The sequence below is a fragment of the Phaseolus vulgaris genome, chromosome 2 (assembly GCF_051622355.1).
Source record: "Phaseolus vulgaris cultivar YP4 chromosome 2, ASM5162235v1, whole genome shotgun sequence".
NCBI lineage: Eukaryota > Viridiplantae > Streptophyta > Magnoliopsida > Fabales > Fabaceae > Phaseolus > Phaseolus vulgaris.
In genome coordinates this window covers 6,146,792-6,290,970 of record NC_143499.1, presented here as the reverse complement: position 1 = coordinate 6,290,970, position 144,179 = coordinate 6,146,792, and the positions used below count along the sequence as shown (strand labels likewise).

General features: G+C 33.6%; 9 protein-coding genes across 51 annotated transcripts; 5 read left to right on the top strand and 4 right to left on the bottom strand.

Annotated features, from left to right (window-relative positions):
- The first annotated feature begins 36,835 nt into the window (after nt 1-36,835).
- Nucleotides 36,836-42,773, top strand: LOC137810492 (SNARE-like superfamily protein). 9 transcript variants are annotated; one of them, XM_090298169.1, is made up of 7 exons: nt 36,888-37,029; nt 37,126-37,163; nt 37,286-37,322; nt 38,555-38,831; nt 39,629-39,746; nt 40,823-40,941; nt 42,444-42,773. In XM_090298169.1, the coding sequence occupies exons 4-7, from the start codon at nt 38,608-38,610 to the stop codon at nt 42,493-42,495; spliced, it is 513 nt and encodes a 170-aa protein (XP_090154295.1). In that variant the 5' UTR covers nt 36,888-37,029; nt 37,126-37,163; nt 37,286-37,322; nt 38,555-38,607; the 3' UTR covers nt 42,496-42,773. The 9 variants fall into 9 exon arrangements, with proteins under 9 accessions (XP_068467881.1, XP_090154297.1, XP_090154295.1 ...); XM_068611783.2 differs by lacking the exon at nt 37,286-37,322 and having other exon boundaries at nt 38,571-38,831; XM_068611781.2 differs by lacking the exon at nt 37,286-37,322.
- Nucleotides 42,774-46,314: 3,541 nt separating this feature from the next.
- On the bottom strand, nt 46,315-53,458 carry LOC137810491 (electron transporter, putative (Protein of unknown function, DUF547)). Of its 19 annotated transcripts, none has more exons than XR_016518405.1 (12): nt 52,628-53,400; nt 52,129-52,207; nt 51,893-52,013; nt 51,079-51,195; nt 50,248-50,595; nt 49,792-50,099; nt 49,056-49,155; nt 48,918-48,977; nt 48,310-48,396; nt 47,376-47,541; nt 47,086-47,217; nt 46,315-46,826 (listed from the first exon to the last, which is right to left on the bottom strand). XR_016518405.1 is itself a non-coding variant. In XM_068611771.1 (11 exons), exons 2-11 carry the CDS (start codon nt 52,140-52,142, stop codon nt 46,497-46,499), a joined length of 1,617 nt encoding a protein of 538 aa, XP_068467872.1. In that variant the 5' UTR covers nt 52,143-52,207; nt 53,047-53,409; the 3' UTR covers nt 46,315-46,496. The 19 variants fall into 19 exon arrangements, 13 of the variants coding, with proteins under 13 accessions (XP_068467872.1, XP_068467878.1, XP_068467880.1 ...); XR_016518404.1 differs by having other exon boundaries at nt 51,893-52,000; nt 52,111-52,207; nt 52,628-52,876; XR_016518407.1 differs by having other exon boundaries at nt 51,893-52,000; nt 52,294-52,650.
- A 16,532-nt stretch (nt 53,459-69,990) lies between these two features.
- LOC137810490 (putative aquaporin TIP2-2) lies at nt 69,991-72,383 on the top strand. Its single transcript, XM_068611763.1, has 3 exons — nt 69,991-70,463; nt 71,530-71,777; nt 71,855-72,383. The coding sequence occupies exons 1-3, from the start codon at nt 70,337-70,339 to the stop codon at nt 72,227-72,229; spliced, it is 750 nt and encodes a 249-aa protein (XP_068467864.1). The 5' UTR covers nt 69,991-70,336; the 3' UTR covers nt 72,230-72,383.
- Nucleotides 72,384-76,216: 3,833 nt separating this feature from the next.
- LOC137810484 (formyltetrahydrofolate deformylase 1, mitochondrial) lies at nt 76,217-78,511 on the top strand. 2 transcript variants are annotated; one of them, XR_016518401.1, is made up of 8 exons: nt 76,217-76,510; nt 76,633-76,745; nt 76,829-76,979; nt 77,079-77,152; nt 77,264-77,413; nt 77,639-77,737; nt 77,824-77,913; nt 78,283-78,511. XR_016518401.1 is itself a non-coding variant. In XM_068611754.2 (8 exons), the coding sequence occupies exons 1-8, from the start codon at nt 76,334-76,336 to the stop codon at nt 78,427-78,429; spliced, it is 1,011 nt and encodes a 336-aa protein (XP_068467855.1). In that variant the 5' UTR covers nt 76,217-76,333; the 3' UTR covers nt 78,430-78,511. The 2 variants fall into 2 exon arrangements, 1 of the variants encoding a protein (XP_068467855.1); XM_068611754.2 differs by having other exon boundaries at nt 77,264-77,423.
- A 1,610-nt stretch (nt 78,512-80,121) lies between these two features.
- On the bottom strand, nt 80,122-82,965 carry LOC137810489 (VAN3-binding protein). 2 transcript variants are annotated; one of them, XM_068611761.2, is made up of 7 exons: nt 82,540-82,965; nt 82,119-82,422; nt 81,430-81,817; nt 81,118-81,294; nt 80,814-80,860; nt 80,652-80,709; nt 80,122-80,485 (listed from the first exon to the last, which is right to left on the bottom strand). In XM_068611761.2, exons 2-7 carry the CDS (start codon nt 82,389-82,391, stop codon nt 80,244-80,246), a joined length of 1,185 nt encoding a protein of 394 aa, XP_068467862.1. In that variant the 5' UTR covers nt 82,392-82,422; nt 82,540-82,965; the 3' UTR covers nt 80,122-80,243. The 2 variants fall into 2 exon arrangements, with proteins under 2 accessions (XP_068467862.1, XP_068467863.1); XM_068611762.1 differs by having other exon boundaries at nt 80,122-80,482; nt 82,540-82,878.
- Nucleotides 82,966-97,135: 14,170 nt separating this feature from the next.
- Nucleotides 97,136-105,575, bottom strand: PSD1 (phosphatidylserine decarboxylase 1). Of its 5 annotated transcripts, XM_068611760.2 has the most exons (13): nt 105,300-105,518; nt 104,888-104,976; nt 104,536-104,719; nt 104,149-104,202; nt 103,976-104,041; nt 103,474-103,534; nt 103,213-103,322; nt 102,871-103,121; nt 102,026-102,132; nt 101,484-101,551; nt 98,186-98,263; nt 97,728-97,850; nt 97,136-97,459 (listed from the first exon to the last, which is right to left on the bottom strand). In XM_068611760.2, the coding sequence occupies exons 4-13, from the start codon at nt 104,191-104,193 to the stop codon at nt 97,301-97,303; spliced, it is 1,068 nt and encodes a 355-aa protein (XP_068467861.2). In that variant the 5' UTR covers nt 104,194-104,202; nt 104,536-104,719; nt 104,888-104,976; nt 105,300-105,518; the 3' UTR covers nt 97,136-97,300. The 5 variants fall into 5 exon arrangements, with proteins under 5 accessions (XP_068467861.2, XP_068467860.2, XP_090154292.1 ...); XM_068611759.2 differs by lacking the exon at nt 104,536-104,719 and having other exon boundaries at nt 105,300-105,575; XM_090298166.1 differs by lacking the exon at nt 103,474-103,534 and having other exon boundaries at nt 105,300-105,559.
- Nucleotides 105,576-107,826: 2,251 nt separating this feature from the next.
- On the top strand, nt 107,827-123,638 carry MSH4 (MUTS-like protein 4). Of its 11 annotated transcripts, none has more exons than XR_016518403.1 (24): nt 107,827-108,070; nt 109,186-109,389; nt 109,504-109,539; nt 109,638-109,750; nt 111,533-111,578; nt 112,011-112,057; nt 112,595-112,702; nt 112,772-112,847; nt 113,331-113,403; nt 113,489-113,634; nt 113,729-113,814; nt 118,700-118,839; nt 118,949-119,088; nt 119,182-119,232; nt 119,955-120,007; nt 120,491-120,634; nt 120,713-120,780; nt 120,893-120,951; nt 121,445-121,601; nt 121,689-121,741; nt 121,825-121,923; nt 122,775-122,889; nt 123,093-123,215; nt 123,332-123,638. XR_016518403.1 is itself a non-coding variant. In XM_068611755.2 (24 exons), exons 1-24 carry the CDS (start codon nt 108,005-108,007, stop codon nt 123,488-123,490), a joined length of 2,373 nt encoding a protein of 790 aa, XP_068467856.1. In that variant the 5' UTR covers nt 107,827-108,004; the 3' UTR covers nt 123,491-123,638. The 11 variants fall into 11 exon arrangements, 9 of the variants coding, with proteins under 9 accessions (XP_068467856.1, XP_068467857.1, XP_090154290.1 ...); XM_068611755.2 differs by having other exon boundaries at nt 119,944-120,007; XR_016518402.1 differs by lacking the exon at nt 119,955-120,007.
- A 953-nt stretch (nt 123,639-124,591) lies between these two features.
- On the bottom strand, nt 124,592-126,484 carry LOC137810486 (large ribosomal subunit protein eL15z). The gene is made up of 4 exons (XM_068611758.2): nt 126,428-126,484; nt 125,410-125,576; nt 125,032-125,229; nt 124,592-124,943 (listed from the first exon to the last, which is right to left on the bottom strand). Exons 1-4 carry the CDS (start codon nt 126,429-126,431, stop codon nt 124,698-124,700), a joined length of 615 nt encoding a protein of 204 aa, XP_068467859.1. The 5' UTR covers nt 126,432-126,484; the 3' UTR covers nt 124,592-124,697.
- A 9,503-nt stretch (nt 126,485-135,987) lies between these two features.
- LOC150028965 (uncharacterized) lies at nt 135,988-138,520 on the top strand. Its single transcript, XM_090299397.1, has 2 exons — nt 135,988-135,997; nt 137,724-138,520. The coding sequence occupies exons 1-2, from the start codon at nt 135,988-135,990 to the stop codon at nt 138,518-138,520; spliced, it is 807 nt and encodes a 268-aa protein (XP_090155523.1).
- Nucleotides 138,521-144,179: the final 5,659 nt, after the last annotated feature.

The following is a 144,179-nucleotide window of genomic DNA, read 5'->3' as shown; positions in this document are numbered from 1 at the left end:
ATCACTTCAGCTGGGTGGGGCATTCTCTCACTGGCGATGACCGCCCTCGCGATCCCTGATTCGCGAGGAGCGATCGCGCCCACCTCTTCTTCTTCAACCTGAGCTACTTGGGAGCCCCCCATCGTAGCGTTCTGCACCCTCCGAGCTCCATGCGTTCCCCTAACCACCAATCGCTCTTCGCGCACACCGGGTGGTGGTGTTGTGGTGACGTGACATACGCTTCTCTTCTGCTTGAGGCTGTTCTCATAACAACGTCTAGCTTCGGCCTGATCCGACTTGATGGTTATTACGGTCCCCTCCATCGACGGCAGCTTCAGCTTCATGTGCCTCGTTGATGGTATTGCGCCCAACCTATTGAGTGTTGGCCTCCCCAACAAAATGTTGTACGCAGAAGGGGCGTTCACCACCAAGTATTTTATCCTTTCGGTGCGGGCTGTCGTTCCATCAGTGAACGTTGTCCTCAGCTCAATGTACCCCCGCACTTCTACCTGATCCCCTGCAAAGCTGTAAAGACACCCGGTATACGGCCTCAGTTGATCAGGGGACAACTGCAATTTGTTAAACGTCGGCCAGAACATGACGTCTGTCGAGCTTCCTTGATCTACGAGCACTCTGTGCACTCGTCTTCCTGCCGTGATGAGGGAAATGACCACAGGGTCGTTATCGTGCGGGACAATGTCCCGTAGGTCAGCTTTCCTGAAGACAATATCTACTTCAGGGAAATGGCTCTCGTCTACCGAGTCTACCGCCATAACCGATTGAGCGTACCTCCTTCTCTGTGACGCGGTGCATCCTCCACCAGAGAAGCCTCCCGCGATTGTTTGCACTTCCCCGTGCACAGGGATTTCATGCTGCTGTTCTCCAGCCTGGGATCCCGACGCGCGATCACCCTGCGGCTCGCGTAGGTAATCTGCCAGGAATCCGGATATCACCAACTCTGCCAGTTGGTGTCCCAACGCCAAACATGAGTGGAGTGTGTGGCCAAAGGCCTGGTGAAACTCACACCACTCATTCTTCTTCTGATGGCATTTTCATGAAGTTCTTCTTGAATCAATGTAGAGTAATGGGGCGGAAGCAATGAATGAAGGTGAGCAAGATCCTCCTAAGAGTGGTATTGATCTTGTAGGTGCATGCTATGTGTGGTTATTGGGTGGTTCGGCCAGCCCAAGGGAAAAGATGAAGGAATTGAAGTTTAGAGCCTAGGATTCTAGGGAGAAGCAAAGTTGAGCACAAAATGGCAGCATAACTTTACTCACAATAAACTTGAAAAATACATGAGATAGCCTCCCTATTTATAGGCTATTTGGACGTAGAAACTAAGCTAATAGCTAATGAAATGGAAACCAAATGAAATGCAAATCATTAGCCATGTGCCATGACCGGTCACACCTAGAAAGCTTCTAGAAAGTTTCACTCAAATATGCTTTCTACACTACTCTAATTACTAAGTACCCCTAATGGGCCTTTATGCAACATGTACAAAGCCTTCTCTCTTCCATCCGTGGCTTCATTCACTTGGGCTTGAACATGCTTGGCCATTGACCTTGTGAGAGGACCTAGACGGTCTAGTTCCACATCTAGACGCTCCATGGGTAGACGCTCCTTCCTTGTAGCTAGACGCTCTTCTTGGTCTAGACGCTCTCCATGGTTTGGACTTTGGTTCCCATGGCTAGATGTGCTTGGCTCTCTTCCATCATCCCCTCCCCCTTGGAAAGGATTTGTCCTCAAATCCAGCTCGTCATCGTCATTGGTACCTACAAATGGAGAAAGATCAATTACATTAAAAGTGTCATGTACTCCATATTCAAGTGGTAGGTCCAATTTATATGCATTGTTGTTGACTCGCTTGAGGACTTGAAAGGGTCCATCACCTCGGGGACTTAGTTTGGACTTCCTTTGAGTTGGAAATCTATCTTTGCGAAGATGAAGCCAAACTAAGTCTCCTTCCTCAAAAATTATTTCTCTCTTCCCTTTATTGTTGTATTTTGTGTACTTCTCATTTTGTTGTTGTATTTGGAGTTTAATCTTCTCATGCATTTTCTTTACAAAATCAGCTTTGATTACGCCTTCCTTATGCACAAAATCTTGTGGATTAGGAAGGGGTATCAAATCCATAGGTGTGAGAGGATTAAAGCCATATACTACTTCAAAAGGAGAAGCATTAGTAGTCTTGTGAACTACTCTATTCTAAGCAAATTCAATATGGGGAAGGTACTCATCCCAAGATTTGTGGCTGCCCTTCATGATAGCCCTAAGCATAGTTCCAAGAGATCTATTGACTACTTCGGTTTGGCCATCCGTTTGAGGATGACAAGATGTTGAAAATTGTAGTCTTGTTCCAAGTTTACCCCAAAGAGTTTTCCAAAAGTGGCTTATAAACTTGGGATCTCTATCGGACACTCTACTTCTAGGGAGACCATGGAGTCTCACCACTTCTCTAAAGAAGATTTTAGAAATATTTTGAGCATCATCTACTTTGTGGCATGGAATAAAATGGGACATTTTGCTAAAACGGTCCACTACCACAAAGATAGAGTCATGGCCTCTTGCAGTCCTAGGAAGTCCTAAAATGAAATCCATGTTAATGTCTTCCCAAGGAGCATTTGCAATCGGCAAAGGGGTGTAGAGTCCATGCGGCATTGTTCTAGACTTTGCTTTTAAACATGAGACGCATCTAGAACAATGTCGTTGGACATCTTTCCTCATGTGTGGCCAACAAAATTTTGCTTTTAAAAGATCTAGAGTTTTATCAACTCCAAAATGGCCCATGAGTCCCCCCTCATGTGATTCTTTGACAAGGAGTTTCCTATGTGTTCCTTGGGGAATGCAAAGTTTTCCCTCTTTAAAAAGATATCCCTCGGACACATAGTAACCTCCTTGCGCTCTATGTAGACATTGGGCATAGATGGATGAGAGTTCTTGATCTTCTTGGTAAAGCTCTCTTATGTGGTCAAATCCAAGAATTTGGGCACCTAATTTTGAAAAGAGTGTATGCCGTCTTGAAAGAGCATCGGCCACTATATTGGTGCTTCCTTTCTTGTATTTGATTACATAAGGAAATTGTTCAAGAAATTCCATCCATTTAGCATGTCACTTGTTGAGCTTGTGTTGGCCCTTTAAATATTTTAAAGACTCGTGATCACTATGGATGACAAATTCTTTGGACACAAGGTAGTGTTCCCAAGTCTTTAGGGCTCGCACAAGAGCATAGAGCTCTTTGTCATAGGTGGGGTAGTTGAGGGTGGCACCATGGAGTTTTTCACTAAAATAAGCAATGGGGTGTCCACCTTGCAACAAAACCGCACCTATGCCTACCCCCGATGCATCACACTCTATCTAAAAAGTTTTGGAAAAATTTGGGAGAGATTGGATGGGTGCATTGGTGAGTTGAGCTTTTAGCCTTTGAAAGGCTTGCTCATGCTTTTCATTCCAACAAAATGCAACATCTTTTTTAACAAGTTCATTCAAAGGAGAGGCTGGGCTAGAAAAATTAGGCACAAACCTTCTATAGAAGCTAGCTAACCCATGAAAACTTCTTACATCACTTACATTTTGTGGAGTTGGCCACTCGCGGATGGCTTTGATTTTCTCGGGATCTACATGCACCCCCTTATTGTTTACTATGAAGCCTAAGAAGACTACACTATCTACACAAAAGGTACACTTATCCCTATTTGCAAAAAGACTATTTTTCCTAAGAACTAGAAGAACTTCCCTAAGGTGACTTAGATGGTCTTCTAGGGTTTTACTATATACTAAGATATCATCAAAGTAAACTACTACATATTTACCTATACAATCCCTCAAGGTGTGATTCATAAGCCTCATGAATGTACTTGGGGCATTAGTAAGCCCAAAGGGCATCACCAACCACTCGTATAATCCAAATTTGGTCTTAAAAGCGGTTTTCCACTCATCACCCTCCTTGATTCGAATTTGGTGATATCCACTTTTAAGGTCAATTTTGGAGAATAGAGTTGACCCATGCAATTCATCAAGCATATCATCAAGCCTTGGAATTGGATGCCTATACTTGATGGTGATGTTGTTGATTGCTCGACAATCACAACACATGCGCCATTTTCCATCTTTTTTTGGCACCAACAAGACAGGTACAGCACAAGGGCTTAGGCTCTTTTGAACCCAACCCTTCTCCAACAAGTCTTGAACTTGTGATTCTATCTCCTTGGCTTCCTCGGGATTGGTTCTATAAGCAGGCCTATTTGGTAGGCTTGCCCCCGGGATAAAGTCAATTTGATGTTCTATCCCCCTTAGAGGAGGAAGCCCAATGGGCCCCTCATGTGAGAATAGATCTTCAAATTCACTCAAAAGATTTTCGATTTGAGGAGGTAAATTCATAAGTTCACTACTTGTGGCAGTGCATGTAAGTGCTCCTTTACAAAAGATAAGGCTTGGTTGTTCAACAAGAAGCAAATTTTCAAAAACGTTTTCAAGAGGCTTTTCTTGTTGACCAACCTTGTGGGAAGGAACACTCTTCTCCCACGCCTTCCTATCCCTAAGGATTTTCTCTTTTTCTAGCGCTCTTTTTTTTTTTTGTTTTCCTCATCCCTCTTTTGCTTCATTTGTATTTGGCCTTTTACCACTTGAGAATGTGGTAAAGGACTAAGTACAAACTAATTATACTTGTGGGTGAAGGAAATTTCGTTAGTGAGACCATCATGCAAGGTTTTCTTATCAAATTGCCATGGTCTCCCCAATAAAATATGACAAGCTTCCATAGGCACTACATCACATAAAACTTTGTCCTTGTAGTTCCCTATGGAAAACTTGATTTCCACTTGCTTGTCTACATGTAGTTCCCCATTTTCATTAAGCCATTGAAGTTTGTAAGGTTTTGGGTGAGGAACCACTTCTAGCTTAAGCTTTTCAACCATCCTAGCACTACAACAATTACAAATAGATCCACTATCCACAATGAGAGACCATATGTTTTCTAAAACATTGCATCTTGTATGAAATATGTTCTCTCTTTGTGTTTCAATGGATGTGCTAGGGTGATTGTTGAGGGTTCTCCTAATCATAAGCAATTCTCCCTCTAATGGAGCTACCCTCTCATCCTCTCCCCCTTCCTCTCTCTCACTAGGCTCATCCTCGCCACTAGTGTACTCATCTACACCTTTAAGAAACAAAGTCCTTTGGTTTGGACATTGTGCTTACACATGCCCCCTACCATAGCACTTGAAACACTTAACATCTCTAGCTCGGATGGGTGGGGTTGAGGTTTCTTTGGTGAAGGGTTTGGTAGGCTCTTTTGGTTTTTCCTTGGATGTACTACCCTCCCTTCTAAACTCTTTCTTGGGATAAAAGCTAGAATAGGGGCTCACCTTTTGACTTGATGTTTTGCGCAAGTTTTGTTGCTCAACTTTAATGCAAAGTTGAACCAAATTATTCAAGTCTTGATAAGGTAAGAGCTCTACTCTATCTCTTATCTCAAGTGATAGGCCACTAAGGAACCTAGCTATTGTGGTTTCCTCCTCTTCTCTAATGGATGCTCTCATCATGTAGAGCTCCATTTTTTGCCTATACTCTTCCACACTCATGTTCTTTTGTTGGAGTCTTTGAAGCTTGTCCATCAACTCTCTATGTAGTAGGAAAGTATATGTCGACGTCTTAGGGCTCCCCTAAGGTCATTCCAATATGTAATGGAAGGTTCCCTATGAAGACGTCTTTCTCTTTCGAGAGAGGTCCACCAATACATGGCGTTCCCTCGGAAACTAAGGGTGGCTAAGGGTACCTTACGTTCCTCACTTACCCTATGGCAAGCAAAGAGTTGCTCTACCTTCATCTCCCAATCTAGATATATTTCTACATTTTCCTTACCATGAAAATGAGGTAGGTCTACTCTAGTTTCCCTTGGCACCTCTTGTTCCCTTTGCCTAGTTCTTCTAGGGGGTGGTTGGTAATAATCATTGATTCTACGGCTTCCCTCCCCTAGAGACTCAATACTTTGAGATGCATGAGTAAGCGTTTTTTTTTATTTTTGTGTTTTTTGTGATTTCTCTTCTTGAGCTTTAGCCAACTCATTGATTTTGTTCTCATTCTCCAATTGTCTAAAAGAAATTAATTGTACCGCTTGGGATACTTCTTTTAAAAGAGTTTTCAAAGATTTTACTTCACTTTCAATAGACTTTGGAGAGTGAGAAGAAGAAGACATGGCTAAAACTTTGTGTATATAGGTGTTTTACTTTGAGAAAGTTTAGGAAAGTTAAAGAAGGTAGTTTTCCAGGTAAGGGAGGTGAGTCACAAAGGACTACTTAAGTACCAAGCCTTTTCCTTGCCAAAAACTATCCTCCAATATCTTCACACAAGACTTTCTCTTAGTGAAACACTTAGAACACAAATAAGTTGAGAAATAAATGCAAGAAAACAATGTAAGCTATCTATGCAACAAAACTAGTCGGTTTAACACAAATTTAAACAAAACTAACCATGCAAAGCGTAGCTATGAAAGCAAAAGAAAAGCAATTACAAACAAGTAACAATTACTAATCAAGAATGCTATACTATTCGGCCCTAGGTGAGGCTTCTTGGACACTTTGAGCCCTTGAAGACACACTCACCGTCTAAAACGTAATTAAAAAGGTAATTAACAATAAACCAAGTTGCAAAGGAAATAAGAGAACTCCCTTTGTTGAACCTCTTTTTGGTTAGTGCACTTCCTTGTTGTCTTTGCTTGTGATCTTCAAAGTGTTTGTAGTGTTTTTCAAGAATGCTTGTTTCGGCTTTGGCCTTGTCTTCTCCTTAGAATGATGGTCTTTAATTCTCCAATTTCCAGCACCTAGCAAAGGGCTAAACCTTAACCAAATCAAGTTCCCATTCACATAAGCACCAAAGAAGAATAAATTCCAGCACCCAAATTAGAGGTCAAAGAACAAAAGCAAGAAACAAATTTAATTGAATAAAACAGTACCACCAAAAGGATTTAGACTATGACAACTAGAAAGAGAGTCAAGTAATTAAAGCAAACAAATAAAGGTACTCAATTAAAGGTTGGCACACAAAAGAATTCCTAAAGAAAAACACTAGATTAGATGACCAAATAAAAAAAACAGCACCACTGGAAAATGTTGTGGGCCAGAAACGTGTTTGTTCCCCGATTTATGCTGAGCTGTATTTTTCAAAATTGACTCTGAAATTTGATATGCAAGATATTCAGGATCTTATCTAAAATCTGGCTTTGGAATCACTCAAAACGCATGCACCATTTTTTTTTTAATAAATTTTGCAATTTTGGTGTTCAGTTAGGCCAGCTGGAGCGCCTCAGATTTGCACTCTGATTTTAAAAGATTTATCATTTTTTTTCTGTTGCTTCTTTTGACCTAATTCTTTTTTTGTCCTTTCTATAACACTTTAAACTTGCATTTTCCAGAGAATCAAAATTTTCCTATGAGTGGAAATATTTTTCTGGATCAAAACAGCCTAAACAGAGAAGGTGAAAACAGGGGAATCTGAAAACTGGAAACAAAAACAGCAAGATACCAAAGTTTAGACACAATGGAAATTTGTGAAATAGAATTGTGTAGGATCTAAACACAATATGAACTCAAACTAAAATTAAAAAGGCACCAAAGGAGCAAAGAACAGCAGATTCAAGCAAATAAAGAGACCCAAAATCAAGAAACAATCAAGCCAAATAAAAAGGACTACTATGAATTGTTGACAATATGGATGAACATGACTTGACAAAACATGTATAGATTCAGAAAATTAAAGACTCAAAGCATAATATGAACCAAATAATGAAAGCAATAAAGACTCAAAAGCCTAAAAGAAAATAGCAACTCAAAGGTGTATGGAATCCTATCACAAATTGCACAAGAACTTGTTCAAGATCAATTGAACAAGAGTGCTTCGGTTGGATCTTCCACAAAGCACACCAAGAACAAATTAAAATGTAAAAAACAGCAAGACAAGTATGGAAATTAAATGACAATATGAAATAAAGAAGAACTAAAATTGAAAAGACCAAGAGCTACTCATCTTGAAGAACCAAAGCTCATGATACCAAATGATGGCATTTTCATGAAGTTCTTCTTGAATCAATGTAGAGTAATGGGGCGGAAGCAATGAATGAAGGTGAGCAAGATCCTCCTAAGAGTGGTGTTGATCTTGTAGGTGCATGCTATGTGTGGTTATTGGGTGGTTCGGCCAGCCCAAGGGAAAAGATGAAGGAATTGAAGTTTAGAGCCTAGGATTCTAGGGAGAAGCAAAGTTGAGCACAAAATGGCAGCATAACTTTACTCACAATAAACTTGAAAAATACATGAGATAGCCTCCCTATTTATAGGCTATTTGGACGTAGAAACTAAGCTAATAGCTAATGAAATGGAAACCAAATGAAATGCAAATCATTAGCCATGTGCCATGACCGGTCACACCTAGAAAGCTTCTAGAAAGTTTCACTCAAATATGCTTTCTACACTACTCTAATTACTAAGTACCCCTAATGGGCCTTTATGCAACATGTACAAAGCCTTCTCTCTTCCATCCGTGGCTTCATTCACTTGGGCTTGAACATGCTTGGCCATTGACCTTGTGAGAGGACCTAGACGGTCTAGTTCCACATCTAGACGCTCCATGGGTAGACGCTCCTTCCTTGTAGCTAGACGCTCTTCTTGGTCTAGACGCTCTCCATGGTTTGGACTTTGGTTCCCATGGCTAGATGTGCTTGGCTCTCTTCCATCATCTTCCTTCCAAGTACCTTATCTGTCTTTTCCGGTACTCGTAGTCCGCCAATCCCACCATGAAATTGTATCTTGGGGGTGCATTATTCTCCCTTGCACGCCCCCTGCCCTGGTCCTTGCTTGGTGCATAGGGACGAGGTTTTCCCTGCACCTTCTTCCCCTCCTTGGCCTCATCCACCCTTGCTTGCTGCTACGGCTTCCCTTGCCCTCCACGCGGTCTTGGTGGTGCAGCACTTCCTCTTTTCTCATAAACCTCTGTTTCTGCCACTATGTGCGCCACCGCGCGTCGTCGGATCTCTGCAAAGGTGCTGGGATGGCTCCTGATGAGGGACTCACTGAAAGGACCAGGCAGCACTCCCTTCTTAAACGTGTGCACCAGCATATCCTCATCCTTGCTGGGCAGTCTAACCACTTGTGCTCCAAAGCGGTTGAGGTAGTCCTTTAGCGACTCGCCTTGGTACTGTCGTACATCGAACAAATCGTATGACACCACTGCAGGTGCTTTGTTAACGATGTACTGCTCAGTGAAAAGCTTTGAAAACTGAGGGAAGGAAGTGATATGTCCTTCTGGTAGGCTCACGAACCACTCCATGGCGATTCCGCTTAGTGTGCTCATGAACAATTTGCAGTACACAGCGTCTGAGCCCCCAAACAACATCATCTGGGTGTGGAACGCCGTCAGATGCGCCTCCGGATCTTCTACCCCTGTGAACGACGCCTTCACTCCCACCAGGTTGGGAGGCACCATGGTTCCCATGACTTCAGGGGAGAATGGCATGGGGAACGCTCTTGGAGGCGACGGTGGCCTCGACACCCTCTCTTCAACCGCGCGTTCTTTCTGTGCCTGCAACGTCCTCCTTAGCTCTTCGTTGACGCGATTCAGCTCGTCGTTCCTACTTTGCGACGCAGCCAACTCCGTCTGCATCCTCTCTTGTTCAACTCTCGACGCTGCGGCGTTGTCCTGCAGCGTGCGCACCATCTCCAGGACCTGCGCCATTGTCACAGCTCCTTCATCAGCAGATGGCGCAGGTGATGGTTGTCTGTTTCTTGGCATCTTTCCCAGCAAAGAACTTGGCAAAACCTTGGTAAGCTTCAAAAATTGTGGTGTATATGGGACCACGATTCACTCGGGCCCCACGGTGGGCGCCAAATGATCCTGCCGACAACTCGAGCGTGGAGGAATCGCTTCGTAGCTCTCTCTGCCCCGTCTACGCGACTGTGCTATCTGCAAAATCACCCTCAGAACCTTCTCTAGGATCTCCAAACGCGACCTACAAAACACACAGACGGCGCCTCCAGCGGCCGTTTGCACTCCGACGATCAAGTTAGGTCACAGAACCACCAATGAGAAAAACTAGTCGTGTGTGTGAAAACTCTTGCCCTCTTTTTTTTCTATCTCCTCTGAATCTCACCCTGATTCTCTTTTATGCCTCTCTTTGCATCTGGGCCTAACAGAATTCTGTTATGCCTCTCTGGCATGTGCCAGAACCCTGTTATGCTTTTCTGCGACAACGTACCTCCAGAATCAGTAGAGTGTGAGTGTCTGTGCGTGTCTGCGCGTCTCTGCGCTTGGTTGCGCTTGTCTGTACCCTTAGCGGTACGGAGTGCACCTTTATCTGGACCGCGCCCTTCTCAAATGATGACACGTGGAGGCATGCAACTCACATCTAACCATACACGTGTCACTACTTGAAGGGCTCTAGCGCTTCTCTTTGTGCGCCTAAGTTATTCCCTTGCGGAGTAACTTAGCATATTTCTTCCATCTGGGTAAATCGCATACTCTCAGGAGAACGCCAGGTGTGGCTGGTCTAGGCACACTCACCAAGCGTTGCTCTCTGCGTAAACGACTTACCCTTCACGATGTCACGCACGTAATGGGTTAAGGGAATCACCAATCACTGACCGGTTTACTAGCTCCCTCAGGCCACTCTCGTGCACGATTCCCTGAGATGTGCTCATGCGAGGTCAATGCGTAACGCTCTCGCTGGGAACCTCAGTCCCAGTTTAACTGCGTGTAACACGAGACCCCGATGACCATGCACCCGATGACTGATCAGTGCTATATTGCTTCTCGCGTTTTGCCCCAGGCGTTCATCTGGGAACTGGCCTGCTGGTGGCCACTTGGTTACTGAACACCGATCACCGTTCTGGGTGATCTGTCCCCTGACTTCTCTGCCGCCTGATCTGTCGGTGGTCACTTGGTTACTGACAACCGATCACGTTCACCTTGATCTATCTGTCACCTGGTCCACGTGTCACCCTGCGAGTGGTCCACGTGGTCATCTTCTGCTGACGTCATCGACTACCGATGACCGACCGGATCATAAGCATACAAAGCATCACTACTAAGCAAAAGAAAAGGCAATTACAAACAATTAACAATTGCTAATTAAGAATTCTATACTAGTCGGCCCTAGGTGAGGCTTCTTGGACACTTTGAGCCCTTGAAGACACACTCACCGTCTAAATCGTAATTAAGAGGTAATTAACACAAATTAAGTTGCAAGGAAATTAAGAAAACTCCCTTTGTTGATCCTCTTTTTGCTAAATGCACTTCCTTGTTGTCTTTGCTTGTTGGCCCTCCAAGTGTTTGTAGTGTATTCAAGAAAGCTTGTTTCGGCCTTCGCTTTGTTTCCCCTTAGAATGAAGGTTTTAATTCTCCAATTCCAGCACCTATCAAAAGACTAGACCTTACCCAACTCAAGTTTCCATTCAATTAAGCACCAAAGGAGAAATAAATTCCAGCACCAAATTAGAGGTCAAAGAACAAAAGCAAGAAACAATTTAATTGAATAAAACAGTACCACCAAAAGCAGTTAGATTATGACAACTAGTGATGGAGATCAAGCTCAAGAGGACATGGAGGCCAATCAACAAGATCAAGAAGAGGTGGAGGCACAAATGGAGGACGCCCATGGAGGTCAAAGTCCACCTCAAAGGATTACAAGAAGCATGTTCAAAGCTTTGGGAGCTAGAGGACATTTATTTTCTCTTTTTGTAATTTCTTTAGTTGAAGGTGCTTAGAGGGAAACATTAAAAACCTCTTTTGTTTTAGCATCTTTTAGGCTTTAGTTAGGAGCTTTAGGAGGGGGGTGTATTAGTAGATAGGTGTAGGTGTAGTTTTTGGGAGGTGACATAGTAGAAAAAGGTCACACCTCCCATGTGACTTGTTTTTTGTGGGAATTTCAAATGAGTTTATTTGAAATTTCCCACCTATTTTTTTTCAGCACCTTAGGCTATAAATAGAGGTGCTTCCTTTGTAAAATTCAGATTGGAATTAATCTAAGAAAACTCTACTCAAATTTTGAGTGACCTTTGGAGAGCTTTTGGAGCCTTCTTCTCTAGTCTTATCTTGATGGATCAATGGAGTCCTCAAGTGGCGGCATCACTCTCATCTAGGAGCATTCCACACTTCTAGTGGCAAGATCATCCATCCTCCTTCCATCTTCATGAGCATTCTCTTCTCCTTCCTTTCTTCTTCTTCAATTGTTCATGTTGCTTTGTGTTCTTGAGTTTTTCAGTTTTGGTTTTTCTATTTTCCAGCACTTTGTTCTGTTTTGTTCTTAATTCTGTTCGGTTCATATGAATTGTTGTTTAATTCTGTTCGGTCATTCCAGTTTTCATTCCTTTGTTGATTCAATTTGACAATATTTGGTTCATCCAAATGAGTTTGGGATTTGGTACTAGTTTTTGGTGAGTTCTTGTCTTAGAACAATGATCCAACTCTAAGAAAAGTGCCTCTATATTTTCCAGCTCAAGGTGATTCCTAAAAATGTCAAGAATCTTGTTCTATGTGGCTATTGGAATCACATCAACTAGAAAGAGGTCCAAGAAATATTAAGCAAGCAAATAAAAGGTACCAAAATAAAGGTAGGCACACAAAAGAATCCTAAGAATAGCACTAGAATTAGATGACCAAATAAAAAAACAGCACCACTGGAAAATGTTGTGGGCCAGAAACGTGTTTTTCCCCAATTTATGCTGAGCTGTGTTTTTAAGATATGATACTGAAATTTGATATGCAAGATATTCAAGATCTTAGCTAAAATCTAGCTTTGGAATCACTCAAAACGCATGCATCAATTGTTTTTAATAAATTTTGCAATTTTGGTGTTCAGTTACGCCAGCTGTAGCGCCTCAGATTTGCACACTGATTTTAAAAGATTTATCATTTTTTTCTGTTGATTCTTTTGGACTAATTCTTTTTTTTTCCTTTCTATAACACTTCAAACTTGCATATTCCAGAGAATCAAAATTTTCCTATGAGTGAAAATATTTTTCTGGAACAAAACAGCCAACACAGAAAATGTGAAACAGGGGATTCTGGAAACTGGAAACAAAAAACAGCCAGATACCAAAATTTAAACACAATGGAATTTGTGAAATAGAATTGTGTAGGATCTAAACACAATATGAACTCAAACTAAAATAAAAAAGGCACCAAAAGATCAAAGAACAGCAGATTCAAAGCAATGAAAGATACCCAAAATCAAGAAACAATCAAGCCAAATAAAAGGACTACTAAGAATTGTTGACATTGTGGATGAACATGACTTGACAAAACATATATGGATTCAGAAATTAAAGACTCAAAAGCATAATATGAACCAAATAAGAAAGAAATAAAGACTCAAAAGCCTAAAAGAAAACAGCAACTCAAAGGTGTATGGAATCCTATCACAAATTGCACAAGAAATTGTTCAAGATCAATTGAACAAAAGTGCTTCGGTTGGATCTTCCAAAAAGCAGACCAAAACAAATTAAAATGTAAAAAACAACAAGACAATTATGGAAATAAGATGAACAACATGAAATAAAGAAGAACTAGAAATGAAAAGACCAAAAGCAACTCATCTTGAAGAACCCAAGCTCATGATACCAAATGATGGCAAATTTCATGAAGGTCTTCTTGAATCATGTAAGAAAATGGTGCGGAAGCTATGGAGGTGTGTGTGCAAGATCCTCCTAAGAGTGGTGTTGATCTTGAAGGTGCATGATAAGTATGAACATAGGGAGGTTCGGCCAGCCCAAGGAAAGGTGAAGGATGTGAAGTTTAGAGCCTAGAGTTCTAGGGAGAAGCAAAGCTTGGCACAAAATGGCAGCATAACTTTACTCACAATAAACTTGGAAAATACAAGGGATAGCCTTCCTATTTATAGGCTATAAAACCGTAAAAGCTAAGCTAATTGTAAATGAAATGAGAGCCAAATGAAATGCAAGAATGACAAGGCACATGGCACATGGTCATGACCGGCCAAACACAAAAGAGGTTCTAGAATGTTCACTCAATTATGCTTTCTACACTACTCTAATTACTAAGCACCCCTAATGGGCCTCCATGTAACATGTACAAGGCTTTCTCTCTTCCATCCGTGGCTTCATTCAATTGGGCGTGAATGTGCTTAGCCATTGATCTTGTAATTGGGCCTAGACGGTCTAGGTCTCCCCCTAGACGCTCCATGTGTAGCCTCCCCTCTTCACGTCCTAGACGCTCCTTCCTTGAGTCTAGGCGCTCATCATGGTCTAGCTTTGGGTCTTGGCTTTCATGGTGGGATGTGCTTGGCCCTCCTCCATCACACCTTCCCTCTGGAAATCTGTGAACACCTGCAAAGAAGGACAAATGGGCGCCCTAGCGGCCATTTGCACTCCGACGCTCAAGTCAGCTAGCAAGAAACACCAAAACTCTGCACCTCCGCATCTAAACACTGTGGATGGTGCTCTGAAGGTGGTTAAAAAGAACTGTGTATTGTGTATATTTTCTCCCTCCGGCAAACAACCTTTCTCTAGTCCCTTTTGCGTAGCCTCAAGACTCGAGCAAGCAACTAGAATGTATTCTGGGAAAATTTGCCAAAGGTTCGAACCCTCTTTCCAACATCCAAGGTTCTATTTAAACGCCTCTAGCATTTAAAGCGTCTTAAAGCGCATTTAATTATGAAACGTTCAGCGCCTTTAAGACGTTTAAACCGCCTGAAGCATTTAAAGTACCTTAAAACGCTCGAAACGTAAACTTTAATTACCTTTAAATAGCTTTAATTACCTTATACCTGACAAATGGATGTTGCTATTCTGACTTGGCTATTATTACACGTGGAGGGCCTCACAGCACCGTGACCCAACTTGGGGGTGTTTTGTCGTGTGAGTCCACATTCCTTGGAGTGCATCTGGCACAAGGGGTGACTTTTTGGGTGCCAACTCATGCCCCCAAACCTCTAGTCACTCGCTTTGAGAGCGTATCTACCTTCCTCTCATACCCTGCACCTGGTCACCCTTGGGCGTGACCCTCTCATGAGTCGTATCTATCCCAAGGGCCTCTCTGGGGTGACATGGGCACTTTGCGAGTCAGATTTGATAGCATTTTCATGAAGGTCTTCTTGAATCATGTAAGAAAAGTGGTGCGGAAGCTATGAAGGTGTGTGAGCAAGATCCTCCTAAGAGTGGTGTTGATCTTGAAGGTGCATGATGTGTATGAAGCTAGGGAGGATCGGCCAACCCAAGGAGAGGTGAAGGAGATGAAGTTTAGAGCCTAGAATTCTAGGAGAAGCAAAGCTTGGCACAAAATGGCAGCATAACTTTACTCACAATAAACTTGAAAATACAAGGTGTAGGCTCCTCCTTTTATAGGCTAAGGAGGACCATAATGCAACCCTAATGCTAGCCAAATGAAATGTAAATGTGAAGCACATGGGTGCACAAATGAGCACATGTGGAGGGGTGTGTCTAGTTTTTATGCTCACCCCCTCCATGGGCTTTCTAGACCGGCCTTGGCAAATTTAGAGGTTTTTTTAGAAACTCTAAGTTTACCTAGGTTGGTGTTTTAGGTGCCAAAATTAATTCTAAGAAAATTATACGCTCTCAAAGTGAGTGACTAGATGATTGGGGGCATGAGTTGGCACCCAAAAAGTCACCCCTTGCGCAGTAGCACTCCCAAGCAGGAGGACTCACACGTAGAAACGTCCCCAGATGGGGTCATGGCGCTGTGAGCTCCTCCACGTGTACGACAGCCAGGTCAGAATAGAAACACCATTTAGTCAGGTACCAGGTAATTAAAGTCATTTAATACAGTTTCTGTTTCGAGCATTTAAGGTACTATAAAGGCTCCCAAGCGTTTCAACGTCTTAAATGCGCTACGTTTTCTAATTAGACGCGTTAATTAAGTGCGTTACGTTTTATGATTAAAAGCGCTTTAAGGCGCTTTAAATGCTTGGGTAGTTTAAATAGCGCCGAGAATGTTGGGAACGGGGTTCGAACTTTTGGCTAATTTTCCAGAAACACTCTGGTTGCTTGCTCGAGCCTTGAGGTTTTGCACAAGGGACTAGGGGAGGATTTTGGCCAGAACGAGAAAATATACACTAGACACAGTTTCCTTTTTACCACCTTCAGAGTGCCATACGCGGTGCTCCGATACGGAGGTGCATAGTTTTTGGTGTTTCTTGCTGGCTGACTTGAGCGTCGGAGTGCAAACGACCGCTAGGGCGCCCTTTTGTCCTTCTTTGCAGGAATCCACAGGTGATCAGTGGGAAGGAGTCCCTAGCAGACGGTCGAGGTCGCGCACGAAGACGTCCCAGGTCAACCGGACGGAACATTTGGCGCCCACCGTGGGGCCGATATAAAACATCAGTCCCATCACATGTTTGAGAAGATCTACCAAGTTATAGTAACGTTGGAAGAGGTTTGAAGAGACCGTGACAATGGCCACCACAAGACGGGGTACTGCACGCGCGGCCCCAGCAGAACTATCCATGCAACAGGTCCTGGAGATAATGCGGGGGCTGCAGGAGGATATGGCGGAGTCGAAACTAGAACAGGAACGCATGCAAGCAGATCTCGAAGCCTCGCATGAGAGGAACGAAGAGCTCCGCCGTGTAAATGAGGAGTTGCGCCGAGGTCTGCGAAATAATTGGGGGCAACGTGAACATGACGAGATGGAGAACCACTCCCCGCCAAGGGAGTTTTCCACTCCCTTCTCGCAGGAGATTCTGGATGCAGTGATCCCGAACACGTTCGCGGGGCCCAACGTGATCTTCACCAGGATGGAGGACCCTGAGACGCACCTCGCTGCATTTCAAACACAGATGGTCCTGGTAGGCGGCTCTGACGCTGCCAAGTGCAAGCTCTTTATGAGCACCTTGACTAGGATGGCTATGGACTGGTTCATCAGCCTCCCGGACGGTCATATCACCTCTTTCCAACAACTGTCACGATTGTTCAGGGAACAATACCTAGCAAACAAGGCCCCGCCGCCGGTCTCCTACGATTTGTTTGATGTGAAACAGTATCAAGGGGAGACCCTAAAGGAATACATCAATCGCTTCGGGGCCCAAGTAGTAAAGGTTGGTACGACAGAGGAACCTATGATTGTGTACGCGTTCGTGAAAGGCGTATGCCCCGGCCCTTTTGGGGAATCCATCAGTCGCAACCGCCCTAGGACTTTTGCTGAACTACGACGTCGGGCGGTAGAACATATCGCTTCTGAGGGAGAGGTGTGCGTGAAGCGCACCAGCGTCGTACCCTCGCGCCCGAGGGGACCGATGCGAGCTCAACCCGCCAAGGTCAATGAGACCACGACGGGAAGGAAGAAACCAGATGGGAGACGCCCCTACGAGGCCAGAAAGCCCCAGCCCCGGGGTCCAGCGGGAGGCGATCGCCCGGCCAGAGAAAGAACGAGGCCGGCGAGATACAATTTTGTGGTGGAATTGAAGGACCTGATCGCCGTGCCTAATATAGCTGAGAGATTGAGGCGACCGGCAAAGTCCGATAAGGTGTTGGGGCCTCGGAAAGACTCTTGGTGTGAGTTCCCCGAGGCTTTCGGTCACCACATTGATAACTGCCTATCGTTGGGTTACTAGCTGGATGAGCTGGTGAGAACCAGGTTTTTGAAGGATTATGTCGCAGAACCCACAACGACCGCCACCTTGCCGCCGCCAGCGGAAGAACAAGCACACGAGACGCCGGTTCTCGGCGAGGTCCATACCATAGCTGGAGGATTTTCCGGCGGAGGACCCACCGCCTCCCAGCGAAAGAAATACGCGAGGGGGGTCAACTCGATCGAAGAAAGAATCTCGGGTGAGCCGTGGGAGTCGGACCTCGTATTCACGAGAGGGGATCTCCGAGACGTGGTGCCGCACGACAATGACCTCGTGGTCATTTCAGTTGTCACAGCTGGGAGAAAGGTGCACAGAGTTCTTGTCGACCAGGGAAGTTCAGCAGACGTCATGTTCTGGTCGACATTCAATAAGTTGTCGTTATCCCCCGACCTTTTGAGGCCCTACACAGGGTGCCTGTATGGGTTTGCGGACAACCAGGTGGAAGTCCGAGGCTACCTGGAGTTGAGGACTACGTTCACGGACGGAGAGGCCTCGCGTACCGAAAGCATCCGGTACTTGGTCGTGAACGCCAGCTCCGCTTATAACATCTTGTTGGGCAGGCCGGCGTTGAACCGGTTGAACACAGTAGCCTCCACACGCCATATGAAGATGAAGCTGCCTGACCTCAGTGGCAACGTGATAGTCATCAAGTCAGATCAGGAGGAGGCAAGGAAATGCTAAAGGTTTTATAACCTACGAAACTATAAGAAAGTGAATGTTCTGTATAATAATAGTTTTAACTATTGAAAACAAGCGTATTATTTAATTAAATGTTTGCACATTGTTCTTTTCGCTATTACTTGATTGAAAACACTTATGATATCTTTTAAAACCAATTTCATGTGTTAAAATTGTGTTTTGATATGTTTAATATTTCTTTTACAATCTTAGTGTATTAATTGATTGAAATACTTATGAATATCTTTGAAAAACAATTTCATGTGTTAAAATTGTGTTTTCATATGTTTAATATATTTTTTACAATCTAAGAAGGTCTATGAATTGATTCAAACACTTATGATACCTTTGAAAAACCATTTCATGTGTTCAAATTGTATTTTGATATGTTTAATACTTCTTTTAATATCTAAGGTCTATTAATTGATTGAAACACTTATGATATCTTTGAAAAACAATTTCATGTGTTAAAGTTGTGTTTTGGCATGTTTAATACTTCTTTCATTTACAATCTAAGGTTTTATAACCTAGGCAACTATAACAAAAGTGAATGTTCTGTATAATAATATTTTAAAAGTATCTTAACTAATGAAAACAAACGTATTACTTAACTAAATGTTTGCAACTTGTTCGTTTCGCTATTAATTGATTGAAAACACTTATGATATCTTTGAAAACAGATTTCATGTGTTAAAATTGTGTTTTGATATGTTTAATATTTCTTTTACAATCTTAGTGTATTAATTGATTGAAACACTTATGAATATCTTTAAAAACAATTTCATGTGTTAAAATTGTGTTTTCATATGTTTAATATATTTTTTACAATTTAAGGTCTATTAATTGATTCAAACACTTATGATACCTTTCAAAAACCATTTCATTTGTTCAAATTGTATTTTCATATGTTTAGTACTTCTTTTAGAATCTAAGGTCTATTAATTGATTGAAACACTTATGATATATTTGAAATACAATTTCATGTGTTAAAATTGTGTTTTGATATGTTTAATACTTCTTTCATTTACAATCTAAGATTTTATAACCTAGGAAACTATAAGGAAGTGAATGTTTTGTATAATAATAGTTTAAAAGTATCTTAACTATTGAAAACAAGCGTATTACTTAACTAAATGTTTGCAACTTGTTCTTTTCGCTATTAATTGATTGAAAACACTTATGATATCTTTGAAAACCAATTTCATGTGTTAAAATTGTGTTTTGATATGTTTAATATTTCTTTTACAATCTTAGTGATGGATGAGGGCCAAGCACATCTAGCCAAGGCAGCCAAAGCCCAAACCATGAAGAGCGTCTAGACCAAGGAGAGCGTCTAGCTCCAAGGAATGAGCGTCTAGGACGTGAAGAAGGGAGGCTACCCATGGAGCGTCTAGATGTGGCACTAGACCGTCTAGGTCCTCTCACAAGGTCAATAGCTAATCATGTACAAGCACAAGTGGATGAAGCCACGGATGGAAGAGAGAAAGCCTTGTACATGTTGCATAAAGGCCCAATAGGGGTACTTAGTAGATAGGGTAGTGTAGAAAGCACATTTGAAGGAAACATTCTAGAACATTGCTAGGTGTGACCGGTCATAGCACATGGCCTAAGCTTTGCATTTCATTTGGTTTACATTTCATTATGTATTAGCTTAAGAATCACGGCCATCTAGCTTATAAATAGGGAGGCCATCTCTTTGTATTTGCAAGTTTATTGTGAGTAAAGTTATGCTGCCCATTTGTGCTCAACTTTGCTTCTCCCTAGAATCCTAGGCTCTAAACTTCAATTCCTTCATCTTTTCCCTTGGGCTGGCCGAACCACCCAATACCCACACTTATCATGCACCTACAAGATCAACACCACTCTTAGGAGGATCTTGCTCACTTTCATTCATTGCTTCCGCCCCATTACTCTACATTGATTCAAGAAGAACTTCATGAAATGCCATCACTTAGTCTATTAACTGATTGAAACACTTATAAATATCTTTGAAAAACAATTTCATGTGTTAAAATTGTGTTTTCATATGTTTAATATATTTTTTACAATCTAAGGTCTTTTAATTTATACAAACACTTATGATACCTTTATAAAACCATTTCATGTGTTCAAATTGTATTTTGATATGTTTAATACTTCTTTTACAATCTAAGGTCTATTAATTGATTGAAACACTTATGATATCTTTTGTTCCCGCCGGTTGACCAGGGACGTCTTCGTGCGTGTCTTCCGATTGCGAGCTAGGGCACCTTCGTTTTGCGCCTTCGTGAGTACCTGAAAAGATGTGAACAAAGGGGCGCCCTCGCGACTGTTTTCACTCCGACGATCAAGTCAGCTAGCGAGAAACATCAAAGAACACACCTCCGTATCGGAGCACCGATAATGGATGCTCTGAAGGTGGTTTGAATAACTGAGTAATTGGTTTTCTCCCTAATTGCCTGTGCGTACAGTGGGTTCGCGAGAAAGCAACTAGGGTGTCTCAAACTGAAACTGATCCCCTGTCTCAAACATCTAAGGCCTCTTTTAAACGTCTCAAGCATTCAAAGCGTCTTAAAGTGCATTTAAAGCGTCTTAAAGCGCATTTAAGGCGTTTAAAACGTTCAACGCATTTAAAACGTTTAAAGCATTTAAAGCGTTTAAAACGTAAACTGAATAAAAACGTATCTTAGAAAACTTTTAGGGCAACGTGTACACCCTAATGATTCGGTACTTACTGCCATGTGTTCTTCTAACTTGATCGCTATTCTATGTGGAGGGCCTTACCGCACCGTAACCCAACTTAGGGATAATCCATCGTGTAAGTCCTCCTTTCTCGAAGTGCATTTAGCGTAAGGGGTGACTTTCTGGGCGTCAACTCATGCGCCCCAACCTCTAGTCATTCGCCCTGGGGGTGTATCTACCTTCCTCTCATACCATGCACATGGTTCGCCCCTGGGCGTGGGTACTTCACGAGTCAGGTTACCCCCTACCGGTACTAGAACTATGGCCTTAAAGCCACCTGTCTCTTACTGCTCTAAGGTACTGAGGCCTCTCCTGGTGTCGCCCCCTCCACGTTCGTTCCTACCCGTGGGTATCGGGAGGTGACACCGTCAATGCCTTAACCTGGTGACGCCTCATCTTGGCAATGCTCTAACCTGGCGACACCTCATCTTGGCGATGCCATAACCTGGCGACGCCTACACCTAGCGACGCCTCATCCTGGCGGCGACTTAAGCGGTCAACCTGTTGACTTTCCTCCCTGGGCTCCCTGGATGGGTCCCACCATATGTTTGACTTTGACTTTGACTTTGATTTTGACTTTGGTCAACGCCCAGGGACGGGACGGTACATCTTTGAAAAACAATTTCATGTGTTAAAATTGTGTTTTGATATGTTTAATATTTCTTTCATTTACAATCTAAGGTTTTATAACCTAGGAAACTATAAGAAAGTGAATGTTCTGTATAATAATAGTTTTAACTATTGAAAACAAGCGTATTACTTAACTAAATGTTTGCAACTTGTTCTTTTCACTATTAATTGATTGAAAACACTTATGATATCTTTGAAAACCAATTTCATGTGTTAAAATTGTGTTTTGATATGTTTAATATTTCTTTTACAATCTTAGTCTATTAATTGATTGAAACACTTATAAATATCTTTGAAAAAATATTTCATGTGTTAAAATTGTGTTTTCATATGTTTCATATATTTTGTACAATCTAAGGTCTATTAATTGATTCAAACACTTATGATACCTTTCAAAAATCATTTCATGTGTTCAAATTGTATTTTGATATGTTTAATACTTCTTTTAAAATCTAAGGTCTATTAATTGATTTAAACACTCTTTAAAAAACAATTTCATGTGTTAAAATTGTGTTTTGATATGTTTAATACTTCTTTCATTCACAATCTAAGGTTTTATAACCTAGGAAAATATAAGAAAGTGAATGTTCTGTATAATAATAGTTTAAAAGTATCTTAACTATTGAAAACAAGCGTATTACTTAACGAAATGTTTGCAACTTGTTCTTTTCGCTATTAATTGATTGAAAACACTTATTGATGGAAGAGGGCCAAGCACAACTTCACAAGAAAGACAAAAGCCAAGACATGAGCATCCAAAGCCAAACCAAGAGCGTCTAGGGCTAAGGGAGGAGCGTCTAGCTCAAGGTGGAGAGCGTCTAGGCCAATGAAAGGAGCGTCTAGGACCAAATTGCTAAGCCCATGGCCAAGCGAATCCATGCATATTTGTTTATGCTACATGAAGGCCCATTAGGGGTAGCTTAGTATTAGTTGTGGTGTAAATAGCATAAACTTGATTCCATGAGACTTGACCTAGATTTGCTAAAGATTTGGTCACTTTCTAGAAGGATTCTCCACATGGCCATGTGCTCCATGTGATGTAAATTTGCATTTCATTTTGATTAGCATTAGGGTTGCATTATGGTCCTCTTTAGCCTATAAAAAGAGGAGCCTACACCTTGTATTTTTAAGTTTATTGTGAGTAAAGTTATGCTGTCATTTTGTGCCAAGCTTTGCTTCTCCCTAGAATTCTAGGCTCTAAACTTCACATCCTTCACCATTCCTTAGGCTGGCCGAACCTCCCAATATTCATACACACCATGCACCTTCAAGATCAACATCACTCTTAGGAAGATCTTGCACACACACATCCATTGCTTCCGCACCATCTCTTACATGATTCAAGAAGTCCTTCATGAAATTTGCCATCACTTATGATATCTTTGAAAACCAATTTCATGTGTTAAAATTGTGTTTTGATATGTTTAATATTTATTTTACAATATTAGTCTATTAATTGATTGAAACACTTATGAATATCTTTGAAAAACAATTTCATATGTTAAAATTCTGTTTTCATATATTTAATATATATTTTACAATTTAAGGTCTATTAATTGATTCAAACACATATGATACCTTTGAAAAACCATATCATGTGTTCAAATTGTATTTTGATATGTTTAATACTTCTTTTACAATCTAAGGTCTATTAATTGATTGAAACACTTATGATATCTTTGAAAAACAATTTCATGTGTTAAAATTGTGTTTTGATATGTTTAATACATCTTTAATTTACAATCTAAGGTTTTATAACCTAGCAAACTATAAGAAAGTGAATGTTCTGTATAATAATAGTTTTAACTATTTAAAACAAGCGTATTACTTAACTAAATTTTTGCAACTTGTTCTTTTTGCTATTAATTGATTGAAAACACTTATGATATCTTTGAAAACCAATTTCATGTGTTAAAATTGTGTTTTGATATGTTTAATATTTATTTTACAATATTAGTCAATTAATTGATTGAAACACTTATGAATATATTTGAAAAACAATTTCATATGTTAAAATTCTGTTTTCATATATTTAATATATATTTTACAATTTAAGGTCTATTAATTGATTCAAACACATATGATACCTTTGAAAAACCATATCATGTGTTCAAATTGTATTTTGATATGTTTAATACTTCTTTTACAATCTACGGTCTATTAATTGATTGAAACACTTATGATATCTTTGAAAAACAATTTCATGTGTTAAAATTGTGTTTTGATATGTTTAATACTTCTTTCATTTACAATCTAAGGTTATATAACCTATGAAAATATAAGAAAGTGAATGTCTTGTATAATAATAGTTTAAAAGTATCTTAACTATTGAAAACAAGGGTATTACTTAACTAAATGTTTTCAACTTGTTCTTTTTGCTATTAATTGATTGAAAACACTTATGATATCTTTGAAAACCAATTTCATGTGTTAAAATTGTGTTTTGATATGTTTAATATTTATTTTACAATATTAGTCAATTAATTGATTGAAACACTTATGAATATATTTGAAAAACAATTTCATATGTTAAAATTCTGTTTTCATATATTTAATATATATTTTACAATTTAAGGTCTATTAATTGATTCAAACACATATGATACCTTTGAAAAACCATATCATGTGTTCAAATTGTATTTTGATATGTTTAATACTTCTTTTACAATCTACGGTCTATTAATTGATTGAAACACTTATGATATCTTTGAAAAACAATTTCATGTGTTAAAATTGTGTTTTGATATGTTTAATACTTCTTTCATTTACAATCTAAGGTTTTATAACCTAGGAAACTATAAGAAAGTGAATGTTTTGTATAAAAATAGTTATATTAACTATTGAAAACATGCGTATTACTTAACTAAATGTTTGCAACTTGTTCTTTTCGCTATTAATTAATTGAAAACACTTATAATATCTTTGAAAACCAATTTCATGTGTTAAATTTGTGTTTTGATATGTTTAATATTTCTTTTACAATCTTAGTCTATTAATTGATTGAAACACTTATGAATATCTATAAAAACAATTTCATGTGTTAAAATTGTGTTTTCATATGTTTAATATATTTTTTACAATCTAAGGTCTATTAATTGATTTAAACACTTATGATACCTTTCAAAAACCATTTCATGTGTTCAAATTGTATTTTGATATGTTTAATACTTCTTTTACAATCTAAGGTCTATTAATTGATTGAAACACTCTTTGAAAAACAATTTCATGTGTTAAAATTGTGTTTTGATATGTTTAATACTTCTTTCATTTACAATCTAAGGTTTTATAACCTAGGAAACTATAAGAAAGTGAATGTTTTGTATAAAAATAGTTATATTAACTATTGAAAACATGTGTATTACTTAACTAAATGTTTGCAACTTGTTCTTTTCGCTATTAATTGATTGAAAACACTTATGATATCTTTGAAAACAAATTTCATGTGTTAAAATTGTGTTTGGATATGTTTAATATTTCTTTTACAATCTTAGTCTATTAATTGATTGAAACACTTATGAATATCTTTGAAAAACAATTTCATGTGTTAAAATTGTGTTTTCATATGTTTAATATATTTTTTACAATCTAAGGTCTATTAATTGATTCAAACACTTATGATACCTTTCAAAAACCATTTCATGTGTTCAAATTGTATTTTGATATGTTTAATACTTCTTTTACAATCTAAGGTCTATTAATTGATTGAAACACTCTTTGAAAAACAATTTCATGTGTTAAAATTGTGTTTTGATATGTTTAATACTTCTTTCATTTACAATCTAAGGTTTTATAACCTAGGAAACTATAAGAAAGTGAATGTTTTGTATAAAAATAGTTTAAAAGTATCTTAACTATTGAAAACATGCGTATTACTTAACTAAATGTTTGCAACTTGTTCTTTTCGCTATTAATTGATTGAAAACACTTATGATATCTTTGAAAACCAATTTCATGTGTTAAAATTGTGTTTTGATATGTTTAATATTTCTTTTACAATCTTAGTCTATTAATTGATTGAAACACTTATGAATATCTTTGAAAAACAATTTCATGTGTTAAAGTTGTGTTTTCACATGTTTAATATATTTTTTACAATCTAAGGTCTATTAATTGATTCAAACACTTATGATATCTTTCAAAAACCCATTTCATGTGTTCAAATTGTATTTTGATATGTTTAATACTTCTTTTACAATCTAAGGTCTATTAATTGATTGAAACACTCTTTGAAAAACAATTTCATGTGTTAAAATTGTGTTTTGATATATTTAATACTTCTTTCATTTACAATCTAAGGTTTTATAGCCTAGGAAACTATAAGAAAGTGAATGTTTTGTATAATAATAGTTTAAAAGTATCTTAACTATTGAAAACAAGGGTATTACTTAACTAAATGTTTTCAACTTGTTCTTTTCACTATTATTTGATTGAAAACACTTATGATATATTTGAAAACCAATTTCATGTGTTAAAATTGTGTTTTGATATGTGTTAGATATTATTAGATATAATTAGATATTATTTGATATTATGAGATATTATAGATATTGTTAGATATCTCATATTTATGTAATGGGCTTAGCCCATATGTTCCTTTTTCCTATATAAACATAACCCTATGTGTTCAATATACACAAGGGATTTACCCTATTCTTTCTTTTCCTTTAATATGGTATCTACAGCATAAGGTTAGAGTTTAGGGTTTTGGGTTCAATTTTTATTGGTGAATCCACTATTCACTGGAATTTTCCAGCCACCACCCCCACTGTTTCGCCGTACCCGCCTCCGGACCTTTGTCGGACCTTCGTCGGACCTTCACCGGACCTTCACCGGACCTTCACCGGACCTTCGTCGGACCTTCGTCGGACCTTCACCGGAACTTCGCCGGAACTTCACCGGAACTTCGTCGGACCTTCGCCGGAGCCGCCGCCGGAATCGCTGTCGGAGCCTTCATCTTTGTTGCTCCCACCAATTAACCGGTGACTAGATTTGTCCTTATCTTTTATGGCTTCTTCCGCTTCCGCTGCCACTATGGCTTCTTCTTCCGTCATTATGCCGGATTCATCTATTTATACTAATTACGTCAATGTTCATCTTTCCATTGACAAATTGGATGGAACCAATTATGACACTTGGGCATCAGATATTAAATTATGGCTTAAGAGTCAAGGTTATGTTGATCATCTTACTCATCCTACTCTTGCTGAAAATGAGGTTGTTCGTTGGTCGAAAATTGATGCTCAATTATGCATTATTATCAAATCGACCATTCACTCATCTTTAAAACAAATTTTTCGTACCTATGAAACATGTTCAGAAGTTTGGGAACAAGCAAAATTATTATACACCAATGATACTCAACGTCTTTATGGTGTGTGTCAAAATCTTCTCACAATTGTTGCTCCCAAACGTCTTGATGGTACAATGGCAGAATATCTAGGTAAACTTCATGCTCTTCTTCATGATTTTAATGAGTTATTACCTCCTGCCTCTACTCCTTCTCAAGAACTAGAACAAAGATCCAAGTTCTTCATGTTATTGGGTTTACATGGTCTTCCTGATGATTATTCTCACGTTCGTGATCAAATTTTGGGATCTCCTATTGTGCCCAATTTTACTTCCACTTGTTCTACCCTTTTGCGCGTGCCAGGTAAACACACCGCTGATATAACGTCTCATGTTGATGACTCTTCTGCTTTAGTATCTCAGCATAATGATCGTACTCGCCCTCACAAGCCAGGCAAAGGGCGTCACAAGTGTGACCATTGTGGCAAACTTGGCCACAAAATTGACAGATGTTATGCCTTACATGGTCGTCCTCCTAGATCTGTTGCGGTTGCTCAAATTGCCCCTGTGCAACCTTCTACCATGGACCATACTTCAATTGATACCCCAAGCCAGCCTGCTATTTTCAATGAATTTCTTAAATGGTATGAGGATCGTCAGAACCCTAGTTCCACGGCTTCTGTTGCACATTCAGGTACATCTTTTGTTGGCCTCACTCACTCCACTTCCCATGGCCCTTGGGTTCTAGATTCAGGTGCCACGGATCACATTACTGGTAATAAATCTTTTTTCTCTTCCCTATCTACTACGGGTTATTTACCTTCAGTTACCATGGCCAATGGATATAGGGTACCATCACATGGTGTTGGTACTATTAATCTTTTTTCATCTTTATCTATTGATAATGTTCTTTATGTCCCTGGGTCTCCATTTAACTTATTATCCATTAGTCGTCTCACTCGTTCCCTTGACTGTGTTATTTCTTTTACCAAAGATTCTGTTACTTTACAGGACCGGAGTTCGGGACGGATGATTGGCACCGGATGTGAGTCTCATGGACTTTATCAACTACAGATCTCTGCACATGTTGGCGCAATTATGGATTCTCCATCTCTCATTCATGCTCGATTGGGTCATCCTAGTCTTGCCAAGATGCAACAGCTTGTTCCAAGTTTGTCTAATGTGTCTACTTTATCATGTGAGTCGTGTCAGTTAGGGAAACACATTCGTAGTTCTTTTCCTCGTAGTGTCTCACAACGTGCTTCATCTCCTTTTGCCTTAGTTCACTTTGACATTTGGGGACCAAGTCGTATTAAGTCTAATTTAGGATTTCAGTATTTTGTTACTTTTATTGATGATTATTCAAGATGTACTTGGGTATTTTTAACGAAAAACCGTTCTGAGTTGTTTTCTATATTTCAAATATTTTACAATGAAATTAAAAATCAATTTGGAATTTCCATCCGAAATTTTGCGTAGTGATAATGGACGTGAGTATTTTTCTCATTCTTTTAAAAATTTTATGGCTTCTCATGGTATTCTTCATCAAACTTCATGTGCTTATACACCTCAACAAAATGGGGTAGCTGAGCGCAAGAATAGACATCTTGTTGAAACAACTCGTACTATTTTAATCCATGGTGATGTTCCTCAGCGTTTTTGGGGTGATGCTGTTCTTAGTGCATGTTATCTCATTAATCGCATGCCATCTTCAGTTTTAGATAACAAAATTCCTCATTCTATTTTATTCCCACATGACCCTCTCCACTCTTTACCTCCCAAAGTTTTTGGGTCCACATGTTTTGTTCATAATTTTAGTCCTGGTCTTGATAAATTATCTCCTAAGTCACACAAATGTGTCTTTTTAAGGTTCACTAGATCACAAAAAGGATATAAATGTTTCTCACCGTCTTTAAACCGTTATTTTATTTCAGCAGATGTCACCTTCAGTGAATCTTCCCTTTACTTTAAGTCTTGTCCTTCTCCTTCAATTTCTTCATCTAATCAAGTTAATATTCCTCTTGTTGTGCCTAGTGCACCTAACAATTCACCACCGCCGCCAACTCTTCAGGTGTTTAGTCGTCGTCAACCGTCTCATCGTCCATCAGCAGACTCTATTCTGGTGCCAACACCTCATCCCCCTCCGGCTCCTATAGTTGAACCTCCGACTATTGAACCTGATCTTCCTATTGTTATCCGTAAAGGTATACGTTCTACTCGTAATCCCTCTCCACATTATACTGTTTTGAGTTACCATAGACTATCTCAACCCTTTTATACCTGCCTTTCGTCTATTTCTTCTGTATCCATTCCAAAATCTGTAGGTGATGCCTTAGCCCATCCTGGTTGGCGTCAGGCCATGCTTGATGAAATGAATGCGCTTCAGAATAATGGAACTTGGGAACTTGTTCCTTTACCATCTAGGAAATCTGTTGTTGGTTGCAGGTGGATTTTTGCTATCAAAGTTGATCCTGATGGTACTATTGATCGTCTCAAAGCTCGTCTTGTGGCTAAGGGTTATACCCAAATTTTTGGTTTAGACTATGGTGATACTTTTTCTCCAGTAGCAAAGATGGCCTCTGTTCGCTTATTCATAGCTATGGTTGCTCTTCAACAATGGCCTCTTTATCAACTGGATGTTAAAAATGCTTTTCTTAATGGGGATTTGTAGGAAGAAATTTATATGGAGCAACCTCCCGGTTTTGTTGCTCAGGGGGAGTCTTCTGGATTGGTATGTCGTCTTCGCAAATCCTTATATGGCCTCAAGCAGTCTCCTAGGGCTTGGTTTGGAAAATTTAGCAATGTTGTTCAACAATTTGGTATGACTCGCAGTGAAGGCGATCATTTAGTTTTTTATCGTCACTCGAGTGCTGGGTGTATCTATCTTGTAGTATATGTTGATGACATTGTTCTTACAGGCAGTGATCACCATGGCATCTCACAAGTAAAACAACACCTTTGTCAACACTTTCAGACCAAAGATCTTGGCAAACTCAGATATTTCTTGGGGATTGAGGTAGCACAATCCAATACTGGTATTGTTATCTCTCAAAGAAAATACGCATTAGATATTTTGGAGGAAATTGGGTTGATGAATTCGAAATCTGTTGATACTCCCATGGATCCCAACGTCAAACTTCTACCCAATCAGGGGGAGCCTCTTTCAGATCCTGAGAAGTACAGGAGATTAGTTGGAAGATTGAACTATCTCACTGTTACTCGTCCTGATATTTCCTTTGCAGTCAGTGTGGTGAGTCAATTTCTTAATTCTCCATGTGAAGATCATTGGAATGCAGTCATTCGTATAGTGAGTACATTAAAGGCTCTCCTGGAAAAGGTTTGTTATATGGTCATAATAACCATACTAAAGTCGTTTGTTATTCAGATGCTGATTGGGCAGGATCTCCATCTGATAGAAGGTCAACTTCTGGTTATTGTGTCTCCATTGGTGATAACTTGATCTCTTGGAAGAGCAAGAAACAAAGTATTGTGGCAAGATCTAGTGCATAAGCAGAATATAGAGCTATGGCCTCGGCTACTTGTGAGCTTATTTGGCTTAAACAGTTACTTAAAGAATTGCAATTTGGAGAGGTTACTCAAATGACACTGATATGTGATAATCAGGCTGCTCTTCATATTAGCTCAAATCCAGTTTTTCATGAAAGGACAAAACATATTGAGATTGATTGTCATTTCATTCGAGAAAAGATTATATCAGGAGATATCAAGACTGAGTTTGTTAATTCAAATAATCAATTAGCAGATATTTTTACTAAACCCTTACGAGGACCTAGGATTGATTACATTTGTAACAACCTAGGTACATATGATCTATATGCACCAGCTTGAGGGGAGTGTTAGATATTATTAGATATAATTAGATATTATTTGATATTATGAGATATTATAGATATTGTTAGATATCTCATATTTATGTAATGGGCTTAGCCCATATGTTTCTTTTTCCTATATAAACATAACCCTATGTGTTCAATATACACAAGGGATTTACCCTATTCTTTCTTTTCTTTTAATAATATGTTTTAATATTTCTTTTACAATCTTAGTCTATTAATTGATTGAAACACTTATGAATATCTTTGAAAAACAATTTCATATGTTAAAATTTTTCTTTCATATGTTTTTATATATTTTAAAATTTTATTTTTTAAAAATTTATTTTATTAAAACAAAGTATGAAAGAAGTAGAAGTTGTTGGTCAACTAACAAAAACATACAATAAATTGGTTATAATAATAAGCCTCACTAATAAAATATTCTCTACTCTCCTAAAAAGAAGATAAAATAAAACTTGGATTTTCTTAATTTTTAGTATATCTTTAAAATATATTAAATTTAATATTTTTTAAAAATAAGTGTAATCTATATCTCGGATTCTTCATTGTAACTGTTTTTTATGTACACAAATTTGTTCATATTTTATCATTCTATCAATATTTCATTTTTATTTTAAAAAAATTGAGAGAGGTGCATTACATTTATTATTTATTATTTGAAAAGAATGAGTAAAATTCAACTTTGAATTGAAAAGTGATTTGGTGTATAGTTACTTTAATTATTTTAAAATATAATTGGAATTTAAGTAAAATTCCATAAATATCTCATCAATGCAATTTATTTTTTTTTATAAAATTAATAAATTTAAAATCTAGTTTTATTAATATTAATGATTAAATTAGATCATTTTTTCTTAAAAATTTAGATAATTTGGATCCTATATATACTTAGGAATTGTCGATAAAATGTATGTAAATTGATACTTAAAATCAAATAAAATATTATTGTTTGTATATTTATATTAAAAATATAAATTTATAATTTATTTTAATAAATAAGAATATTTTATATATAAAAAAGTAATATTCTTTATAATTGATTTTAAAAATGATATTATAGTTTAGTTTTGTTTTAAAAACAGTTTTCCAGTGATTAAGTATTTGCAAAACAAAATTATATAAATAAATATCTATACCTATATATTATATATATATATATAAAAAGGAATTCCCCTATTTAACTGCTCTAAAAAAATTTCCTATTTTATCCTTAGATTAATATTTAGTTTTATTTTATTATTTTGGGTATTGCGTCATCTCCTTTTTTTTTTTAATATCTAGAATAAATGGATGAGTGATTTTGAATTAAAAGAGGTGGTTTGTTTTGAAAATCAATTGCTTAAGAGAGGGAGTGTCTCTTCAAATTACCAGAGAGAAAACAAAATTAGGAGACGTGAGTAAGTAGTGGTCAAACTAAGCGGTTACTTCCAACTCTTGATTTTTTGGATTGTTTCTCTCTTTTTGATCTTAATTGAGACAAATTGTGAATTAATGATTTACTTCAATTTTCAATAGTCTTCACCTCTGCATTTCTCTACTCGATTCCTTTCTTTCTCTCTTTAATGTTAGAGTTAATTATATTCATTCCCCTCTTTTGTCATTTAGTTGTGAATCTTTATTCTCCTGTTTTGTGATTTAGTTGTTTTGTGATTTAGTTGTGAATCTCTGGTTGACATTGTGGTTTCTTTGATTTTTAAACGGAGGATTCATTCATTTTGTTGGCTAATCGAGGAACCTCCGACGACTTATTCTCTCAAATTTGCAACACCCACCAACATCGCTCATCAAAAATTCATCTGTTATGCTTCTATTTTTCTTTTATGTGTCGTTTAAATTTTATAAATGTCAATGTAGTATTTATTTCCAAGTTCCTATTTATTTATTTCACTGCTAATTTTTTTTGTGTGTTACAGAGGCTGATGAACTAAGGCAGATCCAAAAAGGAACCGGAGGGTTGATTTTGCCTACCAGGTTGATTGGGTGGTAGTGATATTCAAGACTTACCTACCCGTAAGAAAAAGCACCCTCTTCCCGATTCCTTTCTTCATCGCTTCAAGAACAAACGGGGTTTGTCCGTCTCGGATCTTACTTCTACGATATCAATTTTCATTTTTCTAATTGGGTTTTCGCCATCATGAATTTTATGTGTTTTGAAGAAATTGGGTTATTACTGTGTATTCATTATTGAAGGTTGTGTGATAGGAATGGTACCAAAAATAAATGGAGTTTTTTCTCCTTCTTGGAGGGCGAAAGCAAAAGGTTAATCAAGTAATGAGAGCAGACATTGCTCGCCATGCAAAGCTTGAAGAAGAGGTCATATCATCTCTCCTTTGTTTCATCATTCATTCAACAAGCATTAACTAGCGGTTTCCTTGCACAGTAAGCACCCAAATACAACCATTTACAATAACCAACTATTATAAAAAAAAATATAAAGTAACCGTCCACTCGTCCCACGTCCACTGCATCCATTCCGTCTTTTTATCGGCCTCCACTCTTTCTCAATGCTCTTATAAAAGAAGCACAAAAGAAGCCTATATAATTTCGATTATTTAATTGTTGGAAGAACAAGTGGAGGCGGAAGAAGTATCAACGGTTCTCCCCAACCTTTCGCGACCCCTTTCACTAATCTCAACTAGGTTGATTCTGACCTCGCTTGCTTGAACCCTCAAGGAGCAGGTTTCACTTTATTCCTCTTTTTCTCATTCTACTATATTCCTTCATCTTCACCCCCTTTAATTTGGGACAAAAAATTATTAATGTAACACTGATTTGATTAGTTTGTTTGCTTATTCATGCGTTTTGTTTGAGTTCTGGCATGAAGTTTTTTTTCCAGTATATGCAAGGTAAAACAATTATTTAAGGTACAAGCATTACCTTGATGTGACAACTTCAAGTTCAATAAGGACGGGAGAAGTGACATTTTTTTGGATGTTAATGGAAATGAGATTGGTGGAAAATTATTACTCCTATGATTTTTTAAAAATTATAATAATTTTTTGGTTTTATTTATTTTGATATTTAGCGGTTTTTTATTAGTTTAGAGAGAATGTCTCTGTTAGAACTGTAATCACTTTTGTTGTCATATTAAATCATTATTATTATCTTATTTTATATTTAATATATCACTACTTCTCAATTATGATAGTTAGCAAATTACATGGAAGAGAAGGCAATTGGACCTTGATTCTTGAGCGCAAACCTTCACAAGGAACAATGTTGAGAAAAAAAAATTCTAACAATGTTGATGAGTGGAGGGGATTAAATATAACAATGTTAGAATTTTTTTTTCTCAACATTGTTCCTTGTGAACACATGAATAAGCAAACAAACAAATCAAATCAGTGTTACGTTAATATTTTTCCCCCCAAATTAAAGGGGGTGAAGATGAAGGAGTATAGTAGAATGAGAAAAAGAGGAATAAAAGTGAAACCTGCTCCTAGAGGGTTCAAGCAAACGAGATCAGAATCAACCTAGTTGAGATTAGTGAAAAGGGTCGCGAAAGGTTGGGGAGAACTGTTGATACTTCTTCCGTTTCCACCTGCTCTTCCAACAATTAAATAATCGAAATTATATAGGCTTCTTTTGTGCTTCTTTTATAAGAGTATTGAGAAAGAGTGGAGGCTGATGAAAAGGCGGAATGGATGCAATGGACGTGGGACGAGTGAAAGGTTACTCTAGATTTTTTATAATAGTTGGTTATTGTAAATGGTTGTGTTTGGGTGCTTACCGCGCAAGAAAACCGCTAGTTAATCCTTGTTGAATGAATGATGAAACAAAGGAGATATGATATGACCTCTTCTTCAATCTTTGCATGGCAAACAATGCCTGCTCTCATTACTTGATTAACCTTTTGCTTTCGCCCTCCAAGAAGGAGAAAAAACTCCATTTGTTTTTGTCACCATTCCTGTCACACAACCTTCAATAATGAATACACAGTAATAACCCAATTTCTTCAAAACACATAAAATTCATGATGGTGGAAACCCAATTAGAAAATTGAAAATTGATATCGTAGAAGTAAGATTCGGGACGGACAAACCCCGTTTGTTCTTGAAGCGATGAAGAAAGAAATCGGGAAGAAGGTGCTTTTTATTGCGGGTAGGTAAGTCTTGAATATCACTACCACCCAACAAACCTGGTAGGCAAAATCAACACTCTGGTTCCTTTTTGGATCTGCCTCGGTTCAACAGTCAACCTCTGTAACACAAAAAAAAAAGCTAGCAGTGAAATAAATAAATAGGAACTTGGAAATAAATACTACATTGACATTTATAAAATTTAAAAGACACATAAAAGAAAACATAGAAGCATAACAAATGAATTTTCGATGAGTGATGTTGGTGGGTGTTGCAAATTTGATAGAATAAGTCGTCGGAGGTTTGTCGATTAGCCAACACAATGAATGAATCCTCCTTTTTTTCCTGTATGCGAGGTTTAAAATCAAAGAAACCACGATGTCAACCATAGATTTACAACTAAATCACAAAACAACTAATTCACAAAACAGGGGAATAGAGATTCATAACTAAATCACAAAGTAGGGGAATAGAGATTCACAACTAAATCACAAAACAGGGGAACGAATATAATTAACTCTAACATTAGAGAGAGAGAGAAAGGAACCAGGGAGCGAAATGCAGAGGTGAAGACGATTTAAAATTGAAGTAAATCCTTAATTCACAATTTGTTTCAATTAAGAGCAAAAAGAGATAAACAATCCAGAAAATCAAAAGTTGGAAGTAACCGCTCACGTTTGGCCACTACTTACTTATGTCTCCTAATTTTTTCCCTCTCTCATAATTTGAACTAACACTCCCTCTCTTTAAGCAATTGATTTTCAAAATAAACCATCTATTTTAATTCAAAACCGCTCCTCCATTTATTCCAAATATTTTTAAAAAGAAGGAAATGACGCAATACCCAAAATAATAAAATAAAACTAAATATTAATCTAAGGATAAAATAGAAAAAAAATTGAGAGCAGTTAAAGAAGGGAATCCCCTTTATATATAAGTATAGATAAACAGAAACACACATATAATAGTGATAAAAATAAAAAATGTGGATATACAATAATGATAAAAAACAAAAAAATGAATACACATGTTAATATTTAAAAAATACAAATACACATAAATTTCCAATGAATTAAAATATTACAATATGAATTTATAGTTCATTTTAATAAATACAAATACACATATAATAAAACTAAAAAATAACGATATACAGTTTGATATTTAAAAAATACATAAACACATAAATTTATATGAATTAGAATGTTTGAGTGAATTTATAGTTTATTTTAATAAATACAAATACATATATAATAATGATAAAAATAAAAGTACGGATAGATGATAATAATAAAAATAAAAAATGTGGATGAATAATAATAATAATAATAATAATAATAATTATAATAATTATAATAATAATAATAATAATAATAAATAAATAAAAAAAACAAAGACACACATTAATAAAAAAATAAAAAAAATATAGATACACAATAATGATAAAAATAAAAAATTAGATATATAATATTAATACAAAAATAGTAAAAAAAAAAAATCCGCTAAATACTGATAAATACAAATACATATATAATAATGATAAAAATAAAAGATGTGATATACACTCTCCCTAGTTTAAATAAAAATAAGATGGATAAATTGTTGTTTAAGGATTAGATGTTACATTCTATACATTATTTTTGAGAAATGTTGGTAAATATTTACTTTATAAATTATTTGTTTTCTCGATGCAAGTTTTGAGTTAGAATTTTATTTGTTAATATCAATAATTTTTTTCAACAAAGTTATTAGTTGTTTTTTTCAATAAGAAGTGAAATTTTTTTCGACTAACATTAACTAAAATTATGTTTTACCAATATCAAATTGTTTTTTCATTAAATTTATTAAAAAATAGCACAAATAAATATGAATTATTTTATTTAATTAAAAATAATTAAAATCTAATAAATCTAGATTATTAATTTAAATAAAAACATTTGAAAAATGGAACCACTTAAAACAAGAGTAATTTAAATTGAATTTATTTAAATACCTTGAAAAATATAAAATTATCTGAAATTATTTTAGTGACAGACTTCACCTTGAGTAAAATAAAACCGTAAAATGAACAACTTGAGCCCTGAACTTCAACTTAGATCTCTTCTCTCTCTCTCTTCGATTCGTCCACACTTGGTCGTGATCGCCGCAGGCCACACCGCCGGCGCCATTCTCGTCGTGTCACCGATGCTTTTCACAGAACACTGAAAAGGTAAGTCCCTGCAATTCCTTCATTTCTTTTTTAATCTGTGAGTCCACATTCTTCATTTCATTTGTTCTTTATTTTTTATTATTTTTAATTTCTTAGGGGATTTACACAAGATAGCATCGCTATCCCACTAACAGGTGCCACCCGTTTAATTCTAACCACGGTTTTCCGTTTTCTGTTTCGTACTTTTGTTTTGGTTTTCTCACTTACCTTCATTTTGCTTCTTCTGCTACCATTTTATACCTCTACTTCTGCTCAGATCCTTCCCTGTTTTTACCACTTCACTCTTTTATACGGTATTAATCATCCTCTGCTATGCTCTGTTTGGCTTATTTATTTTTGGGTGAGATAGAAAATTGGTGTTATTAGTCTGATTTTCATAATTATACCATCGACGAAGGTGTCAGGGTTTCGAGGATCAGTTCAAGTTTAATCAGTATACCTTTGTTTAATTAGTTTGGTTTAATTTTCCCTACACCTAGAAATTGTACATATAATTGCTGCATTTTATATTTCGCATATTGAGTTGCTGAGATTGTATATAATTCAAAAAAATCAATGGGAGCAAGTATATTATTCATTTCCAATATCATGCATTGCCTTGATCGAGTATCAGTAAGTGCGGGTATTGAGTTTTGGAGTCGGTGTGTGTCTTCTGGTCTAGTGTCCAAATATGGAACCTATCTTAGTTTATGTTGATTCTGACTGTTCTACCATTTTTCCATCATTGACTCTGGACATTGAGAATGTATGCATTGAAAGGCCAAGTGTTTGAGTATTATTTTGGCCACTGCGTTGTTAATCATTATGCATTTAATGGTCATCCTTCCAAATTTTCTCAGCCCCATCTCCCACCTCTGCCAGGAAACTTGACACCTTACTCAGTTTGACCTGAATCCGACCCGAGGTGATCTACCCAACCTGGTTTCTTTTGATCCCAAACCTGACCCCACCCAAGTTCAACCCCAATTCGAAATTAATTTTGTAGACCAAAATCTGAAGAGAATCTACACTTACATTTGACCAAACCATAGGCGCACACCTTCGCTGCTGCTCCTCGCTAGTAGCCTCTGGATGTACTTCTAGTCCTACTTGCTTTTCATTCACCATGAATTTCTATTTCCTTCTTTTTATTTTGGACTTTGAAGAAATATTGTCCATTGGTAATTTTGAATTGCAAATTTGGATGTCACAATTGATTTGGGGCCAGTCTTTGATTTTTGAGCTCTATAATCTTATTGTGTTTGAGATTTCTGATATTGTTCTTAGTATTATGGTATTTTTTTAATAAATCAATCAGTTGCATAACTTGACAATGGCAGCTAACAATGACTATAGTCCAAAAAAATCATGATGTTTGGAGTGAGTTATGGTGAATATTTACTCTTGCAATATGGTATTTTTTTCATAGATGCCAATGCAATTTTTAATTTTGTGGAATCCAATTATGTGTATTTGTTCCTTGTGTATATGGTGTTTATTGGCCAATTACGAAGCAGTGTTAATGTGATTAGCATACATGTGTCAGGGTTTTGTTTTTTCAGTGATTATCAATCTATTCTTCATCCCTGTTGATCAAGAATGCAATTCTTTGGGGGTTCTGAAATCAGTCCTTCACCTCCTGCTCCAGCAGCTTCGGGAAACAATGGCCATATGATTTATGTGTTTAATAGAAATGGTGTGTGCCTGCTCTATAGGGAGTGGAATCGCCCCTTGCGGACGTTGGATGCCCAACAAGACCATAAGTTAATGTTTGGTCTGCTTTTTTCTCTGAAGTCTTTAACTGCCAAGATGGACCCCACTAGGTATGTTTGTCTCATGGATTTCGAATAAATGCAAAATCGTCCTTCCTGCTATCCGAATCCTATATTTACTGTTTAAATTTACTTCCATGATTAATTTCTTAATACACAAAGCAATTTATCTCCTTAAAAGTAATGTGAAAATTGCGTATACTTGCAATGTTTTAAATGAAAGGAAATTTATGTTACCGTGTTGCAAAATTTTCCATATTGCCTAGCAAGTTATTTTGATATTTCTGGTGAAATAATCACTAAGCTTTGATAGTTTTCTTGGAAAAACGACATAAATGAGCAATTATTTCTTCAAAATAAGCTAAATCAAACATATGCTAAGTCTGCTTGCTTCTGTTCTGATTCTATGAAGAACTGTTTTTGCAGCATATATTATTTTCTTATGTGTTGCATTTCTAAATTGTTTTTAGGTGTAAAATATAAAAGTGGTAAGGTGTGCCTGGATGACCAACCTTCTACTTAAAATGTATACTTGTTTCTTTCTTTGAATAGCAAACTAAGCATGTGAACTATGCTTATTTTCCGATGCTATTTTATTCTTTATCCTTATTTTAATATGTTTCCCATGTTCCTTATCCTTATACCCTTATACTACATATTTTCTCTTGAATATTTTATGCTTTGCATAATTATAATTGATCATGTTAATATTTTGATTGAATTACTGTCAGAGTAAAGATCAACAAGTCATGGATTATATAGTGGACTTTTCCTGTAATTAATAAAGGAATTTATATTGCATGTTGCACTGGCATGTTTAATTAATTATGCTCCAAATTGTTGTGCAGTGCTGCTGAGAAAGGAAACCTTGGTATGCCTCAGTTACCTGGCCAAGGTTGTTCATTTCACAGTTTCCGCACTAATACATACAAACTTAGTTTCATGGAAAGTCCTTCTGGAATAAAGGTCAGCTACAATAAAGTTTTGGTTTCCTTTGTATGTTTGTTAGAGAACCTTATGGATGAAGTTACTTCTGGTTCTGAAGTCTAGTGCCGAAATGTTTTGCACCTTGGCTTTTATTCATTTATTCATTGATAATTGTAGCTATTTGACACTTATTCTGTATTTGTCTGTTATATTTATTAATCTCAATTTGGCCAGAAAAATATTAGGTTTATTGACTTAATTTTAAATGAAAACTGGAGTGGCGGAGAACTGGAAAAAGAAGAGAACAGGATAAAGAGAAAGAAATATGAAACACTATGATATAATCTTTGGATTGATTTATGAATTTTGGCCTGATCTAATCTTTTGAGTTACTTACAAATCCATGACTATTTAGTCAAGTATGAGGATGGTTAGCTTCTGGCCCACTTCATTGTAACTTGTAAAGCTTGTTTGTTAAAATCAAGAACAACAAACTTGTCTATAAGATGCATAGGTGATAAAATGGTTTAGAAACTTCAGATATGGGGTATTTGTTCTTCTTTAGGAACGTGTACATAAATAGTAGTGAATTTTAGTTTAGTAGATTTCACTAAATTTATCGTTTACACTTTGTTTGGTTGTGAGAATGAGTGAGGAAGAAATTAAGATAGGTGTTTGGTGGGTGAGAAAGAAAAGGGAATAGTTTAAAAAACGGTAGAAGGAGTCACTGTAATATTTTTATCACCTATTTTTAGTCTACTCTGCAACTCTCTTCCCATCTCTTCTGTATTTCTTTTCAATCAATCACTTTTAATTTTCACTTTATTTTCCATTTATTTCCACTCATCCAACTTATTTTTATCCATCCTTTTTCTCTCTTCTTTACCAAAGAGAGCGTTAGAAGTTGTCTTAAAAGTTGTGCAAAGTAAGATGGACCGCTTAACAGCTATAGCAGTGCTAGCTATTTTAGCAATTAAAGAGATGTATTACAGCACTGATAAGTATATCTAATCATGTTATACTTTCTAGAAAATAAATCAACATGGCGATCTTCATAATTTCATCTATGGGTTGTTAAAATGTTCCTACAATGACTCTGTTCTTGCTTTATTCAGATCATCTTGGTGACTCATCCTAGAACTGGTGATCTACGGGAATCCTTAAAGCGTATCTACAATTTGTATGTTGATTATGTTGTCAAAAACCCGCTTTATACACCTGGATCTCCTATTAGGTAACATAATTTATACTTCCCTGTAAATGACATACTTCTCCTTTAATCAAATGAACGACTTATTTGTCCTGTGCCATGGTTTCATAGTGTCATCCATGGACAATGTCATCATTAGTTGGCTTCGTTCTATGTCTTCAATGCATATGACCGCCATTTTATGCCCTGTTTTATTTTGTTTTGAGGAAAGAAATAGAGGATGAAAATAGAGATTTTTTTTTGAAGAAAAATAGGTAAAAAAAAAAATTAAATGTTTAGTTAGTTGTTTGATAGATGGAGTAGAGTGAAAAATATAGTGTTTTTGAAGGTTATCTAATTTGATTGATTTGATAGAAAATGAGGAGAGAGATAGAGCAATCTCAATAGAAATAAATGAGAAATAATACAGTGCGTCTCACTATTTTACATATTTTCCCTCAACCAAGCAAATAAAAAAAACTTTGTCCCTCTCCCTTCTCTCTACGAAACAAAAGGTTAGTGTCGAGGAGGTGCAAGACTGATGAAGGTGAGCTTGTGATACGTGGTTAGCCACACTGTTCATAGGTTCAAATCCAAACTTTGCTTAATCTATATAGTGAGAGGCCACTGAGAGTCTAATGTAGATTGTCTGTTTAAGGAGGTAGATTTGTTGAAATGTTTGTAAGCTGGCTAAGTACCACTTTAGTTAATGCTAGACATCGAAAAAGAAAAAGTAGGGCAGGGCAGCCTTATGACAAACATCATTCAATCTTTATAATTATTCCCAGTAAGTGCAGAGCTATCAAAGTGGATTGGTCAGCTACGGCCTGAAAGCTCACTTGATAAATTTGCCACCAGAACCTTGATCCTCAGCAACCCCATGTTTGCATAGAGCTCAGCTCACAGATATCAAAAAATGGAATTGGTTTTTAAATTAATCCAGAAATTTCAGAAACTCATAATCTTTTCCTAGTTCTTATATAGTAAAGTCAAACAAACTACTGACAATTTATATTGATTGATACAGTAAATCAGAATAGAACCTACCCCCTGTCACTAGTAACTACTGTCTTCTAGCCAGGCCTCCACTAGTTGTGGCCACACCATTTTGTGCTCTACAACTATGCTCAATAGATTGCCGGCTAGCCCAGGACGGGTGCGGCCTTAATTGAGTTCAGTGCTTTGGTTAGTGGGTGATGTGTTCATCCACGATAGAATTTCGGCTTACAGCCTATTTCACCTGTACATTTTGCTATGATTTCATATGTTTTATTTTGTGATTTTAGCTACTACAACATCATATAACCTCAGATCGTGTGGAGTAGATTTATGTCTAACGTGTTATTCATATTTTATCAATAAGCATAACACTTGTTTTTTTGTTTATAATCTGATATGTTTTTGTTTTTGATATACGTTAATTTTATTGCTAGTTAACTATTTTCCCTCTTAGCTAAAATGGTGAGGAATTGTATTTTATGATTTCGTAGATTTCTTGTTGCCACGAAAGTTTTTTTACTAGATAAACTTTTAATGGGTATTCATAGGTGTGAGCTGTTCAATACAACCTTGGATCAGTATGTGAGAGGCATTGCGTAGAAGCTGAGTTGTCTTCATTCAACACTGTTTATGACTACTGTGGTATAACGCCTTGTTTTGCATGGTGTACGTGAGAAACATTGTGCATAGAAGCCACGTTGTTTGACTTGTTTCCGTAAAACACTGTTCGTGACTTGTTGTATGGTATAACGCCTTGTTTTTCAGTCAGAAACTTTTAGGGATAATCCATTTGATTGATTTTATTGAATCCTACAATTTATGTTACCCTGCCTTTCTCTTCAAATATATATAACAAACTCGAGATACTTAGTGTGACATATGATTAGGCATGGTCTCCAATTTTGTCCTCAAAGCTAAGATTGAATGCATGCTTAAATTAAAATTCGCAGACTTAAGTTTGAACTGTGTTTGATAAAAATACGTTTATCATTTTTGTTTGGATATTTTGTGTTCAAAAGTATATTGATGAAATAAATTTATTTGGATAATACTAATCAAAGTACTTTTAGTTGATGTTGTAGTTGAATAAATATTGACAACACAAAGAATGAAATTTCAAAAGCAACTTGGACTATTTTTAATTTTTCTGTTTAGGGTGCCTCGAACTCAGTTTGGAGAGTAAATTAGTTTTGTAGCATGTTTGGTTACTCTTAAAATTACGTTTGCATGTTAAAATTTTGTTTGAAAGCTCAATTTTGTAGAAATAAGACTTGAGTTTCTTTTCAAACTTCAATCTTAACATGTTCCTGATCCAACCCACTTAAGGTGAAATGGTGAAGAAAATTGTACTCAGAGACAACTAAATACTTGCTTTGGTTTGATGTGCATCAATCTTCCCTCAAAGTGCAACTAAACACTTTCTAAAATAACTTATTTATCTTGTTTAACCTATTCCAAAATTGAAGGTACAAATGTTCATTTGATTTTTACGAATGACTATTTCATTTTATTTTCTTTGTCAATGTCATATATCTTATGCAACTGAGTTATTTTTGGTAACTTTTATAATCAAAATGTTAAACTGAGTTTATTATGAAGAAGAGAGTTAGCAACACATTCCTATAAATATGCATTTTATTATTTATTAAAATTTATTCAAAACTACAAAAATTTAAAGAATCATAAAAAAAAGTGGGACCTGCATTTATTTTAAATTTTTTAATAATTTTCATCTAATAACAGTATGTTGCAAACATTATCAAGCATGGTAATGACATAGGACTCTTTAGATGATTGATTTGGTCAAGTACAATTCTGATAAAGACATTCTTCCTACACCTTACCAATTGTCCAAAATATTCTTTATTTTGCATTTGAAAATTCTCAATTCATAAAATACCTTTTTAAAAAGCAAACCCATAATAGATTACTGTGTTCTGGAATAAAATTTAAAAATCGTTCCAGAAAACAAAATTCCATAATGCAAAAAAATACGTTTTGGAAAAAAAAATCCGAAAAAATTATGGAAATGTATTTCAAAAAATATTTTTCAAAATTTTAAAAAATGTTATGAAAACACAAATCCAGAAAAAGTGATTATAGAAATATTTTTTTATCTGCACCTGCTCTTTATTTAAGGACATTTTTGTCATTTTACATGTAAATTAGATCGATCTAATGGAGGTTCAAATGTTTTAGGTGAAGGAAGTAATTGCTACTGATAAAGGAGATTATGTCTACACTGAAATATCACAGAATGAAATATGAAATAAGCGAAGTAAAAAGGGTTTGTAGTTACTCTAATTATCAACGAATGTATTGTTGATGATGATGGATGTGTGAAAGAGATTGTGTCTGGATCAACAAACGCATAAACGATTTTGCCTTTCACATGGCTAAAATTTAATACATAATCAATTATGCTTAGAGAACAATTACACATATAATTGATTATGTGTATAAAAAGTAGAGATAATTAATTGTGCTTGAATTACAACTACTCACATATGTTTATAAAAAAAATAAAGATAATCGATTGTGTTTGAATTACAACTAGTCACATAATAGATTATGTATATAAAAACTGGTGGTGTAGTTGTAGTTAGATGTGGTTAGTAGATGTAGGTGATGTGGTTAGTAACTATTGGAGTGTGATTAGTAACTGTTGGTGTGTTTACAATTAATAATATTATTTAAATTCAATACAAATTAATTTAATAATTATATTTTATAAATTATGAATATTGAATTTATTTATTTGAATTTCATAATTTAAAATGTTTAATAATTTTCCACCTAAAAGTTTTAACAATTATGAAAAGTTCAAATTTTATTTTCAACACAAACACAATTTTTTTTTCTCACAAATTGACATAATATGATGTTTTTTTTCCTAAAGTCAGTTTCAACACACTTTAAAAACAATGTTTTAATTACAAACAACTAAAATTCACAAATAAGTGAATATTTTTTTTTTAAATTATATTTATATGAATATGAATTTGTGTATTATTTTTATGAAAAGTTCATGTTGTGACAATGTTAACTAACCTGTATTTTCTTTGAAAATATTAATTCAACGATACCATAAATAATTTATTTATTTTTAATTAATTCAAATATAGACAAAAATCGTTCATATTTCATTATATATAAATTTTTAATTATAAGGATAAATTTGTAAATTTTCATTTAACACCTTTAAAAAAGATTAAAAATTCCACCACAACCATAACATCACTCACAAACCCCAATAAATTCCTCTCACAAATATACTCTAGCATAGCTCAATCAAAACACATTCATTTTCTTCACCATTTTCTTGAAGTTTTTCTCTCAAATCCCTCTCTTAAATCCAAACACATACCCTCATACCATTGATGAAAATGTTAACATTTAATTTGGTTGTTTTCTAATTATTTAAAATGAATTGTAATATGAGAGGTGTGTTTTCCTCTATTTTGAAATATGAGATTTGAGAGGAAAGACAACTTATAAAAAGAGAGAAAGAATAAATATATTTTTAATATATTTTTTATTTTGAAATATAATTTTTTTAATTTATTTTATAATTTATTTTAATTTTGTATTTTTAAAAATATTTTTTATATTAAATTATTAATATAATATAAAAATTATATTCCAGCAATCAAATCATTTATCAAACTTTTATAAATTTTCATTTCATTTTTTTACTCTCAATCTTTAATAAAAAAAAAATCACTTTTTCCATTTTTTTTCTTCATTTCTTTATCACTTCCTAAATCAGTCCCTAATACAAAAAGAACCTAAAAGATGTAAGAATGCTGCTTGCTACTCTTCCCCCTTCACTTTTATCATAATATAGCTAAACTAGAACGAGGAAAAACACATTAATCTAAGGGTTTTATAGGAATTTCTCAACGAACTTTATTTTAATTGAATTGAATTTTATTATGTCATATTATTTTAAAAATGCTCTTGCATGTTTCATTCCAATAATAAAATTTATAAGCCTCACGCTTTTGTAATTTTTTGTTCGTATATAAACCTTTTTATAAAATTATAATGAATTTAATTATTATATTTTTTTTTATAAAATACAGGATCTTATACAGAACCTGTGTTTTAAATTTAAAACTCTCAATTTCAGAACTAAGATTCTTGTACTAGAGATGCTTTTAACTTAATTTTGTTTGGACAAATATCAAGATAAAGTATAATTTTCTTCTTCCTTTATTTATCAATAAATTCAAATTTTTAACACTAATTCTAAACAATTAATATGAGCAATGTCCAAACAATTTTTCAGTCCTTTAATCCAAGTATTTATTGCTCAAATTGTTAGAGAACATTTCTATACTTCTGCTTACCTATATCTACCATGAATTGATGACCGTTTATTATTCTATTCTACAAGTTCCAAGTTAGACGGCTACATTTACCAAAATATTTAGATTTAGATAGTAAGAGTTCCAAATCTAACACAAGAAAAAATTATAGTGTTAAAATGTACAAGAAATTTCTATGAACAGCTACAATTAACTTCCTCGCTCTCCTCAAAACAGTCAAACCTAATAAAAAGAAGTAAAAGATCTCTTAATTGCAGTAAAATGTCATAGTTATACCCACCATGGCTTGTCTATTAGATCCTTCGACAACATGTACCTGAACCGAGAGCTATAAGGTATCCATTCTATGATCTGAGATGACTTTTTATTGGATTTACGACCAAGGCACTTCTGTATTGAATCATGCAGTTTCTTGTCAACACTTTCCATTACCCATCCAAGGAGATCATCTAAACTGATTGATGCTTCTCTAGAAAATCTTTCCACCAATTTAGGGACAAAAACTTTGCTTGACTTCTTTACAAGTACATTTGCTTGAAGAAACTCTCTTTTTGCAAAATTCAGCTGTTCTCTTATATTTGATGCAGTGTAGACCTTTAGCTGCAGCTCAGTAACAAGAAAAGTATTGATAAACTATTTAAGAGAGCAGGAAGTGATATGGATGTAAATGTGAATATCATACCCTATATTTTTAGAATTTCTCATATTACCCTTTTTCTTCGCTTACTATACTTCATCAATGCATCAAACATTGATCAAGATACAGACTCAAGAAGAGCAAATCTTTAACTAACGACACAATTTGTCATTGAGATTAAAACTGCAATTCTTGGAAGAGAAGTAAATGAAAGAAAATTACCACAGGATCTGACAATGCCCCAGTGCAAAGGGCAAAGCAAACAAGGGGTTGGAAATCATTAATATACAATTTTGATTGCTTTTCTTCACCATTTTTCTTCCTCAGAGCTGCAGACACAAAGCTTTCAAGCCACTGTGTTTGACAAACAAAAACAATAATCAGATGAAACATGAGATGCCATCCTAACATCAAAATTTGGTATTAGAATTTTTCACTTCAAATTCTCTTTAAAAAATCAGAATAATATTAGGAAAAGAAATAAGGTTCTAATGGAGTTCTAAGCATCTCACTCAGAAAATAATTATATCAAAACTTCTTGTACAGTCATGGTCTTCCCTTTCCAGATGAGAAGCAAACCCTAGGCCCTTCTGGCTTAGGATAAGGATTAGAGGAAACAGTCCAATTCTGCTGTCGTCCATCTAGTGAGCTAATCAAATAGGACAAGATCATCCTATTCTGTTCATTAAGTTAAATTTATACAGAAAAGGAAGTAGGGTTAGGAAAAATAATGACAAAGATAAACAATCTTTTCCCCTTTCAACCTCATCTCAGAGAACCAAAATCACATTGTCCAGTCTCTTTCTCACAAAAAAAAAACAATTTATCAACAAAGACTAACTATCATGAGTGTTACTATTTTAACTATTGCTCAATTGTTCTTCCTTTTCTGTTGCTGCTCCTAGTACTTCCACAAGCACCACAACTGTCCCACATCTATTGCCACTACCATCACTATCACCCTCCTTTCGTGAGGAGAATTTTCTTATTTGTACACAATTTATATTCGTATCTACTATGACATATGACACGTATCAAACACTAGATAAGATTATCTTATCTAGATTATATCTTTGCCCACATTGATACAACTTTCTTATCCACCCTTGTCTAGTCCTGACCAGTAAACAACCCTATTAGTTTAGAAGATCATTGGTGATGGGGATTGTAAAACCATAGCAGTGCAATACCAATTTAATGATATCCTCATTCAAATTGATACATTAATGTCTTACTGCAGAAATATATGCTTGTTGCAAGCAGCAGATGCAAATCAAAGGAAGAATCTGTGATTTGTAACCCTCGGGTCAAAACAGAAAGACATATATAGAGAGAGTTACACTATTTGGACCAATCAAAATATTCCACCATTTAAATGCAACCACAAAACTGACAACTCCTTAAATATTTACAGGAGCATTTGTTACACAAGTGTCAGATGAGTACCCGTCCAATGCGGGGCGTTCGGAAGCCAAATATCGCTTGTTCTATGGCATTTGCACTTATGATATGACCACCAATATTGTAAGCTGCCTGCACTACACATTGTACTCATCATTTCATATTTTCCATGACATATCAACTAAAGTATAATTAAGAACAAGATTGTACCAGTGAGAAAATGGAAGTTCTAATCTAAAGATGTATCTCTATGATATTATGTATTAACGTAAGTTACTTCTCAATGGCATCTAAATGGCCTCGAAATAGCATAGCATCTTTAGATGATATGCCTTTTGACAACTTATGCCATTTAAATGGTAACAAGTAATCAAGAGAAGGTGAATGGGAGTTTCTTTTTCTTCCTCCTACAAAGGAAGATTTTAGTTCATGTTCCATGTAGATGTGACTTTGTTGGATTAGAAAATTTTGAAATAAACATTATTTGGATATGGTTCCTGGTCTAGGCATCGCACTTGACTGAACAAAGATTGGCTGAGGGAAAGCACTTCAGGGAAAGTATTATCCTTTTTAAGTTTTAATAAACATTCTTAAAGTGTTAATAACTTGAGCTGACTAAGTACAATATCCAATTGAATAAAGAAATAAACTACCTTGTGAAACAAGGCCAGCCTCTTCAGAGAACCCTGGGGAATTCCATATGCTAAATATGCCTGTTAACAGTAAAAGAAAGTTATACATGCTGAAAGTAGGCTAATTAAAAATCATGGTCATGTGAGAGTGAATACTACATGCATCACAAGAGCATTATGCACGTTGATCCAGAACCCAATCTGTCCATCGTGTTCCATTTGACTGATATTCACCCTTTCAAGTTGTTCAACTAGTACTCTGAGGAAGTGAGGAAGGAATGGGTTAAGTCCACAATTCAATCATAAGAATCTAGGGAGCTTTTGGATAAAAATAACAAGTACACAGAAAACTAGAAATGAAATGTCTTCCCTTAATAGACTGTCAGTTAAGTAGATTAAGAAAACTTGTTGTGTTCTCACAAACTTAAACTGTAAGGAATTACATTTATATCAGGTTTTCAAATAGTTTATTTTTGAGATATTCTTGATGTTTAGGGTTTAGGGTTTAGAATCTATTGACAGCCTTCCAGTAGTTTGATTTTTTTTGGCTGCAGTATTATAAACATAAGTCACAGAATACTTAAGCATCTGTATTGATTTGATACTACTACTTAAGATGTCTAGGAAAAAAAAACTGTAAATCAAATAACAAAAGTTGTCTAGAAAATCATTGTACAGACCACGATAAACATATAATAGTGGGTAATCGTAAATAACTCTTGCTAAAATTGCCACAGAACTATTAGTTGTTGAGTTTCTAATTTTTCAATTGAGGAAAAAATTTCAAGGTATGCCACTGCGTTAAGATTCTTTGAAATTGCATGAGAAGCACCTTCTTGGCACTCATATTATTAATATAGCATCATCTTGAAGCTATCCTATTTAAAGAACCAACCTGTAGTTGTCAATGGCGTAAGAAGCATGTGAAGAATGACGTTTCCGAGTAGCAATCCAAGATATTTCCACTACTGATTTGTGAGAACAGTCCCGATCCTCTACAACAATACCATGTCTTGGCCGTATAGCATGAGTGGATGACCTACTCTTTTCAGTATTTACAGAGGTTGCACTACGGAGCCAGCAATATACAGTTGCCATACACTTTACCATCTCCTCAGAGAGCCTGTTCGGGCACAAGTTTAGATGATCTTTTAATGTTCGCAATACTGGAGTTTTCTCCACTCTGGTAAACTTCTCATGAACCTGACACGATTAAGGTCAAAATGTTGGAACAAACATGAGAAGAAAATTTTTAGTATATTGGATTCTTCTATAGGATGCAATTACGTATAAGCTTTTTCTGTTCACAGAAAAAACAAAGAAAACGGGTAACTATAGCCATATATTATACCTTATGGGAATCAGGACAAGTCTTTCCAAAATAAACTTTGCCCTTGCCACAAGATAAAGGAGCATAACTTGACCCAAAAATTCTATTCTTCAAGTCATTGTTAGAAGCAAGAGCTTGCAAGGGTCTCAGGGGAAACATTTTTGATGAACAGAAAGCACTTGAAATTATACTTGGATGCTTCCTAGATTCGTGCTTTGTGTGAGCAGGTGAAGCCACCCCAGAATTTTGTTCAGAAGGTGGCCTGCTAACACAATGTTCAAAAATACTTCTGTACATGGAAAGCACGTGTTTCTCACGGCTTGTAACTTCTTGTTCAAGTAACTCAATTTCAGCAATTAAATCTTTTGTCTGAAAATGGGAAAAAGGAAAAAATAGTTAATTTCTATAAAACCAATGATTACTTAATACTTATGGCCATAACTTGAATGAGAAAGATCACATTGGGCATTACACATGTCAATCAAAGTTTGCAATTCAAGCATAGTGTCCCTTTATTCTTATCACAAGTTATAGTTCTTTTGCAAGTGAATCAACTCCTCTAGTCCTGATAATTTATAATCCTAAATAGCTTATTCTATGTTTTGTCGTGTTTGTTCAAACTTGAACACTTCAGTAACATAACATGTAACATAACAATACTTCTGTCGGAAGACTAACCATACAAAGAATTGCACAAGATAATAGTAAAGAACCAAATTAACCTGAAAGCAGTTGTTTGGTGGGTGTCCATGAATGGTTTATTTCTCTACCATGTCCACTAATATCTTAACAGATTAAGAAAGTGAGAATAGAACACAGAGGCCCATGCTTAAGTAGCAAATGTCAAATTACCTGAGCAGCAAAGTGCCTGTGTCCAGGTGATAAAGTACTTGAGGCACGGCCCATTGCTTTCTCAAGCAGGATACGCATAGATTTTTCCTGCTGTAGGCGTAGCTGTAGCTGCTCAACCTGCAAATCAGTACATCATATGATTTGGGCATCGACGAAATACTAAGCTATGACCATCTTACAGAAAAATAAGAACCAACACGAAATGTTTCCCATGTGTTTCCATAGAAGGGATAAAATACAGAAGATGCATTTCCCCAAAACACACTATGTTTTCTTAAGCTTTGCTTATATCCATATGAATATTTTCTACAATTCTTTTCCATTGTGATTTCTTGATCTTACGATGCTTCTAAGCTTCTCATTATTGACAACGATCTGTTCAGGAATTGTACCTCTCCTCCCGCCACAAAGTATTTTCAAACTTATTATCCACTGAAAAGAGTATGGCAAATACTAATAATATTACTTTATATCAATTAGTGCCACGTTCATATACTCAATTTCTTTCCTTCTAAAGAAGGTCTCTTCAAGGTATATACCCCAGTGTAGTTGGAACTTGGAAATCCAGATTTTCAACTTCGAAATAAAACTTCTACTGTACATTAAAGGTAAAAGAAAAAACATTAACTCAATTTTGGGGGAAAGGTGAGAAAACCAAGAAGCAGTATAGTGTCATTCTGAGTCATCTCAGCTTGTGTAAACTTGAAAGAATTGTCAACAAGAAATATCTAAGAATCTAGATATCCAGAGATAAATTCCACCAAACCAAAACAGGAGGGAAGACCCACTCTGATTATATACAAATATAACTTACATCTTTTTCCAACGATGATCTATGATTTGAAAAAGTTTTCTTGTTACGGGTGAGGTTGTCATGTAACGGACTTGGTACCCTAGAAGCCGTCACTGAAGTTGGTGAAACCTGTACATAGCAACTGAATTACTTTCAATTCAAAATTACAATACTCTATATCCGTTGTTTCCTCCAAAGGATTATAAGATGACTTAAAAAGTAAAAGATCAACTTTATACTTCAATCTCACAACTCACAAGAGATTCGTCATAGCCTTTCTCTAAAGGATGTAAAACTACACCTCTGGAAAATTTCAGGTTCCTGTCAGAAGAAGCACTGAGAAGTGCACAACAAATCACATAAATGAAGCAACTCAAAACGATAACAGCAATTTGTCAAAAAAAATAAAAATCAACACTTACCCTAAAGCCTTCTGACCATAATCCACAAAGTACCCCACCCAAACCAAGTTTTTTTAATTCGTTACTTCATCAATATATTCAGTGGGAACCTATCATTCTCTCCACTTTTTATTTTTTATAATGCTCTTGAATTCAAACCAAAAGAAATTACAATTTTCATTTAAAAGCCAAATAGTTAAACTTCTTCACACAAATGGAGATTCATTAACCAATTTTTATTTATTTCTTAAAAAAATCCTTAGCTTAAAAAAGTTATTTACTATGTTCTCCGAACGTTATTATAAGCAAAGAATACGGAGGCACAATTGAGTTTCAGTTTAAGCAAAAACAAAACCTGTTAGAGCGCCTGTGTACCCTAGAATTTGCACTCTGAGGCTCAGCATATGCACCCACTTGTGCATTACCGTCTTTGTCAAAAACAATATGAAAGTCAAACTCACCCATCATTAATTCTTAACTAATCTAGAAACCCTCTGGCCTTCTTCTTCATCTATCTATCCATCCATCAACAACACTATCAAATCCCACACACTACTATTTACTACACAACGGAACACCAGGGACCGTGTTTCAAATGCAAGGGAGAGTGTGGGCCTCCAATAATTAATTGAGCATAACTGAGACGAGGATGCTTAACATAGAAGAAGAATCAAATTGAAAAAAGAATAAAAAATAAAACAAAAATGCGAAACAGTGAAACCGTTTTTTGGGCGAAGGAGAATGTGAAGTGAAATAAATAGCAATAATAGTTACCGAAAGACTGCGATGATCTGAGAAAGTGGCTGACTGCACTGATCGGAATTGAATTGGATGGGCACTGAGTTGTTGGACGCATTCAATGTTGCGATTTAATTCGTGTACCACTCTTCCACACCCTCTCTCTCTCTCTTACACATGCATCAATGTTGAGTTGGTGATGGAAACGGAAAGTGTTACTACTATCAGCAATGCAGATTCGGTGATTCCACCCGTTGATGCTTTGAATTTGAACTGGAAGTGTTGCTCACACACATTTACCCGCCAATTTCTTTGCCCTTTTAGCTTCTCTTTTCCACTTTCCCCTTTCTCAACCTTCACACTTTTGGATTTTAGCTTTCACTTTACCTCTTTTCTTGTAATTTTTATTCATAATAAACAAATAATCTCTATTTTTTAGGAGTTCAACATTCTAGATTTGGATGCGTAAAACATTCTCATTTATGAGCTATGAATTCAATTGTTTGTAGATGTCGAATACTCGTATCGGACACTGACACTCGCATGATATGATACTCGTAGGTATCCATGAAGTGTCCGATTCAAAAAGTATTTGTTAAATTTCTGAAAATTCTAATACGATTTTAACATAATTTTAAAAAGAAAAAATACATTAATTTTCTAAAAACTCAAACTTATTATATAAATTTTTATTATGATTATAAAAATAATAAACAAATCATTTTGAACCAATCATGAAAAACATCTTTTTACTCCAAAAAAATTAATCTTGAACATACTAATGCACATAAATATTTATTGTCAATTTATATAATTCATAATTATATAATATATAGATTTGTATTCCTGTGTCCTACATTTTAGAAATTATACGTATCTTCGTGTTCGTGTTCATGTCGTATCCGTATCCGTATCAATGTCTCTGCTACATAGTTTATGAGAGAATAAAAATTCTAATTTAACGTAAAAACAATTACCTTTTTGAAACCTTTTTAAAGATGTGGAAGACCCAAAAGCAATTACATTTGATCCAAACACACTGTAAAATAATTTTAAAATAAACGTTAGCTATTTATAAAAAAAAAACTTGGTTAATAAAAATTTTAAATTAATCAATTTTATTAAAAAAATATTTCTTTTTCCAACTTGAGATATAATTGATCAATACTCAATTATAAAACCTCTAACCTAATTCTTGAGCCGGCTCAGTGTAAAATTGTGTCCATAGATTATAGCCATTTTGGTTAACAGTGGCGTAAAAAAAGTTTCTAAAATTTTGTAAGAAACTAAAATTGAGTAAAATAGAAATAATTTAAAATATATATATATATATTGTTCTCGTCGGCTCGAAGTCGGTCAGAGTATGGATGAGCTCTTCTCAGATTCCTTTCAGGTGGTCGGTCGGTGATTGAGGTGCTTAGGAATGACCTCTAGACTTCAGCAAACCGATCTCCTGGGGATGAGGAGGGTTCCACCTGCGATTGCACTCCGACGCTCAAGTCAGTGAGAGCACTAAATATAATGTGTATGGTAAAATATACAGCAAAGATGCAAGTTAGATACTCCCTGTGGGTGGTTGTCTATTTATAAGCGTACGTGGGCTTGAATTTCTGACCCTGATCTTTCCTGGCATTAATGTGTCATTTCACAGTAACTTTCTATAAAATTTGGATATAAAGTATATAAATCAGAATAGTTAAACAATGTAATCATGGATACTGAGGATAATATTTATTACGTTATCGGGGATATGCCATTTATATTCATTACGCTATCGGGAATATGATATTTATATTTATTACGCTATAGGGAATATGTGTGTGTAGGAAAAACGTTATATTTTCCTTTAGTGGAATTTGTCCCTTGTTCGCGTTGCGCAACACTGGGCCAAGGCCAAAACAGGTTGTGTTTTTGGGTCTGTTAGGTCAGTTCGTGGCCCATGCTGAGCTTTCACGTTGTACCTTCCCCAGATGGGCCCTTAGTGAGCTCGGCCAAATACCTACCCGATTCGGGACAGTACACAGCTCCTCAGCCTTGGGCCGAGCCTACGAGGCGCAAAGGCTAAAGCGCTATGGTGAGATCAGCAATTTTCCTGACTGTGTGAAGGACAGAGGTTGGTCCATATTCCACTTCGTGTGGGTCTATGGTGAGATCGGCAAACTTCCTGGTTGTGCGAAGGATAGAGGTTGATGGCATTTTCATGTGTTCTTCTTGAATCAAAGTAGAAAAACGTGATGCGGAAGCAATGGGTGAGTGAAGCAAAGCCCTCCTAGGAGTTGTGTTGGCTTTGAAGGTGCATGAGGAGTGTGATGTTTGAGTGGTTCGGCCAGCTCAAGGGAGAAAGGTGAAAGGATTGAAGTTTATAGCCTAGATTTCTAGGAGAAGTAAAGCTAGTGCACAAAATTGGCAGCATAACAATACTCAATTAAACTTGAAAATACAAGGTGTAGGCTCCTCCTTTTATAGGCTAAGGAGGACCATAATGCAACCCTAATGCTAGCCAAATGAAATGTAAATGTGAAGCACATGGGTGCACATGGCACATGGGTGCACATGGGGAGGGGTGTGTCTAGTTTTTATGCTCACCCCCTCCATGGTCTTTCTAGAATGTTCACACAAATATGCTTTTTACACTACTCTAATTACTAAGCACCCCTAATGGGCCTTTATGTAACAATTACAAAGGTCTTCTCTTCCCAAAACCGTAGCTTTGACCCATGTGTATGTGAAGCTAGACGGTCTAGAAGGAATCCTCATCATGGCCTAGACGCTCCTTATGTAGCCGCTCCTCATCATGGGCTAGACGCTCCTCTTCATGGGCTAGACGCTCCTTTTTGAGTCTAGACGCTCCTCATCATAGGCTAGACCGTCTAGTCTTGGAGGCTTGGCTTTCATCGTGTGGTGAGCTTGGGCCCTCTTCCATCAGAGGTCGGTCCACATTCCACTTTGTGTGGGTCTACAGTGAGATCGAAAAACTTCCTGGCTATGCGAAGTACGGAGGTCGGTCCACATTCCACTTCATGTGGGTCTACGGTGAGATCGGAAAACTTCCTAGCTGACCATTGGGTTGTCGGTAAAGGAAATGGTTGAGCCTTAAAGGTGAGAGATGGTTGGTGGCGTTTAACCGTCAGTTGGCCCAACTCCTGCTATCGACTCATTTTTCAAAATGAATAGCTTATTAAAAATTCAGGGTCCAAACCCTAGCAGGTCGACCACGTCGGCCCAACTCTTGATAGTCTCGGAACGGTACACAGCCCCCCAGCCTTGAGTTGAATTTAACAAGACGAAAAAGCTTGGAATGTTAATCCTGCAAACTTGGATACCGAGACGCTTGGCAGGTCGATCAACTTGGCCTAAAACCTGGTAGGTCGGCCACGTCGGCCCAATTCCTGCCATTGACCCATTTTTCAAAAAGAATAGCTTATTAAAAATCCAGGGTCCAAACCCTAGCAAGTCGGCCACGTCGGCCCACCTCCTGGCAGTCCAAGGTTCGTGGTTGAACTAGCCAAGTTGACAACTCTAGTGGTTGGTCTTGGTTGGACTACTCGTGTTCGTTATATGCGCTACCAGATTGAATTCTGGTGTCAGATTTAGGTCGAACTGCTCAAGTTCGTTATGCAGATTAGCGAACTACTCAGGTTTGTTATTCAGATTACCGAACTGCTCAGGTTCGTTATGTACGCTACCAGATTGAATTCTGGTGTCAGATTTAGACCGAACTACTCGGGTTTGTTATGCAGATTACCGAACTACTCAGGTTCGTTATGTACGCTGCCAGATAGAATTTTGTTGTTAGATTTAGGTCGAACTGCTCAGGTTCGTTATGCAGATTACCGAACTACTCAGGTTCGTTATTCAGATTACCGAACTGCTCAGGTTTGTTATGTACACTACCAGATTGAATTCTGGTGTCAGATTTAGGTCGAACTACTCAGGTTCGTTATGCAGATTACCAAACTACTCAGGTTCATTATTCAGATTTCCGAACTACTCAGGTTCGTTATGTACGCTACCAGATTGAATTCTGATGTCAGATTTAGACCGAACTACTCGGGTTCGTTATGCAAATTACCGAACTGCTCAGGTTCGTTATTCAGATTTTCGAACTGCTCAGGTTCGTTATGTACGCTACCAAATTGAATTCTGGTGTCAGATTTAGGTCGAACTACTCAGGTTTGTTATGCAGATTATCGAACTACTCAGGTTCGTTATTCAAATTTCCAAACTGCTCAGGTTCGTTATGTACGCTACCAGATTGAATTCTGGTGTCATATTTAGACCGAACTACTCGGGTTCGTTATGCAAATTACCGAACTGCTCAGGTTCGTTATTCAGATTTCCGAACTGCTCAGGTTCGTTATGTACGCTACCAGATTGAATTCTGGTGTCATATTTAGACCGAACTACTCGGGTTCGTTATGCAAATTACCGAACTGCTCAGGTTCGTTATTCAGATTTCCGAACTGCTCAGGTTCGTGATGTAGATTACCGAACTACTCAGGTTCGTTATTGTAGCGACCAGATTAAAACTCTGGTTATTTTTCGATCGGACTACTCAGGTCCTAAGTGACGACAACCAAATTTAAATGATTATAATCATAACAGATCTAAATAACAACAATTGCTATTTTTCAGGATAAAATCTCAACAAATTTAAATGATGATAATTATAATAGATCTAAATAATAATTATATTGGGACAATAATAATTTTGATCGCACAGGGCGATAATATTCTCTGGTCGCACAAGGTGATAATGAGTCGGTAGGATTCCTGTTGAACAGTATAAATAAGCAAGAATATATAATTGTAAAGTACCCTCCTTAGATTCCACGTGTTGTCAATACTCCAACGATCAAGTGGGTAAGAGCATAAAATATGTCACTGAAGTATGTATGGCATAAAATAATACTTATCTTATTTTTGGGATTCATGTTCTATTTATAAAGATTTGTCTGATCTTCTTCCAATTCGTCTTTTTTTTTTCTTACAAGAATAATCTCTCAATAGATTTAAATGTTGAAATAAGATTTGCATAAACAATATCAAAATCATATGTATATCTTAAGTGATTGGTGGTAGTAGGGACAGTTTTACCTACCCCAAGGTGGGCGCCAAATGTTCTCGTCGGCTCGAAGTCGGTCGGAGTATAGATGAGCTCTTCTCAGATTCCTTTCAGGTGGTCGGTCAGTCAGTGAATGGGAATGACCTCTAGACTTCAGCAAACCGATCTCCTGGGGATGAGGAGGGCTCCACCTACGATTGCACTCCGACGCTCAAGTCAGTGAGAGCACTAAATATAATGTGTATGGTAAAATATACTGCAAAGATGCAAGTTAGATACTCCCTGTAGGTGGTTGTCTATTTATAAGCGTACGTGGGCTTGAATTTCTGACCCTGATCTTTCCTGGCATTAATGTGTCATTTCACAGTAACTTTCTATAAAATTTGGATATAAAGTATATAAATCGGAATAGTTAAACAATGTAATCATGGATACTGAGGATAATATTTATTACGTTATCGGGGATATGCCATTTATATTCATTACGCTATCGGGAATATGATATTTATATTTATTACGCTATAGGGAATATGTGTGTGTAGGAAAAACGTTATACTTTCCTTCAGTGGAATTTGTCCCTTGTTGGCGTTGCGCAACAATGGGCCAAGGCCAAAACAGGTTGTGTTTTTGGGTCTGTTAGGTCAGTTCGTGGCTTATGCTAAGCTCTCACATTGTACCTTCCCCAGATGGGCCCTTAGTGAGCTCGACCAAATACCTACCCGATTTGAGACAGTACATATATAAACAGAGGAAAGTCACTATATTATTTGAATGAGTGAAAAGGTGAGTCAAGAAAAGAAAATTATCTAATTAATTATTTTTTCTATTTCTTTCTGTTCAAATTTTGTTTTTAATGTGTTCTAATATATACATTGGTCCAAAAACAAGTCTTGACATTTAACATCTTGGAACAGTTGAACATCACAACATCTTAACTAATTGTTTTTTTTTTTTAAAAGACGAAATTTTTATTGAGTAAGACTTTAAAATTTAATGAGGAATTACAAAAGAATTATCCTATGAGACTCAATTAGCTATCTAACACCATTTACACTTTTATTTCCCCATCTAGCACCTTTTTATTTTTATTTCCCTATTTAGCATCATTTTGTTTTTATTTCCCTATCTAGCACTACAGCAACATTGCAACAGGTCTTTCATGTTACGAAAGACTATTTGATGGAACTCAGAAATGAAGAGTATTGGCCTGCATACACTGGTCAAATACTATGTCCAAGTCCCGACATGAAAAGAACCTCAAAGGAAAGGCCTAAGTCAAGTCAAATAAGGACTGATATGCACATAAGAGAACAACATGATCGAACAAAAAAATGTTCTTATTGTCAAACACCAGAATACACAAAAAAACACTTGTCCCAACATTACTGGATTGTGCACCTCTCGTCATTAATTATGTTTCATTTTGCACAAACTATTTAATGTAACATTGAAGAAAATATTAAATAAATGGTCATCTTTAATTTATTTTTCTTTTCATAATCAACATATACGTATTTAGTATCGCTTTATATATCTTATCTTTATCTTGTTTGATTTTTTTTTATATCTTTTATCTTTTTCTTATTTTGTTTTGCCTTTATTTTATATCTTTTATGTTTTTAGTTATTATTTTTTTATGTCATTCTTTATTTATTTTTTATTTTTGTTTTTATTTTATTGTTGTTGTTTTTTATTTTCTATACTTATTTATTTTTGCATTTTTTTCTTCTCATAAGCATTAAGTGTAGCATTTGCATTAGTTTTTTTTTTAGGATTTTGCATTTAGGGTAGCACTTCAATATTATTTGTGTGTCCATTATTAATTAATACTAATTGACTTTGGCTTTTTTTATAATTATGTCCTGTATTTTTTACTTGAAATTAACATGATTACATCATCAATAATAATAAAAATAAATACTAATTTATGTTTATAGATTCAACTTTATGTTGTTGTAGGGTTTAATTTTTTATTTTCTTCATTTAAAAAAAATTAAACTAAACATTTTTAATTTATTACTTTTTTATTTTTATTTTGTAAAACTCATTTCTTTATTCATTAATTATATTTATAATTATTTTAAACATTAAAAATATTTATTTTTTAATGCATTCAAAATTAAAATTATCAAAAAAAATAATTGATTATTTTTTATTTATTTTTGAAATGGTGCTAGATAGGGAAATAAAAAATAAAAGGGTGTTAAATAGGGAAATAAAAACAAAAGGGTGCTAAATAGAAAAATAAAAATAAAATAATACTAAATGAGAAAATAAAAGTGTAAATGATGCTCAATAGGAAATTGAACCCATCTTATAAAACTCCTTATTAAATAATTGTTTTATCATCTCAATTTTTTACTTTATTGATAGTGCTTTTGCAATCACAATATCACATATTTCATAATACCTAGTTTTTAATCAGCATTTTATCTGAACAATCGTGGTTAACATAACCCTAAATAAATAGTACATATTTATAATAGTCATTATATTATTTAATAATTTATCTAAAAAATCCATCATTAGAATAAATGTTCATTTCACATATTTTCATCTTAAGAAATATTTGTATTAATATAAAATTATTTAATATTTCGTTCTCCATACGTGTGCTTTTAGAAACACAAAAAGTAAATTAATTTTTAATTTTGACAAAACTTGATCAAGGATTGTATGATTATAACTTAACAATTTGAATGACAATATTTATTTTGTATAAACTTGTAATAGCTATTAATAAACTTCCACTTATTTTAGAAAAAAACATTTCAACTTGAATTTGCTAAGTCATGTTCACACAACAATTAATCAAAATAATTTCTTCTTGCAAGTCATAACAATTATACTATAGATTTTGTAACAGTATTTGGTATTGATTGATGTTATTTTGTACCGATGATTGTACCTATAAGAGAAACTATTGTATTGAATTCAATTAATAAGTATAATATACACACTCCGGAATGTTCTGATTTAGGGAATTAATGCAAAAAGAAAAGACACATAATAACTGTTCCAATGAGGTGACCAACCACCACTTAGCCGTTACCATACTAATCATGACATTAAAAAATTCCAGATCCTAGAATAAAAAGTAATCTAAAATTCAAGTGTTGAATGAGATATTAAAAAATATAATTTATTTTATATTGTTACCCTTTGGATCGGATTTGATGTATATCAAAACTGGATTCAATAAATGTAACTCAACATAACTTTGGAGATCCCAAAATAATATAAAAAATTTATACACATATGTGAAATTATAGAACCATATACTATTAAAAAAATTATTAAATAAAAACTAATTTTAATAACAATAAATATTGATTAAATTAGATATTGTTTTATAGAAAAAATTATTAGTATCTAAACTAATTTTTAAATGAGTATCTAATTACACTATTAGAAAATCATTGAATAAAAACTAGTTTTAGAAATAAAAAATAATTAATTGTTATAGTGACTAAATTAGATATTATTTTAGAGATTAAAAAATTATTAATTACATTGCAGGTGGTTTTGCAGGTGGAGGATGTTCTAATTCGGCAAGGAAAAAACATTTAAGGGCGATCCAATCCGTCTATTCGGCCTCCACACACCGCCGACCACACATACCACCAATTACATTTACTGATGACGATTTCACAGCGATCGACCCCATGGTCATAACCGTGGAAATAGACAAGTTTGCAATCGTTAAGGTCCTTGTAGACCAAGGTAGCTCGGTCAACATCCTTTACTGGGATACATTCAAGAAGATGCAGATTTCGGAGACAGAGATACATCCTTACAATGAACAGATAGTTGGATTTTCAGGAGAAAGGGTAGATACAAGAGGATTCATTGACTTATTTACCACATTCGGCGATGATTACCTCAGCAAAACTATTAACATACGATACCTCCTAGTCAACGCCAATACATCGTATAATATCTTGCTCGGTCGTCCATCCATTAATAGGTTGAAAGCCATTGTTTTGACCCCTCACTTAGCCATGAAATTCCCTTCGGTCAACGGGGATATAGCCACCATGCATGTAGATAAAAAAAATAGCACGAGAATGCTATGTAGCTAGCCTAAAGGTAGAGCCAACCCGAAGGCTTTATACCACGTCGGCCGACTGAACCCTAGAGCGGAGAGGTCGATCGCCAGAAAGACGTTCTAGAGGAAGAGGATTTAGAAGGCATTTAGTCGCTTTAGTCGACCTAGACCCCCGGCTGGATGATCCCCGAATGGAAGCAAGGGAAGATCTTCAACCCATATTCCTCCGCGACAAAGACCGCAAAACGCACATGGGAACATCTCTCAAGCAGAACAACCGTGAAGCAATCGGTAAGACGTTAACGAAGAATGCTGACCTTTTTGCTTGGACCGCTGCAGATATGCTAGGGGTAAAGTCAAACGTTATCACCCATCGATTATCCATCTATAAAGAAGCCAGACCGATCGCCCAAAAGAAAAGAAAGCTAGGTGAAGAATGACGCAAAGCCGCACGGGAGGAAACAGACAAGTTAGTACAAGCTGGTTTTATTCAGAAAGCCCACTACACAACATGGTTGGTCAACGTTGTGATGGTCAAAAAGGCGAATGGTAAATGGAGAATGTGTGTAGATTACACAGACCTTAATAAGGCGTGCCCGAAGGATTCGTACCCTCTGCCTACAATCGACCGACTGGTTGACGGTGCGGTCGGCCATCAAATTTTAAGCTTCCTTGACGCTTACTCAGGATATAACCAAATACAGATGTACCATCGTGATCGAGAGAAAACTGCGTTCAGAACGGCCTCAAGAATGCCGGAGCCACATATCAGCGACTTATGGACCACGTTTTTCACGAAATGATCGGTCGGAACATAGAGGTATATGTCGACGACATTGTCGTCAAGTCAGATTCGTGCGAACAACACATTTCCGATTTGAAAGAAGTTTTTCAGGCCTTGCGTCAGTACCGTATGCGCTTGAATCCAGAAAAATGTGCGTTCGACGTAGAAGGCGGGAAGTTCCTAGGCTTTATGCTCACCCATCGAGACATAGAAGCTAATCCAGAAAAATGCAAAGCAATCACAGAAATGAGAAGTCCCAGCGGACTTAAAGAGATCCAGCGGCTAGTGGGTCGTCTTACGTCACTGTCTCGGTTCGTACCCAAGCTTGCCGAACGAACAAGACCTATTATAAAACTTTTGAAGAAAATGACTAAGTTTGAGTGGACAGATGAGTGCGAACAGAATTTCCTCCAGCTCAAAACATTCTTGGCATCCCCACCGGTCATCCAGAAACCGAACACACGTGAGCCCATTATAGTCTACCTTGTTGTCTCCAACGAAGCAATAAGTTCTGTTTTGGTGCAGGAAATTGAAGCAGAAGAACGACCGGTATACTTCGTTAGCCGAGTCCTACACGGTGCGGAGATTCGGTACCAGATGGTAGAAAAAGTCGCACTGGCTTTGGTCGTTACCGCACGACGGATGCGGATGTATTTCCATAATCACCGAGTCATAGTTAAGACTAACTATCCCATTATGAAAATCCTCACAAAACCTGACCTAGCCGGACGGATGATAGGTTGGGCAATCGAACTGTCAGAATTCCATATCGAATACCAACCTAGGGGGGCCATTAAGTCCCAAGCCCTTGCTGACTTCACAGTGGAGCTCACTCCTTACCCGACCGAAGAGAAGACACCCCGATGGACACTATACGTGGATGGATCTTCAAACAGTTGTTCGTGCGGAGCGGGAGTTGTACTCGAAGGACCAAGAGAAATCGTTATCGAGCAAGCCATGAAATTTGAATTTAAAACTTCAAATAATCAGGCTGAGTATGAAGCAATAATCGCAGGTTTACACCTGGCAATCGAGTTAGAGATAACAAATATAACTTGTAAAAGCGACTCCCGCCTAGTCATCGGACAGCTCACAGAGGAGTATGAGGTAAGAGAAACATTGTTTCAACAATATTTCCATTTTGTGAAAAATCTTTTAAGCAGGTTCAAAGAAATCTCGTTCCAACACGTACGGAGAGAAAATAACACTCGGGTGGACGCTCTGTCAAGATTGGCCACTATCAAACAGAAAGGAGTCCATCGGTCGGTCATACACGTGACCCTTATTAAACCAAGTGTTGGGGCCGAAGAATGCATGGCGACCGATACTCAACCTAACTGGATGACTCCCATTAAGCAATACCTTATCGAAGGAATATGTGATCCACACTTGGAGAAATCGATGAAATAGCAGGCCGCTCGATACATACTCATTGACCAAGACCTCTATCGGAGAGGATACTCCCGTCCTCTCCTAAAGTGTCTCAGTCCGGAGCAAGTCACTTATGTGATGATCGAACTACACGAAGGGGTATGCGGAACCCATTCAGGAGCACGAACTATGTCTGCCAAAATATTGCGGGCCGGATACTACTAGCCGACCGTGCAAGGAGATTGCACCGAATATGTCCAAAAATGTGTAAAGTGTCAAGAGTTCGGCACCCTGTCGCACCAAAAACCAGAACATCTACACTACATCCTATCTCCCTGGCCCTTTGTGAAATGGGGGATGGATATTATTGGACCCTTCGCACCTGGAAAAGGGCAATGAAAGTTCCTGTTGGTCGGCGTCGATTACTTTACCAAGTGGATAGAGGCCGAACCATTGACGGCCATCACCGCCCGTAACGTCCAGAACTTTGTTTGGAAAAATATTATTTACAGGTTCGGCCTAACTCAGGTTATTATCACCGATAACGGTCGACAATTCACCGACCGAGGGCTAGCTGAATTCTACGAAAAACTCCACATTAAACATATCACTAGCTCGGTCGAGCACCCACAAACCAATGGTCAAGCCGAAGCCGCCAACAAAGTCATCCTCAACGAGTTGAAGAAAAGACTTGGTCCAACCAAAGGAAATTGGACTGAAGAAATGTTAGAAGTTCTCTGGGCCTACCGTTGTACCCCTCAGTCGACAACTCAGGAAACACCTTACAGTCTGACGTACGGCACCGAGGCCATGATACCAGTCGAAATTGGCGAACCTTCATTACGCCGACAAACGTTAGACTTAGACTTGAACAGAGAAAGCCTACTGGTCGGCCTCGACCTCATCAATGAATTAAGGGATAAATGCAGGATAAGGGAAGAAGCGTGCAAGATAAGGGCGGCAAGAAGATATAACTTGAAAGTGAAGCCACGAAGTTATCAAAAAGGAGATTTAGTTTGGCGCATGCGAAGTGACACTCGGAAGGACGACGAAAAGTTTTCAAGCAACTGGGAAGGACCATTCCGTATTGCCGATACAGCAGCAAGAGGAGCATATTACTTAGAATATTTATCAGGAAAATCCATACCGAGAACGTGGAATGTCACGCATCTCATGTTCTATTACAGTTGATAAATAAATTTAGTTTCGGTGCACTCTTTCCTCGCTCGGTCTTTTATCCCTAAGGAGGGTTTTCGATCGGGAAGGTTTTAACGAGGCACTTTAAAAATTTCGTCTTCATGAAGTCTTTACCCATTTTTGATCAGGAATTAATATCAATTATTAATTAACCGTTCGTTCGGTCAGAATTATAACTTCAATGTTATCCGAATCATAACTTAAACGTTATTTCCCAAATTTTTGGTCAGGAATTAATATCAATTATTAATTAAACCATTCGTTCGGCCAGAATTATAACTTCAATGTTATCTGAATCATAACTTAAACGTTATTTCCCAAATTTTTGGTCAAGAATTAATATCAATTATTAATTAAACCGTTCGTTCAGCCAGAATTATAACTTCAATGTTATCCGAATCATAACTTAAACGTTATTTCTCAAGTTTTTGGTCAGGAATTAATTATTAATTAACCGTTCGTTCAACCATAATTATAACTTCAATGTATCCGAATCATAACTTAAACGTTATTTCCCAAATTTTTGGTCAGGAATTAATATCAATTATTAATAAACCATTCGTTCGATCTGAAACCATAACTCAAATGTTCTTTACCTATTGTTGTTCAGAAATTAATAATTCATTATTAATTAAACCATTCGTTCGGTCGATTAACCGTTCATTCAGTCGAGTAGTCGAGTAACCATTCATTCGGTTAGAGTTATCACGTATTGATCAGGCAATCACATATCGACAAGAATACTTAACAACAAAGCATCATATGGATAATAAAAGAGGAAAAGACAATTGTTCAAAGCAGTTAAAATATAAAATATAAAACAATAAATTGTTTTCGGCCCACACCACGGGTCCAGGTAAAGAGTATTTCAGACGATGTCAATAGTCTCATCCGGTTGCATGGTGGTCTCGTCCAGTTGAGGTGTCTCCACTACCTCATTCTCTTGGTCAACATCCTCGGCATCCTCACCCCCAAGCGGCATTATTTGGCCATTGATCACATCCATGCCGGAATCATACCTTGGGTCATCAGCCGGTATGCCGTGATAGAAAGCCACCTGACGAACGCCTTGGTTGAACGATTCCTCGTTAATGCTAAGCATAAAGCCCTGGAGTTGTTCAACTTGGGCTCTAAGAGATTCCTTGTCAACAGCCAATTCTTCTTTCTCCTTGACAGCATCAGCTCGCTCGGCCATCACTTGACTTAACGTAACCTTCAAGGCCTTTTGTTCTTCCTGGGCCTAACGTGCCTCATCCCGAGCCTCAGCAACGGCCTTCAAAGCCTCTTTTAGAGAGACGACCGATTCACTCAGCTGGGTCTTCAATTTAGGAATTGACACTGTCTTTGCCCTTTTCAACTCATCGCCAATGGCCTTGCTAACCACCGTCGCCCGGCACTGCAACTCGACCATCTCTTCGATTAAGTCCAACGTGGGAATAGCGGCCAGAACACCCTCGTCATTCGGGCGCAAATCAAACTGCATAGTTGGGGCCACCCTTACGAATGACCCCAACATGCTAACAGGACTACCGGACGGTGATCAGACTTCGGAACGGGGCGCCTTAGTCGATCGCCCCCTTTTTTTACCTTGAACTGGGGCGGTAGTGGGCTCGGCCAACACGACCTCCCGCTCGGTCACCGAGGGCGCGATCCCATCAAGGGCAAATATATTACTTTTCTTAGCTTGTCTCTTCAAGGTGTTCATATATTTCCTCAAGCTAGGATCCATCGTCAAGACAATATCTAAAAAACACATGCACAAGTTAGAAACATCGAATTATTAATGAAACGACCGAGAGAAAAAGGTACTCACCATTCAGGTCCGCCCATTGCTTGGACGACCCATAAAGGGCTACCAATTCCCGAGTAGGAAGTTTACACGGTAGCTGGTTTACAATCATCAAAATTTCTTTATCGAAGGGAGATAAAGATTCCTAAAACCGATGGTCAAGGGAAGTGGGCTTCTCAGTCCAGTGGAACGGGAATTTTGTGGTCCCATCGGCGTTATAAAACAAATCTCGGCCGTCCGGTTCAACAAACACTTTGAAGTAATAATCTTTAAAATTCTTATAGGATGTGGTAAATGCGGCAAAACGCACATTCCCCGGACGACTGGACAAGGATAACCAACCGACAGGAGTACTCAGGTGAGTATTATAGTAATATAAAAAAGACTCAGGGGTAGGCGTAAGGCCAAAAATTTGACAAATAATTCGAAAGGCTTGTAAGATTGCCCACAAATTTGGATGTAGTTGGGTCGGTGCAACATTGAGTATCTGAAGGACGCTCATGGTGAAATCATCAAAAGGAAAAGATATATACAAATGAGAAAAGAAAGTGCTATAAACAAAAAAGAAATCATGGGGAGCATTCTCCCGACCGTGGCACACACGGTCGGTCAATCCGCATATATCTACGGTCAGCGCCTCGGTCGGGCAGTCTGGCGCTAAAAAATTCTTATGACTTGAAAGAAATTCATCCAAATCATCAGAAGACTTAATTTTACTGGGAATTCGAAGGACGGACGGATCGACCCAATCATAGTTTGGGCCGTCCGACGACTGACTCGCACTACCAGATGCAGTGTGAGTCAAAGACGAATCCATATTATTAGAAGACTCTATAGAGGAAGGCATCACTAACCTCAAACTGTAGACTCGATGACGATTTTAACACGGGCAATAGACTCGGCACTCGGTACTCGGAGCAAGCAGCGCAAGATTCAGAGGGTAGAGGAGATTGGAAAACCTTCAAACTCATAAATGGGATGCTATTTATAGGCTGGGAAGTGAGAGTAGAGAGCCCTTGCGAACGTCCAACACCGTTAGATCAAACCCAATCCAACGGTTAAAGCACATTCGGCATACGAAACGGCGCGAGATCCTCACCGTTGAACCCATCAAGATGGGACAGCACCCCCCAAACGGCGGCTCTGCCATGCATTTAATGATGTCAGCTATCAAGCACTACCTCGGAAATCCCACACGTCTCATACGACTCTTCGGCTATCCACATCCTCGAGCCTGGGGGGCAAGTGTACCGGTCGGCACTGAACGACCGAAAGGTTTGCGTTAAATGAATTAATTAAATAAAAAACATGGTTACACGTGGAACAAGCAGTTACTTCTGCTGAATAAGTCAAACACGTTCTCTAGAACACTCCCTGGATTTCAGAAGGACATCAAGCACGACCCAGAGACCACGAAGCATGTCTCCAACCATCAGTTGTTTGGCCCACACGGCCAAAGTCCAGGTCAACCTACTAAAGGGGCAGCAGAAAGAGAAAAAAGGTACGTTTTTCATAAGATCAGAGAACTCTCACTTGAGCATCACCGCTGACTTGAGCGTCGGAGTGCAATCGCAGGTACCCCCACCGGCCGACCGAGGCACGCGAAGAGAAAAGGAGATTCGAAGAACAGGACAATCAAGAGTGAAGCAAGTACCGTGTATCGACATGGATCAACATTGCTCAGCCCCCAATATCCATACAGGTACAATTTCTATTATTGATGATTAATTTCTAAATTAGTATCTAATTAGCTACCAATGTTTTAACTACCAATTATTTAGATTCTAAATAATTTAGAAACTATTTATCAATAATAGAAACTAATTTAGAAACCTATAATTTTTGTAGTCTCTAAAATAATATCTAATTTAGTCACTATAGCAACTAATTATTTTTTTGTCTCGGTTTCTATTCAATTATTCAATGATTTTGTTGTAGGTAACAATTTTAGTTTCTATTCAGCTACTTTTATTTATTGTGAATATATCTATTTTTGTTTCCATCATTTTTTGAAAAGTTGATAAATTTTTAGGTAACAATTTTAGAATCTAAAGTAGTTGGTAGCTAAAATCGTTGATAGTTAATTAAATATTAATTTTAAAATTTATTAATAATAAAACTATTTTAAATATTAATAATTTTTCTAATATCTAATTACCTAATTTAATCTATTTTAACTTCTAAAATTAATTTTTATTTAATAATTTTTTAGTGTATAACATAAAAACAAATAATATGCTAGAAGAGTCCTTCTAATATTGCATCCTTATAATCACTACATTTGAAAATTTGTTTACTTTAAAGTTTTATATCTCTATCAAAATTTTACCCGATCTAAATAAAATTATTGTCGAGAAAGATAGATGTAGTTGATACAAAGCAAAACAATATCAAATTGGCAACTGAATAAATGTTGTTTTCATGATTTATTCATAGGAAAAAGAAACATTGGCATTATTAACAAGTAGTCAATGAATAAAACGTAGCATATATGTCAATGTAGGAGAAGTTTTTATGAGCCACAAATATTATATATGAGTCGGCTGAGACTGTGGAAAATAGAATACTCTCTAACCATGTTCTTCGCACCATTGTTATCATTAGCATTTAATTTTAGCCACCTTTAGTTGATTTGGCTACAAAGAAAACGACGTCTAACATATGATATTTTTTTAATGCAAGTGGAGTTTACTGTAATAATATTCCCTTAGGATGCTTATCCATCCAATTTTCTTTTAAAGCTCCTCGTTTATTGTTGAATGTCATTGATTAGTATTGAGTTAATGACTAAAAAAAAGATGAACAGAAATCATAGGAGTTTTAAAATGGAGAAAAGAGAGTATGGGATTAGTTAGGTTGTCGATTATGAATTAATGAAGAGTTATCCAACCACTGAGGTGGACCATGGTCGGTGGCATGACAACCAACAATGGCTGTCCCTTCGTAATCATGTGTATTATAATTATGTGAATTCTTGTTATATAAACCTAAGCAGAAAAGATTTATGAGGCAAGGTAGCATAGTTAATACAAACATAGGTGTTTGGTTTTGAAGTTAAGTGACGTGCCAAAAATGGTGAAGATAACTCTTGGTACCTTTGATGACTCTTTTAGCGTTGCCTCTCTCAAGGCCTATTTCTCAGAGCTTCATGCCACTCTCATTTTCGTCTTCGCTGGCGTTGGATCAGCCATTGCTTACAGTAAGTGCTCAATCGTCACTGATTACAGTGTCTTTGTTTTTCTGTTAAAAAACCTACCCAGCTAACATTCAAACAACAACAACAATTTCATACTTCTCATAAAACGGTCTCTTCGACACACCTTGATGAATGAAAATTAAAAAAAAAAACATTTGTGTATGTATGTACAAATCTCTTCATATAAGGCTTTAAAAGAGAATAACTTTTTTTTTCTTAGATATAAACTTTAGACTATAGAAATACTATATAATATGAAAATTATCAAAATACTATATAAAAAAGATTGAGTATATAGAATTAGTTTGAGTTGATTTTTCACTTTCAAAACCCGAAATTCATTGGAAGTAATTATAATTGACATTAAATTTCAATAAATTTATAAACTGAAATCTCAAATTAAACTAATTATACATACAAAATACCAATTTGAATCTACTTTAAGTATTTCAATGGTTTGGTTATTATAAGAATGAAAAATGTATTTAACCCTTAAAAGATTAATTTATATATATATATATATATATATATATATATATAAATTAACTTATAAAAAAAATTCTTTTATCATAAATGTTTATTAAAATCTTGTTCCATTCATGGAAATTGTAATATGATTGTGAAAAAATCCACATGTACAGTAACCTTGTTAGAGATCTTGTACCATTCAGTAGAAATTAAATCGTTTATAAATAATAGATTTTTTTTAACTCTTAAGCAAGATTTTAAGATTAAGTTAAGCTCAATAAAGTCTAGACTGTGAAATATGAACAAGGACAAAACTTAGTTTTATTTAATTGGAGAGTACGTAATACATGTGATATAGTGCAAGTGACAAAATATTATATTATTTATATTAATTTGAATTAAAGTACCTCTTAATCTTAATAATATGAAGATGGCTAATTACGTATTAAGTTATATTTAATTAAAGCATTGAAATAAATGGAATGAAATTAAATAATAGTAATATGAGTACTATAAAAGAATGTTTGTGAAAGTATGCATGCATTAAAAAAGGGAACAGAGAAGGAATAATGAAGTGGTTGGTTGTTTTTGTTTTACGTAGACGAGCTCACAAAAGATGCTGCATTGGATCCAACGGGGCTGGTGGCAGTGGCAGTGGCCCATGCATTCGCACTGTTTGTAGGTGTGTCTGTTGCAGCCAACATCTCAGGTGGTCATTTGAACCCAGCAGTCACGTTTGGATTGGCTGTGGGAGGCAACATCACCCTCCTAACTGGTTTCTTGTACTGGATTGCCCAATTGTTGGGTTCTATCCTTGCATGTCTCCTCCTCAACTTGGTTACAGCAAAGGTAATTTTTCAAAAACTATGGTTTTGTTGTGGACAATAACCGAACAACTTATGATACTGTTTTGGTTACTGTCACAGAGCATTCCAACGCATGGACCAGCTTATGGTGTAAACGCTTTCCAAGGTGTTGTGTGTGAGATTATTATCACTTTTGGGTTGGTTTACACAGTGTATGCAACTGCTGCAGACCCTAAGAAGGGGTCATTGGGTACCATTGCACCCATTGCTATTGGGTTCATTGTGGGTGCTAACATCCTAGCTGCTGGTCCATTCAGTGGTGGTTCGATGAACCCAGCTCGCTCTTTCGGCCCAGCTGTGGTTAGTGGAAACTTTGCTGATAACTGGATCTACTGGGTTGGTCCATTGATTGGAGGAGGTTTGGCTGGGTTAATCTATGGAGATGTCTTCATTGGTTCCTATGCCGCTGTCCCAGCCTCTGAAACCTATCCTTAAAAACATCACTTATTGTTCTTCTTTGTTCCTTCAAGCTTCCTCTTTGTTCAACGTTTGCTGTCTTCAGCATCTTGTCTTGGCTTTTGCTATTTAAACTGTACCACTGCTTGTAATAATTTTGTAAATTTTAAATTCAAAGCATGCCTTGTTGGAAGTCTAGTGGTTTTTTGACCCAGTCAAACTAACCAGTGCCTTTATTACCTCTACAATCTAAAACGTTGCTATTTTCTGAAACATAACTACCATCCACGATGAGTAATCTTTCTCCTAAATTCTAAATGTCCAGATAATCCACGTCTATTTAATCTTTATATTTGAATAGAGAATATTAAGGAGGCTACAGCAGATAGCACTAGGGTAAAAACCTCCTTATATTATTCATGTGAGAGCATGACCTAAATAGGTCATGGATTTTGGGCCCAACCTGTGACCCAATACACAATATTTCAGTTTTGAGAGTTTCTTCCTGCACCCCAAAATCTTTTAAAATACCCAAACTAGCCTTGGTCTTTTATTTGAAAAGGATATCGTGGATGAGTTACTTTGTCACCGTTCTTCTTCTTCATTCATTTTAGCTAGGCGAAGGAAAGTGTTGGAGTGGGTTGCGTTGCCGAAGTGTTGGATAGTTTTTAGAGGTAAGACTTGAGTTCTTTTTAAGAGATTGGGTAGTTATGGTGTTTTTAGGTTTCCAGGATTGTGCTACGAATGGATCAATTAGAAAGTGAAAATATGATCTACGGATTTGTCATTCCGTAATTAAAGCTTTATTTTTTCTAGACGAGGGGTGTTTTGGTGGATCCATAATGCATTTTTGTGACTTACGAATTGGTGGATCTGGAATGCATTTCAATCCGGATTACTTTTGGATACACTCTTCTAGGAAATTTTTGGATCACTCAATCCAAGACTATGTTGCGGAATCACGATTCCGAAAAAAAAAACAATAGGGAGGAAATGAAGAGATACCATTGAACCACCACCAAGTCGTTGGAGACACCACTGAACCACAATCAAGCAAAATGCGCCTCCCGATTCTTGTGCGATCAGATGAAACCGTTGTGTGCAGAGAAAGACAAAGAAATGTAGGTTTGTGGTGTGCATAAGAAAGAAGAAGAAATAGTGTATGTAGTGTGTTTTAGGGTTTTTAGAAAATAGTAAGGATAATTTTGTCTTTGCATAACATAGTGGGGGTGTAAGAAAAAGCGTAAAGGTGTAAGAAGAAACTCCCTTCAATTTTTCCTAATATTTTATATAATCCTTCATCCATTGGGGTGAATGTCTTTATCTTGTGGGCTTGTTTATTGAATTGGGCCTACTTTTACTATGTGTAATTTTATGCTCATAAATATCGTTGGGTTGTAGGTGGCTATTGAAATTATGGAAATTGTAAAAAGTTGGTGAGAGAAGTAACGAGTGTAGCTTAGTGACACACAAATTTGTGATAGAAATTGGTGAGATCAAGAAATTCGTGTAATTTCGTGAGTGAACGTGGTTGAGGAGAATCTGTGATAGTATTAACTTTATTTGAGTTAGGTGCAACTTCCTTAGATGAAATGATATGTCCTAAGTAATAGATGGAAAAACTGCACCTTAGACTACTTAGCAAAAGATTATTGTGTTTCTAACAATTCTAAATCAAGTTGTAAGTGAGTAATATGATCCAACTATAGATCAAAATATCATTAAACATAGTGCGAAAAGTTGTCTCGTGTGTGTTCTTGCATGAGTCTTATTTGATGATACATGAGTAGTTGAAAAAATTGTTATTGCAGTTGAAAAAATTGTTATTGCAGTTGAAAATAAATAAAGAAATGAGAATTGTTATTGTATTTGAAAAATAAATAGAGAAATTTTGTTGTGGTTTTGGAAAATAAATTCATATGTATGTTGTGAAATCAGGCAAATAACCTTGAAACGTGAAGTTTTTCTAATAAAAATAAATTAAGTTATTGTTTAGATTACAAAAACAAATTAATCAAACTCATATTTAATCACTTATTCCTACTTCAATCATACATTCCAACAACAACCACAATCTCCAATGCATCATCACCTTTTTTTTTTATCAGCTTATCTCATTGCCAAATACTCCATCAGCATAAGTCAATTTTTTTTCCCACCTTATCTTCACCTCTACTAAAATCAACCAACACTGGCAAAATCAAGCTATGCAATACTCTTTTTCAAATCAAAATTGCAAAGGTATTTTGGAGATTTAAAAAATTTGTATAATGCAGGTTCCAAAATATATACTGCAGGAAGCAAAAGCCAGGGTTTTGCTTGCTTCTCCAATTTTGGGTCCGGCTGCTAAGTCCATTTCTTTGGGCTTACAGATCCATTTATATCTATTTTTGGGCTATTACTTTCTAAACCAAAATAAATTCATCCTACACTCCCAATTTTGGTGAAAGAACAAAACTACCCTTGCAATTATAAAGAAGGAGCAGATGAACGTAATTTTACATAGGAGCATGGAGCATAATCGCTAGAATCACACACTACATGGCACCGGTCAAAAAAATTTACACGGACAGTTTTGATATTTCAATTTGTAGCGGGTGTAAGGAGAAAAAGTCATGGTGCAGAAAGCAACAACACTCTTTTTGTAATAATTGACGAGTTATAGAAGTATAACAACAAATGCATTTTTAAGAATGGATTGGATTGGTGGATATGTAGAGATACTTACCGTAACACAACTAAAAGCATAGTCATACATTAATGCAAAGGAACATTTAATAAATTTTTCGTACTTAAAAATAGTGTATAAATCATTTGACATGCTTAAGATTTTATAAGAGCTAATTGTGGTATACAAGGTGCACTAATCCCCTGTCTAACTTTTATACTATAAAATGATAGGAACATTCTTGAAATGGTTCGTATGTTTTAATTTTTTTTCTGATAATTTTTTTTTGGACAATCTCATAAAATAGTTATATATATTATAGGCCACTCAATATTTTCTTAAATTATAAGTTTTTTTTAACTATTTTGTATAAATGATAAATTTTACTTAATAAATAATATTTTGTATAAGATAATATGTATTTATAGCATTTTTAATTATATATATAATATAGCTTAATGCATATTTATATTTTTTATCATAAAATTGAACTATAAATAATGGTAAATTTGATATGTTGTATTATAAAGTCAAAAGTTATTCGATTTTGTCTAACTTATTTCATTTCTAAATCGGATTGAGTTTATGATTAAATGATTCAATTAAAAATTTGGCTTAGATCATAACAATGACAAACTTCTATGTTGTAATAAAAATAATAAGTTTTGAAAGTTCCAACACTTAATTAATCTTAAGTTTTAATTATATTTTAGTTCTATATTTTTTATTAAGTTAAATAAGTTTTTGGTACTTTAAATATTGACCTACATTAAAATTGGCGCCTTCAAGTTTTTTTGTATTCAACATTTAATAAATATATTTTTTGGGTGAGAGATATTATGTTACTTTTGAATTAATGCTAATCTTGAGGGTGTTTTATTTCAGTGTACCAACAAACATTACACAAAGATGCTTTTGAAATTACAAAAAAACTTATTTTACTATTTTTCATTTGTGTTATTTTTATCCTCTAATAGTAATTACGTATTTTTTTCACATTTTTTTCTTAATTTTTAAAATCGAATTCTTAACCGGAACTTTATTAAATAATTAACAGAATATTGACAACCTCCACCACTCTACAATTTTAATTCTTTGTCTAAAATTGTAGGTTTTTGCATGAAGTGAAAAAAATACTATTTCTTCATACTATGGATCAGGTATACTGAAACAGGTTGTCAAAGAGAAAACTGATTTTCTAAAAAACACTACAAATAATAATAATAATAATAATAATAAATAAATAAATAAATAAATAGAAAGAAATGAAGTGGTTGTGTCTCCATTGTTTTAGACCACAAACGTATGTATAGTTTGTATTTAGGAAAATAAATTTCAATTGTTTGAGACCACGTTTATGCAGGCTATTGAAGTCGTTTTCCATTGTTCTAGACCACGTATATCTTTTCCCATTGTTCTTGGTAAAGCTAACACAAACCCACCAAATACCTTAATTTTTTGGATAGCCAAATGAAATGGGCATCGTCCGAAAACTGTGTTCTACTTGGAACAACCTCAAAGTTTTCAGATTGGGCAACAGGAACAGTTACAGTTATAATAATTTCAGTTCCTTTAATATATCCATTGACCCCTTAAACCCATCGTCTTCCAATTCCTTCCTCACTCATGGAATCCACGTGTTTCAATGCCCTGTAAGCCACATTCTCCCTATGTTTCTAATATTTCTACCTTCTGTGTTATACTATTGCCCCATGCAATGCATATTACGAGTCTCCTTTTACAATTTTTTTCTAATGTTGTTGTTTTCTGATAGGATACCGTTGGAATTGTAGCCAAGATATCTGATTGCATTGCCACTAGGGGTGGCAACATTCTCTCTGCTGATGTTTTTGTACCTCAAAATAAACAAGTCTTCTACTCTAGAAAGTACTCTCAGTATAATCTTTTATATATGCATGTAGTGTTTTGCACACACAAACAAATTTATTTACAGTGTTCAACCTTTGCAGTGTTTTTGTTTTTGATCCTGTTCTGTGGCCACGAATGCAAATGGAGGAGGATTTCTTAAGGATCTCTAAAACATTCAATGCCATGAGATCTGTTATAAGAGTGCCAGCTCTGGATCCTAAATATAAGATTGCTATTCTCGCATCAAAGCAGGTATGCATTGATGTTTATGAGAAAGAAACATCTTTTAATGTAGATATATTTATGTAATGCAATGTGTGCTAAAATAAAGGTTTCTTTATATTGTTGCAGGACCACTGTTTGATTGATTTGTTGCATGGATGGCAGGATGGAAGACTCTCAGTGGATATTACTTGTGTAATTAGGTGGAATTTCAGAACTATGTAGCTAAATTGATTTGTGCCTATCTAATTATTTGGTTTATTCTGAATTACTGTCTTCCTTCAAGTTAATTGTTTACTTGATGCATTCAACAGTAACCATTATAGAGTTCCTGAAAGTGAGGTGATTCGTTTTCTTGAAATGCACGGTGTTCCTTATCATTATTTAGGAGCAACAACAAAGAATAAAAGGGAAGAGGAGATCTTGGAGCTGGTTCAGAACACTGATTTTTTAGTACTTGCGAGGTATATTCGGGTAAATAACTTGATTACTGATTGTTGTATTTGGTTTTAAACTCTTGAAATTAGAAGTCTTTTTCTCAGAGCACTTATCCGTTCCTAAAGACGGAAAAACACGTGTTTTAGTTATGATTATCAGCAGCTATAGCATATGTTATGTTACTTTTTGGTTGAATTGATGTTGAGTATTAAGTTGAAGATGAACATTTTTTTATTGATTTATTATTGTAGATACTATCCAACACTTTTTTAAGGAGTTATGGAAAGGATATAATTAACATCCACCATGGCCTGTTACCATCATTTAAGGGTAGCAATCCATCTAAACAGGTAACATTTCATTGGTTAGACTATATGTTCATCATACCTTCATAATCAAATGTGTAAGTGTTTAATATGATTGATTGTTTTGGCAGGCCGTTGATGCAGGTGTGAAATTAATCGGTGCAACAAGTTACCTTGTGACTGAAGAAGGACTTGATGCTGGACCTATTATTGAACAAATGGTGAACACAAATTTTTAGTACTTACTAATCTCTTGTATACATGCCATTACTAGGAATCATCATAGCCATAAGATGGAATGAAGCAATTATTAGTTCACATTGGTGTGATGTATGCTATGTGCCAGTAGTTCTTGACTCTTGCAAATTATGAGTCTCCTTTATGATTTGTTCTTGATACTATACTAGCTAAATCTCAAAGCAGTTCAGTTTTTATCTCATGCAAAATTTGATTCCTTACATATGTGAATGGAATTTAGGTGTTGTCTAATTCTAAGATAAGGACATTCACTTTTATAGCCATTTACTTATTGAAGAGATTCAAAAAAATTGTGTGTTTTCTGTGATGATTTGGTTCAATGTGCATTGCAGGTTGAAAGAGTTTCCCATAAAGATGACTTGCAGAGCTTTGTGCAGAAATCAGAGAATCTTGAAAAACAATGTCTGTCAAGTGCTATCAGATCTTATTGTGAGCTTCGAATACTGCCATATGAAGAAAATAAAACTGTTGTATTTTGAGGACAAACCAATTATACTTGTAATCCTTATAAATCCATACAATTATCTACGTGGAAAGCTAAAGTCATGACTATAAGATAAATCTCTCAATAAGCTTTTGATAAGTAAATTCGGAGATTTTGATAATTGATACAAATTAAAAAGAAAAAGTTAAATGAAACTTATATAAAAGTATTATTGTCAATTTTTTTATATTTTTATTTATTCGAACCATCAGCAGTAGTGAATATATTTTTTTTTATTGTAACAGAATTTCATGATTCTGATGTAACCAAATTAGTAAGTTCCATTTTCTACTCAAAGACCAATCCAACATCATAAAATTTCATTTTTGTCTTAAAATATATAAAAAAAAATTGGAATGAATCAACTAAAAAAGTAAAAATAATTGTTATACATGGAAGAGTTTTAGAAAATAATAATTGTTATAAAAGGTAACAAATTTAGCACACTGTACTTTTCTTGATTAACAATAATCCATAATTTTTTTTAATAAATAGTGAAATCTGTTAAAGTAATTCGTGACTCCGATTATTGGTGGTTGTGACGTGCATTAGAACATGTTATCATTAAATAAAAAAGAAGGTTTAAAAAAAATAAAGTTATCATTAAATAAAAAGAAGGTTTTAAAAAAATAAGCATGTGTTATTAGTGTAAAATTTTAAACAGACATAAGAATATTTTAAATATTTTTATAGAAATTGGAAGAGAATTACTATAAAAACAGCGTCTACAAATAATCTTTCTTACCCGAAAATAAAAAAGAATCCCACACTGTTCCATCTGTTCTTCTATTCTTCACTGTGAGACTAGTTTTACATTCATTATAGTATAATTCGAAAAATATATTTAGTATAAAATGTATTTTTTCTTTAAAATTATATTTTGAAATATAAAATTTGGAAGGTATTTTGGAAATATTTTCTAAATTTTACAATCCAAAATATATTCTTAAAAAATTATTTTATATTATGGAATCCAAAAGATACTTCTAAATCTGATTATACCTTTCAAATTCTATAATTTAAAATATACTTATTGAAAAAATAAATTTTAGATTGTAAAATTGAGAAAATATCTATTTTTTACAGATTAAATGCTTTTTTTTTTTGCAAGAAGAAGCATACCTGTAACTTTCATTTTCTGTGAAGTGTATTTTGTCCCCTCACTTGTCATTTAATAAAGTCTTTGGTTTATTAAAAAACAATATTCAATAGAGACTACTCCATTTAGTATTTAATTGGTGCTGCTCCAAAGCATTTGCGTTCTAATCTAACCATAATAAATCTGTATTAACATAAACCATTATGATTCTTTTCGTTGAAATCCATTATATGATCATACAACAATGATAAATAAATTATTTTACATTTATAGTATATAGAATGGTGTGGATATAGGATCTCTTTTACTCTTTTTTTTTAATTATTATATTTTTGAAAAATAAATTATTTAAGTATCATTTTAAAGGTTAAAAAAATATTCTTTTACTCTCTTTTTATTTAAACAATATTTCAAATAAAAGAAGGAAATATTTGTAAGGAAAAAGTAAAAATAAAATAAGCTATTTAATTAAATAATTTAAATAAAAGAAAGGTTGATGTGAGAGGTAGTAGTTTTTTATATCTGAAACGGGTTTTAACACTTATTGATTTGGCATTGCTATTAACATGAATGGTCACAAGCAACCCCTGCACATAAACAGTAGTGTTTCTTTGCTTCTGTAATGTAGGCTTGTAGAGGTAGCCTTTTTTTTGACAAAATTTGTTTTGTTCACTCTTCTAGATCCTACAGGAATATACAATTCAAACAAATCATGTACTGCTACTAATACTTAAATATTCTAGAGAATGCTCTGTTGCTTCAACAGTGTTGACCCTACGAAGTAACATATCTATCCCATCAACCCATTTTTGCTTATGGAGTTTGTTCTGGCACTTAAATTCTAGAAGACCTTGTGCAGTTTTGAGCCCAAAATATAGCTCTTCCGATGCTTCCCTTTCTTTTCTATATGGCCATGCATTATCTTTATCACACACTCCATACACCACACCTGCTACAGCATATATGTTACTCGGAATCAGCAATTGAGCCAAAATAACAGAACAGAACATAAGAAATATTTGCAGCATGTTGTTCTTATTATAGTTGAAATAAACAACTGCAAAAGGATAAGGATAGGTGCGTGGTTGTTAAGAGGTTTTGATGTTAGAAGGGCTTACATTTATTCTTTTTGGAGAAGGCTCCTCCAACGTGCTTACTTTTGATCTTAATTTTGACCTGAAAACAAGATTCTTAATCAGATTGTTGTCTATAATCTATAAGAAAGAAGTTGCCGCCCCCAAGATAAAAATATGTTTGTAGGTCAGCGTTTAATACTGTACCTGGCATTTCTTGATATAAACATGGACATGTCTCCATCGTAAAGTGCCTGAAGAAAAGTACATTTATCAAACATGGAAATAATCACAACCATAAGTAACACAATTAAACTAGGCCTGTGTCAGGAATTCAATTCTTGAGACTACTTCAATTTAAAAAATTGACAAAGGAATGCTTGTCTTTTATTAATGTGAGGACTAAGCTAAGATTTTAGTTGTTCTAGAATCCAAATTTGCCAATGTTCATAATCTGAGAAACAAGTTTCTCATACAGTAAAAAATTCCTATGCTATGAGCCAAGAATTACCTTTTTCTGTGAGCTGCAACAAATCCCCCAGACATGGTGGATGACGTTCCAACATCTGACCGTCAAACGCACGAAGCCAATGCGGTTCCGCTATCACTTTATCATACGGACTTATTGAAGCATTCTTCTTTGCTTCTTTTGGCAATCTAGCTGTAAGAGCTGCTTCTCCTCGCAAAGCTGATATGCATACACATAATGTACCAAACAAATCATCAATATTTCAATATACTGTTGCATGTTTCACACTGTACCTCACAATTCGACAAACATTTTGCAAGCATAGAGATAGAACAGTTAGTAATAATTAATTACCTGTTGCAGCTGCTGCCGTGAAAGTCATTAGATCACCAGGGGTCTGAATATCAACAGCGGACCTGACGGTGGCCGCCACGCGCTCCCGATCCGCGCCGGCCAACTCCGCCATCTCAACGCAATATGACGCCAAGAGTTGCGTGGCGGAAGCGAGAGCAACGTCCAATTTAGAACGACAGCCACCGCGAGGGTCCTCTGTTGCGGCCACCGCAGCCACCGCGGAGGCCAACCCCGCAATGGACAGCGCCGAATGCACACGCGCGTTCTCCGCACGCGCCCGATCTTTCTTCTTAACGGTAACGTTCGTGCTCCCATACTGCTTCTGATGTAACCACTTCCCAATCGCACCCATCCTTCGACAATTTCCAGAAACTATTATTCTCCCTCCCTGCCAGCACAACCAAAAACACTTACAACAACTTCCACAAATTCGCAATACCATTTTATTTTGTACATTTATGAACACTAATTTTGATTGAATCAGATAAGGACAGAAATTTGATTGAATTGGATAGAATAACAAAATAGCTGTATTATCAAAACTCAAGCTAGGTAAATTGAAACAAACTTTGTAGCACTTGATTCATATCATATATACATTCCACGATACATAGCATATAAAATAATGTTATCTTATCTTCGAGTTCAATCAAATTTGATTAGTATTTTGTTGAAACTGTTTGACTTACTGCTAATTGAGATGCGGAAATAGGTTCTTGCAATGTGTCGGCGCTCGTATCGAGAAAAGCTTGCTTTTGTTTCTCTGAGAGAGCCTTTGAGATTTCCGAGGCAGAGAGACTCCATGACCTGGACAAGAACTCCATGGGTTCACGCGGTGTCGGTGGCTCAGCCAACGGCGGCAAGGATGACACCAGTTTGAATTGCTCACTCTCCTGCACATCCTCCGAAGCTAACTCCAGCCACGATCCATTTTTCCAAGGTGGAAAAAAACCACCTTCCATGTTTCTTTTCTTCTGTAAAACCTTCGATAATCTAAAACAACAAAACACGAACTTAACCCAATTAACCTCACAATCGAAACAAAGATATATAACTTCATAAACCAATTTCTATTTTCAGATAACACGGAGAATGAAGAGAGTAAGATACCTCCTTGAGCTCTGAACCACCACAGATTCAGGTGCGAGTGAGAATTCACTACAGCTTTCAAAAAACCAGGTTTGGTGTAAATGTTAGGAAGACATAATCCTGGAGAAGCGGGTATTGTTCGTGGAGAGACACTGTTGTCGATAACGGAAAAATTATTGATAATTTAGACGATAGAGTTAGAATTAAAGGTGAAGAATACATTACATGATATAGATATAGATAGATAAGTGATGTGTCGTTTTACAACGTGGATTTAATTAACGCGCAACGTAAGTACTTTCGGTTGTTGGATATTGGAATGAAATGAGTGTATACAGTGCAAGACTATAACTAGTCAATGACGGTGGAGGTCGTTGTTGTCATATATATTCTTAATTTCTCTCTCTATACACAAGTTCATGATCACGAGAGGGGCAAAATCACAAGGTTATGTTCTCTAATTCCTTGTACGTCTTTGGCCAAACACCATTAAGTTTTTATTAGGTTTCAAGGTTACAACGCATGTTTGGTATTTTGGCATATGCATTGGTTAGGAGGCCATGCAAATCCCAACAATTTGAAGTTTTGAGCTATGGATATTCGATTGGGATAAGACTCGAATCACTGAAGTACCACTGATAAGGATTTCGAATGCAAACATAAATAACTAAACCCCAAGTGTCTCCGACTGTACAATCAAATACTAACAACATTTTTTATACATTTGAATGAAAACAGCTTTTTTTATGATTTTAAGCACAGTAAAAAATAAACAACGCTTGTTCTGGTTTGCTTCCACCTGTTGCTGTCATTCATCTGAGTAATAGTCTTTAAAACCATGGACTCTGCACACGGATCTAACGTAAGCAGAAACAAAAGCGACCATGCAGAAAGTGTAGTTCCATTTTGCATGTCTCTAGAATAGCAGAGAGAGAGAGATACTCTATGATTATACTACTAGAACTGTCCAATTTCCATTGCTTACACGTGATATCCATGTTACCAATAAACTTGGGTTTCTGTGACAGTCAAATGCAGTGTGCCAATCACTCAACCTCCTCATTATAACACTATTAATTAATCATATGAAAAATATGTGTAACATTTTCCCATAAATGCTTTGGAGTTATAACATAGCAGTGTGTCCGTAACTGTATAAATAATATTTTCTTTTCTTTTTTGACCATTGGAATTTTATTTATATATTTTTTTCTTAATTTTTACATTTCGTTGCTATTGATTTTTCATTTATAAATAACATTAATTATTAAAAATTAGCAGAATTGAGTAATTGTATATGTGAAGGAATCTTAATAAATCTTACCTAAACTGTACTATATATTAATTTTGCAGTGTGTAGTGTTACTCTCCATCGATCTTATCCAAACATGACTACAAGGTAAAAAGATTCTTGAACCCTTTTTTTTGTGTGTGTTATATTATAAGGTACATTAACTATGCGTCTTTTCATTTTGCCTTTGATAAAGCAAAAGTATATGCAGAGGTCACTTTGAATGAAGTGTTTTGGTGGCAACAGCAGGCACTCGCTTTCAATGGGCCAGTGTGAAAGGTGAGTGATCACAGGCTGGTGTTGAGCCAAATGGTAGAACAAGAATGTGTGATGTTATTAGAGAGGTTATATCGTGCAAGTTAGGCACACAAATACACATTCATGTGACAATGTCTTCAACCACGTACCACTGTTACATCTTCAACCCAAATAACTGAAAGTTACATCTTACCTACTCCATCTTCACCTCACTCATCAACAATTTTCAAAACCTATATATACTTACAACACAATATTATACTAAGATGCGTGTCAGATTCAAATTCAAAAAAATGCCATCATGCCTACAATATTTGAGGGAAAAACAGTGAAATACATTCATTTCTACACGAGTACTCATAAAAAAACTAACACATGTATTCTTAATAATTTGATTTTATGTTTAACTCAATTTGTAAGATTTGTTTTGGAATATGAGATTTGTTCCCATGAATCAGTCTTATATCTAATTGATATATGATCTCTAACACACCTTCTTTACGTCAAATCATGTATATAACTAAATATTTATGATTGATTCGATAACAATCCAATAGATCTAACATAAACTCTAGTTATTATAAACTCAAAATTAATATGATATTATCTTAAGAAGTGATTTATAGAAATAGTTAATTAATATTGTAAATGTAGTTTACTAGCACGTTTACCCGTGCAACGCACGGTAATTTTTTTAATATTTTATATTTAAATATTAATATTAAAATTAATAAATATATTTAGATATATATAAATTATTAAGGTAATGAAATAAAATTAAATATATTGCAATAGAATAAGTTTACATACTTTTTAAGTATATTAATGAATTTAATATAACATAACATAAATAATTAAAAATTCATGAATATATTTTTGCCATAATAAATACATTACAATACAATATCAACACAATACAATAATTTGAACAAATACATTATTATATAAACAATTATCTAATACTATTTATCCATTACGTATTTATGGTGAAAATGAAATCCTCTTCACCAACCTCATGCTATCTTCATGCTGTAATTTAATCTGCAAAAAAAAAAACTCTCCAAAAAATTATTGCAATTAAAAAATAGAATTCCGTAGATTATACCAAGTACAATTATTACAAAAAACTATCACTAAATGTGTCTTTCTTCCATAAACAAATTGTAGGCAAAATCATATTAAATTATGAAGTCACCTTTTATGATATAAATTAAATTAAAATGTAATATAGTACAAATAAAACATGATGAAATATAAATACAATGAAATACTATTATATAAATAACTAAAGATCTTAAAAACCATACAACAATAATAAACATATACACATCATCACGTTTCTAGATAAAAACATCAACCATTAATACTTCAATGACTAATTAATAATAGACAATATACAAAGAATAAAATGAATATAAGCATTCTCTAATATTAACACAAAATATATAAAATAAAAAATATGATCAAAGATTTTTATGACTTTAATATACTAGCAATTGTTATAGCGTTAAGCATATGTAATAATTTCAACCTATTATAAATATACCAGATAATGAAACAAAATTGTAATAATTTATGTATTCACATTGCAAGAAATGCATGAACAAATAGAGTATGAATATTACTAAACAGAAACATATAGTGAATATAATATAAACATAAAGAGTACCTAACTGTTAGGTTTCCAAAAAAGTCCAAGCAGAAAAATAAATATGTTTGAGCTTTCTTAATCACTGGTAACTATTATCCTATGAGAATAATAAAAGAAATTATGCAGGATAGCTTAAACTGTAAATAGAAGTAAGTAACAAAACTCTAATATGAGAAGAAGGATTTCTCGTATCACATCCAAATAATCTTGTCTCCTTCACAACAAAAATGAAGACTACAGAAATTCTTCCACCCTCTGCCAAGTTTAATCCGTCTAGAATGAGACTTCCCTTTCAAGACCTTGCATTCCACATCCATTAGTAGACCATGCAGAGTAACCTTATTGAATCTCCCTTGTCGAATATATTGTGAAAAATTAGCAAGAAGATCCTACAACAATATCAAAATAATAAGTAAATAGAAATGAAGTAGAATATAATACAGAGCATTTTTAAATAAATCAATTTTATATTAACCAAATAAATAACTTTAGGATTGTTTCTTGTCCTAATTTTACTCAAGCAACGCACGAGAAATTTTAAAACATTTTATTATATATAAATATTAATATTATAATTAAAAAAATATTATTCTTTTACGTACGAAAATTGTAAAATTAAGTAAATGAAGTCACATTTTGAAGTCACATTTTGTCATATAAATTAATATTTGTGCACATAAATATTTATTGTCAATTTATATAATTCATAAATATATAATATATAGATCCGTGTCCCTGTGTCCCCGTGTCCCCATGTAAGTGTCTATGCTACATAGATTAGTAGTCCACAAATTAATTATAAATAAAAAGGAATGAATAAATGTTTGCCATAACAAACACATTACAATAGAAAAAAATAATTTGAACAAATTTACATTATATAAATAATTATCTAATATTATGTTCCCATAAGATATTTACGAAGAAAATGAAATACTGTTCACCAACTTCAAGTTAAGTTAATATGCAAAAATCTCTCAGAATAATTATTGCAATTAAAAAATCAATTCATTATATTATAACAAGTACATTTATACTAAAAGTAATAAAAAATGTGTGTTTCTTCCATAAACATATCGTAGGCGAAAATCATATTAAATTATGAAGTCACATTTTGTCATATAAATTAATACTTGTGCACATAAATCTTTATTGTCAATTTATATAATTCATAATTATATAATATATAGATTTGTGTCCCCGTGTCCCTGTGTCCCCGTGTCAGTGCCTATGCTACATAGATTAGTAGTCCACAAATTAATTATAAATAAAATGAAATGAATAAATTTTTGTCATAACAAATACATAACAAGAAAACAAAATAATTTGAACAAATTTACATTATATAAATAATTATCTAATATTATGTTCACATAAGATATTTACGAAGAAAATAAAGTACTGTTCACCAACTTCATGTTACGTTAATATGCAAAAATATCTCAGAATAATTATTGGAATTAAAAAATTAATTAATTATATTATACCAAGTACAGTTATAGTAAAAGTAATAAAAAAATGTGTGTTTCTTCTAGAAACATAGTGTAGGCAAAAATCATGTTAAATTATGAAGTTACATTTTGTCATATAAATTAATACTTGTGCACATAAATCTTTTTTGTCAATTTATATAATTCATAATTATATAATATATACATCTGTGTCCCCGTGTCACCGTCTATGCTACATAGATTAGTAGTCCACAAATTAATTACAAAGAAAAAGAAATGAATAAATTTTTGCCATAACAAATACATTACAATAAAAAAAATGAACAAATTTATATTATGTTCCCATAAGATATTTACGAAGAAAATGAAGTACTGTTCACAAAGTTCATGCTAAGTTAATATGCAAAAATCTCTTACAATAATTGCTGCAATTAAAAAATTAATTCAATATATTATACCAAGTACAGTTATAGTAAAAGTAATAAAAAATGTGTGTTTCTTCCATAAACATATTCTAGGCAAAAATCATATTAAATTATGAAGTCACATTTTGTCATATAAATTAATACTTGTGCACATAAATATTTATTGTCAATTTATATAATTCATAAATATATAATATATAGATCTGTATTCCCGTGTCCCTGTGTCCCCGTGTCAGTGTCTATGCTACATAGGTTAGTAGTCCACAAATTAATTATAAATAAAAAGGAATGAATAAATTTTTGCCATAACAAATACATTACAATAGAACAAAATAATTTGAACAAATTTACATTATATAAATAATTATCTAATATTATGTTCCCATAAGATATTTACGAAGAAAATGACATACTGTTCACCAACTTCATGCTAAGTTAATATGCAAAAATCTCTCAGAATAATTATTGCAATTAAAAAATGAATTCATTATATTATACCAAATACAGTTATAGTAAAAGTAATAAAAAATGTGTGTTTCTTCCGGAAACATATTGTAGGTGAAAATCATATTAAATTATGAAGTTACATTTTGTCATATAAATTAATACTTGTGCACATAAATCTTTATTGTCAATTTATATAATTCATAATTATATAATATATAGATTTGTGTATCTGTGTTCCCGTGTTAGTGTCTATGCTACATAGATTAGTAGTCGACAAATTAATTATAAATAAAAAGTAATGAATAAGTTTTTGCTATAACGTATACATTACAATAGAAAAAAAATAATTTGAACAAATTTACATTATATAAATAATTATCTAATATTATGTTCCCATAAGATATTTACGAAGAAAATGAAGTACTGTTCACCAACTTCATGTTACGTTAATATGCAAAAATCTCTCAGAATAATTATTCTAATTAAAAAATTAATTCATTATATTATACCAAGTACAGTTATAGTAAAAGTAATAAAAAATGAGTTTCTTCCAGAAAAATATTGTATATCCAGATTCTGGATATTTTAGAAATTTTATTTATTTAAATTTTTTATTTAAGTAGGTTATTAAATAATTTAGAAATATTATTTATTAATATTTTGAATAATTTTAGAATTTTATTTATTTAAAATTTTAAATAATTTAGAAATTTTATATGTTGTAAATTTTTATTTAAGTATCACATTCACTTATTTAGTATTTGTATTTATTTTATATATATATATATATAAATGTAAATGAAAAAATAAAAAAAAATAGAAATATATAAGAAATAATCATTAGCATATGCAAATAAATAAATAAAATAAACAGACTAAAATAATATATACAATACATGAACATAAAGAATACACAGAGATAAATAATTAAAGTATAACAAACTGACAAAATTTGTTAAGAAAGTTAATAACGATAAACAGTTATATGTAAAAAAGGACTAATCCTATAATACAATGGAAACATTAATATATAAGAAATAAACATAGGTATATCCAAATAAGTAATTTTAGAAATTTTATTTCTTTGAGATTATTATTTAGGAGATAAAATAATTTAGGGTTTATATTTCTTTAGGATTTTAGAAAACATAAAAATTTATTAATTTTAGATTTCTATCTAAGAATGAAGATAAATAATTTAGGATATGAATTTATTTAGAATTTTGATTAATTTATAAATTTTAATTATTTTTTGATTTTATCTTAGAATGATATTACAAATCTTTAGATATTTATTTATTTAAGATTTTGAACAATTTAAATTTTTATTTAAGTAGGGAATAAAATAATTTATGATTTTATACTTATTTAGGATTTTAAAAAACTTTTGAAGTTTTATTTATGTATAAGATAAAAAAAAGTTATGATTTTGGATATTTTAGAAATTTTATTTATTTCAAATTTTCATTTAAATAGGGATTAAATAATTTATAATTATTATTATTATTTTAATATTTAGAATAATTAAAAATATATATTTATTTAAGTAGGACATTAAATATTTTAGGATTTTTATGTGTTTAAAATTCTTAAATTAATTAAAAATATTATTATTATAAATTTTTATCCAAGTATGACATTCAATAATTTAGGATTTGTATTTATTTATATTTTTAAATAATTTAAGAATTTTATTTATTATAAATATTTATTTAAGTATGACATTTAATAATTAGAATGTGTACTTATTTCTAATTTTCAAATTATGTATTTTATTTATTGCAAATTTTTATTTAAGTACTACATTTATTAATTTAAGATTTGTATTTGTTTATAATTTTAAATAATTTAGGATCTTTTTTATTTCCATTAAATTAAGTATGACATTTTTTATTTTCATTTAGGATTTTGAATAATTTAGGAATTTAATTTATTTTAATAAATTATTTATTTAAAATATTAAATCATTTAGATTTTGTATTTATTTAGGATTTTAAAAACTTTATAAATGTTATTTATTATTTAGGATTTGTATTCATTTAGAAATTTGAAAAACATAAAAATTTAATTAATTTAGATTTTCATTTAAGAATGACATTAAATAATTTAGAAATTTTATTGATTTTCAGTTTTTATTTAAGAATGAGATTAAATGATTTAGGAATTGTATTATTTTGAATTTTTATTTAAGAATGACATTAAATATTTTTGGACTTATATTTATTTGATTTTGAAAAACCTATAAATTTCCTTTATTTTAGTTTTTTATTTAAGTTGGAAATAAAATAATTTAATATTTTTTTATTATTGAGGATTTTGAAAACTTATAAATGTTTTATTTATTTGAGATATGTATTTATTTAGAATTTTGAATAATCTAGTAACTTTATTGATTTTCGATTTTTATTTAAGAATGACATTAAAATTGAGTGAATTTATATTTATTTAGGATGTTGAAAAACTTATAAATTTTATATTTTTATTTAAGTAGAAAATAAATAATAGGACCAGAAATAGTAAGAAAACATAATGAAAGTATTGTCAGAAAGGTAACTAATGTTGGTGAAGTTTTAAAATTTGAAAATCTGAAAAATTAAATATTTGAAGATTAATAATAATAATAATAATAATCTTGGAATTGGAAATAAGTGTGCTAGAAGAAGAAGTCAGAAAAAGAAGATATGAATCAGAAAAGTAACTAATGATCTTGGAATTGTAAAATTTGAAAATATGAAAAATTAAATATTTTAAAATTAATAATAATAATCTTGGAATTGGAAATAAGTGTGCAACAGAAGAAGTCAGAAAAAGAAGATATGAATCAGAAAGGTAATTAATGATCTTGGAATTGTAAAATTGGAAAATATTTTAAGATTAATAATAATAAAAATAGTTTTGGAATTGAAAATAAGTGTGCAGCAGAATAAGTCAGAAAAAAGAAGATATGAGTCAGAAAGGTAATTAATGATCTTGGAATTGTAAATTTTGAATATTAAATACATTAAAGTTTTGAATTTGAATTTGAATTTTGAATTTTGAAGAATAATATAATGCGAATAATCTAAACGGTAAAGTTTTTTGGAAGAATAAATTAATGCGAATAATAAAATTAAATACATTAAATATAATTAAATACATTAAATTGAAGAATAACTTTTTATGAAGTTTAACTTATTTATGCAAACACATTATTATACAAAATAATATTCCATAATAATATTTAATATGAAATTACAAAATTTGATCATGTATCTAAACAAAACTTGATAACTAAAATAAAGTAAACAATTAATTTTCTCCAGGGGACATTACAACAATTTGCAAATTACATAACTCTATAATAGTAATGGAATCTCTATAATCTGAACATTGTCCTTGGAAAATTAAATTCAAATGAATACCATCTTAAATTTTCACAGCACTAACAACACCATCATATGAATTGAGGTTATTCCACTATCAAAGATCAATTTGCGATCTTCACAAAGTGCATGGATCTGACAAAATTTCCTCCATCCCAACAAAATTTTGCTGCACATCTTTGAGAGGAAGTCCAAACCCTAAGTAGCCCAAAAATAACTTCATTAACGATTTTATCAGCAAAAAAAATGAACAATGAAAACAACTATGAGAAAAGAGAAAGGAAAAGATTTCACCTTGATGCTTGAACATACTATTGATATGAACGAAAATTCATTCCACATCCACTACAGGTTGCTGCATAAATTGAAATATAGATGAAAAAAAGGTGTAAAAAATATAATTTTTATGCTATGAAAAGTAACAAAAAAGCACAAAATCAACAATGTGAAGAACAAAGAAGCAAGAATCGGTAAAAGAGATGAACAGAATCAGCAGAAACATGAAAAGAATGAAACTTTGATAAGAAAACAAAAAAAAATATCATTTTTATGCTATGAGACGTAACAAAAAAAAACAAAATCAACAATGTCAAGAACAAAGAAGCAAAGAATCGGTAAAAGAGATGAAAAGAATCAACAAGAGACATGAAAAAAACGAAACTTTGATAAGCAAAACCCAAAAAAATATCTCTTTGAGTGGAAGTCCAAACCATGAGGACAGACAAACTTATCCTGAAAAAGATTTTACCTTGGTGCTTGAACATACAATGGATATGAACGAAAATCCATTCCACTTCCACTACTGGTTGCAGAAGAAACTGAAATGAAATGTAGATGAAAAAAAACAGCAGAAACATGAAATAGGAGAGAACCGCAGGAAACCCAGGGAAGAACCGTGCAGGAAACCCAGGGAAGAACCGTGCAGGAAACCCAGGGAAGAAAAAAATCATCAGAAACATGAAAAAGAATGAAACTTTGATAAGAAAAACCCAAAAAGAAGAAATAATAACCTGGAGAAATAGGAGAGAACTGCAGGAAACCCAGAGAAGAACCGTGCAGGAAACCCAGAGAAAAAAAAATCATCAGAAACATGAAAAAAACGAAACTTTGATAAGAAAAACCCAAAAAGAATAATAATTTGGAGAAATAGGAGAGAACCACAGGAAATCCAGAGAAGAACGAAAACCAGAGAAGAACGGTGCAAGAAACCAGAGAAGAGAAACCGGGGAAGTTGAAAAATAGGTGAGAGAAGGAAACAAAGAGAAGAACGGTGCAGGGAACTAGAGAAGAGAGACCGGGGAAGTTGAGTAATAGGAGAGAGGAACGTTGAAAGTGTATATAAAGAAATGGAGTATTTAAAGAAATGAGGTTTTGCACACGAGTAAGTCATATAGAGTGTCACTTGTCACTCCCAGAATGAGTTTCAGCTTGCTATTTTTAGTTAAAATTTGAATTTTTTTCTTTTTGAATTTTTTTTAAAACTTACCTCGAGAGTGCCTTCTATTTGTATTATTTATAGATAAGATGAAATTTGCATCATTCTATACACTATAAGAAAATCATGAAATAAAAACTAATTTTATAGACAAAAAATAATTAGTTGCTATAATAATTAAATTAGCAACCAAGGTTTTTGCTACCAAATTTAGAATCTAAATAATTGATAGTTAAAACCTTAGTTACTAATTAGATACTAATTTAAAAATCATTTAATAATAATATAAACTAATCTATAAACTCAATTTTTCTTAGTTTCTAAAATGGTATCTAATATAGTTACTATAACAACTAATTATTTTTTGTTTTTAAAATTAGTTTCTATTTAATGTTTTTCTTGTAGTGATATAATATAAATTGACTTTACTTTTAGTAAATATATAATTTCTAACAATAACAAAGTAAAACTTCTGTGTTTGTATTCATATGGACTACAGTAACTTTTAATACCATTATACTGTAACAAATAATAATAGAAGTATCTGTACTATACACTATACACTGTTGAATTATTCAATTTTTCGTATACGTTATACATGTCACAAATATTTGTTTACTTAATTAATTTGATTGTTGGTTGTGATTGTATATATCTTGAAGCATTAATTAAAGTTAGGAAGAAGAGAGGAGAGAAAAATGTAGTGTGATAGTAGATGGGTACGTAAGAGAATAATTGAATTTGGTGAGGAGAGGTAGGGTGATATGTGTGTTGTTGAATGTGGTTGGAACATAGTGGAGTAATCAATGTATTGACATTGATGAAATCCAAGAAAAAAAAAGCTTTTGAGCAGTTAAAAATATGAATCATTTTATAGAGATGAGACGGCTGAGAAGAAATTGTAATCATTTGGAAACAAATATGAAATTAAAGTTACATTATCATAAAAAATATAGTTATACAATATTAAACATTTTAAATATTTAGAGTTCTACACAAAATGTAAAATGTTGATGAATACTTTCTACGTAAAATATGGGAAAGTCAATTGAATATGATTTTTTTTTTTGTGTAATTTATAAAAGAACTTGATAACATTCAAAAAAGAAATAAATAAAATCACAGAGTTGATAGTTATATAAAAAAACTTTTAGTTAGACATTATTATACTAGTTAACTTCTCAACTACACTGAAACTTTAAATAACAATAATTATTTATTATTATATAAAAAATATTATTAAAAAAATATAAAAATACAAAAATATAGAAAATTAGATCAAAATATATATGTTAACAAAAATTATATTTAAGTAAACTATACAGTTAAACCTTTTTATCTTTTATAAATTAAAATTCTTTGCTTTTATTCTCGCAACTTTTATTTCTCTGCAGTAAGAAAATTAGAATAAACTTGTATCAGGGATCTAAAATGTTGTTTAAACTTAAAAAAAATTATGAAAAAGAAATTCTCAAACACAGTGGAAGCACTGATGGCGTCTAAGTAAATAGTACTAAAAGATCATTTCCTTGATGACTGAGATGTATCATCTTCAAAAATCTTATCTTTTAGTTCATGAGAAAATGTATACTTTACGATGTTATAGTTTGTTTAGAAAAACTTATGAGGATAATGTCATTAATAACTAAATATTAAGTAAAATTTGCAATAATATTCATGCTTTACTATTCATAAAGTAAAATTATTATAAAATTTTGTATTTAAATTAACTAAAATACAAGTAATTAAGATTAATTTAATTGTATTTGAAAAATAATAATATGATTTTTTAAGAAATAAATTTTAAATCTAAATCATTTTAAAAAAAATTAAATTAAAATAAATTCTAAATAATTTTAAAAAAACCTTAAATTTAACTTAACTTTATAAAGTTAATTTATAAAAATAAAATTTATACTTGTACTGGCATGGCCGACTAACATGCTGATGTGGTTTGGTCTCCTTGACCGGAGCTGACCGAGACACTCATGGACGGTCTGGCCGACCGACACATATAATAGTTAACACTCAAACCAATGTCAAGTTAAACTATCATTAAGAATTAGGTAATGCAATCATAAGTGTGATCCATTCCACTAATCAGGCTCAATGAGGTAAGTCCATTAAAATAATATAAATAACACACATTCCAAGCAACAAGATACGTCATTATTATTGTACACCTACCCGAGTGTCGAACACCCTTTACTGACTTGAACCTGGAAGTGCCTTCTTCAGGTATCTCTCCCATTTGGCATTCATCCCCGAAATCGAGAGTCGAAAGAGTAGCACGAAGGCGAGAAGGATCCTAGTGAAGCTCTAGCAACCTGACCAAAGGAAGGAGGAAGACGAAAACTTCAATAGTTTGCTAGGTCCATCTCCCTAGCGGAAACAATACTTATTTATAAAATTAGTTTATAAAATAAATTTTTTACTCATTTATATATTATAAATGAATTTTATGTTTATATAAATCTTCAAGATATATTATATCTTTACCATACCGATATGAATCTGTCAAAAAGAAAACATGGATAAGAAAATAAAGTTCATAATACTTTACAAGAAAGTTCCACGATATTATTCCACTTCAACTACACGACAAATTGGCATGTCAACACAAACATATTACAGAAAATAAAATTCCATAAAATGTATAAAGAATAAATTCAAATTTTTATGACTTTGGCAAGAGAAAATGGATGCAAAAGTCGTGTCTTGTTCCTGGGAGCTACCATGGTTCAAAATTTTAATTAAAGCTGTAAGTACATATTATAATAATAACTCGATATTATTCTTTAGATATTTTTAGTGCGATTTAGCAGTTAAAGTTATGATTTCATCTAGATAATGAATATATGATAAATATTTGTAAAATTCTTCCTGCACCTTCGTACTGAACTTCATATTCTTTATTCATTTATTTTAATAATATTTTTTTATAATGAAAAAGTGTGATGTTTTTTTTTAATTGTTAGTTATATCCTATCCGTTCTCTGTTTCCTTATAGATGTTGGATAATGCGTCCAAGTCCTTTTTCTTAGTGTAGTCTGCATCATCTGTTAACAATTTTTGCTGTGATCAATTTTGAAGTTATGAGATTGGGACGTTCATAAATGTGGGCCCATCAAGCCCACTAAGATACTTAGTCCAAGCCACCATAATGGTGATCGGAATCGTAATACGCGTCATTTTTTTTTTATTTCCTCGTTGGATTTCAGAGACAATAGCTCCAAAATTAGGAATCTTTAACGTGGTGGAAGATATTGAAGGACGCAACGTGTGGCCCAGGGACTAATCTTCATACTGTGTTGCTGTTCCTCGAACAAGGTTTTGATATTATTATAAACGTCGCAGTGAGAAACACACAGGCTCGGAATTTTTAGATTTGGAATTATTCAAAACTTTGTTTACTTTATACTCACAAATCTGAGATGCCAAATGCTAATGTTTAGGAATGATGGTTAAGAGATCGTCTCCTCTCTTGTAATATTCAAATATGTAAAAATGTTCTAATTTTTTTTAAAGCTTAAAAATATTTCTATTCTGACTAAATTTTAATTTCTCCTCTAAGAATTTTTTTAATTTTTAGCTAAAAAAAATTTCATTATTTTTTGTCCTTAACTTTATATAATTATTAACTTATATTTTTTTTAAAAAAGAATAATGAAGTGATACATAATAGTGTTGTGATATAACGTTAATGTTCCAAGACCTCAAAATTTATCTACTTCTTAAGTCAATATAAAAAATTAAAAATATTGATAAAATTTTAGAATTTTTTACATAGATTAAAACTAAAGTAATCAGACTTTATTAGAACTAAACAATTATTTCAAGCATTCATAAACGATTTCTTTTATGTAAGAATCAAAACCAAATTTCGTTTTTAAATGAATGAACTCTATATTTTAAACCTCTTTTTAACATATTCCTACATTTTTTTCAATAAAAATGATTCTTTTAGTCATTGTCAAGGAAATTAAAAATTTGTATATTTACTTTAAAGATTGAGAGATTCATAGAAATAACTTCTTAACAAGCATAATTTTATTATAACATAACAATGGCGCTATTTGGATACTTTTCGGCATTGTTTAGATCCAGACATAGCACCAGCATTCCTAGTAGCAATTATATATGGAGTACTCTCAAAGTGCTACTTTAAAATCCTTAAACTTCAATCATTCCAATTTTTGAAGCATAATTGTCTTCTTTTTTTGGTAGTTTCCAAGCATAATGGTTTAAATTCTACGTTGCTAGACGTGTTTACCATAATAAATAAGACGGTCAAAAATTAAATATCCATGTACCACTTATATAAATTAATCACCAATCACAGTATCCAGTAAGAGGAACCAATGATTCTCCATTACCGAAAATGCTTTGAAGTTTCAACACCAAACAGTCTGAGGCAGCGTACGTTCACAAATACAATGAGCTGCATAGAAAATTAACTTTGTCACGAACTATGCCACCTCCCTAGAGCCTCACCAACACGAATTCTATCCCCGCTTTGGACACAGAACCTGAACTCTTGAGATGAATCGCCCTCGTTGAGTTTTGAAATTGGAGCTTGGAAAACAAGTACAACTGTTGATCCCATGTTGAAAGCGCCTAACTGGGATTAACAAAATAAAAAAAGGAACTACGTCATGTAAAATGTATTGTCAGCTCTTAGTTCATATGTTAAACTTTATCTACAACAAACAAAAGGAACCCAAATACAACAGCACCTCGACAATACTTCATCTTTAAAGAAAAGATAACACATTTTCGTAAGTATACTGATTCAAATATTCAATCATATGATCCTCATAAATAGTTGTATATATTTTGTACTCAGTGAATCAAGCACAGGAGTTCCAAAAGGCAAAAACCCTTCTAACCTCATCCCCTCTCGTGAGCACTCTGCCTACACCTTCACATTCATAAACCCGTTCTTCAGGAGGCTCTGAATGTAGAAACTTCTTCATTGGCCTGTTTGTATGAAGTTCAGGCTCAATGAACAGCTGTCATGTTAAAATTTAAACTGAAGACATTAATGAATAATTCGGTCAATGACATTGACACGATATAGCAACTGTAAATACAAGTCATCCCAAGCCCATCGGTTATCTTTTGGGTCAGATGGCTTCTATCATTTAATTCGGGTATCCTTATCCTTAAAAAGAAAAGTTGTTGTTGATCCATGAAAAGTGAACTTACTGGGAAAGAAAAGTAAGATTTTAAAATTAAGAGATACTTTAGTCTTTTCCCGGAGTTGTTAACACTAAAATATAACCCTTGTTTTTTTCAATGGACATTAGAGTACAATAGTTACAACCCTAAGGAAGGATGAACAAACCTCAATTGACCCAATATTTGTCGCACCAATTGCAGCAAGTGCCATAAATCCTTCCTGCCACAGACCTTCAAGAATGACCTAAAGAATTTATAGAGTCAATAACTAAAAATATTTTAAGAGTGAAAGAAAACAGAGTATCATAAATCAAATCAATTAACAATTGAAAAAGTAAATAACATCAAAGGAAAAAATAGAGGTCATAATTCAAAAAGACCAGTGTGATGAAATTATTTATGAAGAATGAATCGTTAACTACTTCTGATTGGCAAATGATAATGATCTTATGACAGATTTCATTACTAGGTTAATTCTTCATGAATGAGTTCATCAACAACAACAATTCTCAGAAATAAAAGCAAGACGATGGTAAATGAGAGGATTAGAGAAGTTCTTCAGAGTTCATATGGAGTATTAACTAGAGAGAATGCCACTCCTACCAAGAACTAAAACTCATAACTTTATTTCCCAAGAAAAATATTCAAATGAGAAAAATAGGTAAATTCAGATAAAGGCCCCCTTGCACTTAGAACATTAGTGTAACTGCATCTAGTTTTTTTAAGCAATACATTTATTTTCAATATTAAATTAGATCAATGTGCCACTTAGTTTTTTTTTTTTTTTTTATCGGCAATAAAAAATAAATAAATGGGAACCACTTCAGGAGTGGTTCAACCCTTATACATAAAGAGCAAAACACCTTACCATACTCTTACTATAAAACGCCTACCTGATTATCTAAGGAACAACCAAACTAACCACAGGAAAACATTAAAATACCATTCTCATACAACCCACTGGGTTCAAAACCCAATTAGAGTACCCGAAGGAAGCACAATGGGACTTTGCGTAAATCCACGACCAAACCTTTACTTGTACTAAGGCGAATACTTCGAGCGCATCTACCACCCCCTATCGAAGGACACGCAGTTCCTATGATTCTAAATACCACTCACAACTCCAACCCAAATTGCACCCCAAACGTCATTAACCGAATCTGAAGTCTGACTTAACCTGAACTGTAGAAAGTTTGCCAAATGATCCTTATGAATAACGAAGGACACGCCTAGCCACTTAAAACAAAGACACCAAACACGCCAAGCAAAGTCACAAACGGAAAAAAGATGACTGGACGACTCTTCCACCATCCCACACAGACAACACAAGGGATTCTCAATCACCGCCCCGCATCTTTCCAGATTTACCCTAGTAGCAGCAACCTTATTCTCTATCACCCTCCAAGCAGTGAACAAAGCAGAAGGAAAGACTTTGCACCTTCACAACTTACTGTAAACTGGAGGGACCTCCCCAACTGTATCCTTCCTAACTTGAACATAGGCTGAGTTAACCGTAAAAGTTTGGACCCCCCGGCCTTCCAAATCCAACAATCTTCCTTCCCCAGTTCTAACTTCGCCCCTTGCAACAGCTGAACCAACTGCTCCTCCAGAGGCTTCTCCCATTCAAAAAAGGAACTATGCCAAACAAAGTGCCACACCCAAACACCATCAATCCAATTCTCAAGCTCAGTCACCTTTGCATCTTTAGCCAAACTAAGGGAAAACAGTCTCGGGAAAACAACCTTCAAAGCTCCACAACTCAACTAACTGTCCTCCCAGAAAGAGATACCCTTCCCATCACCAACATCCCACTGAAAACCATCTTCAAAACTTCTTCCCCAACCCTCTGAAGCCCACACCTCCATCAAATCTTTCCACCAAAGGGAACCCTTTCTGGTTTTACCGACCTCTCTCAAATTTCTCCAACCACCATATTTAGAAACAAAGATTTCTTTCCACAAACCTCCTTTATTCGTACCCAACCTCCAAATCCACTTACCTAACAAAGCCAGATTAAACTTCCTAAGGTCAATAACACCAAGACCCCCATAATGACGAGGCTCACAAACCTTTTTCCAGGAGGCCCAAGCGATCTTCCTACCATCGGAACCCCACCCCCAAAGGAAATTCCTTTGTAGCCGAACTAGCTTCTCTGCCATCACAGACGGTAACTTGAATAGTGACATAAAAAATAGCGAGGACAGAACAGACTTTATCAAACAAATCCTCCCAGCCAAAGATAAACACCTACCTTAACACCTTGAAAGTTTACCCTGAACTCTCTAACACCCCGCTCCAAAAAGCACTACCGACAATCCTAAATAAATAAACGGGGTCACCATCACTTTACAATTAAGAATAGCTGCAAAATGTTGAAGCAAGCTCTGACTCAACCCCAACCCGCCAATTCTACTTTTCAAAAAATTCACCTTAAGCCCAGAGGCGAGCTCGGAGCAGAGTAGAATCGCCTTAATATTGAATACACTTTTTATATTAGCTTCACAAAAAAATAAGGTGTCGTCAGCGTATTGTAACATATTTACTTTCACATTAGCCTTGTCAACCACCAAACTGTCAATCAAACTCTTCTCTTCTGCCATCCTAGAAACCCCAGTCAATCCTTCCGCAACTATAAGAAAAAGAAACGGGGCAAGCGGATCGCCTTGACGAAGTCCCTTCCTAAGAATAAACTCCCTAGTTGGGCTACCGTTCACAAGCACAGAGACTGAAGCTGATTCTAGGCAACCTTTTATCCAGCAAATCCATTGAACACAAAAGCCCAGCCTTTCAAGCATATAATAGAGAAAATCCCAACTTACCGAGTCATATGCCTTCTGGTAGTCAACTTTGAAGAAAACACAACTCTTCCTTTTCCTTTTATATTCTTCCAACACCTCATTAGTCACTAACACACTGTCTAACAAACCTCTGCCTTCCAGGAAAGTTGACTGTCTAAAATCAATAACTTTGCTTATCACCTTTTTCAGGCGTAAAGACAATGCTTTGGAGATAATCTTATAGAGACATCCAACTAACGAAATAGGCCTGAATTCGCCAAGTTGCTGGGGATTTTCGACTTTTGGAACTAGACATAGGAATGAAGCATTTGAGCCTCTAGGCCAATTACTCTTATACGCAAAATCCTTCACTGCTGACAACATGTCCAACTTTATAATTTCCCAACAATGCTTTAAGAAACCAAAATTAAAACCATCAGGGCCAGGACTCTTAGAACTATCACAATTCCATACCGCACCCCTTATTTCATCTTCAGAGAAGTCAGCAATCAACAACTCATAGTGAAAGTTGGGTCACATTAATTAAGGTAGAGAAGTCTTTCAAGTTCAATTTTTATTTAAATCACCAAAATAAATACATAAATAGAAACACGAGAACATTGGAAGGAAAGCTAACAGAAAGGCACAACACACTGACATTGACCATGTCAATCAGATATGAATTACCCTCTCGTTCTCAATATAGAGATTTCTAATTGTTCTTGTAGCACGTTCATTCAGGGGATAAAGACGGCCTGCAACATAAACAACAAACCAAATAGATAATAAGAATACAGTAAAACTAACTAGAAATGAATTAATGTGCTCACTGTGCTGCATGATATACAATATATGCAAAACTTGAAAATCTGCATATCTACTTCGTTATTTTCTCCCACCCAGTTCAAATACCTATTTTCCTGATATGTACGAGGAAGAAATATATCCAGAGCTTTATAAAAAACAGTTATCCACCATAAAGCTAAAAAATGCACCTGTAATGAAATCTAAAATTTGCCCAAGAGGAAAATAAAAAAGAAAGTATGTAAAAACAATTCGACATGAAGAAGCCACGTAAACATGTTATGATGAATCTTTTCATTGTTATCTTGCATGGTACATTTTTTATGATCACAGTTAGGAATTACTTGGCAACTTTGAATAAACAGAAGATTAACAAATATTGTTTTCAATTTCTTAGACTGTTAAGGCTTACAGAGATGATTTACCAGAAAAATGCCTGCGCACAAGAATGTTCCAATCAGCTGGGGAGTGTATCCGATGGTAATCTCCAGGCTTCAAGTAAACCACACAGTAAAAAAGTCCTCTCTTTGGGCTACAATGGAAAATTTAATGACGTATGAATCATGCCACACATTCAGTCTCACTGACAATAAAAGTATAGCAAATACATTGCTTTCGGTGGGCCAAAGTTCAATGCAAAAAAACAACAATCATTTGCATTTGTCATGAAAAGGTCACGCATTCTTGATAATATACAAAACATGTCAATATGGAATGCATATTTCTAAACCATGAAAGCAATTCAAACTACTCTTAAGTTTGTTTTATAATGATAATAATAATAAGAAGAAGAATCATACTGAGAGAAGCAGGGACCATTTCTTGAAAAGTTGACAAAAAAATTGGAACTTTTAGTTATAAAAGAAATAAAAAATCTCACTGCATAGATTTTACAGAACCTAAGACTCCTCCAATTATGTAAAACACTTTTGATTTCAATTGCAGCTGCAGCAAGCTTGCTAAATCATAAAGTCTCTATCAATTGAAGTCAGTAAGCCACTTTATGATAGAAACTCAAATAACTTTGAAACCTACCTGAAGTACTGAAATGATGATTTCAAATATTATTGATAGTATGCATCATGAAAAAAAATATTAAGAGTAGATGCATGATGAAAATTTAGAAGTTAATTTGAGATGATGAACAGATAAATATATCCATGTGTGATTTTCTTCAATAAACAGGTCCTTCCTTAAGTACAAATGCTTACAACCAGATGCAGAAATACATTGGTAGCAGAAGGCAATTATAAATACTTCATCACATTACCATGATGATTTTGGGTCCCAAACTTTTGGTGAAGCCAATGAAACTCTCCACCATGACTTTTTGTTCTTTTCAGTATTTGTTGTTGATTCATTAAGCTTCTCTTGCACATCACCATCAGCAGTTGTTGGAAGGAAAGGGCTTGCACCAAGAAGAGAAAAAACTGAATATGAAAACCCTTTTACTTGTTCAATCATTGCCCCTGCTCCCTTCAACTCCCCAAATCTTAAAACTGTACCGTCCACAGGACTAACCTGCAAAAAATAAGTATGGTCAAACAGGTTATATATTTACTGGAAATGGCACAAAGGCATTAGAGATTTTCAAATAGCTGTTACCAGTTACCAGACACTGCGGATCAACATCAATAGGCCTGGAACCTTCTTTCAAAGTGCGGACAAAAAAATCCTTTAAGGTGGCATACTTGTCTAGAGGTAAACCAGCTTCTTCTAAATCTGAGGTGTCAACAACATTACAAACGACAATTAGGAGTATTCTTACACGTATCATTATAGATCATAGTTTATCATGAGCAAGCTCTGCTAGTTTCACGAGATGATGGTTATAGGGGCAAATTACAAGAAAATGTATATATATATATCATACTTGAATGGAATGCCCGAGCCCAAGCTTTATAGATAACGGGCCTTAGCCAAACTGGTATTTCCTGAATAAGTAAAATCATATAAATAATATAACATGCAGAATAATTTTGAAATTATAGAGTTAGCTTTGAATTGATAAAAGGAGAGAAAAGTACATTATAGAAAAATATACTTTAAAATATGCTGCACTGTTTTTATCGTGTACTCTTTTCTTTTCTTTTTTCTGATTACGAGTGCTGCTCTACGTTTTCTCCTTTATTATTTACTTTCCCTTCTTTCCTTCTAATAATATTGCTGTTTTTCACATATTAAAAGTCAACTTTATTTTTCATCAGGTCTCTTATGCTTAAATAACTCATAAATTCTGAATATTGTTTCTCTTTCCAAATTATTACTACCAGTAGCAACAAAAGGGGAATAAAATTGCAAACATAAAAAAAGTACAGCTTCACTAATTAATATATATTAGAAAAGGATATTCAAATATTACATCGACTTCTTACCATGCTTGTCATGTATCCCCAGCATCTAGAAATTGAACGCAGAGGCAGTAACCTTAAAAATGTAGCCTGGTGATGACAAAGCCAGGGCACGTGTCTCAGAATCAAAACAAATATGTAATACACACACACAAGAACTCAAATGTTTCTTTTTTGTACTGATGTAAAAGCTTTACCTTGATATCAGGCTGGAATTCCACTTCAATTCCTTTCTCCTTCATCCCTTCAGTCTGCCACAGGGTAATCAAATTTATTCAATAGAGACTACGTAAACTACAAACCATTTAAGGCTTCAATTCCAATTGAGCAAACAGAATCTAAAAGGAATCCTACTAATGAAGTGCGAAAAAATTTCCAGCATCATGGCTGAAAACAGTGTGGATAAAAACATAAGGCCTTACACTGTGACCAGTGGCAATCTATACCAAAAAATAAGATTCAACTTCTCACTAGTCTAGAATGTTAAAAATATGTTTGTATTTTTCTTTATTTGTTTTACTTTATAAAAGGAGGACGAATGGCAATGATCAATCACTAACAAGACATAGTGCCTGATGTATCACCTTTTCTCCAACATGTTTTGTGGAAGGAAAAAAAGATCACGTTCATTCCATCGAGTTGCTGTGTGCTCTAACAAGGTTGATATTAATGCAACCATGGTTTGGCATAAACCAAACAGGCTCGTAGACAATGCAATTAGACCATACCAGTTGATAAACCAGCAAACATACCCCAAGCATGTGAGCCCTGGTTAAGCAGGATAAGGATATTTGGTGGAAGTTTCAGGTCCATAAGAGCCAATGTAGGCAAGTGGATCGAAAAAAATGTGGCCACTGATGTTGCTAGAAGAATCAGTGGTACGACCAAAACTTGCCCTTGCCAATTAGTCTAACACAATATAAAAATTGAATGTACCTTCTTGTCATCATATAGTCTGCGGGCATGGAGAACACCAAGCATAAGTATGGTAGCAACTGTCGCGCCAGGTACAATAAAAGAATCCCCTGCACACTCTCATAGCAAATAAGCACAACGCTTCAGAGCATGAAGAATACAATCAAAATCACAACATATTCAAAACCCCGTTCAATTTTAAAACCACGATAATTCTTATACTAGTTTCTTTGCGAAGATTACGACCATCACAATTCACAGCAAAACATTCCCTTGAAAATAAATAAATAAACTACTTATGTATGTTATCATAGGTCAACATTCAGCTTCCATCAACGAACCGTTTAACAAAACGTAAATGTATTCATCGTATTTAAAAGTTATGCCAGTTTAACTTGTGTGCGGATTTAAGTGGAGAAGCCACTGAACTGACCTTGAGAATTTCCACTTCCGCCATTGATAGAAGCACGAGGTGGACGAGTTATAAACTTTCTGGCGAAGGAAGTGATGTAACGAGCGCTGTTGAAGGGATGAGTGCGGTGAGGAAGCACTAGAAGCTTGTGTGAAACCCTATATTTCATTCTCGCAAACCGTGGAAGAGGCAGAATAAGGAAGAAGAAAGCGCCACGTTGCAAATTGCAATTCTCGGTTTTTACGCTGGAAGAGAACACCTATGAATATGATCAATAGTATGAACTCAAATCAATATGTAAATTAATATTATTTATAAGTAAATGGGTAATTATTAGAAGGTATTTATTACTGATTTTATTACTCATATATTATTACATTAACTATTTGTGATATACATCCTAACTTAATATAAGAGTGTTTTGTATATTCATCATTCACCGTATATACCAGACAATGACTAAAATTATTTAAAAAAGACAAGCAAATTAACAAAATATCTGGTAAAATTTTGCAAGAACAAATAGAAGTTTATTATCACTTGTTAAGTTATAATATTTGTCTCTTAAATTATATGTTAGCACTTGAATGAGACTAATAATGTGTAATTTTTTTAATAATACGTAGCAAGAATAATTTTTAAAAGTTTATTATTCCTATTAAGTTATAACATTTGTCTCTTAAATGATATGTTAGTTAGCACTAGGATAGTATTGACAATGTGTATTTTTTAAAATTTGTATCAAGAACAATTTTTAATAAAAATTTATATTACTTATTAAATTATAATATTTGTCTATTAAATTATAGGTTGGATGGGATAGGTAATGTGTAATTTTATTATCTTTTAATGTGTAATAAATTTGTTTTTGGTCATTTTCCAATTTATCTCCACCAAACCTTTATTTTTGTTTTGATACATGTCTTTTATGTGTATTCTTTAATCCATGAATTATTTGTTAAATCAAGATGTCAATAACTAACTATGATGACACTTAATTTTTAAAATTTATTTTGTTTGCAGAAAAAAAAAAGTGCTGCAAACACCATAGGTTCCCTTTTATTGGGTCCGGCTGCTTCTTCCTGCACCTCCGTACTTTCTTGTGCCACCCCCATAAATTTTTCTTATTTCAAAAATACCCTTTTCAATATTCCGGATTACATAATCCGGAAGTCTTTTTCTAAATTCAGAATTAGCTTACAGATTATGTAATCCAAAAGTCTTTTGTGATTAGCTTCCGGATTACATAATCCAGAAGTCTTTTCTATACATAAGATTAACTTCTGGATTATATAATCCGGAAGTCTTTTTTTCAGATGTGTTCTTAGCTTCCGGATTACATAATCCAGAAGTTTTTTCTAAATATGAAATTGACTTCCGGATTATGTAATCCGGAATTTACCTGGATTACATAATCCATAGGCTTATTATTTCAAATTCAAGGGGGTGAAAAAAAAATGGTATTTTCATATTTAGTATGGGGGTGGAACAAGAAGGTATGGAGGTGTAGGAAAAAAAAGTCATTGGGTCCGTGCACTATTATCTTTTGGATGTTTCTTCCATCACCCAACCCCATCATTCTTCTTTCTGCACCTATCAAGAATGTGAAATAACGAAAATGATCCTTAGAGTTTTTAAATAAGTCCTAGCACAACGATGTCTCCCTATCTCTTTTTTTTTTATGAAACTGTTTTGGTGAGCATTTTGTGCAATAATGGTGTGCTTTGAATGGTTTGTTTTTTTGTATACTACAGTGTGTAAGAGTGTTTACCTAATTATATATAATTGTAGTGAAGTTTAATTGTAATTCTTAAACCCAAGTAAATTTCACAATATTACCTAATTACAATTATTTCTTATAAAAATATCTAAAAATATAATAATGCATCATGAAACTAACACAATAATAAATTAGGGAGTAACAATGGAATAAGAAAAAAAAATAAAGTTCAGAAAAATTCTCAAGATTTTTTTACATTATTATTTTTTATTTTAAAATTGAAAAAATAATTATTTGAAATTCTATTTTGAAATAAAAGTATTCATAAAAAAATAAAAACAGTTTAGTTTTATACTATCTATAAAGTAATATTATTTTAAAAATTATACAACTAAAATAGTTACTTTTGTAGAGAGGACATTAACAAAATAACATTGATGAAAAAGTTATAAGCATATAATATATGTTGTACTTATAAAATTAAATTATTTTTTAATTATTTATAACTATTAATAATTTTTTTATAATTTATGTAACTGTTTTAAAGGTACATATTTAGTTACTAATTATACCTTTATTTTTTTTTTAAATTTAATTAATTATATATAATAAAAAACTAAACTATTTATAATAAAATTATTTATCTTATAATTATTTTGTATGAATATATTTTTCATAAATTTAATAAAAAAATTATTTTAATAATTATAATGAAAATTAGTTTGTTTTATTTTTTGTTTATAATTTTAAAGTGCTTCTAAATAGCTCAATGATAAATTAGCATTAAAATGAAAACTCTGTATTAAGGAGGCTGTATGATGAACTAATGGTGGTTGAATAATTAGAGTGAGGTATGATAGGTATGATAGAAGCTGAATTTCCCGCCATAATCCACGTCGTAAGCTAAACGCGGAGTTTTGTGCCCAAGCATCATAAACAAACGGTTCTATAAATGAGTAATTGGGACGCGGAAACGAATTTTACTAAAAATTGAAAGCAGGCAACAATGGAAGACGACGGAGGAGAGAGTTCGAGTTTCGTGGTCGGTATCATCGAGAACAGAGCGAAAGAGGTTTCCTACTTAGATTCTCTGATAAACATCTTTTCCATTTTCTACTTAATAAAGGAATTTTCAATTGCACATTTTCCTTTTTTCTCGCTTGCTTTTGCTTCACTTTTTCTATTCAATCTTGCAAGCTAGTTATATTTGTAGTAGTTGATTGCGTTGATTGAGTAAAACTCACATAGCGTTCACGATTATACTACTGTTATAATTGTTCTTGTTAACTTATACGTGGTGGTAAATTCAATTGAGCGTTAGAAACACAAATATATATAAGATTTTAGAGCATGTAGGAGGTGGAAATTAGTCTGATATCCACCATGTAATAGTTATTTCGTGAAGGAGTGGGTGTATCGGAGGTTAGTTTTAATTGTATTAAAATGTGTGAATTTGTTGTTTAATTTTCTGTCCCTAATTCTTACTTATTGTTCCGGACTGTCTGTAAACAACCAAACTTACATGCACCATTTGGTGATCAATTTTTGTGTGACTAAAGCTAAAAGCTCGTGAAGCTAACTCAAGGAATCATCACATTTACTGTTGATAGTGCATATTTAATGTTTACGCCCCCTTTTTTGGTTTCTACGGCCATTCATTTCATGATATTTATATCTAGTTTTTTTTTCCTGCTTTGTATTTTGTAGTAATCTACCAATCAATCACTATGCAGTTCTTTCCTCATTTACAATCTTCTGATATTTTTTAACATCACAAAAAAAAGTTGAATTGGACATGGTGTTTGACATTGGAAAAAAGATATCAAAAATCTGTTATTACCGATATGATCCCAAACTTGAAACAAGACAGATTGTAAACTCTACTGTAAAAAAAATATTCCATTTATTTATGACTAAGGGGCTGTGCTGAGGAAAATTGTATATGTTCAAGAAGAATCAGACAGGGAGGCTTTATGTTGTATTTTTTGGTCACTTATCGAAAGAAAACAGGGACGCACCGGTTGAAATTCCCTTATTTATATTTTTTGTAAGGGATAACGAATGGATTAAAGCAATTTTGAGATAGTTTGAATGCATTTTTTTAATAAACTTTCCTTGCATGTTAAGGAGTGGAAGAAATGATATTTTAATGTCTATATGGAATTAAATGAATCAATCATCTAACAGGTTGGATTAGCTGCTTTTGATTTGAGATCAGCTTCACTGCATCTTTCTCAATATATTGAAACTAGCAGTTCATATCAAAACACAAAGACGCTACTGCATTTCTATGATCCCATAGTGATCATTCTTCCTCCAAACAAGTTAGCATCCAACTGTTCGTCTGCAATTACAGAATTAGTTGATAGATTTTATGGTTCGGTCAAGAAGGTAATATCACCATCTCTCGCTGTCCCTATATCCTTTCCCATATACTTTAAATGAAAAAAATGCGCATATCTGTCTGCAAAGTTCATATTCTTTGGGGAGTCCTTATTTATGCAGGCAGTGCTGCCCCGTGGTTGTTTTGATGACACAAAGGTTTCATTACTTATCTTTTGACTTTCAGCTGATTCCAGGTTTTAGGAAGTTTTAACACTATTTCCTGCTCGTACATGCACTGAAGTTCTGTGATTTAGGGTGCCATCTTGATAAAAAACCTTGCTGCCAAGGAACCTTCAGCACTTGGTTTGGACACTTACTATAAGCAGTATTATCTGTGTCTGGCTGCTGCTGCTGCCACTTTAAAGTGGTATTTCCAATACTCAAATATTCATAAAGATTATCTTGAATGAGGAACTTTGATAATTTAATTTATTGTTGTACAGTATTTGATACATTTAATAGTTGTGAGTCTCTTTGATTATCTCTTAAGGAGAAATCAAATATTCTCTAAGGCTTGCTATGGTATTGTTATTATATGTATACCTGTCCTTTTTGTGATAATCTGAAGTCATTTTCAACTCTTCATAGTATAGGACTGTTTCCACTCTTTTGACTAATGTTTAAGGAAAGTTACATAGCATTTTCTGTTTTGACTAATGTTTAGTCCTAGATATATCCTTTGCATTTTCCCCATTTTCAAACTGTTTCCACTAACTAACATATCAAAGTTACATTATAAGAAATTAATAAATAAATATCTCTCCTTTAAACTACAATGTTGTCCTTTTCATGAATGTGTGCATGTATGTCTGTTTGATAATTCATATTAGGATATTAGCCAAGACATGCAGGTGCTAGCATTGTACCGGAGCCTTTGGAAACTTCAAGCCCTAGAAAGGCATAGGGACCATATCAAAATTTGGTGTGTAATTAATATGTGATTGGAATGAAGCCGAGGCAGGGATATGCAATGGCAAAACTTATAACCAGTGTGCTTGGGATTGGGAGTTATTCCAAAAAGTGGAGGGACTTTCATATCCTCCCATGCCACTCAAAGCCCCAAAATTCTGTCCCTTAAAAAGGAAAGACATGGCCTTTCCTCTTTAAACTTATTGAATAACCAAACTCTAGAGTTGCATTCTCTAATCCATTCCTGTATATTATGAATCACTCTCTTTCATCTTCTTTGAAACACTCAAACATACCCTAAGTTACCTTAGTTATAATACAGAGAGTTTCTTATCAATAATACTGTCCATTATTGTACGTGACGCAGTTGATTACAACTCAAATATCGTAGGGAATACAATTGTATTTGGGCAACTTTGAATAGAAACTTAGATAAAGGAGAAAACCGTGTGTGAACACATGGTCCAGCAGATAGAGAAAGTGCCAAAAGTTCTGCATACGGGTATTGAGAAATTGAAATTCACATATGAAATCTATTCACGAGTTGTCATAATTTAAATAGTTGATATGTTTGCCACAGGTTTTATGGTGTATAAAACATCAGAACACTCGAAAGATCTTTAGGCTGTCAGTGGACTTGATTGGCACACACTCAGCAACTAGCTTTATTTAGGAAAAAAAGTAGACGATTGACTGTTAAGATACTAGTGCCGATAAAAAAAAAGTGCATAACTCTGATCTGGAACTATGGAACTATAACATGAATATATGATCTACATATAATGAAGCGTTTAAACTTTATCCAAGACAACGTGTAATTGTCAATCAAACTATCGTAAGACTTAAGTTCACTTTAGGGCCTAAGTGAAAAAATACATCATTGAACATCCCGTACTAGATATTAATTTAACAGGGTCCTAGCGAACTATATTGAATTATCAGGGATTCTGAAATTTGACCAAGACTTCGACTACATACACATATATTCTTGTGTTCTTATTGTGCTAGAGGAGAACTTCAAGCGCTTAAATGTTTGTGCTCCGCTCATTTCTTGCTCTCCAAGCTTTTGTTGATCCATATCCTTCTCATTAAGATATTTTTTTTGGGTTTGAAGACTAGGGATTAATGTGTCTGTATCGACACTATTTTGGCGAGTTCTTACGTGTATACATGTATGTATATTAAATCCTTATTTGTATTGTTCGGTTGCCTGCAACTAAGTTTTGACGGTATTACACAGGACGGAAGCAGAAAAAGGGATTGTCGTTACGAATCACTCATTGCTGGTATGTGTTCAGTTAGGCGCAATTTTTTTTTATTTTTTTAATTAATTAATACTAATTTTAAATCCATATTATTGTGCTTATCTTATCACTGACATTTCCTGTACCTTAAAGGAAATAAGGTTGCATATCCAGGAATGCTACCTAAAATTTGTCTATTTAAAACTCTTCGTAACTATATATGTGGCTTTAAATATATTTAGTTTTCATGCACATTCATTCCTTATGATACTTTTACACACACATGTTTCATCGTAAACTTCCAACCATTATCTGTCATTATTATTGTTCTTTTGGAATGCGGTTAATATTTGAACTCTTATACTTCAAGTCTTTAGCTGCAAATCCTGTATCTATTTTTATATAAATTTTAATCAGCACTTACTCCACGGAAGATTGTTTTCTGTCCCTTTTTTGAGTCTTTCATTATTTCAGGTCACCTTTAATGGGTCATTTGATCACATGAATATCGATGCAACCAGGTGAGATTGCTATCTACTTTATGCTAATAGCTGTCCTTTACTAATGAATGCTAATGCATTAACATTCAGATTCGCAGATAGAAAACTTAAAATGTAGAAGAAAAGTAGAAAAAGAAAGAGGAGTATAGGTGGCGAATGAATTCAAATTGTTTTGCTTTCCCTTAAAGTCATTGACACAAAACTTTAGTGGCATGTATAGCTTTGGTTTCTATTTTCAATTATCTTCTATCTCTGTTGACTTTGGCTATTATAACATCAATACAAATTTTAGGGCTGTGTAAAATTGATATTAAAACCAGTCTATAATGTGGCTGATTAAGGTTAAAATTCAATTAAAATATATTTTCAAGCAGACAAATAGTTAATTAAAAAGGGTAATTTCGTGATAATTGATACAACTGATAGCCACTTTCTAATGGATTTATTTTTATAGGATATTCTTCAGGGGAAGTATTTTGAATATTAAGTCCAATTTACTTTTCAGTGTTATCTGTTTAATCTATGCTTATGAATTTCATGGTTAAAATTTAATGGCAGTGTCCACAATTTGGAAATTATTGAGCCATTTCATTCTACCCTACTGGGAACAAGCAACAAAAAGAGAAGTTTGTTTCACATGCTCAAGACAACGAAAACTATTGGAGGGTATGTGATTATTCACACAAGTTTCTTCATGCAGCATTGATTGTTTGACATTGTATTTGTTTCCTTCAGGACTAGACTACTTCGTGCCAATCTGTTGCAGCCTCTAAAAGACATTGAGACAATCAATGCTCGACTTGATTGCCTAGTTAGTCTCAATCGTATTTTTTAATTTTATCCTTTTGTGCTATGTCATACGTTCCTCTTATTAGTTAAGATGTAGATGTGTTCCTTCCTTTATTTTCTAGCTTTCTCTTTATATTTTCCACCATTTTTACAAGTCCGGCCTATAGATTTCTGTCCAGATAATTCTTCATTAAGCTTCAATAGTCTGAAATTTACTAATGTGTTAATAGATGAATTTGGATTCTCTATTGGGTTTTTTGTACTGTTCCTCTACTGTGCTTTTAAAATACATAAAAAAAACTTTTTTAATATATCAAAATCAGTATATTTTGAAGACACAACATGGTCAAAACCAAAAATCCAGCAGAGAATCTGGACTCGTTAATAGATACACTCATATTTGTAGTTTAGTTTTAATTTTGAAGCTTGAAAACCACCTAACAGAATTTAACTCAGTTCTTTTGTATTTATTATTTATAACATGCCCTCTAATATTTAATTTTAGGATGAATTGATGAGCAACGAACAACTATTTTTTGGCCTTTGTCAGATTTTGCGTAAATTTCCAAAAGAGACTGGTAATTAAGAGCAGTAGTTGAACAGATATCAGTTTTTAAGTATGTTAAACATCTTTAGTCGTAACGCAGAACTGTATGGTTTCAGATAGAGTCTTATGTCACTTCTGCTTTAAGCCTAAGAAAGTTACAGCTGAGGCCTTGGCAGTTGAACGGGCTAAAAAGAGTCAAGTGCTAGTATCTAGTGTAATCCTCCTTAAGACTGCCTTGGACGCCCTTCCTTTACTATCTAAGGTACCTCTCTCTTTCTCATCCACATACTAGAATCAGGCAGGTATTGAATAAAAAAGAGGTTACAGATGATCATGTCTTCTGCTAAAAATATCAGGTGCTCAAGGATGTGAAAAGTTCCCTTCTTTCAAATATCTACAAGTCAGTTTGTGAAAATGAGAAATATGATCTTATTAAGAAAAGGTATGCTAAGATTTTCTTCTGTATGAGAGTATGTGCAACAGTTACGTGTTAGATGATGAATATGTTGTTTGTAAATCCATTATCTACTTGAGTTTGTATATTTCTCAAGTTATAATGATGAAAAAAAATTATTAGAATATTCAGAGTAAAATATTATGTAACCAAATAGTGGAAAGAAATAGATGAAATATATTTCTAAGATATCTTACAAATGTGATTACAGACGGTTTTACAACCTAATTAAAGAAAGAAATAATAGGCAATGAAAGCCAGAAATAATGAGTGTTTAAAGCTGTACAAATCAAATAAAATCAAATCACTAACAAATCTGTCCTAATAAATATAAAATGGAATCTGCACTTAATTATAACATAATTCTCCTGATTATGCAACACTCCCCCTCAAGTTGGTGAATGTATATCTATCATTCCCAACTTGCAAGTAAGATCTTCGAATTGTTTTGTGGGAAGTCCCTTAGTAAACATATCTGCCAATTGGAGTCTTGAAGGAATGTACTCAGTGGCTATAAGACCATCATCCAACTTCTCTTTAATAAAGTGTCGGTCTATCTTTACGTGCTTTGTTCGATCATGTTGAACTGGATTGTGTGCAATACTGATAGCGGGACTTATTATCACATGCCAAACCCATAGGAGCTTCATATTTTATTTTTAGGTCATCAAGTATGATCTTCATCCATAAGAGTTCACACACCCCTTGAGCCATGGCTCTAAATTCTGCCTCTGCACTTGATCTTGCAACTACATTTTGCTTCTTGCTCCTCCATGTCACCAGATTTCCACCCAAGAACATGCAGTAGCCTGTGGTGGATCTCCTATCAACTATCGATCCTGCATAGTCAGCATCAGTATATACTTTCATGGATAAGTTTTCCCCCTTTTTGAATAGCAATCCTTTTCCTGGAGAGGCTTTTAAGTACTGAATAATTTTATCTACTGCCTGCAAGTGTCTTTCTCTTGGATCATGCATAAATTGACTAACCACACTAACTGCATAGGCTATATCTGGCCTAGTATGTGAAAGATAAATGAGTTTTCCCACAAGTCTTTGATATTGTGTCTTCTCTACTTTTGGGTTTTCCTCATCATTCCCAATCCTATGATTTTGCTCTATTGGCACTCCAGTGGGCTTACAACCCAACTTACCAATCTCTTTGAGAAGATCAAGGATGTATTTCCTTTGAGAAATAAAGATGCCCTGTCTCGAGTAAGCAACCTCTATCCCAAGGAAGTACTTCAGCTTCCCAAGATCCTTCATTTCAAATTGAGCAGCTAGTCTCTCCCTCAAATTTTGTTTTTCAATCTCATCATCACCTGTAATAATCATATCATCTACATAGACCAAAAGCAGAGTGAGTTTACCATTCTGAGAATGTTTTATAAACAGAGTATGGTCACCTTGGCTTTGTCGGTACCCCAAAGATACCATAGCTTGAGTAAACCTTCCAAACCAAGCACGAGGTGATTGTTTAAGACTATATAGGGCCTTCTTAAGTCTGCACGCCTTATTCCCTTCATTAACAATACCATAACCAGGTGGAATCTCCATGTATACTTCTTCCTCCAAGCTTCCATGCAAGAAGGCATTTTTAACATCAAATTGATGCATTGCCCAACCAAAGTGTGCTGCCAGGGAGAGAATAATCCTGACGGTATTCATTTTTGCCACTGGAGCAAAAGTCTCCTCATAATCGATCCCATAGGTTTGAGTGTACCCTTTTGCAACCAACCTTGCTTTATACCGATCCAGTGTGCCATCAGACTTATACTTAACTGTGTATATCCACCTACAACCCACTGCTTTCTTATCTTTTGGTCTCTCTACAATCTCCCAAGTCTCATTCCTTTCTAACGCGCTCATTTCTTCATTCATGGCTCGAATCCAGTTCTCATCTTTTAAGGCTTCTTGTACCGATGTAGGGATTTTGATAGAATCAATAGCAGAAAGAAAACTCTGGTGCTGCATAGAAAGTTTTTCTGTAGACACAAATTGGGATATAGGATATTTGGCACAAGATCTTTTTTCTTTTCTCAAGGCAATAGGTAAATCATTTAGGTTAGGTTCAAAAGCAGTATTTAAGGTGTCCTCAAGAGTCTCACTGGTATGAGTTCTTACCTCCGGTTCAGACAATTGAAGTTGTTGTTCGACCAGGACGGGTTCTTGTTGCCTTCGCTGATATTGTTTTCCAAAATATTTGTCTTCATTATTCTTCTCTGGTAATGATGTTGGTGCAGGGTCTTTGTCATCCTCCCTAAGAACGAAATCCTGCAACAAAGGAAAAAGTGGCAACTCAAGGTCCTCAGCTTCTTGAATACTCTCCCCCTGAAGCTGAGAACTAGGAAAGAAAGACTCTGTTTCATGGAAGGTGACATCTTTGGAAATATAAACTTTACGACTTTGAAGATGATAACATTTGTACCCCTTTTTGTTGGGGACATAACCGATGAAGACACATTTGATGGCACGAGGATCTAACTTACCCCGATAAGGACTATGAACATGGACAAAAGCAGGACAACCAAAGACACGATTCTGAAGACTATTCAACATGGGAATAGAAGGATAGAATGTGGTCATAACCAATAGGAGTAACATCCTCTAGAACCCGAGAGGGTAATCTATTAATCAAATAAGTGGCAGTCAGGACTGCTTCCCCCAGTAAGATCTAGGAACAGATGTTTGGAAAAGTAAAGCTCGAGTAATCTCAAGGAGATGACGATTTTTCCTTTCAGCAACCCCATTTTGTTGAGGAGTGTCCACACAGGTTAATTCATGAACAACTTCATTTTCCTCAAGGAACTTGGAATGGTTTTGGTTCACATATTCTCTTCCATTATCAGAACGCAATCTCTTAATTGGACATTCAAATTGTGTTTGAATCATTCTGTAAAACTTTACAAACAAGTGAAAAACTTCAGACTTATCTTTCATGAGGAATATCCAAGTAACCCGAGTACAATCATCAATAAATGAAACAAACCATTTTGCACTCGAGATATTAGGAATAGGTGAAGGTCCCCATACATCTAAATGAATAAGATCAAAAGGTTTAGAACTTTTATTACCATTGGGAGGAAAAGTTGTCCGATGGTGTTTAGCAAACTGACAAACATCACAATGAAATGACTCAGCAGACACTTTTGTAAATAAAATAGGACATAAGGACTTTAGGGTACTAAATGGAGGATGACCAAGACGTCTGTGTTGAAGCCATATCTGAGAGGATGACCAAGATTCACGACCTTGCTGAAGATTAGAAGTGTGTGCCTGTAGTCTAGCACCCTTTTTACTTTCTTCATGCTGTAAATAATATAACCCGTCCTGCTCTTTAGCAATTCCAATAGTTTTCCCCGTGGCAAGATCCTGAAAAACACAATGGGAAGGGAAAAATACCACTGCACAATTTAAATCTTGGGTAATCTTTTGAATAGACAAGAGGTTATTGGATAGTTTGGGAACATGAAACACATTTTTTAAAGGAAATGAAGGTTGAAGGTGAATGTTACCACGACCATTAATGGGGGTAGTGGAACCATTAGCAACAGTAATATATGGCTTACCGGATAAAGTAGTGTAGGATGAAAAAGAAGAGGAATGAGGTGTCATATGATCAGTAGCACCAGAGTTTATATTCCAGATATTTTCAGTACTAGAAGCATTAAAGGATAAAAAACTAGAACTCTTGCCACTCATAGTAAAGGAACAATAGTTAGATGGCTTAGTAAGGGAGTCCATGAGAGTTCAAAACCAACTGAGTTTTTCAGATTGACAAAATTTGATCTTGTTCACACACAAAATTTTCCGATGGCGGTTTCCGGCGAGCAGTGGCAGTTCCGGCGAGCGACGACAGTGGTGGTCGGCGGTGGCAGTAACGGTCAATGGTGCAAGGTGGTGGTGGTCAATGGAGAAAGGATAAGGAAAATAGAAATTTGCAGCAATGAAGGCTGTCCAAAAAAAATAATTGCAGCAATGAAGGCTGTCAAGGAAAATGATTACAACAATGAAGGCTAAAAAAAAAATTTGCGGAAGCAGAGTCTCCTAGATCAAGAGCTCTGATACCATATTACGAAGTGGACTTTAAGCCTAACACAACCCCATAAAACCGGCTCATAGGGTTGAGGTTTGCACCCACTTATATACAATGAAAGGCTCTAATCTCTAATCGATGTGGGATCTTCAACACACCCCCTCACGCCGAGACTACCAACTCGTGCGTGGGACTATATATTATGGGTGGTCCGATAGCGGCCTGATAGCGGGTGGCCTGATAAGCCCAACAAATACTCGCTAGGATAGGCTTGAAATGGCTCTGATACCAAGTGGAAAGAAATAGATGAAATATATTTCTAAGATATCTTACAAATGTGATTACAGTCTCTATTTATAGACTGTTTTACAACCTAATTAAAGAAACAAATAATAGGCAATGAAAGCCAGAAATAATGAGTGTTTAAAGCTGTACAAATCAAATAAAATCAAATCACTAACAAATCTGTCCTAATAAATATAAAATGGAATCTGCACTTAATTATAACATAATTCTCCTGATTATGCAACACAAATAATCAACAATTATATATATTTTTACTGATAGAATTGCTTCGTCCTAATTCATTATACTCACCCATTACACAATTGGTCAATTCTTATCATAGGATTAAAATATCTATTTACAACCCATTATTTTTGAATCTAAGATATTTGATAAAATAAGCTTCATACTTTATATGATCATATACATCAGCAAAAATATTTGTGAAGTAATATTCTCATTGGTTAAACAAAAACTTATATGTTTTATTTAATTCTAACTAAGAGAAGAGGACCAATCACATCATGCATTGATGAGTTATTTTTGTTACAGGATAGGGGAGGTTATTGATGAAGATGTACTTCATGCACGTGTTCCTTTTGTTGCCTGCACTCAACAATGCTTTGCTGTTAAGGCTGGAATTGATGGCCTCTTGGATATTTCACGAAGATCATTTTGTAAAACCAGTGAAGGTTTTATTATCTGCTTACATGAATTTTCTTTACTGTCAACAGTATAATCTTTCTCGTCATGGTGCATATCATATCTGTTTTCTCAACAAAATTGGTGTTACTTTCACAGCCATCCACAATCTTGCAAACAATTACCGAGAGGATTTTAAGTTTCCCAATTTAAAGCTTACCTTTAAAAACAGACAAGGATTCCACTTTGTAATACCACAGAAGAATATTCAAGGAAAACTTCCAAGCAAGTTCATTCAGGTTAGGGATTGAATTATTGTTGCTATATTTTTAAAGTATCCTTTTAAAAGTTCTGTTTTCTATGAACCTACTGTTCTTTTGACCTTATATTAGGTTGTTAAACATGGCAACAATATTCATTGCTCGACTTTGGAACTAGCATCTGTGAGTAGTTTAATCATTTGAATTTCATGAGCAAAAGAATTCCATTCACCTTACGATATTGATGTACTGATAAATAATATAAATAACTGTAATTCACAAACTGTGTTTGTTGACTATATATTTGTATTACTTATATAAAGGCTTTACTGTGTGTGCATTAGTTTTGATGAGATCATGGTCAGGCCAACTCTTTTATCCCAAGAAGAAAATTATTACTCTAATCAAGAATGGATTTTCTTGTGACAAGTCATGTGAAAAGTTTGTGTGTATCTCTCCCTTCATAAATATTAAATAGGTGGAGGCCCTATCAGAATTTGTGAATATCTATGAAGAAAGAGGTATTCACAAGTTTTTCACGACAATAAAATGACGAAATTCTTTTACATGAGAATCCATCTGTTCCATGTGCCTCCTACTAGTTTATGGAGATTCTTTTATTATATGGATCATATGTTAAAGACTCTTGTATGTTTTCCTGTTGATTAGGTATTTGGCTTTTAATTGTGGAAATTATCTTCATGGTTTTTGGTTGGCCCCAAAATGCTTTTTATTCCCAAACTGGCAAACATTATTCAAGCTTCTAGCTAAAAGTATGACATAAAATGCTGTTGCATTTTGTTTGATACGATACCACACTATAAGATGTTACTTTTGTTCAGAAGCTTGTTTAGGTTCATGAAATATTTTTGTTTATTTTAATGAAAATTTCAGTTGAATGCTAGGAATAAATCTGCAGCCGCAGAATGCTATACAAGAACAGAGGTTTGTCTGGAAGGTAGTACATGACGCACTGCCATTTGCCAGTACAAATGTTCAAAAGCGTCGCATGTTTGCTCTTTGTTTATTTGTGCCTGCATGTATTAAACTGCTCGTGTTGACTTTAGCAAGTGACAAGAAAGAAAACTACTGAAATATTACTTCATCAGTTGGAAAATTCTGGTTGTTGCATTGCATTTCAGCAACAAACGTAATGCAATGTTTTTGTTATCACAACGTTTTTGTAAGCATTAACTTAAAATAACTTTCATGGCACAACTTAATGCAACCTCACATGATTAAATTGATCTAGCTTAGCATGTAACTGATTTTATTCAATTGGATTGAATTTTATCTTTTGTAGATGTTAACAATTGAAAAATTAGTTACAATGACATGATATCATGATAAAGATCCAATCTATTTAGTTCCTTGGACTTGCATGATCTCATATTTTCAAGTATTTCATATATATCTATTGTAATAGAAAAAATAATTACAGAACTTATGGATGACATTCGTGAGAATGTCTCTGTGTTGACACTACTTGCTGAAGTCTTGTGCTTGCTGGATATGATTGTCAATTCATTTGCTCATATGATATCAACTAAGCCTGTTGATAGATATACAAGACCAGAGTTTACAGGTAATAAAATTGATCATTTCTATAAATATTTTGTTCATCAATGAAGAAATTTCTTTATTGATATTTTTTGTTGGATAGAGAATGGGCCATTGGCAATTGATTCTGGTAGACACCCAATCCTGGAGAGCATACACAATGACTTTGTTGTACGTAATGAGCATATCAATAGTCATTCTAACTTATCTCCACAGACCACATTTTTCTCACGTAGATGGATTCTGCACCTTTTTTGGTAGTAATTAATCTTTTACATTTCAGGCCAATAATATATTTCTGTCGGAAGCCTCAAATATGGTGATTGTAATGGGTCCCAATATGTAAGAAATTTCTTTTACATGTCTAAGGTGTACATTTAAATAAAGGGAGATTGAGGACAATAAAATTCCTATGTGCTTTGCTAGACTAGAAAATGACCTATTCCTTAATCATGGCCTAATGCCTCTAGCAAGAACAAGGGAACATTAATGGACATACTAGAGATATGCAAATGTAAATCTCACAATGATGAGCCAAAAGCGAAAAGGATTCCAAATAATTTTAATGCCTCTGATATGAGATTGTCACTTTGAAAAATGAGACGAACTACATAATCTGAAACTAGACTTGTGTAAAAAAACACGCCTGATATATTTTCCTTCAAACAATGTCATGAGGGGCTGGCATCAATATTAATCATTATGTCTTTCTCATGTACAGTTTGAGGCGAATTATTTATGAACTAGAGCAAAAATTACTATATTTTTAATAGACACGTGCTTACATGAAGAATATCAAATTTTGAGATTTATTTTCTTCATTCCCTTCCCCCAGGAGTGGAAAGAGTACGTACCTTCAACAAGTGTGTCTCATAGTTATTCTTGCTCAAGTTGGGTGTTATGTTCCTGCTCGTTTCTCAACTCTTAGGGTAGTTGATCGTATGTTTACAAGGATGGGCGCAGTTGACAATCTTGAATCGCACTCTAGCACGGTACAATTTCTAAACACTCGCTTTGTGAGACAATTTAATCCTGATGATGTAGTTTAAAATTATAGATGAAGTTATTTGGATATGTAGTTCATGACAGAGATGAAAGAAACAGCTTTTATCATGCAGAATGTCTCGCGAAGGTAATGCTGCACCTTTTGATCTGCTTCACTCTAGATACAAGCAACAGGTTTATTTTTTTGTATAAATATTTTGATGGATGCAGGAGTCTGATTGTTATGGATGAACTTGGGAGGGCTACTTCATCCATGGATGGATTTGCAATGGCGTGGAGTTGCTGCGAGCATCTTTTGTCACTTAAAGCGTAATTTTTCTTCCTTTTTTTATTATTAGTATGCATTTATAGTATCTTAGAGTGTAATTTGATCGATAGTTACGGAAATCCAGTTATTATGTTATAAATGAATATAATTAGAGTTACTTTTTGTTTAAATAAGTTTGTTAAATATAACTTTAAGTAGTTAGTTTTATTGGAATGAAATAACGCAATCAATTTTTAATAAAATAAAAAATATGTATGAAACTAAAAAAGAGAAAATGTTGGTAGAAATTATTATATTAGAAATAAAATTTATTTAACGTAGAAATTGTTAAGTTCGTGTAATTTTATATAAAAGATAAAACTTTTTTTTATACTATGCTTAATTATGATACTTGGAGATTATGCTATTATTTAATAGCATTTAATTGTTTAAAATTTATTTCTATTTAAATTCATCTAAGATTAATATATTTTTTTATTGGGACTAAGTTTTCCGATTTAAAAATCCTGCTTTTTTTTATAAACTTCAATTATTGTTCGAAATACATTCTTTTGCAGATGTTTTTTTTTCTTAAGAGGCGCCTGAAATCTTAAACATGTTCTTAGTTGCACGGGTTTCAACTGAAAAAAATTTGCATGGATTTGGTGTTAAATTGTTAATTGAAGGAAAGCTCAAAGCTGGTAGAGTTTTCATCAACTATCAGGGAACATATCATTGCTATTGATATTTCTTTTCCTGAGCTAAAGTTATATGTTGATAATTCTGTTATAAGGTAGAGTTTATAACAAAATTATAACATATAACATTGCTTACCAATTATTTATAAACTAGTGTATGGTTGTAAACTAGTGTATGAAATTATAAGTAACATTTTTTCTTAATCCTTCCTCAGGTATACCATATTTGCCAGTCATATGGAAAACATATCGGAGTTAGCAACTATCTATCCCAACGTGAAAATTCTTCAGTTTCATGTAGACTTAAAAAACAACCGGTTGGACTTCAAGGTGGTACTTCTAATTTTTTTTTAAAATAATGATAATATTAACAATCCTATTTAAGTATATAGTAAATTATAAATTATAAATAATCAATTATTTATTTATATTATTATAATATGATTTTGAAGTAGTTGTATTAGTTGTTAAAGTACTTTTTTTTTCTTGTGTTTGGGACAATTATTTGCGAGCTTATATTCTGGTTTATTTAGTTTCAACTTAAGGAAGGAACGACACGTATCCCCCATTATGGGCTTCTCTTAGCAGAAGTGGCAGGATTACCAAGTTCGGTTATTGAGACTGCCAGAATGATCACATCTAGGATTTCAGAAAAGGTGTTTTGATTTTTTATTAGTTCCTCTGTGCATTTATATTAATATAGTAATAGTTGTGGAGAAGCTGTTAAGATTGAAATAGAAAGTAGTAATGAGATATTGTGTGGTGTCATTAGGAAGGGAAGAGAATGGAAGTTAACTGTATACAGCACTATTCAATCCAGAGGGCATACCATGCTGCACAGCGCTTGCTATGCCTCAAATATTGCAACCAAGACGAGGATGTCATTCGGCTAGCTCTGCGGAATCTTAAAGAAAGCTGCATCAACAATTGAAGTCCACATAAACCCCCCATTTATTTTTAATAAATTGTCATCTTTTTTCTTTACTCATAATACTACACATTAGGTGTTTTTTTTTTAGGATTATATATGATATAAAAGATCTAACATTCGAGTTGCGAGAAATAAATTTAACTTTTAAGGCGTTTGTATGATTGATAATATTCTAATAATTTAATGTAAAATGCAATTAATTTAATTAAAACGACATAAATCATGATTTATTAGAGTTGAACTATGCTTTTAATCCTAATATATATAGTCTACTAAAAATATTTGTTAGTTTATAAACTTGGCATTTTTTACTACTTTATTAATCCATATTATTTATTATAAATAATTTAATATTAAATATTAATTACTATAGTTAAGTCAACAAATTTTTTAAATTGAAATTGAAATAATTACATTTTTTTCCCAATTTTAATATTTTTAGTATAAACAAAATACTATTATTTTTATCATTATGTTTCACTAAAAGATTATACTTTGTCTATAAAATAAATTTGAAATTATAATATTAAATCATTTAAGTAAATCATTCGATAAAAAATATAAAATTAAATTAACATACATAACTATCTTATTTATATATTAAATAAAATATATTACTTAATTTAAGTATATAAAAATATTAATCATCCTGTTACAAAAACTTTATTAATTTTTTAAGTATAAAATTATATTAAAAGAATGGTTAAAAAATATCGAGCTTAAAATATATAAAATAAGTTTGAAATAGTAAAATAAAGGAAAATCTTCATGAATTACAAATATAATTCAATTGTTCCATACTACTAATTTTTACATAAACTCCGCTAATAAAAATATTACCCTAATTGTACTCATAAAAATACTTACTTTATAAGAAACTTATATTGACTATAGAAGTTAACATAACCAATGGTTCAATGAAATTGACAGTTGAAAAACAAAATTTCGCTTTCTTCATAAAAATACTAAATTTGTAAATAAAGAGTGCCACAGAAAATTGCTGACCTCGCCACTCATACTGAAGGGGCAGTAGAGCTAATATCAAAAAGAATAAACTGTGAATTTAACAGTAGAAAAACTCGACTCTGATCGAAAAAGATGTAACGAAACGTTCAAAACTCATTCCAAACTCAAAAAAACAAACAAGTGCTATGTCCTCAAAATAGTATTCATAAATTGAAGCAAAAATAAGATAACAGCATAAATTTTAACGGTATCGGCGAAGCGACAGGGTGTTGTTCCTCTTCCAGGTTGCCCTGCGGGATGGACGAGCCTTGTGATAAAGATGTCCTCTGCCACGTAAACCCCTGTTGCTCTTCCCAGCAGAGGTGAGCCCACGCAGCTCCCTGTGCTTATGCACTGGATTGCAAAGCCAATTGATTCTGGGATCATTCCTAATAGCAGCATGAGCAACATCCACCAGAACTACCTCGAAGTACTTGTAAGTCGAGTCCTGAAACACAAAATAGTCCAATTTTACCAACACCAAAACATTATTCACAATCAATTATCAATCTCTACAAGTGACTACAATAACAAACCTCGTTCACCCAGTAAGAGTTAAGGACCCTAAGTCCACCCAGCTTCCGTCCAGCTCGCTCCTCCGCAACAGATCTCTTGCTACGCTGGAATTTTAATTGAGTAACACCCTGGTTTGTTGGCTTACCATAAACAATACCTTTGGGAACTGGTCTCTTTCTGCCACCCCTACGTACACGCACACGGTACACCACGTAACCCTGCAGTGTCATAACCACAATCATCAATGGACTCAAACAATTAGCTTTACAACAACAGATGCACACTGGGTACAATTACCAATAAAAAAAAACTAAGTAATATAATTAATGCATTTAACAAGGGGGATTATTCGAATGAAATAAGTAATCGAAATAATAAAAATATAAATAAATTGTTACCTGCTTAGCCTTATAGCCCAAGCGACGAGCCTTGTCAGGGCGGGTTGGCCTTGTCAAACGAACAATGGAAGGCTGCTGCCTGTACTCCCAGCACCTAACCCGCTGCAAAAAGCGCATCACATCAGACTGCTTCTTGCGCCATAGCTCTGAAACATACTTGTAGGCACCTATGCCAAACACACCAACAACAAAAAATACTTTATCAACAACATTTCCAACAAAGAAACCACGTAAGTTATCAGAATAACCGTATATTTTATCAATCTTAATGAATATACACTATCCTTACACATTTATAAGTGATTATACATATGATTATTAATTTGATTCAAATTGACCCTAGAGAGTGTACATTATTTAAATTCTGATTGGTGTCAAAAAGATCACAAATAGATTACAATGTCCAAAAGATCACAAATAGATTACAATACCAAAACCATACATGCAACAGAAGCAAACATTGCTAAAACAATTAACTACGACTCCAAAAGACCAACTCAATTTAAAATCCCTTCGGTCTCACTATCAAAAACATAAAAATAAGCTTATCAGACCCTACACTCCAGCTAAAAATGTAGATAATATACTTTGCAGAAAAAAAATGACTTTTCAAACATCAAACAACACATTAGACGAGAAACTAAAAAAATTAATTAATTAATAAAAAAAAAGGACCCATTTTTGGACGAAGCAAAATTGTGCAATGCAGGACTAAAATCTAAATTGCCATATAGCACTAGCAACAACAACAAAAGATCATGAACAACGGGACACAATAACATGCAACCAAAAATGGTTGGACTTGGCAAATAGACGACGAGCATCTCTTATATAAACTTTTGCAGTAAAACCCTAAACCCTCTACAGGAAGCTCTAGAGAAACAATGGAGGGAAGGTTAATTAATCATTGTTATTGAACCAAATAATCATTCGCATTCAGGCATCAGATCTAACCATGATATGATTGACAAACAAAAACAAATCTTAATACGAATGGCAAAATAGATAGAGAACTTACCCATCGCGCAGTCACCACAGTGGAAGGGTTCTACCTCACCCACGCCAACTGAAACCTAGGGTTTCAGAATGAGTTCAAATACTTTATAGAGACACCACTGCAAGTACAGGCCTCCAGTTTCACAATTGGGCTTCTATTCTTTACATTTTGGGCCAGGCCTGCGGTGCTGATCAAACTTTATGAGATGCCGCTCAAACCTCTTTTTAGAATTTTTGAATAATTTAATTTTTTTATTTTATATATTTATTTAAATAGAACACTAAATAATTAAAATTTATATTTATTTAAAGTTTTTTATAATTTAAAATTTTTATTTATTTCATATTTTTATTTAAGTAAAATATTAAATAATTTAGGATTTTTATTTATTTAAAATTTTGAAAGACTTAAAAATAATGTATTTTAGATTTTATTGAAGTAGAAAATAAAATAATTTAGGACTTTAATTTATTTAAAATTTAAATAACATAAAAAAATTATTTACTTTATATTTTTATTTGAGTATGACATAAAATAATTTAACATTGTATTTATTTAAAATTTTGAATCATTTAAATTTTTTAGTTATTTACTTTCATTTAAAACGGACATTAAATAATTAATTTTATTTATTTATTAAGATTTTGAATAATTTAAAATTTTATTTATTTCAGATTTTTATTTAAGAATTACATTAATAATTTAGGATTTATATTTATTTAAAATTTAAAAAAAACTTAAAATTTTATTTATTTTATATTTTTATGTAAATAGGAAATAAAGCAATTTAGAATTTTGAAGAACTTAAAAATTTAATTTATTTAAATTTTTATATAAGTAAAACATAAAATAATAAATTATATATATTTATTTAATATTTTTAATGATTTAAAACTTTTATTTATTTCACACTTTTATTTAAATAAGACATTACATAATTTAGAGTTTATATTTATTAAGATTTTGTATCTATTTTAAAATAATGTCAAAAAATCATATAAGTTATACGAATTTTGCAATTTATGTATATTATATATAAGGTTTTAATATATATATATATATATATATATTACTTATGATATTGTTTAAAATTTATCTTGTAAAATAAAATGTTAAGTAATATATAATAAATGATAAGAAATGTATAATTATTTATTTAAAATTATTTTTAGACATTATTTTTAAAAAATAAAATTTGATGATTTAAATAGTTATTATATGTAATTAACTTTTTGAAAAAAAAAATATTAAATATTTATGGTGAAGTAAATTTAAATTTTTTATTTTTTTAAAATTAATTGAATATTTATGTTCACTAAGTAATAATCTTTTCTAATTGAGTATCAAATATTTTGTAGTGTAATATTTAAATTGATATTGTTCGAGTTGATAATCCCTGCACTGAATGCTTAAATGACAACGTTTGTACTTTTCTCTGAATGTGTTTAACCTTCGTTTGATAAATAAAATAAATTTAAATTTTACTTTTTAATTTTATAAAGTTTATTTATCTATTTTAAGATAATATTGAAAAGAATAATACAAATTAAACCAAATATTGAACATTTTTATAAGAAAATTTCAATATATTTATTGTATAATTTTTGTTTTTAATATGTATTTTTGTACTTTTCTCTGAATGTGTTTAACCTTCGTTTGATAAATAAAATAAATTTAAATTTTACTTTTTAATTTTATAACGTTTATTTATCTATTTTAAGATAATATTGAAAAGAATAATACAAATTAAACCAAATATTGAACATTTTTATAAGAAAATTTCAATATATTTATGTATAATTTTTGTTTTTAATATGTATTATGACGTTGTCTAAAATTTACCTTTGCAAAATAAAATCTTAAATAATTTATAATATATAGTAAGAAATATACAATTATTTATCTAAAATTATTTTTAGACACTATTTTAAAAAAAAAATAAAGTTTCTGATTTATATATTTTGTAATTAATTAACTATTTAAAAAGATTGGTAAAATATTTATGGTAAAGTAAATTTAAATTTTCTTATTTTAGTTTATAAAAATAATTTTGATACGTGTATTTTAAATAGTATATTTTCTTTGATAAATTAAATTTAAATTTTATTTTCTAATCTTGTAAAATTTAGTTATTATACCACGAGACGAGTCAGTCTTGGATCTGGTGGACCGACCGACCGAGTCAAGTAACACTTCAAGTCACACAATAAATGAAGTAACGACCAACAGTTACAATAACACTTAGTGTGTCACATTCATATCCTGGAATATGTGTGTAATTAACTAAATACTAATTAAATGAAAGATGGTACAAATATTTTTCAAATAATCCAACATACTTATATACCAATATATCTTCCTATTAGTGAGGTATCACGAAGCACATCAGTGAATATCTGATATCCAACTCATCATAATAAAGATCCATAACCAACACTATAAATAAACTCTTTGTGGGTGTAAGCACACTTTAATCAATGACCAATATATACTCTTTATACAAAATTTGCAATTTTTTACCAACATCTTAATGTATTTATTAATAAGTTTTTAATATATATATATATATATATTACCTATAATGTTTAAAATTTATCCTTGCAAAATAAAATGTTAAATAATATTATAATAAATGATAAGAAATATATAATTATCTATCTAAAATTATTTTTAGTCATTATTTTGAAAAAATAAAATTTGATTATTTAAATAGTCAGGAATCATGACCACATCAGTGAAGAACTGATATCCGACTCATCATAATAAGAACTCATAACCAACACTATAAATAAACTTTTACGGAGGTGTAAGGTTTAATCAATTACCAATATATACTCTTATACAAAATATTTGCAATTTTTTACCAACATTTTAATGTATTTATTAATAAGTTTTTAATATATATATATATATTACCAATAATGTGTTTAAAATTTATCCTTGCAAAATAAAATGTTAAGTAATATATAATAAATGATTAGAAATATATAATTATTTATCTAAAATTATTTTTAGCCACTATTTTGAAAAAATAAAATTTGTTGATTTAAATAGTTATTATACGTAATTAGCTTTTTTGAAAAAAAAAATTATAAAATATTTATGGTGAAGTAAATTTAATTTTTTTAATTTATTTTATAAAATTAATTTAATATTAATGTACAATAAGTAGTATATTTTTTTAATTTGGATTATCAAATACTTTACCTCTAAATCAAATATTTAAATTCATATTGCTGAACTGATGATCCTTGCAATAAATGTTTAAATGAATATTCATTTTAAAATAATATTGAAAAAACTATATAAATTAGATAAAAATTGAACACTTCTACAAAAAATTTAGTATATTTATTAAATAAAGAATCTGATATATATATATATATATTATTTATTCACGTATTTTATTTCATATTTAAATTTTAAGAAATAAATGTTTTAATTATATACTAAGTTTTAATAAAAAAAATCATATATACATAATAACTAGGTATGTTTTAAATTATATTATATAGGGAGAGAATTCATATTTTTATTATATATAAATATAATTGTTTTGGTGTATTCTATTGGCTATTAATCTGAAACATGTCCTTACCTTGTATTTGATATCTTATAATTGGCATTTTTTTCATGTTTCAAGAATCTCAGTTTTTTCTTCTGTTCTATATTACGTTCTATTAGAAAATAGTGCAACATTTGTTCTAATTAGTTAGTTGTGAGTTTAGATGGAGGAATAATTAAATATGAATTAAATAGAAACTAATTTTAGAAATAAAAAATAATTAGTTGTTATACTGATTAAATTATATACTATTTTAAATACTAAAAAGATTATTGATTTTTAAATTTATTTCTATTATTGATAAATAATTTTAAAATTGGTATCTAATTAGTCACAAAGGTTTTTGCTACCAAATTTAGAATCTAAATAATTGGTAGTTAAAACCTTGGTAGCTAATTAGATATTAATTTTGAAACTATTTACCAATAATAGAAACTAACTTAGAAATCAATAATTTTTGTAGTCTTTAAAATGGTTTTTAATTTAGTCAACATAACAACTAATTATTTTTTGTCTCTAAAATTGATTTTTATTTAATAATTTTTTTGTAGTGAAAATGGTTTGGAAATCGATAAATGTGTTTTTTTTATAATAGTGGAACTTTAGAGCTCGTTCTCTTCCTGTATGTGAAATTTGTTGTTGGTTATAGGTGGATTTTCGCTATCAAAGTTGGTCTTAATGTTACAATTGATAGTCTAAAAGTTCGTCTTATGACCAAAGGTTATACATAATTATTTTGTTTGGTTTATGTGATGTAGGAAGGCTTTGTTTCACTCACCCATTGCTTCCGCATCACTTTTTACTACTTTGATTCAAGAAGAACACATGAAAATGCCATCATTTGGTATCATGAGCTTTTGGTTCTTCAAGATGAGTAGCTTGGTCTTTTAAATTTTCAGTTCTTCTTTATTTCATATTGTCATTTAAATTCCATACTTGTCTTGCTGTTTTTTACTTTTTAAATTGTTCTTGGTGTGCTTATGGAAGATCCAACCGAAGCACAATTGTTCAATTGATCTTGAACAAATTATGTGCAGCTTGTGATAGGATTCCTTACACCATTGAGTGGCTGTTTTCTTTTAGGAATTTGAGTCCTTATTGCTTTCTTAATTTTGCTTCATTTTATGCTTTGAGTCTTTATTTTCTGAATCTATAAATGTTGTGTCAAGTCATGTGAATCCATATTTGTCAACAATTCTTAGTAGTCCTATTATTGGCTTGATTGTTTCTTGCTTTTGGGTCTCTTTAAATTGTTTGAATCTGCTGTTCTTTGATCCTTTGGTGCCTTTTTAATTTTTAGTTTGAGTTCATATTGTGTTTAGATCATACACAATTCTATTTCACAAATTTCCATTGTGTCTAAACTTTGGTATCTTGCTGTTTTTGTTTCCAGTTTTCAGATTCCCCTGTTTTCACCTTCTCTGTTTTGGCTGTTTTAACCCAGAAAATATTTCCACCCATAGGAAAATTCTGATTTTCTGGAAAATGCAAGTTTAAAGTGTTATAGAAAAGACAAAAAAAGAATTAGGTCAAAAGAAGCAACAGAAAAAAAATGATAAATCTTTTAAGATCAGAGTGCAAATCTGAAGCGCTCCAGCTGGCATAACCGAACACCAATTTTGCAAAATTTATTAAAAAAGAATGGTGCATCCGTTTTGAGTGAATCCAAAGCCAGATTTTAGATAAGATCCTGAATATCTTGCATAACAAATTTCAGAGCCAAATTCCAAAAATACAGATCAGCATAAATCGGGGAACAAACACGTTTTCTGGCCCACAACATTTTCCAATGGTGCTGTTTTTTTTTATTTGGTCATCTAATCTAGTGCTTTTCTTTAGGAATTCTTTTTGTGTGCCAACTTTTATTGAGTACCTTTAATTGTTTGCTTTAATTTCTTGAATCTCTTTCTAAGTTGTCATATTATAAATCCTTTTGGTGGTACTGTTTTCTTTCAATTAAATTTGTTTCTTGCTTTTGTTCCTTGACCTCTCTTTTTGGGTGCTGGAATTTATTTTCTCCCTTGGTGCTTATGTGCATGGAATTTGACTTGGTTTAAGGTTTAGCCCTTGTGAATAGGTGCTGGAAATTGGAGAATTAAAGCCAACATTCTAAGGAGGAGACAAAGTCAAAGCCGAAACAAACATTCTTGAAATAAACACTACAAACACTTGGAAGATCAACAATCAAAGACAACAAGGAAGTGCACTAATCAAAAGAGGATCAAGAAAGGGAGTTCTCTTATTTCCTTTGCAACTTGGTTTATTGTTAATTACCTTGTTAATTACGTTTCGACGGTGAGTGTGTCTTCAAGGGCTCAAAGTGTCCAAGAAGCCTCACCTAGGGCCGAATAGTATAGCAATTCTTTATTAGTAATTGTTACTTGTTTGTAATTGTTTTTTTTCTTGCTTTCATAGCTACGCTTTGCTTTCATAGCTACGCTTTGCATGTTTAATTTTGTTAAGTTTGTGTTAAACCGTCTAGCTTTGTTAATTAGTTAGCATACATTGTTTTCTTGCATTGAAAAAAAAAAGTTTTGATTTCTCAACTTACTTGTGTTCTAAGTAGTTTACTAAGAGGAAGTTTTGTGTGAAGACATTGAGGGATAGTTTTTGGCTAAGGCAAAGGCTTGGTATTTAAGTAGTCCTTTGTGACTCACCTCCCTTACCTGGAAAACTACCTTCTTTAACTTTCCTAAGTTTTCTCAAGGTAAAATACTTGTATACACAAACCTTTAGCCATGTCTTCTTCTTCTCATTCTACAAAGTCTATTGGAAGTGAATTAAAATCGTTAAAAACTCTTTTGAAAGAAGTTTCACAAACTGTGCAATCAATTGCATATAGACAATTGGAGAGTGAGACTAAACTTAATGTTTTGACTAAAGCAAAGGATGAGAAGTCTCACATTCTAAAAAAATTACCTTCTCATGCATATATCTCTAAAGATCATGATTCTTTTGGGGAGGGAAGCATTAGAGTAAATGATTATTATCAAGCACCCCCTAGAAGACATAGAAGAGATAGAAAAGAACAAGAAAACCCAAGAGAGGTTAGGGTAGAACAACCCCACTTCCATGGAAAAGAAAATATAGAAGCTTGCCTAGATTGGGAAATGAGGGTAGAAAAATTGTTTGCTTCCCATAAAGAAAGAAAGGAAAGAAAAATACAAAAGAAGAGAGGGGAAGTCGAAAGGGAAGCTAAAGAAAAAGAAGAAAAAGAAAAGCAAGAGAAGACCCTTGAAGAACAAAAGGCGTGGGAGAAGAGTGTTCCTTCCCACAAGGTCATTCAACAAGACCAAAGATTTAAAAATACCTTTGAAAATATGTGTCTTGTTGAACAACCTCAAAGCCTTACCTTTTGTAAAGGAACACTTGCAAGCCTAAATGAAAAAGAAGAGTCTTTAAAAGAAGCTTGCATAGATAAAAATGAAAAAGATTATTTCTCATATGTGCTAGGATATCACCAAGTGAATGTCAAGTTTTTTATAAGCATCTACAAAAACAATTTTTTATGTGAAGTAGGGCCTAAAGAAACTTGTCATGTCTTATTGAGACAACCATTGCAAAGTGTACAAATCCTTAGAAACAATGGTTGTCACAACGAGACTATCCTTACACATAAGAGAATGAGTCTTCATGAAGGAGAACTCATGGGACAAATTAGAGTTGATAAAACTCTAGAGCTTTTAAAAGGAAAACTTTTGTCCCCCATGAGAAAAGAAGTTCAAAGACATTACCTTAGGTACAATTCTTGTTTTCAAACTACGCCCAAGGCAATGTCTCATAAACTCTATACTCCTTCACCTTTTGCAAATGATCCTTGGGAAGATATAAATTTCATATTAAAACTCCCTAGGACAACAAAAGGTTGTGATTCAATCTTCATGGTTATGGATAAACTCTTCTCTAGAGAAGTGATACATCTTCATGGTTTATCTTCAAGCATAGTGTTGAATAGAGTTCCAAATTTCGCAAACCATGATTTGAGGATTTCCTTTGGAAAACTTCCAACTAAATTGCACACTTTAAATTTTTATCATCCTCAAACGCATGGTCAAAATATATTTGAAAATCTAGCTCTTTCTACTATGCCTAGAATAATCATGAAGTGCACACACAACTCTAGAGGTGAGCAAACATACCATAAAGTAGTTCACAAAACTACTTATATTTCTACTTTTAAAGTTATGTGTGGGTTCAATCATCTTTCTCCTTTTAACTTGTTACCATCTTCTATAGGATTTATGCCTAAAGAGAAAGTAACCACAAATGAACCTTTTAAAATACATAAGATAATTAGAGACCACACACAACCATTAAAAGAGAAACTTTGTCCAAGGTTGCCAAAACCAAAAGAAAAGCAAAAATGGCAACCTAGTAAAATTAATTTGCAAACTAACACCTATGCCTTATTTGATTATTTCTATAGGTGGACTTTTGATCCAGGAGGACAAGCTTTGGCGAAGCAAAAGGTTGCTATCCGAGATCAAGTCTGTAGATCTGAGGATAGATCTTTTCTCGAAGGAGGAGATGATGGACACCATCCAGCCACAACCATCCCCCTAGTTGAAGAAAAAGCTTTGGATTTGAGGACAAATCCTTTTCAAGAGGGAGGGGATGATGTAGGAGGGCTTTGTTTCACTCACCCATTGCTTCCGCATCACTTTTTACTACTTTGATTCAAGAAGAACACATGAAAATGCCATCATTATGACAATATGTTTTCTCTTTCGAGATTGGTATGTTGTCTCGACAAATCTTTATATGACCTCAAACAGCCTCCTAGGGTATGATTTATAAAATTTAGTAATGCTGTTCAATAATTTTGATGACATTGAACTCTTCTCTTTTGTGAATTTTGGGTGGTTTGCGGAAGCTTTGTGGATTATTGATGGAACAAGGCCCTCCTAGGAGGTGTGGCTGCCTTGGAGGTGCATGAAGAGTAGGAATTTATGGAGGTTCGACCAACCCATTTGAAAGGTGAAAGGATTGAAGATTAAATTGATTATTGTTATGCTTCCAAACTTGAGCCATACTTTACTTCCTTGCCTAGAATCTAGGTCTTAATCTTCAATCCTTTCACCTTCCAAAGGGGTTGGCCGAACCTCCCTAAATTCCTACTCTTCATGCACCTCCAAGGCAGCCACACCTCCTAGGAGGGCCTTGTTCCATCAACAAACCACAAAGCTTCCGCAAACCACCCAAAATTCACAAAAGAGAAGAGCTCAATGCCATCAAATTTGGTATGACTCGCAGTGAGACAAATCATTCAATTTTTTACTGTCAATCGAGTGTTGGGTGTAACTATTTAGTAATATATGTTGATGGCATTATTTTTACAGGTAGTCATCACCATGACAACTCACAGGTAAATAAACATATTTGTCACCACTTTTAGACCAAAGATCTTGACAAACTAAAATATTTCTTGGGAAATGAGGTAGCACAATCCAACAATGATTTTAGAATGAACACATAAGAAATAGACGAAATACATGTATAAAAATGTTGGGATAATCTATGGTAACTCAAAGAAGTGTAATAAGGAGGGGAGGATAATAGGAAGGTCAAACTCAATTGTCGGAGCGAGAGAGGATGGAAAAGTTGGCCCTAGAAGCGAGTCATCCGATGGACGATGGAAAGTCTTTCGTTGACTGTACACTTGAAGTGTTGGTGGAGATGAGAGATCTTTTAAGTTCATTATGTAAGAAATTATGTAAATTAATTTCTATAAAGTGACTCACATGACTTAGAGTTTGGGCTTTGGGCCCGAATATGATTTAATAATAATAATAGAATTAAAGGCCCATTGGTTAATGTGAGAAATATATATCTGATGATATACCTAATGGAAAACCTACATCTGATGGAGATTGAGAACTAAAGGCTATAGGGTTCTGTCTTTGCAAATAATAGGTGTCTCACTGTTAACCATCACGAAAGTGTGTGACAAGTACGGAATTGATAAGAGATAGATTGGGACAAAGGAGATAAAGTAACTGCTCAATTAGGATCACTCATGGATGAAGGTAAGTGTCTATTCCTTCTTGATTGTATGATTAAGTGAGAATCATGATATGATAAGATCTATTTGTGAACATAATTGTATGTGTTCAATTTACGTTTATTCATGTTTTGATTTACATGTGGTATCAGAGCCTCGTTGTTCATGTTGTGATTCTCCATTAATGTTTTTCCAAAATCAAATAACCCTAATTTTAAAATATTCCCAATTTAAGAACACTAATTTTAAAATTAGGGTTTATAAATTAAGGTTTTCATTCCTCTATGATAGTTCCCTAATTGTCCTAAACCATCAAAATTAAAGAACCCTAATTTTAATTAATCCCAATTGAAGAACCCTAATAATTAGGGTTTATGGATCAACGCCATTAACAGCGTAAAACCTTTTGAACCCAAACGCAAGAACGGTGGCTGCTGCGGCGTGGTGGTTCGCACAGAACGGTGGCTGCTGCTGCTGCGGCACTGTGACTCATTGTGAGAGGGGTGGTTAACGGCATCCTTGCAGCTTAAGCAATTTTGCTTCATGAAAAAGAAGCAAATTTGATTTACTGTGCCTTAGGTTATCAATTTTATTAATATTATATTAGAAATATAAAATAATGAAATACGTCAATTTTATTAATATTATATTATAATATAATATAATAAAATGCATGAAAAGAATCCCATTAGTGAATCCATGTATGAATTATTCTCTACCATCATGAAATGCATGAATTCTTTGTTGCACTCCATATTAAAGTTTAATCAACTGTTACTTTTCTGTAATTTAGGTTATGTTATAATGTAATTAAATTTATATTTAAATTAAACTTTAATTAATTAATTAAAAGTGAGTAACGAAAAATTATTTTCTGTTTTATGTATCATTTTTTTTAATGTAATTTAATTTACGTTAAATTAAAGTTTTAATGAAATTTTATTATGTTCATTAAATTAAAGTTTAATTAATTGATTGAAAGTGAGGAATGGAAAATTATTTTTCCGCTTTATGTATTAATTTTTTAAATTAAGATTATGGAATTATTTGTATGATAGATTTGTAATCACCAAAGTGATCAAATCTTTATGTTTTATTTAATTCCAAATTATGGATGATGAAATTTTATTTCAATTAATGATATTATTTATGGAATTATTTGTATGATAGATTTGTAATCACCAAAGTGATCAAATCTTTATGTTTTATTTAATTCCAAATTATGGATGATGAAATTTTATTTCAATTAATGATATTATTTATGGAATTATTTGTATGGTAGATTTGTAATCACCAAAGTGATCAAATCTTTAAGTTTTATTTAATTCCAGATTACTGATAAATTTTATTCCAATTACCTATATAATGGATGCTAAATTATTTATATATATGAGTAAATGGAAATTCATTATTATAGGGCATTATGGATCACCCAAAGGTTGATTAGTTGTCCTTATAACTAATGGATATGATTGTTGGTAGTGAGTATGTGTTATTAGCTTTGCTTGTATATCCAAAGATAACAAGTGTTTCTAGTTAATGCATACATCTTGCCAAATAAAGTTAATACTATTAGCATCATTATGTTTTGTGTATTAATGAATCTTCCAAAGGAGAACATTAGTATACATAGAATGTTTTCTGAATCTGTATAGTATGTTTAGTTTATGACTCGAAGTATTAATGTTAAGCATGTGTAATTGCAGTATCTGTTCCTGTAGCCTTACATTCGTAAGCTACGTCTGTTCTAGTCTTTAATGGTCTAAATTTCTCTGACTGGAGTGAAAAAGTCCAATTTCACTTAGGTGTATTGGATCTTGATTTGGCCATTCGAATCGAGAAACCTGCTGTTATTACCGATGATAGTAGCAATAAGGAGAAAGCTCATTATAGGGCTTGGGAAAAGTCAAATAGACTCAACCTGATGTTTATGCGAATGAGCATAGCAAACAATATTAAGTCTACTCTTCCCGAAACCGAAAATGCAAAAGAATTCATGAAGTCTGTGAAAGAGTGCTCCCAAACAGCTGATAAGTCTCTTGCTGGGACATTAATGACTACATTAATCACCATGAAATTTGATGGTTCTCGTACTATGCACGAACATGTCATTGAAATGACTAATATTGCGGCAAGACTTAAGTCTCTGGGAATGGAAGTGGATGATAATTTTCTCGTACAGTTCATTTTGAACTCTTTACCGTCTGAGTATGATCTTTTCCATATAAACTATAACACTATGAAAGATAAGTGGAATATGCATGAATTGCATAGCATGTTAGTTCAGGAAAAGACTAGATTGAAGAATCGAGGAAACCACTCCATACATTATGTGAACAATCAAGGAGCTAGAAAGAAAGGCTTCAAGAAACAAGGAAAGGGTAAAGGACCACTGAAGATAAATGAGTCCTCTACTACGCTCCAGAAGAAGAATGACAAATGTCATTTCTGCAAGAAAGCTGGACATTTCCAAAAGGATTGTCTGAAACGCAAGGCTTGGTTCGAAAAGAAGGGGATTACTTTCAACCCGAACCATAAAGCCAAATGAAAAGTTTGTCTTCATGGGGAATAGAGAGAAGGTTCCAGTGAAAGCAGTCGGCTCGACACTGGATTTTATTTAGATTTAATGGATAATTTATTTTTTTATTATGTACCTAGGATATCTAGGAATTTAGTTTTATTGTCTAAACTTGATGATGCCGGATACTCTTTTATATTTGGGAATGTTTCAGTTTATATCAACGTACCTGTTTGATAGGATCTGGTACTCTTTATGATGAATTATATAAATTGAATCTCGATAATCTATATGCTGAAACTCTTATGACCTCGCTTCATATTGTTGGCATTAAACGTAGTTTAGTGAATTATTGTTCTGCTTTCTTGTGGCACAAACATTTGGGACACCCGTTTCATTGTGGATGTATGCTTTAAAAACTGTCATGCATCTCTTGAACAGGGTTCCTAGTAAGGCAGTTCAAAAGACACCTTTTGAATTATGGACAGGAAGGAAACCCAGCTTGAGACACCTGCATGTTTGGGGATGTCAGGCAGAAGTCAGAATATACAATCCGCAAGAGAAGAAATTGGATGCAAGAACAATCAGTGGATATTTCATTGGTTATCCAGCAAAGTCAAAAAGGTATATGTTTTACTGTCCTACCCATAACACAAGAATTGTTGAATCTAGAAATGCACGGCTCGTTGAAAATGGTGAAACCAGTGGGAGTAATACTTCACAAAATGTGGAGATTAAGGAAGTTAGAGTACAAGTTCCTTTAACTAGTACCTTTACTTCAAGTATTGTTGTTCCTAATGTAGTTGAGTCACTTAACGATGAAGAAGAACAACAAATTAATGATCATGAAGAAAACAATGAACCTGTAGTAGAACAACCACAAGAAATAGTATTAAGAAGATCTCAAAGAGAAAGAAAGTCTGCTGTTTCGAATGATTATGTGGTTTACCTACAAGAGTCAGAAAATAACTTAAGTATTGATAATGATCCAGTTTCATTTTCAGACGCCATCAATGATGATAATTCTGATAAGTGGTTAGATGCCAAGAAAGATGAGCTTAAATCAATGACACAGAATGATGTATGGGACCTTATAGAATTGCCAGAAGGATGCAAGAGAGTCGGGTGTAAATGGGTCTTTAAGACTAAACGTGACTCTCATGGCAATATCGAACGTTACAAGGCCCGACTTGTTGCCAAAGGTTTTACTCAAAAGGATGGTATTGATTATAAGGAAACATTTTCACTTGTTTCTAAGAAAGATTCCTTTAGAATTATCATGGCATTAGTAGCTCATTATGATCTTGAGTTGCATCAGATGGATGTCAAAACTGCTTTTCTGAATGGGGATTTAGAAGAGGATGTTTATATGGACCAACCAGTGGGGTTCATTGAAGAAGGGAAGGAACACATGGTGTGTAAACTTAAGAAATCAATATACGGGCTTAAACAGGCTTCTAGGCAATGGTATCTTAAGTTCAATGATACTATTGTGTCCTTTGGGTTTAAGGAAAACATTGTTGATCGGTGTATATACCTGAAGGTCAGTGGGAGCAAGTTTATATTCCTGATTCTGTATGTTGATGATATCTTGCTTGCAAGTAATGATCTTGGTCTATTAAGTGAGACTAAGAAGTTTCTCTCTAATAACTTTGAGATGAAAGATATGGTTGAGGCATACTATGTGATAGGAATTGAAATATTCCGTGACAGATCACAAGGACTGTTAGGTTTGTCTCGGAAAGCATATATTAATAAAGTTTTAGAGAGATTCAGAATGGATAAATGTTCGACATCTCTTGTTCCAATACAGAAAGGAGACAAATTTAGTCTCATGCAATGTCCAAAGAATGACTTGGAACGGAAACAGATGGAGAATATACCTTATGCATCTATTGTTGGGAGTTTAATGTATGCTCAAACTTGTACACGACCAGTTATTAGTTTTGCAGTTGGTATGCTTGGTAGATACTAGAGTAATCCAGGATTGGATCATTGGAAAGCTGCAAAGAAAGTTTTAAGATACTTGCAAGGAACGAAGGATCACATGCTTACTTATAAAAGATCTGATCATCTTGAGGTGATTGGATATACAAATTCAGATTTGCTGGCTGTATGGATACACGAAAGTCTACTTTTGGTTATGTGTATCTTTTAGCCGGAGGAGGGATTTCATGGAAAAGTGCGAAGCAGACAGTCATTATTGCATCCACCATGGAGGCTGAATTTGTGGCATGCTTTGAGGCCACAGTTCAAGCTAATTGGTTGCGGAATTTTGTTTCAGAACTTGGAATTGTTGACAATATTGCCAAGCCGCTAAGAATTTATTGTGATAACTCCGCAACAGTCTTCTTTTCTAAAAACGACAAGTATTCCAAAGGTGCTAAACATATGAAATTGAAATACTTTGCCGTTAAAGAAGAAGTTCAGAAACATAGAGTGTCAATAGAACATATTAGCACTGATCTTATGATTGCTGACCCTTTAACAAAAGGGTTACCGCCTAAAACATTTACTGGTCATGTTGTAAATATGGGCATTATGTCTACTAGTGAATGATGAATGTTGTTATTAATGCTTATTTGACACTCTGAGCTCATTGATAAATAAAGTTTCTGAAATTTATGTTGTTTTCTACTTTATGTATATGCATGCAAATTATGTTATTATGGTGTGGAAAACAAATTATGTTGTTATTGATGACAATGACATTATGTTTGAACCTATTATGAATTTCTCACTATAAAAGTCATATTAAAGAGAAAGAATGATATAGTAGTACATGGAAGGAAATGTGTTGATTGAAATGACATGTAACCGCCATGACTCTTATTATTTTTGTATCCTTGATCTTGATTAATGGTAGAACTAATTTATGTAAGGCCTTTTAAATGCGCATTTATGTCATTATTAAATCATGAAAGTATTATAACTCATATGAGTCAAGTGGGAGAATGTAAGAAATTATGTAAATTAATTTCTATAAAGTGACTCACATGACTTAGAGTTTGGGCTTTGGGCCCGAATATGATTTAATAATAATAATAGAATTAAAGGCTCATTGGTTAATGTGAGAAATATATATCTGATGATATACCTAATGGAAAACCTACATCTGATGGAGATTGGGAACTAAAGGCTATAGGGTTCTGTCTCTGCAAATAATAGTTGTCTCACTGTTAACCATCACGAAAGTGTGTGACAAGTACGAAATTGCTTAGAGATAGATTGGGACAAAGGAGATAAAATAACTGCTCAATTAGGATCACTCATGGATCAAGGTAAGTGCCTATTCCTTCTTAATTGTATGATTAAGTGAGAATCATGATATGATAAGATCTATTTGTGAACATAATTGTATGTGTTCAATTTACGTTTATTCATGTTTTGATTTACACATTAGACACAACAAGAAGATTACAAATAACAAGGATATTGACTTGATCATATTTTAGGAAACTTTTCCGATAAAAAATAAGTTTTCTGTAAATTGTCATAATTTTGAAAGTTTCACAAAATATTTACAAGAAAAATCTCATATATAAAATATTGCAGTGATAATACTTATCCCTACTAGTAAATGAGATTATCATTGGAGACATTAAGCTTAGGTTCTTGTGTCTGTGTTCCCGCTTCATCTTTTGCAAGCTAACTTGGTTGGAGTGTTCTTTGCTAGAAATTAGTGTTTAACTTTTCCCTTCTGTTTTTTTTTTCACCCCTTGTACCCGAAAATGTCACTATACTATAAAATTATTCAACTATTTTTCTTATATATTTTGATATGTTCAAAAATGATTTTTTAAGTATTTTGATCTTAAACTTCCTTTTAACATCAATATCTTGATCTTAAGTATGCATACATCATTAGAAGTTAATGCTTCTAATCGTTCTTTAGTACTCACTTACTCCATTACAATTTTAATAAAAAAAAAATCAGTGAACTAAAGAATTAGAGTGTTTATAATCTAAAGAATTATAATGTTTATACTCTATTCTTGAATTTAATTTCCAAACAATATAGAATTTCATGATGATATTCCACATAATTATAATTTTTTTAAATAGACATTTTAAATTTTAATAATATTTAATTGATTCAAAAAAATTACCTTGCTTCTGTCTTCGGAAGCAAAAGCCACTGTCTCTAGCTATGAAATAAAATAAAATAAAAAGCAAAATCATGTAAACCAAAATGAACGAAATAAAAAAATTTATAAATAATAAACTAGCCCAAAGTAAGAGTTTCAACAATTTTTCACCGGTACACAAAAATGCACTCAGAATTGTATGATTCACCAGTACACAAAATGCAGTGGGAATTGTATCATATATCATAGAATAGAAGCTCCACATTTATAAGATTTGGATTTGAAATAATTCAAAAGTGGCAAAAAGAAGATCTTAGACTAATATCTAAAATTTATTAAGATAACGACATTTCATATTATTACGTAAGTTTTATAATCGGTTCCTATATAGTTTAGTATGTTTTTGAAGAGAATTTGTTTGATTTATCAGATTATTTAATATTTAATTATCTATTTATTAATATATAGTTTATACGAGTTGATCGTGTGTAGAAAATCTCATTATGCATTTATGAAGAGTTTAAATTGAGATTCTTCATCCAAGGTGACAACACAAGTTGCCCTTAGAATCCTTTCCATGTGTTTGAAACATAAGTATTAGAGTGAATCAAATTTAAAATGATGAGTATTGTAGCTACAAGCATCTGTGACAGAAGCTTTTGGATGAATGTTTATTGGTGCAGCATCTTGTATCACGTCACTGCCACAGAGAGAAGCAAAAAAAACTATGACCCTACATCACAAACAGAGCCTGTTGATGGCCACAAATACCTTCTATTCCTTAACAAAAAGAAGGGCTTTAAAGAAAAAGTGAAACTTATTTTAATGTTTGCACTCGACAGAATGTACCACCAAGCAAAATCCATGTTTTTCCTGTTCCGCTTCAATCATACTGTCTCTTCATTCATATTCATATTCATATTATAATGTTATGAATGACAACTTTTTTACAATTTATTCTAAATTTATTATTGGGTTTTAAGAGGGCTTTAATATGTTCATATATTACATATATAGTATGTGGTTGAAGAATAAATGTAAGTCAAGAGGAATAAAGGAATCAAAGAATTTGTGAAAAAAACGAGCCACTTATAAATCTAAAAGAAAATATAAAAAAAGTATTTGTCATATTTGTGAAAAATATAAGTATTTTAAGAAAGATGATCCAAAATGTAAATTTTCGCTCTAAATAAAAGATGAACTTAGATTATGATGATTCAATTTAACTAAATTTTTTATTGCTGAATTAATTTTGGATGTAAAAAAACATCGAAACTATAAAGGCAAATAAAAAATTATTATTTAAAATTATTAGAAACTTAAATGGTAAATTATTTATTGTTTAAATTAAGAGAATTACCATAAAAAGTTGTAAGTGGATGTTTTAATAATAGTTCTCGGTAAAGGGATTGAAGAAAAACCATCACACTTAATCCAACAACTTTACCTGCTTAAAATTCTTCACATTCACTCATAAACACACAGAAGGTAAACAAAGCAATCCTCCACCCCAGAGACTCTCATGTACCTTGCAACTTTTCTTCACATGCTTATTCTGATTTTGGAAAACCAAATGTCAAAAATTGGAAAGAAAAATAATT

Excerpts from the sequence above, each read along its gene's own strand:
- LOC137810491 (XM_068611765.2), bottom strand. The coding sequence starts at position 52,740 with ATGATGGGTGAGTTTGACTTTCATATTGTTTTTGACAAAGACGGTAAT. Across the intron at positions 50,100-50,247 it reads CTTGTCCTGATTCCCATAAG|GTTCATGAGAAGTTTACCAG; the intron begins GTATAATATATG and ends TAATCGTGTCAG. Across the intron at positions 48,978-49,055 it reads ATAATGCTCTTGTGATGCAT|GCATATTTAGCATATGGAAT; the intron begins GTAGTATTCACT and ends TACTGTTAACAG.
- LOC137810489 (XM_068611761.2), bottom strand. The coding sequence starts at position 82,391 with ATGGAAGGTGGTTTTTTTCCACCTTGGAAAAATGGATCGTGGCTGGAG. Across the intron at positions 81,818-82,118 it reads TTTCCGCATCTCAATTAGCA|GGAGGGAGAATAATAGTTTC; the intron begins GTAAGTCAAACA and ends TTGTGCTGGCAG. Across the intron at positions 80,710-80,813 it reads TTTATATCAAGAAATGCCAG|GTCAAAATTAAGATCAAAAG; the intron begins GTACAGTATTAA and ends TCTTGTTTTCAG.
- LOC137810490 (XM_068611763.1), top strand. The coding sequence starts at position 70,337 with ATGGTGAAGATAACTCTTGGTACCTTTGATGACTCTTTTAGCGTTGCC. Across the intron at positions 70,464-71,529 it reads TGGATCAGCCATTGCTTACA|ACGAGCTCACAAAAGATGCT; the intron begins GTAAGTGCTCAA and ends TGTTTTACGTAG. Across the intron at positions 71,778-71,854 it reads TCAACTTGGTTACAGCAAAG|AGCATTCCAACGCATGGACC; the intron begins GTAATTTTTCAA and ends TTACTGTCACAG.
- PSD1 (XM_068611759.2), bottom strand. The coding sequence starts at position 105,447 with ATGAAATATAGGGTTTCACACAAGCTTCTAGTGCTTCCTCACCGCACT. Across the intron at positions 104,203-104,887 it reads GACTATATGATGACAAGAAG|ACTGAAGGGATGAAGGAGAA; the intron begins GTACATTCAATT and ends ACCCTGTGGCAG. Across the intron at positions 97,851-98,185 it reads CAAATATTGGGTCAATTGAG|CTGTTCATTGAGCCTGAACT; the intron begins GTTTGTTCATCC and ends TTAACATGACAG.
- MSH4 (XM_068611755.2), top strand. The coding sequence starts at position 108,005 with ATGGAAGACGACGGAGGAGAGAGTTCGAGTTTCGTGGTCGGTATCATC. Across the intron at positions 112,058-112,594 it reads ATGAATATCGATGCAACCAG|TGTCCACAATTTGGAAATTA; the intron begins GTGAGATTGCTA and ends ATTTAATGGCAG. Across the intron at positions 120,781-120,892 it reads GCATACACAATGACTTTGTT|GCCAATAATATATTTCTGTC; the intron begins GTACGTAATGAG and ends TTTACATTTCAG.
- LOC137810492 (XM_068611780.1), top strand. The coding sequence starts at position 38,608 with ATGCAATTCTTTGGGGGTTCTGAAATCAGTCCTTCACCTCCTGCTCCA. Across the intron at positions 38,832-39,628 it reads GCCAAGATGGACCCCACTAG|TGCTGCTGAGAAAGGAAACC; the intron begins GTATGTTTGTCT and ends ATTGTTGTGCAG. Across the intron at positions 39,747-40,822 it reads AAAGTCCTTCTGGAATAAAG|ATCATCTTGGTGACTCATCC; the intron begins GTCAGCTACAAT and ends TGCTTTATTCAG.
- LOC137810484 (XM_068611754.2), top strand. The coding sequence starts at position 76,334 with ATGGGCATCGTCCGAAAACTGTGTTCTACTTGGAACAACCTCAAAGTT. Across the intron at positions 76,980-77,078 it reads CTATTCTCGCATCAAAGCAG|GACCACTGTTTGATTGATTT; the intron begins GTATGCATTGAT and ends ATATTGTTGCAG. Across the intron at positions 77,153-77,263 it reads GATATTACTTGTGTAATTAG|TAACCATTATAGAGTTCCTG; the intron begins GTGGAATTTCAG and ends TGCATTCAACAG.
- LOC137810486 (XM_068611758.2), bottom strand. Across the intron at positions 125,230-125,409 it reads TGGGCTATAAGGCTAAGCAG|GGTTACGTGGTGTACCGTGT; the intron begins GTAACAATTTAT and ends ATGACACTGCAG. Across the intron at positions 124,944-125,031 it reads ACTCTTACTGGGTGAACGAG|GACTCGACTTACAAGTACTT; the intron begins GTTTGTTATTGT and ends TTTGTGTTTCAG.